This window comes from Phoca vitulina, unplaced genomic scaffold, assembly GCF_004348235.1.
Source record: "Phoca vitulina isolate PV1807 unplaced genomic scaffold, GSC_HSeal_1.0 scaffold2, whole genome shotgun sequence".
NCBI lineage: Eukaryota > Metazoa > Chordata > Mammalia > Carnivora > Phocidae > Phoca > Phoca vitulina.
The window spans coordinates 76368647-76500382 of record NW_022589705.1 but is presented as its reverse complement, the minus strand read 5'-3'; the positions used below and the strand labels follow the sequence as shown (position 1 = coordinate 76500382).

The 131736-nt window shown below is 49.4% G+C and overlaps 4 protein-coding genes, 2 non-coding genes and 1 pseudogene across 13 annotated transcripts; 3 read left to right on the top strand and 4 right to left on the bottom strand.

Moving 5' to 3' along the window:
* Positions 1-12361: 12361 nt before the first annotated feature.
* HPCA (hippocalcin) lies at positions 12362-21075 on the top strand. 2 transcript variants are annotated; one of them, XM_032388594.1, is made up of 4 exons: positions 12362-12598; positions 15339-15737; positions 19975-20080; positions 20194-20481. In XM_032388594.1, the coding sequence occupies exons 2-4, from the start codon at positions 15360-15362 to the stop codon at positions 20289-20291; spliced, it is 582 nt and encodes a 193-aa protein (XP_032244485.1). In that variant the 5' UTR covers positions 12362-12598; positions 15339-15359; the 3' UTR covers positions 20292-20481. The 2 variants fall into 2 exon arrangements, with proteins under 2 accessions (XP_032244485.1, XP_032244474.1); XM_032388583.1 differs by lacking the exon at positions 12362-12598 and adding an exon at positions 12953-13032 and having other exon boundaries at positions 20194-21075.
* A 43-nt stretch (positions 21076-21118) lies between these two features.
* TMEM54 (transmembrane protein 54) lies at positions 21119-27398 on the bottom strand. Of its 2 annotated transcripts, XM_032417599.1 has the most exons (6): positions 27290-27398; positions 24708-24901; positions 22441-22500; positions 22119-22307; positions 21848-21982; positions 21119-21447 (listed from the first exon to the last, which is right to left on the bottom strand). In XM_032417599.1, exons 1-6 carry the CDS (start codon positions 27303-27305, stop codon positions 21373-21375), a joined length of 669 nt encoding a protein of 222 aa, XP_032273490.1. In that variant the 5' UTR covers positions 27306-27398; the 3' UTR covers positions 21119-21372. The 2 variants fall into 2 exon arrangements, with proteins under 2 accessions (XP_032273490.1, XP_032273499.1); XM_032417608.1 differs by lacking the exon at positions 22119-22307.
* A 7403-nt stretch (positions 27399-34801) lies between these two features.
* LOC116627186 lies at positions 34802-34961 on the top strand. Its single transcript, XR_004298446.1, has one exon. It is a non-coding gene; the product is annotated as a U1 spliceosomal RNA (small nuclear RNA).
* Positions 34962-46234: 11273 nt separating this feature from the next.
* On the bottom strand, positions 46235-69236 carry RNF19B (ring finger protein 19B). Of its 4 annotated transcripts, XM_032388548.1 has the most exons (10): positions 68461-69236; positions 59637-59842; positions 58314-58458; positions 56738-56900; positions 56178-56292; positions 54989-55129; positions 53818-54025; positions 50997-51128; positions 49700-50201; positions 46235-48408 (listed from the first exon to the last, which is right to left on the bottom strand). In XM_032388548.1, the coding sequence occupies exons 1-9, from the start codon at positions 69090-69092 to the stop codon at positions 49739-49741; spliced, it is 2205 nt and encodes a 734-aa protein (XP_032244439.1). In that variant the 5' UTR covers positions 69093-69236; the 3' UTR covers positions 46235-48408; positions 49700-49738. The 4 variants fall into 4 exon arrangements, with proteins under 4 accessions (XP_032244439.1, XP_032244429.1, XP_032244450.1 ...); XM_032388538.1 differs by lacking the exon at positions 46235-48408 and having other exon boundaries at positions 49382-50201; XM_032388559.1 differs by lacking the exon at positions 46235-48408 and having other exon boundaries at positions 49382-50201; positions 58314-58455; positions 68461-69235.
* Positions 69237-73312: 4076 nt separating this feature from the next.
* LOC116626813 lies at positions 73313-73415 on the bottom strand. Its single transcript, XR_004298342.1, has one exon. It is a non-coding gene; the product is annotated as a U6 spliceosomal RNA (small nuclear RNA).
* A 4619-nt stretch (positions 73416-78034) lies between these two features.
* LOC116638788 lies at positions 78035-79103 on the top strand (annotated as a pseudogene).
* Positions 79104-106529: 27426 nt separating this feature from the next.
* On the bottom strand, positions 106530-126755 carry AK2 (adenylate kinase 2). 3 transcript variants are annotated; one of them, XM_032388517.1, is made up of 7 exons: positions 126585-126755; positions 118239-118364; positions 115804-115914; positions 115580-115674; positions 110729-110801; positions 109381-109576; positions 106530-107430 (listed from the first exon to the last, which is right to left on the bottom strand). In XM_032388517.1, exons 1-7 carry the CDS (start codon positions 126681-126683, stop codon positions 107426-107428), a joined length of 705 nt encoding a protein of 234 aa, XP_032244408.1. In that variant the 5' UTR covers positions 126684-126755; the 3' UTR covers positions 106530-107425. The 3 variants fall into 3 exon arrangements, with proteins under 3 accessions (XP_032244408.1, XP_032244399.1, XP_032244417.1); XM_032388508.1 differs by lacking the exon at positions 106530-107430 and having other exon boundaries at positions 109247-109576; XM_032388526.1 differs by lacking the exons at positions 106530-107430; positions 109381-109576; positions 115580-115674 and having other exon boundaries at positions 110730-110801.
* Positions 126756-131736: the final 4981 nt, after the last annotated feature.

The window sequence follows — 131736 nt, the reverse complement described above, 5'->3', positions numbered from 1 at the left end:
GCCGGGGCGCCCACGGCTCGCCCGCGAGCCGGCCCTGTCCCCCCGCACCCGGCCCCGCGCCGGCCCCAGCCCTGCCCTTCCCCCAGGGAGAGGGCGGACGCGCGCCCCAGACACTTATCGGTGTCCCCCGGCCCCCACCACCCTCCCTCGGCCTGGGGGTCCTCACCTCCTACCCCACCCCACACCTGAGGCCTTGCCGGGGCCGGGACAGACGTGAGCAGAGGGGAGTGTCACAGCGTGTGGCGGGGGGGGGGGGGGGGGGAATAGACTAGAGAGCCGAGTAAGTGCTGGGGTGTATACAGTAGGTGCTCAGTGTTTACCGCGCCCGGGAAGAGGGTGCTCAGACTCACTGGAGACCTAGCTCTGTGAGCCCGGCCAGTCCTTCCCCTTCTTCGGGCCTCCATTTTTGGCTCCATGAGAATAACAACCCGCACCTACTGGGTGCCAGACCCCGTGCCAAGAGCTTGACTTGCATCGTGCCCCTTCTCACTGAACCCCTTAAGGGGCGCTCTGCGGCCCCCGTTTTGCACAGGAGACTGCAGCTCGGAGAGGTCACCTGCCTTGCCCGAGGACCCACAGCAGAGCCAGATTTGCACACAGGCTGATCTGACTCCCACGCGTGTGCTTGACTCGACTGTCTCCCCAGCCAGAGTGAACTCACGCACCCTACCATCCCTGAGATCCTAGAATTTGCCTGTACCAGATGCTCCCCAGCCAGAGAACAATCTGGAACAATCTCTTCCCAAGAGCGGGTGAGGGAAGAGTGGCTCCAGCCCCCTCCCCCACCATTCTGGCCCCGCTGAGTGCTGTGAGCAGGGAATGAGCTAATGACTCTAAAGTGCAGGGGGCTGTGGAGACTTGGCAAGTAACCCCAGTTAATAAAGGGCGCGGATGGCTCCTTCCTCACCACCTTGGGGACACCCCTATGCCTACTGCTGTCCCTGCCTCGGTCTCACACACTCTTCTGCCCAATCCACCCCCTGTCTGTTCTTGAAGAGGCAGAGAGCGGCCCTGCACTTACCACCCTCTCCCGAACGGGGGACCTCCACCAAGAGCCCGCTGCGAGGGAAGGCCCCCACTTTGTGGCACTCTCCACCCTGAGTCCCAGTCAGAGAAACAAGGTTGAGAAGGGAGGCATGGACCAGGGCCCCAGGGCCCTCAACACGGAGAGACCCCCACATCTCCAGATGAGCCCCTCCCATCTGAAATTCCACCGTTAAGGGGCATTCCTTTGGGTCTTCCCCCCCACCCTAAAGATTTTATTTATTTATTTGACAGAGAGAGAGAGACAGCAAGAGAGGGAGCACAAGCAGGGGGGGGTGGGAGAGGGAGAAGCAGGCTTCCCGCCCACCCCCAGCAGGAAGCCGGATGCGGGGCTGGATCCCAGGAGCCCGGGACCCTGACCTGAGCCGAAGGCAGATGCTTCACGACTGAGCCACCCAGGCGCCCCTCCTTTGGGTCTGAAAGGCCTTTTGGTCTTCCAGAGGCTCCAGGAAGGGCTAATCCTTTTTGAAAAGGGACACTTTGCAAAGTTATCCCATAGAATGTCTTCAAAATCTCCCTCGCCCACCATTTTAGATTGAGAAACTGAGGTCCAGAGATGGAAATAGCTCCCCGAAATTCACAGTGGGTCAGGAGCAGCAGTGGGGCTCTTCTCTCCCAATGCCCGCCCTAGGACTTCTTGCACTGACCCCCAAGTTTCTATGGGTCACCTTGGAAAGGGTAGGATGCGAGGGGGCTCGAGGGTTCTTACTGAGGGCGGACCCCAACCGGCCAGCCCCTCGGTACTGCCAGGACTGCTCTGCTTGGCAGGCTGAAGCCCCCAGCCCCATCGGCTTCCCCAGCCACATACCTTGTGCTGGGGTGAGGCTCATTTGGGACCTCCACCTGTTTGGGGCAGGAGCCAAGGAACCAAAGCACCTCTCTCTCCTCTTCTCTCTCTCTCTTCACTCGGCAGCTGCCTTCCGCCCCACCCCGCCCGGCCCCGCCCCACCAGCTGCAGCTTGGCCCTTAGGGACCCCCCAACCCCAGCAGGCAGGATAAGACAACCGGGGGCCTGCAAGAGCAGCTGGAGTCTCCTTAGGCCTCATCGCAGGAGCCAGCAGGAAGGAGAGGGGTCAGTTAGAGGTCACAGAGTCCACTCCTGTCCCCGCTAGGGAGAAAAAGAGAGAAGGGAGAGGGTCCTGGTGGGGTCTGGAGTCCTGCCTAGCGCGGGGGAAGGGGGAGCCCGGGCGCCACCTGCTGGCCTCTCCAGGTATAACCCCGGGTAGATGTAGGGCACTGGGAGGGGGGTGATGGCAGTGTCTAAGACTTTGAGAGGGAGGGGGAAAGTGGTTGGAGGAGGACGTGAAAGACAGGGAGGATTCGGAGAGTCGTGCCTGTGGGGGTGTAGCCTTCCCCGGCCCCATGATGCATGGGGTGCTTGGGCATGACCACAATTCCGGGAAAAGCCTTCTTGCCTGGAGTCTGGCAATCAGTGGAAGCTAGGTAGGAGGTGGGAAGAATTGCGAGGATTTAGAGCCCCTGGGGATCTTGGGAGTGGGCTTCAGGACCAGTCGCTGTGTGGGCACCATATGTACACCAGTTCTTAACACAGGGCTACAAGCAGTAGGCACTCAATAAATGTGTGTTGAATTTATGGAATAAATTGGCTCTTCCAACATGTATCTACTGAGCACCTATTATGTACCAGGCTCGGTGCAACATTCTGGAAATATGGCAGTGGAAGAATGAATGAATGAATGAGTGAGGATCTAGGTGGGGATGGAACGGTGGGCCTCTGCCCTCTCAGGCTGCATTGGTTTCCATTTGGGTGACTCCACAGACATCTCCAAGGGGGCTGGCTAGTCATGAGCGCTTGGATCCTCCGGAGTGCCCAGAGCTGCCCCCAGTCCTAGTACCTCACTCAGGCTGCAGGTGCCCAGGCCAGACCCCAGGTAACCATTTAGAATGGGAAGCCTCCCCTGCACAGCCTAGAATGGTCATGGTCATGTCTAGGGAGTTCCTTAGATATACACACCCCAAATCACAGGAAGAATCAGGAGAAGGGCAGGAGATTGCTTTGGGTATATAAATAATCAAGCACCTACCAAGAACTTGACTTTTTGTCCCTGTTATTCTGGGTCTTAGGGGGTCACGTGTTGTTGGCTCCCGTTCCAGATCAGGAAGCTGAGGCTCAGAGAGGTGTGAGAACCTGCCCTGGATCACACAGCCAGTGAATTATGGAGTTTGATCCAGGCTGCCTACCCCCTCCCCTCACCTCTGAGGGATCCTTAGGGCAGGGATCCTGGCCCAGGGTTCACTAAAGGACGTACAAGCAGGGGCTTGCGGCTTACAGAGGCAGTTGCTAAGCCCGGGCCCAAGACCACACCAGGGAAGAGACCTACCGCTCGCCAAATACTTTCCATGTGCTAGCACATTACACACATGAGAGATGCTTCTTTTGAATCCTCACAACGCTGAGGAGTCAAGATTGTTATACCCATTTTATAGATGAGGAAACTGAGGCTCCAAGTGAGGAAGTGGCTTGCCACGGGAGACCCTGGTCTGGCCTGCCCAATCCCCAAAGTCCCCATCACAGCAGTGATGACACCAGCCCAGTTCAATGTCTCCTGAGTGCGTGGGCCAGGCCAGCCTGGGCCTGGGTGCTGAAGACAAAGTGATGAACCAGATCGGTCCTAGGCCCTGAAGAGCTCCCATGGTAGAGGAGAGAGATGTTTAAAATAGAGAGGACACGACCCTCTGGACCATGAGGCACCAAGGATCTAAAGAGGTCAGAAGGGAGCATTAATTTAAAAGGAAAGCAGGGAGGCCTTTTTGGAGGAGGTGATGCCTGAGCTTAACTAGTACTGAGAGTCAGGTGGGAATTAGTCATATGAGGGAAAAAGGAATCTTTGTGGGGGGAAGCAGGGAAGACAGAGGAGGATGGCAGGGAGGGGTGAGAGGGGTTGCTACAAGCTCATGGGCTGTGATGATGGGAGCAGGAAAAACAGCCCGGATTTGGAAGGCTGTTCCAAGCTGCAAGAGAAGTTGGGCTAGGGAGGGCTTTATTCATGCAAGAAGTATGTATGAACACCTACAAGTACCAGGTCCTCAGCGAGGTCCTGGGGGCACAGCCGTGACCAAGCTGATAAGATTCCCGTCCTCATGGATCTCACATTCCAGTGGGAGAGGTAAAACAGTGAGCTAATGACTAAGTGATAGCCCTTTGGAGACTCTTAGGGGCTATGAAAAAGATGGAGTGGTGGGGTACAGAATGGCTGGGCGGGGTGATGTTAGCTGGTGTGCTGTAAGGGGCGAGTCGAGGCTTTCTGATTGGGCAAAAGAGACTTCCTCAAATCTCTTCAGTTCTTCAGCATCTACAGAGGAACCAACTTCCATCTGACAGCACCCAGAGAGGTTAAGAATCTTGCCCAACCTCACACAGCCAGTCAAGGGCAGCTCCATGCCTCAAATTGCCTCAAACCCGGGGGCCCATTTTACCCTTGGAGACAGATTCTCAGCTACAAACTATGGTTCCCCAAGATCCCTGAGGAGCAGTGGGGCCAGAGGCCCTGTTTTAGGGGCCCAGATGTGGAGGGGGCTGCAGTAGGAAGTGAAGGCTCCTGGAGTAAAACCTCTTTCCTACCAGGGAGGGGCGGAAGGACAAGAGCCTGGGAATCAGATGGCCCTTAGACTCCGACCTCAGCTCAACCTTGACCGGCTGGGTGACCTCAGGTACCACCATCTGAAGTGAGGGTGCCAGGCTGGAGGGCCTGCCCACCTCTCTCATCCCAGGTACTAGCGGGCCTTCCTTGGCCTAAAGGAACATGGTCCTGCAGAGCCAGGAATGGCCAGCAGAGGACGCCTCGTTGGCCATAGTGAAGCCAATGTTGCCCAGAGTAGGAAAGGCTCCAGGAACCCGGAGCCCTGACTGGGGGAGGCCAGCTGCCAGGTGGGCAGACCAGAGACTCAGCAGCCAGGCAGAACGTAGGTCTTGCTGTGCCTGCACCGTGCACGAGTCACTGACCTTTCAGAACCTCGGTTTCCTCATCTGTAAATGGGCCTAACAATAGTGCCTGTCTCTCAGGTCTCTGTGAGGAGACAGTGAAGAGCAACCACATAAGGGCTGGATATATAGGGGCTGCTATTTTTATTAGCAGTAGCAGTAGTCATATCTTCAAGTGTCTGACGCAAAGGGTACCCAATCAGGGGTGGCTATGACAAAGACAATGATGATGACAATGATGTAAGACTCAGTCACTGTTTATTTTGAGTTTCCTAAGCAGGGAGCACCAGCACCTACTGATCTGGGATCCTGCAGTGACAGGGAGCTCACGATCTCCTTAGCAGCCCATTTGCACTGTCAGAACATTCTCTTGCTGAAAGCTCCCTCCTGGACGATGCCCCCCAAGCCCAACGCCTTGCTCAGGTTGACCTGGCTGGTCAGGCCTCTGACCTCAAGCTCCCACACTTCCAAGGGGTCTGCCTGAGAGGCCCATGAGGTCGGGGAGCCAGGACATCGGCTGCTGGATCCCTGCCTTTGCTGGAAGGGCGGGGAGCTCACAAGTGAACCCAGGGAGCTTCACCAGCAAAAGATTCCTGGTGGGTCTTGTTGCTGTTCAGAGTTCCTTGTCTGCTGACTGGGAGATGTACAGGGAAGGGAAGTCCCTGCTGTCCCTTGGACCTCTCTTCACTCCCCAGTTTCCAAAATGACTGGGGCTGGAGAAGGAATCTGATGACCCAGAGCTATAAGTCCAGGGACCCTGGCATTCTAGTTGGGAGGCCTCAGGTCCTGTCCCACCTATTGCCAGGCCTCCTCATCTGTGTTTGTGGGTCCCAGGCAAGGGCTCATAGGTCAGGCACCAACAGGTCTCGGGGGGCGGGTAGGAGCCAGACAATCCTGGACTCAAACCTTGGCTTGGCCCACACCTGCTGTGGCAAATCCCCCCACCTCTCTGAGCCTGTTTCCTCACTGGGCGCCTGTCTCAGAGTGGCATTGTGGGGGGTGCAGGGGTTATACGTGAAAAGGAAAATGCAGCACTGGGCACACAGTAAGTATCTATAAAGGTAGCAGTGAGTATTATAAAGTAGAAGTCCCTCATTCCCTAGCCCCTCCTTGTGTCTGAGGGGGCCAGGGTGGCTCTGGGAGTGGGTGATGTCCGGATCCGTTTCTGTTATCGGGCACCTTGCGCGTGTGTGCTCACAAGGGGGCGCGGGTGTGCACACATGTGCATTGGGCGTGTGTGCACGTGCAAGCGTGTGTGTGAGTATGCGTGCATCTGTGTGCTTGTAGCTAAGGCCGTCCGTCCCAGTGATTCCCAGGGCGCGTGCATACTTGCAGGTCCCTGCGCAGCATCCCTGCACTGATTCGGGAGACCCCTCTGGTCACTGTTACTATGGAAACCAAGAGGAAATCCCCAGCTCCAGGGAGAGCCCAAGGTGCCAGAAAGGAGAGCTGACCCAGTCTTCCCAGCAAGGGAGACAGATCGGGAGCACGAGGCTCCTGGGATATGGCAACCTCAGCCCCTGGGGGTTAGGTTGTGGGACTCTGGGTCCCTTGGAACCCTCTGGGAAGCCCACACTTCTCCAAGGCATCCTGGCCCACTGGAAAGAGCTCCAGAAACAGAGCTGGGTCCCATGCACAGTCTCAAGCAGGGAACTCCATCTCTTTGTGCCTCCGCTTCTTCGTCTATAAGATGGGGACAAGAGCGGTGCCTCCAGGCTGCATGTGTGTGCCCCTGAGCCGCGCAGTGTCACAGGGCAGCTTCTTTCACGTGCACCACCCTCTGGTGTCTTGTGGGCTCCTCACAGCAGCTCTAGGAAGGAGGAAGTTCCCAGCAGAACGGAAGCTCCAGGAGAACACAGCTGGCCACGCTGGAATCAGATCTGCTGCCCCCACTGCTGGGGGCCCAGCCCTGCAGCATGTGTGCAGTCCCTGAGGCCATGGAGCCACGCTGCAGAGGTGACTGGGGAGTCCATCACTCTTCTGGGTTGGGAGGGGCAGGGGGAGAGTCCTCATGAGGCCATGAGCCCTGGGCAACCTCCCAGGGTAGAGCTGGGCTGCTACAAGGCTTCTGGGAGACAGATCCCAGTTTAGGAAGGACTTTTAAAAAATGTTTTTGGGGACTCCTGGCTGGCTGAGTCAGAAGAGCTTGCGACTCTTGATCTTGGGGTCATGAGTTCGAGCCCCACATTGGGCGTAGAGATGACTTAAATAAAAAAACCTAAAAAAAATGTTTGACTCTTTACATTTTGACTCAAGCCTCAAATGAGGTTGAGTGCATGCACACAGGTTGTAGACATGCACACAGAATTGTGTATACAGTTACAAGTGGACACTCAGCCTCCTGCCCTTTATCCCACTTCCAAGAGTGACCGTTCCCTTTGCGGTGACCCCAGGAACTATTTTCAAATAGTCAGAGATACACCAGAAGGAGCTGCAGGAGCAAATAGAATGTGTAATGCAATGAAAATGTGTAAGAAAGATCCAAATGCTTATTTGCCAGAAAAGGTGTCACAGAAGGGGTCACTTCTGATTTGAGGAGACGGCAAAAGGATGGGCCTGGATGGGGGAACTAAGGCAAGCCATCGAGCCTGAGGCCCTTCCAGCTAAGAGTTGCTTTCACCAGCAGAGGGAAGAGGGAATATTGTGCAGACAAGGGGTGGCTGGGATGTGACCCCAGCTGCCTGCATCACTTCACCCCACCCCCACCTAGGTTAAAACCCACATGCAGGGATCTGGGGGTCAGCCAAGTCTCCCCCAGCCTTGGCTCCAGATCCCTTCTTCAGCGTAGGGCAGATCCTGGCCATCTGTAGAGGAGGTGCTGGACCTCAGGGGGGTTATCAGAGGAAGGTGGAGAGTAGGAGCTGAAGTGGGAGGCAAGGGTTGAGCATGTCATGGAGAGTCTCCAATGCCCACTTACTCTGGTAGGCAGTGGGGAGCCATGGAAGGTTATTAAGCAGGGAGGAAGGGGATTAGATGTGGAGAAACCAAAAGCTGGGGAGCTGTAAGAGGACCAGGTGACAATACAGGGCCACCAGAGGAGGGAGTGGGACAGGATGGTTTGTGGGGAGAGGACAGGGTAGGCCTGAGAGGCATCCTTTGGTTGAACTCTCACTTGGGAAGGAAGGAGGGGTGGGATGGAGAGGAGGGAGGGGTTCCTGGAGGGGACCCAGGCACAGGGCAGGCTGGGTGGAGGGCCATGAGTTGGATGCTGGTTGGCTTGAGTCTAAGGTGCCTCTGGGCTTCTGACAGCAAGTCCGGGAAGTGGCTGGAAAGAAGTCAGAGTGAGTGGGGTTGTTTTTGTCAACTTTCCCAAAGCTGGGAAGGAGCCAGGTCAAGATCTGAACCCAGGTCTGTTTCCCTCTGATGTCTGTAGGTTCACAGTGAGGGACCAGCAAAGGGGTACCTTTGGGTCCTGGATTCTGAGCTTGGCAGAGAGATGAGCTGCTCTTACCCAGGAGGGAGCTGGTGCTTTTCTTGGGGGCACTACAGCCATCCTGCTGCCACAGAGCCCGGGAACCTCAGGGGCTCTGCAGGCAGGATCTTCAAGCCCAAACTTCTGCTCTGCCGTAGGGCCATTTCTTTCTTTCTTTTTTTTTTTTTTTTTAAGATTTTATTTATTTATTTGACAGAGAGAGAGACAGTGAGAGAGGGAACACAAGCAGGGGGAGTGGGAGAGGGAGAAGCAGGCTTCCCGCTGAGCAGGGACCCCGATGCGGGGCTCGATCCCAGGACCCTGGGATCATGACCTGAGCTGAAGGCAGATGTTTAACGACTGAGCCACCCAGGTGCCTGAGGGGCCATTTCTAACCAGCCCCCGCCTTCCTGATCGCCCAGCACCAGTTCGCCACCTGGAGCTGACATTAGCTGTGTGCGGCCCAGTGTCCCAGACAGTACAGGCTTCCTCTCATTAATCCTCACAAAGCCCCTCCAGGGAGACGTTAATATTATCATTTCCATTGTATAGATGAAGGAACGAACTGAACCTTCCAGAGGTGAAGGTCTTTGCCCCCCTCCACTGTGGGGGTGGGGGGTGGGTCAGGTTGGCCCAGCAGCTCTCTGAAGGGACCCCACCCCACCCTGATTTCAAGTCTGCAGTCCCAGCTCCCAGGACTTTCCCAATACCCCCACCACCCCCATTCTGTTCTTCATGGCCCAGCTCCCTTGGGAACAGCCAGACCCGCCCCCTCCCCCTCCCGGGCTGTGCTCTTGGCAGCTCTGCCGCCCTGGGCTCTGGTCCGGGGGTGGTCCCCGGCGGTGAGAGGGGCGGGTGGGCAGAAGCTGGGATCAGTTGGGCTGAGACTGGGGCATGTGGAAACTCCCAGGCCCCCACCTCTGGGTCCACGGTGCTCCAGGCTGGGGTGGGCAGGGCCCTTTGGAAAGGGGTGGCTTGAGGTTTAATCACTTTATCAATGTTTGTTTGTGTAATTCAGCCCTGAGATGCTTTTCCTTCCATCTGTCCCCACCATCTGCTCCCATCAGGATTTTCCAAACCATTTGGGACCTAAGAGGGGAGGGTGGGGGCTGTGCCTCTGAGGGGGCTGGGGAGGGGCTGTCTCCACCTACCTCTCTGAGAGTTTCCAGAGGAGAGCCTGGGCTCCTGAGTCACATGGAACTGGGTTCAAATTCTGACATTGTTACTTTCTTGTTGTATTACCTCCAGCAGGTGACCTGACGTCTCTGAGCCTCAGTCTCCACATCTGTGAACCAGCAGTAACATTATTGACTCCTCAGGATTAGTTCAAATCAAAGGAGGTGATATATGCAAAGTACTCTGCATACAGTAGGTGCTCAAGAGATAGGCAGTCCCGGGACCCCTGGGTGGCTCTGTTGGTTAAGCGTCTGCCTTCAGCTCAGGTCATGATCCCAGGGTCCTGGGATCAGCCCCGGTGATCAGCAGGGAGCCTGCTTCTCCCTCTGCCTGCCGCTCCCCCTGCTTGTGCTCTCTCTCTGTCTCTCTGACAAATAAATAAAATCTTAAAAAAAAAAGAGAGAGAGACAGGCAGTCCCCTCTCCATTCATCCCCCACTTGCTTCTCTCTCTGGCATCCCTCTCTAGTGCTAGAGGAGGGTAGCCATCTCTGGTTTCTATACCCCAGCCCCAGTCCTCAGATCCTGGGGACACCCCTCCCCTGGGACTTGCACTTTCTTCCAACCCCCCTGGGTCCTGCCCATTGCTCAGTTCTCTCAATGACCCCACTCAACATCTATCCTAAGCTGTGTCTCTCCCTCCCTCCTAGATGCCTCAGTTTGGGGTGGGAGGGAGTGAGCATCATTGGCAAGGACACCCCCCCACCTTTACCCCCATAACAGGCCTTCATAGAGCCTTTCAAATCTACAGGGTTCCAGAGCCACTGGGGCCTCATCTCTACTCTGCTCATGCCCAGAATTTCAGGCCTGTGAGGGGTCTGTGAGGCAGTAAATGAGGCCCGTCTTGTCAGTACTCTGGTCAGGGGTTTCGACTGGGGATATCAAGGCACCCAGATCACTTGTCTAACCTCCCTGCTCCAAAAGGGGAAGAGACTTGCTCCAGGTCACCCAGAAGTGAGGGACCCAGGCAGGCCTCCTGACAGCTGCCCCTCTGGCCCCCTTTCCTGGGCTATATCTCAGGGCACTAGGTCTTGGGCCAAGGACCTTTGGTGTGCAGTGTGGGAGAGTCCTAAGCCCTCCGCTTTGGCTCAGGGGGGTCTCTCAGTGCTTCCTAGGCCCTGATGGGAAGTAGTGCAGAACCTACCCGAGTCCAAACTCTGCCCCCAGATCTACCCTACTCATTCCAGGTGCAGGGAAAGTCCAAGGGAGGTGAGGCCTCCAGGGAGAGAAGACATGGTCCTGCCTTCAGAAGGCCCACCTCCTGGGGAGACAGGATTCAGACTGGAGGTCCTGAGGGCAGGGCAACAGAGTTACCCTCACAGGGAAGAAAAACAGTGGGGATGGAAGGCTCCTGAGGGGCTAAGCCAAGAAGTCAGCCTGGAAGAGGTGAAGCTGGGGTGGGGAAGTGGGAGAAAGCAGAGATAGTGGCTGAGCAGCACCCTGTGAGGGTAAACTGAGACCTCCCGAGGATGGAGAGGAGGATCCAGACCAGGCTGGGAAGATTCTCTGGCTTCAGGCCGAGAGAGAGGAAGGAGGGAGAGTGGGAGGGGAAGCCCCGGCAGTGAATGCATCCAGCCCCAAACAGGGAAGGCTCTCCAGGCCTAGTGGGGAGGATGGAGGGAGCTTATCACTGCAAGGGCCTGGGGTGGGGGCTGAGTGGCAAGTCTCTCCCTGCCCCCCAGGTCCTCCCACCGGAGGCAGCTGGGAATCACCCACGCATGTCTGGCGTCTCTCACGCCTCCACTGGGGGTCCCAACACCAGAGCCAAGGCACACAGAGGAACTGATGTTCTAGAGGGCCCAACTGCCCCCCCACCCCTCCGCCTGGCTCCCCAGCTCCTCCAGCTGAGACCTCCCCCGTCCTCAAGCAGGAAGGACTAAAGCTAGACTTTGATCACCTAAACTGCTCGGTCTGGGACCCGGAGAGCCAGGGGCCTCCCAGCAGATGCCACCGAGCTGGGAGGAGCTGTCCAGTCAGAAGGCAAATGCTGTGCGCTCACCTTCAAAGTAACCAGACCCATCTCTCTCTCCCTGAAGCAGCCCCCTGCTTCTACCCTGGCCCCCACTCTTCAAAGTCTGTTCTTTACAAAATGCCTGAGTAGGCTTGACCTGAAAGGCAGACCCTCACTCTGCTCAAAGCCCCATCTCACCTGGAATAAAATCTAAAGTCCTTGGAAAGGTCCTAAGCACAGCCACCATCCCAACCTCTGAACACCTGTCTCAACTTTTCCCCAAACACTTATCTAATATATCATAGGATTGACTGGTATATTTTGTCCATTGTTTACTGTCCACTTCTGTAACCCCACTGCCTAGAACAATGCTGGGCACAGAAATAGTGCTTGATGAATATTTGTGCAATGAATGGATGAGGACATATGGATTCAAGTCCAAGCCTTCCACTCGCCAGCTGTGAGACGCGGGAAAAATCATTTAACCCCTCTGAACCTCAGGTTGCTCATTTATGAAGAGGAGATAGTAAGAACCACCTCCTAAAGACAAAGGACAAAATTCAAGCTCAGGATGTGGGGGTTGTTGCAGAAGCTGGGGGAAGGAGGATGCAGCCCCCATCCTGGCAGGAGGAGCTGCGACGGGGGTCAGTGACTCCGGAGAAGGGCTGTCTTGTCTGTGGGTGAGGTGCCTACGCACTTCAGAACTCCCCCCAGGATGGAGATGCTTGCTCCCCAGTCTTCACATATGACCAGAGGCGGAGGATGGAGGGGGGTATGAGAGGAGCAATTTAGATCAATGTTGGGAGGTGGGATTCATTCTAAGAGGAGTCCTGGGATGAGATCCGGGGCGGTGGGCAGGAGATGGGGGCGGGGCTCTCTAAGGCCGAGGTGGGGTAGGGGGCGTGTCTGGCCCCCAGAAGATCTCCCGGACTGGAAGAGTGGGCGCTGCCCCCTCGCGGAAGAGCCCCCAGCTCAGTCAGTTCGCGAGTTGAGGCGCGGGGGTAGGGAGGGTGCCTATCGAACCGCCCAGGCTCCGGATTCCGCCTGCGGAGGGACGTGCAGCTCCGCGCCCAGGTAGGAACGGGGGAGGAAGGCGGGCGGCGCGGCCAGGGTTGTCCCCGGTTCGGAAAGAGGTCTCTGGGCACTGACCCCCCCGACCCCACTTGGGCTACCTGAGTCGAGATGCTGAGGAGATGGAGACCTCTGTCCTCCTCCCCCGGCGGGCGCTCCCTCGTGAGGGGGCCAGGGAAGTGAGGGCGTCCCCTTCCCTCTAGCGGGTAGGGGCGGGGGCGGAGTCAAGCGCACCGCTCCCCCCGCCCCCCTCCCGGGGGCTGGAGGGAAAGGGGAGGAACGGGGACCCCTCAGGGGAGGGGCTCCGGGCGAACGCCGCGGGGCGTCTCCCTGGCAGTCCCTCCCCCCGCCCCCCGCCCGCCCCTCCGGCCGCCTCTGCCGCCGCGCGCCGCAGCAGCGCCGCCTTCCCTGCGCAGTCGGTGTCTCCGCGTCGCTGGGTGAGTGGGGGCCGCTCCGGCCGGGGCTGGGGGATGCGGGGAGGGGACAGCCCGGAGGGAGGGGGCCCCGTCGAGCCTCTCCAACCCCGCCGCTCCCGCGCCTCCCGGGAAGCCTGCTTCCGAGGGCGCAGGGGAGAAGGGGGCTCCCCGCAGGGGGAAGAGCGCGGCGCTCTCCAGGGTCCTGACCGCCGAGTGGGCCGGCCGGGGGGAGTCGCGTTCCGGCCGCCTCGGAGCGCCCCCTCCAGGAGGGGCCCCGCACCCGGCGCTCTGAAGCGTGGGCTCAGGGCGAGAGCTGGGGAGAGGTTTGGAGAGGGTCCCCGGGGTGAGTTGCTCAGGTCGAGCTGTGGGTCCTTCCCATTTGGGGGACGAGGGGTCTTTGCGGAGACAACAGAATCTCCTACCACCCTCGTTTCCAAGTCTCCCGATTGGGAGGGGCCGCTCTGAGGGTGGCAGGGAGGAGGGGGCACTGGAAGATCTCTCCTGCTCAGTGCATCTCTCTGCCCCCGCCCCGATGACCCAGTTCCTTGGACCTTGAGGAGGGGACTAAGGGACACACTCCTCCGCCTCAGCCCCACGCATTTCCTCAGTCCCCTCCCACACACTTGTTCATTGGGTCCTCAGTCTGGGGCAGAAGAGGCTGCTTTAGAAAGGAGGGTCACCAACTTACAAAAACATGTATGTGACACACTGCTGAGGACACACACAAGCCCCCCAAATGGCCACGCAGGCACATCCCCCTCATACTGTGATGGGTGCATACCTAGTCACATGCACACATATAGACTGAAACACACGGGAGTCAAAGGCAATGCAGAAACCAGGGGCATACGTGCATACATGAGCACAAGCACTCGCACACATGCTCATCCACATGTGCTCAGAGCTTCGTGCAGATGCACACACGAGGAACCCCCTCACCCTGTCTCACTCCCAGCACCAAGATGGGGGGAGGGATTCACCTGAATGCACCCCTCCATCCCTGCCTGGAACTGCCTGGCTGTCTCCTCTCCATTGCCTTCTCCTCAGCCCTCCACACCCTAACCTCCTACATGAAAAGGTAAGTATTGGGGGAGGGTTGGCTGGCCAGGGCTCTCTCTGGAAGAGAGACCCCTAGTAGGTCTGAGAAGGGCTGCAGCTCCCTCTCCTGGGACCTGGAAGCACCCCTGGGAAAAGAAAGATGGCAAAGGTGCCTGAGGGTCCCACGTGCAGCTGGCCATGTGAGAGGTGTCGGCATGAGAGTTGGCTTGTGATGGCATGTGTGAGACATGTGGGGTCGTGGGCTGGTGTCTTGATGCACAGGGTATGGGAGCTGTTCGTGAGTGGTGCCTTGTGTCAGAACATGTGAGTTGTGGAGCGGAGGGAATGCTGTCGTGTGTGGAGGCATGGTGACCCATGGGTGGCTGTGGGCTGGTATGTGAGTGACATGGAAGCCAGTGTGTGGATTTGGTGAGCTGTGGAGCATAATACATGTGTGTATTCATTTGTATATTGTCGTGCATGAGTCTTGTGGCATCTGGGTCCATGTAAATCATTTTTATTTAACACTTAAGTGGCACATAGAGGTGCAGGCATCATTCTAAGTGCTTCACATGTATTATCTCATTTAATCCCCACAGTAACGAGGTAGGTACTATTACCCTCACTTTACAGATGGGGCAGAGAGAGTATAAGGAGCTCGTCTAAGGTCACCTGGCTGGTAAGAGGCAGAGCCGAGATTCAAACCCAGGTGGTCTGGCTCTGGTGCCTTGTGCTGGCCTTTGTCAGGCACACGTGTGTGGTCAATGTCTGGGCTGCAGGTGTATTTTGTAGCAAGCAGGCATTTGTGAGGCAATGAAGGAGCAAGAGGGAGGGGGGAGGACCAGAAGGCCTTTTGCACCTCCCTGGGCAACTCTGGGAGTCAGTCCTGTCACTCCATGGCTGCATGACCTGAACCAGGTCACCTCGCTTCCTTGAGCCTACCTTCTCATCTGTAAAGTGGGGCTAATCCCCAGACTTCACTTGGTGAGGGTGAAATGGTATACACCTGTGACGGCCCGGTGTCTGGTGCTGAGCAGGCCGTCAGTAAATGGGAGCCCCATTCCCTTCCTCTGTCTCCTGGTCTGTTCCCTGGGAACGTGTAAGGTCTGGGGAGACGGTGTGGAGCAGGTCACAGAGGCAGGATGCGGACTTTGGGCCAGCTCCTCTCTTTCTCCCAGGGTCAGATGAGAGGCCGGGGTGCTGGGTCTGGGGGCCTTTCTGGAGTGGTGTCAAGGTGCCAAGAGGGCCTGACCATTCCTTTCTACCCTTTGATGCCCTGGGGGACCCAGGTGGGAGTTGGCTTGGCGGCCATGGGCAAGCAGAACAGCAAGCTGCGGCCGGAGATGCTGCAGGACCTGCGGGAGAACACGGAGTTCTCGGAGCTGGAGCTGCAGGAGTGGTACAAGGGCTTCCTCAAGGACTGTCCCACGGGCATCCTCAACGTGGACGAGTTCAAGAAGATCTACGCCAACTTCTTCCCGTATGGCGACGCCTCCAAATTCGCCGAGCACGTCTTCCGCACGTTCGACACCAACAGCGACGGCACCATTGACTTCCGGGAGTTCATCATCGCGCTGAGCGTGACCTCGCGCGGCCGCCTGGAGCAGAAGCTCATGTGGGCCTTCAGCATGTACGACCTGGATGGCAACGGCTACATCAGCCGCGAGGAGATGCTCGAGATCGTGCAGGTGGGCCCCTGGGCCCCTCAGAATGCCAGGCGCAGGGCCTGGCCGCTGGCACCGGCCATCCCTTTTTGTCCTCTCAACTGCCCTTGTGGGTAGGTAGGGGCAGGTGCTACTCTTGTGACCCATTTGAACAACCGTTAGGAAATAATTTCCAGTTTTAAGAAAAGTTCAGAAAACTCCCATATACCCTTTACCCAGATTCACCAATTAACTTTTGCCATATTTGCTTTATCATTGCATGCATGTACTGCTTTGTTGTTCTGAACATGACCCTCTAACCCCGACTACATCAGGATATATTTCCTAAGAACAGGGACATACTCTTACATAACCCATAATATGATTATTAGAGTCAGGACATTTAGTGTAGACACAATGCTATTATCTAACTTACAGACCATATTCCAATTTTGCCAACTGTCTCGAAATGTCCTTTATAGCCCCTTTTACCCAGGTCCAGGATCCCACATTGCATTTCGTTGTCATGTCTCTTTAGCTGCCTTTAATCTGTAACAGCTCCTCAGCCTTTGTCTTTCAAAACTTGACATTTCTTCAGAGTACAGGCCAGTGATGTTTCATTGATCCTCATTTACTCAGGAGAAAACGGATGGTCAGAGAGGTAAAGACATTCGCCCAAGGCCACAGAGCCCATGAGTGGACCACCTGGCTCCACCGTCCACTTTCCATCGGGACACCCAGCCACCTTTCAACTGACTGAGGGCCCATTAAGAGCCTAGCACTAACTGACATGTTTATAACCACAAGCCAGTGCATCCTTACCATAACTCCATGAGGCTCAGAGAGGTGAAGTAACTTGCTCAAGGTCACAGAGCATGTAAGTGGAGTTAAGTTCAAGCTGGCCCCTACTCAGAGCTGCCCCTAGAAAGGGGTCTGGCTTCCAGTTCTGGAGTTGGCTTCAACTCTTAGATTTCTCATTTGTAAAATGGGGATGATACTGACCTCACAGGGAGATTTAAGGATCTGATGTGAATGCCCTTTCTTAGTACAAGTTTAAGTGTAACACAGGTTAGCTCTACCTCAGAAATCTTCCAGAGTGCCCATCTCTTCAGCCTGTCGTTGAAGTCCATCAGGGCTCTGGTTCTATTTTACCTATCCAGTTCCTAGTTCACATTTTGCCTGAGCCTGTGTTTCTTCACCCAGATAGTGGGGGTGTTAGCCCCCCACTTCACCAGGCTATTGTAGGTATAGAGTGGGATGGGGGCTCCAGCAGACGGTCTAGCATATAATTGTTACTTGGTAAATGTTAGAAGTTGTCAGTTACTGTTGTCTTCTCTGCACATTCTCTACTCTAGCCAGAATGGCCTTTTCAACATCCTTGGGATATGCCCCGAGTAATCCCACCACACAGCTTTGCACAAGCTTTCTCCCTTTCCTTTTGCCTCTCTGAATCCTGTCCCTCTGGTCCCTCAGCTCGGCTGCTTCCCCTTCCATCTCATCCAGTCCCTCCTGGATTCTTGCTTTGGCTTCTCTCTTGCTAAGCATCGGGGTCCGCTCTCTTGAGCTGGAGTAGGATGTGGTGCCCTCCCTGTTCCTATTGTTAGGGGTAAAGTCTTAATGTCTGTCTGTGACTCCCATGGGCCAGGCATTAACTCTCTAGCTGATGGCTAGTGGGAAGTTCTGGGGGTCCTGGTGGAAGGGTTGGGGCAGGTGGGGTGATGGAAGATCACTCAGGGATTGGGCAGCAGCTGGATACCAACCAATATCAGGGATGTTGACGCTTTACCACTTAGTGTGGTTGCACTGGGATATACTGGTAAATCTCGGCCCTGTTGGAGGCACTGGGATATACTGGTAAATCTCGGCCCTATTGGAGGCACCAAGCCCAAGACGTCAGTCAAGCCAGCCTCATTGGTTGGGCATCCTCAGGACCCCTTCCTGCCCGGCCTCTGCTACCTAGGCCCCGATTCCCTTTATGGCAGCTGCGGGCCCCGAGATGGCCAGCGCAGTCAGAGCTCTGCCAACACCAGTGACTGATTAGTTACACGCCGGCTCCAGTGAAAAATTGAGTGCACAGCAATTCCAGACAATTAATAAGGAGGCCCAGGAGCGGGCTGTCATGAGCGGAGCGGTGACTCTCTAAGTCACTTGCCCATCCTTCTCAGGACCCAACCCCGTGGTCCGGTGGTGGGCACATTGCAAGGGAAAACACTGCATCTCGGCCTCTTGGGGCTCCCACTCTGGTGGGAGAGAACAAGTGTGCAGCCCACACTTGTTGGCATCTGGGAGTCTAGGGGACTGAAAGGCAGGGAAGACCTGAGGATGTGGTGGATGAGTAATGACCATAATATAAGCTGCTATTTCCTGACCACCTACTCTAGCCAGCCACTATTCCAACTGTACACACTGTCTCATTCAATCCTCTAGGCAGGCCCCATGAGGGAGACGTGAGTAAACCGAGGCTCACAGAGGTTAAGGACTTGTCCGATAAAGTGATTAGTGGAACCAGGATGCCACTCCAGGTACATCTTCCTTCAAAGTCCCTGCTGGTCATTAGCACCCACGAGCGTCTATCCAGCAGCTACAAAGGAGCGGATTCTAATTCAGTCTCTGGCGTCAACTGCCTTCCCAAGCCTGCATTTCTTACCTGGAAAATGGGGATCTTGATACCTGCTTTTCAGGGCTGTTGTGAGGTTGAGAAATAATGCGTGTCAAGTACCTGGCACGTAGCAGGTGCCTGATAAGTGGTAGCTGCTATTACTGTCCCAGGTGGAAGCTATCCATTCTGGGAAACCTGGAAGGCGTGGAGGTGTTTGGTGATGGCAGGGTCATCTACCAGGGGAGGCCTGATGATGGAGAGGTCAGCAAGGACCGGAGCACCGAGTACCTTGAGTTCCTAGGGCCGAATGGTTTGGACTTGATAGAGCAGTGAGAGGTGCCAAAGGCTTTTAAACGGTGGAGTCCCTGCCAGATGCCAGGCACTGTGCTAAGTTCTGAGGATATGGGCACTAGCTAGATGTTCATGATCTTCATCTGTAGGCTGGGGACTAGAAGCAATCCTACGAGGGCAAAATTACTTCCAGAGAGGTGTCCCCAAAGGAAAAGCCCAGGAGACTTTGGGCCAGATATGGGCCTTGACCCAGCAGGGATCAGAGAAGGCCCCTGGAAGAAAGTGCCATATAAGTTGCGTCCCAAGGAAGAGTGGGAGGCAGCAGAAGGAGCGTGGGGCAGCATCCAGAAGGAGCTGGGTGCACGGTAGGCCTGGAGGGAAGCCTGTGTGTGTGACAGGAACGAGGGGGCGGCCCATTGGGCTGAGGACGTGGCGGTGGAGATGTGTTTGGAAAGCTTTCAGAAGCAGGGTGGGGGACAGACCTGAGGGAAAGAGGCCTGAAGAGACCAGTACGGAGGCTGGAGCCGGATCTAAGGCAAGGGAAATTTTGGGGATGGGAGAAGGGAGGCTTCTTGGCAGAGGTGTCAGTAGCAAAAAGCTGGAAGATTGGGGCGATCGGTCTAGTCCTTGAGTTCTGGGGCGCTGGGACCCAGCCTAGCCCATAGACCAAGCCCTACGTGTTCTGTGTACATTTAGCACAAATACCCTCCTTCGCGTTGCCTCCAGAGATCCTGCACGTGGCAGCTGCAGTTCTGGGCACAACTGAGCGCATGCTGTCCCCGCCCCTGGCAGATGCTCATTTGAGTTTATTTGCATAACGTCTCCGCCCACTCTGGGCCCAGCTGCTCCGGGCCCTCCAGCCCTTAGTGCGGCCCTGCGCCCCCTGCCGGCCACAGAGGCAGCGCAGCCCAATGTCACCTCCTCCGCCCAGCGCCCCCTGCAGGCCCCAGAGCGCGGGCCGCCCAGAGCCCCGAAGTTTCAGAAAAGCAGCGCTAAGCCGGGACTTAGCCTGGAGCCCGCGGCGCCCAGTGTTCTAGCCCCTTCGCTATCTGGGCCCTGATATCCTCCAACATCTCTCCTGGCCCCCTGCACTCAGACACCCCCAAATTCTCGGTGCCCACTCAGAGCTTCCTGCTGCCGGTCCTTTGTACATGCAGATTGTTCTGCCAGCAATACCTTTCCCACCCTGCGCTCCAAGGGAACTTGGTCGGGGCCCGCTCCAATAGCCCCCTCTTTTGGGAAGCCTTCCCAGACCCTCCTTCCTGAATCCCCCCTCCACCTCACCCAGGAGGAGCTGCGATCTTCTGCGTGCCTGGGGGCGGTTTTGGATGATGGGGACGGGGGGCTCGGGCAGGCTCCTCTCACTCCGTGCCTCCCCCTCCCGCCCCTCAGGCCATTTACAAGATGGTTTCGTCCGTGATGAAGATGCCGGAGGACGAGTCGACCCCAGAAAAGAGGACCGAGAAAATCTTCCGCCAAATGGACACAAACAACGACGGTGAGGGGGCAGGGGCGGGGCGGGGCGGGCGCCACTCCCCCTTCCTCTCCCGCTGCTCTGCCTCCCCTCGGGGCGCGGCCGCCTTCTCCATCACTGCTCCCCTCGCCCCGCAGGCAAGCTGTCCCTGGAGGAGTTCATCCGCGGGGCCAAAAGCGACCCGTCCATCGTGCGCCTGCTGCAGTGCGACCCCAGCAGCGCCTCCCAGTTCTGAGCGAGAGGACCCAGGTTCCCCCTCCTCCCTGCCTTCACTGGCCCTCTCCCGGCACTCAGCTTCCTCTCCCTTGTGTCTATCCAGCCTGGGGGTCAGACTGGGCACCTCCCCCCAGGGCCTGCACTCTGGGGTCTATGGAGAAGGCAACCCGCAGTACCCCCGAGGCCCAAGCAAGCAAGCGGTCAGCACCGTCGATCCGAGAGGCGGTATTTCCCTTAGGCAAGGATTGAGACGCAGGCTCTGGCTGGATCTGCCCTCCCTCACCCAGAGGGAACTTTAACCATTCTCCCCCGCCCCCACCCGCCCCCAGACCCACACGCAGCCTCGGGCTCCTCCCCCCAACCACCGGGCAAGCTCCCCAACCCCCACCCCCGCCCTTGTAGCTCTCAGTCAGGGTGGAGGGGGAATCATGCCCAGGTGAGGAGGCTGTCTTCATTTGGAAAGGAGAGAAGGATTCCAGGGGTGTGGGGGTTTGAGGAAAAAGCTTCCTTGAGCCATCCTTTCCTGCAGGAGGGCCTCAACCCTTCCTGTTCCACCGCTCTTGTTGGCCCGGAGGCCAGGATGCAAAAGGAAAAGCTCCGGGTTCCAGCCTCCCAGCTGTGGGTCCCATGAACCTCCCCACCTGCCTTTCAGCACTTGGATGAACACAGACCCACTGATCCCTCTGTGTACTTTTCCTCTCTCAGACACACACACCAGGCCCACGGATGGGCAGACACACCCAGAGCCCCACCCACAGCATCCTGTGTGGGAAAACAGCACAGGACACCCCCTCCCCCCCCCCCCCCCCACCCCCCCCCGCGGCAAAACCCCCCCCCCCCCCCCCCCCCCCCCCCCCCGCCAAGTCCCCTCCCCTGCTGCATGCATCCACGTGGAGCATCTCTGTTCTTTTTAATAACTTCAGAATAAAGTCTCATTTCAGTGCAGTGGGCTGGGTAGCTGAGGGAGGGGGTGGAAAGCCCTACTGGGGTCCCCAAGTGACCAGTGAGCTGGGGTCTGCTCCAGGAACGCTGGCCTGGTCACAGTGCAGACTGCGTTGTGGGGCCCTAGTGGTCATGGGGCCTGGATGGGGCATCAGCTCTCAGAGGGTCAGCGGCTCAGAGCTGGTGCAGCTCAGCAGGTCATGGTCCTCCACAGGCTCTGGGCTCTCCTGCATCTGCGGAGACACGAGAGGGTGCCAGGGTCTGGGTCTGCTCCTCCAGGACATCTAGGGGCTGGGAGGATGTCAGGAGCAAAGGGGCATCACTACTCCCTCCCATACAAGAGCCAGGTCATACCCTTGGAGTGCCCCCAGTTTGAGCCCAGATTACCCCCCCCCCACAAGACTCATCCTGGCCCTTGGGGGAGCCAGGTTTCAGCTGTGTGTCTTAGCTGGGAGATCTGACCTCTCTAAGCCTCCAAGCTGCTCCCTTTTGTCCTGGGGAAAAAACTTTTGTCCCATTTCTCAAGGCAAGGGCCCCATACAGAGGGGTGGGGGCAGACCAGCCTGGGCTCCCCAGCCAGGGCTCCCGGAAATATGGGGAGTCAGGACTGATGGAGGGGGTGGCAGGCCTTACCACGTGGTGGCTGCTTTTCCCCCACCAGGGCCTCAGTTCCAGCAGCTGGTGGGTGAGCTGGGCGCAGCGCACAGCAAACACACTCTCGGTCACACAGAACACTAGCGAGATGCCCCAGAGGCACAGGCTGGAGCTCTGTAGGGGCACAAGGGGCAGGATGGACAGGAGGGGGTCTCCAAGAACCCCTCCCACCTCTGATGAGCACCTGGGTGTCACCCCCCAACCCTTCCCCCTGCCCCACACCTCTGCCATCCCGGGCCTAAGCACTCACGTAAATGCGTGTGGGGTCGAAGGGACAGTCGGGCACCAGTACCAGCACTTCGGGGCTTCCAAAAGTGCAGGCGGCCAGCAGTGCCCGGCCCTGGGTGGCAAAGGTCACGGCGATCGAGGCCAAGAGGCCCAGAGCACAGGTCAGAGACAGAAGGGCACAGGCCATGCTCGAGCTAAACACTGTCCAGCGCTGGATGGGGGAGGCCACTGGTCAATGGATGTCAGGCTTGGCCCCCATGGGGTCAGCCTTGCTCCCTCCAGGCAGGCCAGGCCCTTGGGGGTGGCCGCTGCCCCTACAGCCCCTCCCAGGAGGAGCCACATACCAAGGGGACACTGGGCAGGTAGCGGGACAGCACGATGGCTGCAATGCCTGAGATGATGACCTGCGGGGAAGGAGAGTAGGCAGGGGGTCAGGGCCACTCTCGGACAGAGTCCACTGGCGCCAACTCCGGCCCTCCCAGCCCCCAGCCCCTCACCCCGGCTCTGCTTTGGCCTCACCACCTCCATCTGCACAGAGGCACTGCCTCCTCACGGTCCAGCCCTGAAGAGACGTTTCTAGTACCCGGTAACTCCCTGCCTACAACCTTCCGTGCCTCCCCACTGCCTCTAGTTGTGTATCTCAAACAGGCACGCGTGTAGCCCAGGGCTGCAGGGGCATGTCACAGGATATATATGACACGTCTCCCTGGAGTGGACAAGATTTTGGAAGACACTAAGTAACTCAACTGGCAAGGAACTAAAAACAAAATTGTTATTTTAAAAAGTCAGAAAACTTTGTGGAGTAGGGGCGCCTGGGTGGCTCAGTCGGTTAAGCATCCGACTCTTGGTCTCAGCTCAGGTCTTGATCTCAAGGTCCTGAGTTCAAGCCCCGAGTTGGGCTCCATGTCAGGCGTGGAGCCTACTTAAAGAAGAAAAAAAGAGAGAGAGAGAGAGAGAGAGAGAGAGAAAACGTTATGGGGTAGAATTCTATGCGCTGGGCCTGTGGGAGGCAGGCTGTCTGATGGGACGGCAATGTCTTTAATTCACCAAGCGGACACAAGTAAGTGCCTTAACCTGTTGGGGCCAAGCCCCATGCGGCAGGATGAGCTCACAGAAAGGACACGAGCTTTGGCGTCAGACACAAATAGTTCCAAATCCAGCTGGGTTTCTTTGTATCAGCAGGGCAGCGGTGAATCCTCAGTGTGGGCTCCCCATCTGGAAAGTGGGGATAGTCGTGGCCCCGTGTTGCCAGAAGCAGGGAGGATTAGCTGAGGGAATGAGGGCAAAGCTGAAGGGGTGTGGCCCGCGGCCCATCCCTGGTGATCTCCTAACCCCGAGCTCACGAGCTCAGCTGAGCTCACCTCTCTGCTTTCCCTGACTTCCTGACAAGGCTGGTGAGAGGGACGAACCACAGTAACAACAACGCTAGGGGACGCCACACACATCTCTGCGGCCCAGCCCCGTCCCATTGACTGAGGCTCTCCTGCTTGCTGGGGCCCCGCGATCTTCACTCGCCCAAGCCTTGGGGCCAGCAGGCTGTTCGAGCTTCCCTTTGTAGAGACAGAAACAAGTCCCTCAGCCAGGAGGTGGCAGAGATGGAACTCCAGACTTTGATGCACGGATGTTGCCCCAAGGCTGCCGCCAACACCGCTAACAGGTGGGAAAGACCTTTCTGACCTTGAGAATACCAGGCCCCTTCATTCCTGCATTCCTCAGACAGGTGCTGGCATCCAGGCCGAACCATGGCCGCCATTAATTGAGCACCTACCATAGACCAGGCCTAATGCTGAGTTCCTGCCAAGTTGGTTTTTTCAGTGTCTCCAGAATAGATCTTAACCATTCCCACCTCCACACCTTTGCCTCTGCCATTCTCTGTATTTGGAATGTCATCCCAGCTTCCTCTCCTACTTGCCGGCTCCAGCATGCCTCCTATCTGGGTTATGGTAATTACAGCCTATCTTTGAACTCCTACTCAGCCATCAATACCCAGCTCAGGGGCCTCCACCTCTGTGAACCCTCCTGGACCCTCCCCACCTGAGCTGATGCTCCTTCCTTCTGTCCAGCACTGCCTTGACTAGTTCCCTCTTGTCATCATAATCCGAGCTCGCAGGAGTGAGCACTGCCCAGGCATCAGATACTGGGACAAGCACTTTATGGGGATGATCTTTTTTTTTTTTTTCAAAGATTTTATTTATTTATTTGACAGAGAGAGACACAGAGAGAGAGGGAACAGAAGCAGGGGGAGTGGGAGAGGGAGAAGCAGGCTTCCCGCCAAGCAGGGAGCCTGATGTGGGGCTCGATCCCAGGACCCTGGGATCACGACCTGAGCCGAAGGCAGACGCTTAACGACTGAGCCACCCAGATGCCCCTATGGGGATGATCTTAATACTCACGGGGACCCACTGAGGTGGACACTGTTACCTTCCCCATGTTATAGACAAGGCAGCTGAGGCACAGAGAGAGGCTGAGAGCCTTGTCCAGTGGGTAAGGGGCAGAGCAGAGGGCGTGAGGGGCTCTCCTTGCCCACCCCAGGCTCGGGGCGGGGACTCATCAAAGGCCTTTCAAGCCCCCGCCACTCCCCTCACCGGTCCCCCTCCCGGCCTGGCCATACCACAATGGCAGACGTGACAGACAGGATGTTGACCACGCAGTACTGCAGGGCCACAGCGTCGTGCGGGCCAGCCACATAGCGCAGCACGGTGCCATGGAGGAGAGCGGCTGCGATGAAGCTCACGTGGCCCAGCACCACCAGCACCAGCCCTGTCTTCATCAGCACCCTCCGGAAGTCCTCCACACTCAGGCCACCTGTGGACCACATGGGACAGCCATGTCAGGGCCACGGGGGCGGGGGGGGGGGGGCGGCGCAGCCTCTGGCAGAGGAGAAGACTGAGGCCCCAGCAGGAGTAATGGACACTAGGCTCTAAGTCTGTTTCTGGATGACTCGGGGTTGGTAGCTTGTCTTGAGCCCCAGTTTCCTCATTTGGAAAAGGGGTTCACAATGGCTTCATGAGAGTCTCTGGAACTCTAAGGCTAGAAAAGCACACGGGTGGTACTTAATGAAGGGTCACAGTCCACGTGAGTGCTCAAGGCCCCAAGGGGCAGGGCCACAACTTGAACACGGGTCTCTAGCTCCGGATCCATGGTCTTTCCGCTAAGCTCCCCATTCACTGATTTATTCATTCAGGAGTTCGTTACACAGATGTTCCCCGAGTACCTGCTCTGTGCCAGGCCCTAAAGCACCACGGTGAGTTGGACAGTCACTGTCCAGGCCCGAAGGAGCCCCTAGTTCATGGACCAGGGACCAGGTCCTGCTCAGGATTCACTTTGGGGTATAGAGCCAGGCACACAGTAGATAATCAACTCACAATTGCTGAACTGACTTGGGGCAAGAAACTCAAGCCTCTGAGTATCCATTTCCTCATCTTTAAAATGGGAAGAATAACCCCTGCCTCCCAGTGGAGAAGGAGGGTCCCGTGAGGAGATAGTGGGAGAAGGAGGGAAGGTGGGAAGGAAGTGGGGGAAGGAGGGAAGGTGGGTGGGGCATACCGTGCAGGTGCTGGGAAAAGCAAGCTCTAGGTGCAGGGGCACTGGACAGGGACAGGCCAAGTGGGGGAGGCTGGGGTCAAAAGAATACCAGAGACACATATGCAAATTCCTTCTGAGTGGCCAAGTGGCTACCCAGTCCCTACGTGCGCACCCCAGGAATAGGGAACCCTCTTCCTTGAGCAGCTCAGGCTGTTCCATATCTGCCCTCTGGAATGTCCCCTATGGGTTCTGGCTCTGCCCCCGAGGACATACACCATGCTAGCCCCCTGGCCCTGTCAGCTTCCTTATTCCAGCCAGCTCTGGGAGACTGGGAGACTGGCAACCCCTGAATTAAGCAACCCCTCTTCTTTGTTTAGCTCTTCCCCATGGGACCTGTGAGTCCCTTCTCAGACCTCAGTCTCCCCATCTGTGTCAAAGAGGGTTGGGTCATATTTCATATTATGGGAGCCCTGTAGCTAAAAGAGATGGAAAAAAAAAAAAAAAGAGAGAGAGAGAAAGGAAGGAAAGAAGGAAGGAAGGAAGGGGGGAAGAAGGGATCATAACTTGGGGGCCCTGTGCCAAGAGGCAGTCCCTAGGGAGCAGGGAGGATAGGGCTATGGTCACAGCCCTCCTGTGTGACCTTGCCATATGTAAAACGGGGATGGCCTGGTCTAGCTGTCTGAGACCCCTGGAGCCTGCAGGGCCCTCTGGAGCTAGACCAGGTCTAGGAGCAGAGGGCACTGTGGGACTGGAATGACATTGTGAAGATTAACTGCCAGCCAAACAGGAAGCTTCGTCCCAGGGACCTGACCCACCTCACACCATCCACCCACCTACCCGGCAGCCCAGACACCACCTGGCTCAGGGTTGGGCTCATGAACAACAACATCCTAGGACCAAGACTCGGTCAAACCGGAGATCCCGTGCCAGTGTGGGGCTGTGCCCGGAGCCCCGGACTGAGTCTCAGGGCAGTCCTGGCATCTCTAAGTGACCATTCTTAGAGCACTTAGCAATGTGGTTGGCACAGTGGTAAGCACTTCACTCTTAGGAGCTCACTTCTTTCTCACAGTAGTCCTAGGAGGTGGTGCTACCATCCCCATTTTACAGATGAGAAAACTGAGGTTCGTCAGGTCTCTTGGCTAGAGAGTGGGGAGTCCCCAGGTCCGTCTGCTGCCCAAGAGCAGTATCACTGTGCCCAGGGAGTCAGGGGAGAGGACACATCGGTCCCACTCTGTCTGGATCCTGTTTGCTAAAGGCCCTTCCATCCCCTCCTGGTGGGAGGAGCGGAGGGTTGGAAGTGGGAGCCTTTGGCAAGGCTGAGGAGGTGAAAGAGCAGGGAGCCTCAGAACTCTCTGGGCCCCGGATCTCTCTCCCTGTGCTCTCCCTTGCTGCTCTCTCCAGCAGCTCTCCTCCTCCCTCCTGGGGGTCCTTCCTCCGCAAGAAAGGAAAGTGGGGGCGAGGGGCGGAGGCGCTACCCCACCTCGAGAAGATACTAGCAGCCCTCCTCCCTCCACCTCCCTGCTGGGAAAACTGAGGCCGAGAGCGGCAAGTGACCCGCCGAGAAAGCGGCGCGGACCCCGGGGTTCCGGGCTCCGGCCACAGCGCTCCGCCCCCGCGGGAGGATCTGGGGCGGCGGGGGGCCTCGCGGGCCGTCCCGCCGCGGCTCACCCAGGCGCAGACACATCTCGGCTCCCGCGCGGGCTCTCCGCCGCCGCTTCAGCGGGGCTCCGGGTGCCGCGGCCGGCGGGGTCCCGCTCGCATCCCGGGCCGCAGCCTCCGCGCCGGCCCGCCGCCCGCGCCTGCCCGCGCTGCCCGCGCCACGCCTCCGACCAGCCCCGAGCCGCGGGCTCGCCGGCGCCCGGCCCGGCCTCCCTTCCCGTCACCCCCCGGGCGGCCCAGCCCCGGGAGGGCCCTGGCGGCTCGTTTGCATCCCGGGCCGGTCGGACCGGCTGGGCAGCCCTTCTGGCCCGCCCGGCTGAGTCACGGCGCTGGCCCCACCCGCCGGGCCGCCTGCCTCGGCGTCTCCCCCCGCCCTCCTAGCCCACCCCTCTGCGGGGGTCCGTTGCACAGATGAACACTGAGGCTCCGAGGAGCCACCGTCCTCCGGATGGGGGCCGTGTGCGCGTGGGCTGTGGCTACCGTGACCCGGGGGGCGCCTGCACCGGGCAGCCCCCAGGGTGAAGGTTGATAATCTACTGCTTTCTAGAAGATGGGGAGGGGCAGCCGTGGTGGTACAAGAGCACTGCTTGGGGAACCAGAGTCTGTCCCTGACTTACTGTGTGACCTCAGGCAAATCACTTTCCCTCTCTGGACCTTAGTTTTACCTGTCCTGGGAGACTTCGGTCTGCCACGCTGAGCAAGGCGCTTTATTTCTCTGTCTTGGGGGCGGGGGGGGGGGGGGTCGAGGGGGGGTCTCTGTTCTTTCATTGAAAAATCAGGGATAACAATTGCTGTCCTTTAAGGCCGCGGTGAGAGACAAAAGGAGATAGAAAAAATGAGATAGGAAAACACTTGGGAAGTTCTCTACCTTCAAAGACCAAGTGTAAACCTCGCAGGAACCCATACTGGGAGCTTTACTTATCCTGGCTACTGGTTACTGAGCCGCTTTAATGTGTCAGGATGAACCCCTGCCCTCCCGTTTCCTCCTCAGCATCTAGAAGGGGACTCACCCAAGAGCACCCAGCCGGAAATGCTGGAGTAAGGGGGCACCCAGATTCCCATTCAGGTCTCGGCGCCCGTCTTCCCCAGTGTGGCCGTGCTGTGGCTGCCTCCCTGGGCTTTCTTGGCCCCCGGAGGAGGACTCTGGGAGGCACTTCCGTGGTATCTGGGTAGCATGAGTTCATGGTCTGCACCCCCAGCCCACTGGGCAGTGGTCTTAAGGGCAGGGGGGGCTTGCTGCATGGAGCACCGATGTCCACTGAATGTGCCCTTCCTGCACACCCGTACTGGTGCCAACCATATACCCTGTGTGTCAGACGTCCCGGTCAGCACACAGAGCCAAAGGAGGGAGCGGAGCCATCTGACACTGGGGCTGGGGAGCCCCCTGGGGTGTTGGCAGATGGCCAGAGGCCGGCAGGCTGGTCTGCCAACCCCTCCGCAGACATGCTTCACCGTTATCTGCTGTCCGAGGGGGGACCGTGCCCAGCAGGGGCAGAGTGGGGAGTAAGACTCTCAGGGTGGAAGGCAAGATGCGGGCAGGTCAGGAAGCCCTTGGGCTGATCCCCTCCCAGGCTGGCATTTGAATTTTTATGTCCTTAGAGACAACCTTTCAGCAGGGCAGTTGGGCAGTACTTACCCGCATTGTAGTGGTCAAACACTTGTATTTGTGACCCAGCAGTTCAATTTCTAGGTCTTTATCAGACACACCAAAAAGTGCAAAAATGGGTATGCATTTAATGATGGTTATGGACGAGCTGTTCCGAATAGCAAGCAATAAACCAAAGTGACAGCTGAGAGAGGCGTGGCCCCAAGGAGAGGGAGGGAAGGATTTTGCTTTTTGTTTTACATGGGGCTATATTGTAGGAGTCATACAATGCACATTGATTCATATCTTGCTTTTGTTACAAAGAGAGAAAGAAAAGGCCCCCTCACCACTACCACCCTGCCCTGCTCCACTAAAAACTTTCTGCTGACACAGGCCACCTCCCACGGGCTGCCCTGGAGAGCCCATGTGGTCCCTGCAAAGCTGATGCCAAATCTCCCGTGTGTGAGCGCGTGTGGCCTGTCCACTGTGTCAGGCAGTTCCCTCGACACTGAGTCCATCTGGGCCTTCTGGGAATTAGGCTGGGGACCCAGACCTCTTATGTGTCTCTACTTTCAGATTCATAGATGAGGGTTCTCTCTCTCCATCCTTGGAACAATACTAAGTTCAAGATTATTACCCTGTTTTAAAGATGAGAAAATTGAGGCCCTGACAGGTAAAAGGCTTTTCAAAGATCACACAGCAGGGACACCTGGGTGGCTCAGTCGGTTAAGCGTCTGCCTTCGGCTCAGGCCAAGATCCCAGGGTCCTGGGATCCAGTGCCCATGTCAGGCTCCTTGCTCAAGGGGAGTCTGCTTTTCCCTCTCTCTCTGCCCCCTCCCCCTGCTTGTGCTCTCTCTCTCTGACAAATAAGTAAATAAAATCTTAAAAAAAAAAAAAAAAAGATCACACAGCATGTATCAGTGGTAGGGCTGAGCCTTTGTACCTGTGAAGAAAGCTCCTGAGTGGGGGAAGGGACCGTGGGAGTGGGGCAGTGGGGAGGGGAACCCCAGCCTCCAGGGATGGGCCTGCTCTCACCTCTGAGGAGGTGAATTGCCCATCTGTTTCTCCCCAGTTTCCCAGCCATGGCCCAGCCTTAGCTGCCTGAAGTTATTGCCATTTTTCTTCCTTATTGCCAAGTGGCCAAAGTCCAAGCCACCCAATGTTCCTTGCCTCTACCCCGCCCTTCTGCGCACCGGCCTGGGCTTCTGAAAAGAGACCTAGGCCAAGCTCCGGTCCCTTGTCCTCTACCAACTCACTGTGATATCCTGGCAGCTCCCTGCCATTCCCTGGGCCTCAGTTTCCCCATCTGTCAAATGGGGATAATGGGTGCCATCCCTGCCTCCCAGACCTCTGAGGTGTAAATGACTTGGGAGACATGAGAATGGGTAGAAACCTAGCCAGAGAAATAAAAGTAGTAATCCCCCTCTTCCTGGAACATTTAACAGCCAGGTGCGGCCCAGCACTGAAGGAGAGGGGGTTCAGGCTCCTCTGTCCCTGTCCCTGTGTGTCCTCCTCACCTTCAAAAAGCTCCTTTCCCCTGATTATTCAAACACTCCCCCCATGGAAAAGAAACAATGAGGCACACACCTACTGTCTTCTGTTCTACGTGTGTATATACATGTACACAAACCTACTATGGGTGTGTGTGTACATATGCGTAAAAAAAAACCTACTGATTGTGCTCGTCTGAGTGGAGGAGGGACTCACAGGGGACTTGGGCATGTTTACGATGGCAGATTCTAGATGCTGTGAACAGGGGCGTTTGTTATTTTTATTTTTTTCCCCTATCTTTTATGTTTCTACAAAAAAAAAATCATTGTAGGAAACTTGGAGGAAATAACAGGAAAGAGTAAAGAAGAAATTGAAACGACCCACCATCCTCCCTGCCCTCACGGACGACCCCCACTCACACTTTGGAGGGTTTTCTCCTGTGCACGTATGTCATTTTCTCCCTCTCTGAGACTCCTGCCTCCTGGCTCTACTCTGCCAGCCCTTCTCATCGCGCTGACCTAGTGCCCTCCCGGTCACCCCCCTCCACCCAGCAAGGACTTGGGTTTCAGAATTTCTGTCAGGTGATCTGTCCTAATGTCCTGCTCATCCATGCAAATGACACCCTTCCTCGACCTCCTCAGTGACCTTCATCGGGACCCCATTGTGCTGTCCGGGGCCACGGCTTGAATGGGCCCCTCTGGAACCCCGGCCTCAAGGGTCCCACCAGGGCCCCTCCTACAGCATGCCTGTCTTCTGCCTCCCAGTGCCTCATCCCCTGACTTCACAGAGGCTCCTGGCTCATTCTCTTTCCTTCAGTTCAGTTCCCGCTTGTCCAGTGAGCCTGCACCACAAGGCTGAGCATCTGAAGGCCGGTGCCATGGTCTGGGTGAGGAATGCGAAGCCGGGACTTGGACTCGGGGAGGAGAGGGGAGATTTGAGGTGTGTGATGGGTGCACCCATTCATATTTAAAAAGCACTATTCCAAACCCACTCACCTGCTTTCTCCTCCTCCCAGGCTCGCCCCCAGCTCCTCATGGACCCCACTGCCTCCCTCATCCTCCCCCTTTCGGCTAGTGCTCCCCACCAGCCCGTAAACACACCCAAGTCTCTTCTATCCTAAGACCACACCCCCTCCCCTCCACTCCCTTTCTAGTCACTTCTTTTTTGTTTCCTTTCCGTTCCCCTCCAAACTTCTGGAATGAATTATCCTTCTGTGCCGCCTCCATCTTCTCAGCTACCGCCTCGTCCTCCTCCACAGCAACATGGCTCAGCCCCCTGCTGGAAGATCCCTGTGTTGCCCACCCGCGCCTTTTAACTCGGTGAATCCAACGGAAGCGGTTCAGCGTGTGGCTGCTTGTTATTAGCCGCTGCCCCGGCACTCAGCACACTGGTTCTTCCTGCTTGTTCCTTCTCAGTCTCCTTTGGGCACTTTTTTTTTTTTTTTTAACTTTAATTCCAGTATAGTTAACATACAGTGTTCTATTAGTTTCAGATCTACAATATAGTGATTCACCAATTCTATACGTTATTCAAGGCTTCCATCCCCTACTTCCCCTATGCCCCACCCCACCTCCCCTCTGGCAACCACTAGTTTGTTCCCTGCAGTTAAGAGTCTGTGGTTTGGGGACGTCTGGGTGGCTCAGTCTGTTAAGAGTCTCCCTTGGGCTCAGGTCATGATTCCAAGGGCTCCTTGCTCAGCGGGGAGCCTGCTTCTCCCTCTGCCTGCCACTCCCCCTGCTTGTTTTCTCTCTCTCTCCCTCCGACAAATAAATAAATAAATAAATAAATAAATAAAATCTTTAAAAAAAGAAAAAAAGAGTCTATGTTTTGGTTTGTCTTTTTTTTTTTTCCTTTGCTCTTTGTTTTGTTTCTTAAATTCCACATATGAATGAAATCACACAGTATTTGTCTTTCTCTGACTGGCTTATTTAGCTTAGCATTATACTCTTTAGATCCATCCATGTTGTTGCAAATGGTCCTTTGTGGACTATTTGTGATCTGCTCTACATTTATTTATTTATTTATTTATTTATTTATTTATTTATTATTTTTTTAAAAGATTTTATTTATTATTTGAGAGAGAGCAAGAATGAGAGAGCACAAGCAGGGGGAGCAGCAGAGGGAGGGGCAGAGGGAGAGGGAGAAGCAGGCTTCCCGCTGAGCAGGGAGCCCAATGCGGGGCTCGATCCCAGGACCCTGGGACCATGACCTGAGCTGAAGGCAGACGCTTAACGACTGAGCCACCCAGGCACACCGCCTGGGAGTCATTCTTTACACTTTCCTCTTTCTACACAATCATCGAGTCCTGCTGAGTTACATCATAAATGATTCTGTAACAAGGGCTTTCCTCTTTGTCCCTGCTACTATTACCCTTGCTCATGCAGCATCTCTTAGCCCCCATTTGTTTTTCCACACACTACTGAGTAATCTTCCTAAAGTATAAATCAGATTATGTCACTCTTCTGCTTAAAATCAGTAACATAAAGAAAATTTAAAAGATATAAATAAATGGAAAGCCATCCTGATTTCATGGATTATAAGACTTAATATTGTTAGGATAGCATTTCTTCCCAGCCGATCTAAGATTCATTGCAATCCCTATCACAATCCAAGCTTTCTCTGCCCTTGTTTTGCAGAAATTGACAAGAGGATCCTAAAATTCATATGGAAATGCAAAAGATCCAAAATAGCCAAAACAATCTTGAAAAAAAATAAGTTGGAAGATTCATACTTTCCAATTTCAAAATATACTACAAAACTACAGTAATCAAGACAACATGAGACTGGGCATAAAGATAGACATATAGGTCAATGGGACAGATGTGAGAGTAAAAACATATAAAGAAACCAGAAATAAACCAGAAATAAAAATCTGTGCATGGTCAATTGGTTTTTGACAAGGGTACCAAGGTGATTTAAAGAAAGAGTGGGGCACTTGGGTGGCTTGGTTGGTTAAGCACCTGACTCTTGATCTCAGCTCAGGTCTTGATCTCAGGGTCTTGATCTCAGGGTCGTGAATTCAAGCCCCGCATTGGGCTCCATGCTGGGTATGGAGCCTAATTAAAAAAAAAAAAAAAAAAAAAATCAGTGCTTCTCAAAGTGTGGTCTATAAACCCCTGAGCATCCCCAAGAGCTTTTCAGAGGCTCTGTGAAGTCAAAACTATTTTCATAATACTACTAAGATGTTATTTTGCCTTTTTTGGTGGTGGGAAAGCGATGGCGGGTAGAGCAGCTGGCCCCTTAGGGTAAAGTGAGGCCCAGCTCCAGTTACGCTTGTGTCAGTGTATCCCTCCCTGCCCTGTCCACACGGCAAAGGAAATAAATAAAGCAGTTTTGCTTAAGAATGACTTGATAAGGGGCGCCTGGGTGGCTCAGTCAGTTAAGCGTCTGCCTTTGGCACAAGTCATGATCCCGGGGTCCTGGGATGGAGCCCCCCCTCCAAGGGCTCCCTGCTCAGTGGGGAGCCTGCTTCTCCCTCTCCCTCTGCCCCTGCTTGTGCTCACTCTCTCTCAAATAAATAAATAAAATCATAAAAAGAGAATGACTTGATAAAACAGTAAAAACTATTAACTGTATTAAATCTCTACCCTTGAGTATACTTCTTTTAAATATTTTGACAGAGTGGGAAGAATTCTGCTAGATGCCTAAGTAACCATGGTTGTCTCAGGAAAAGCACTTGTATTGTTTGAGTTGCAAGCTGAACTAGCTGCTAGTTGCAAGTTCAATACCATTTCTACTCGAAAGAAGGATCAAAAGACACACCATGATTATGCAAATATATATATATATATATATATTTTGCAGACATTTTCTCTAAAAGAAGTGAGCTGATGGGGCGCCTGGGTGGCTCAGTCGTTAAGCGTCAGCCTTCCGCTAGGGTCATGATCCCAGGGTCCTGGGATCGAGCCCCATATCGGGCTCCCTGCTCTGCGGGAAGCCTGCTTCTCCCTCTCCCACCTCTCTCTCGCTGTCTCTCTGTCAAATAAATAAAAATTAAATCTTAAAAAATAAAAAATAAAAAAATAAAAGAAGTGAGCTGATCATTTCAAGGGGAAAATGGACAATATTTGCTGCTAATAATAAGATTTCAGTTTTTGAGTGAAAATTAGCCTTTGGGAATATTTGTATCCACCCCTGTAAGCCTAGTAGCTTCCCAACACTTAAAGACTTTCTGATAAGATCAATGGTGACATTAACGAGTATGATTTTTTTATATTGTAAAATAACATGTCGACATTTGGAAGATCTGTATAGTATAACTCACTAAACGCTATGTTCCAAGTGTTACAAAATCATTCATGGATAAAAGATGCATTCAAAGTGCAAGATAGACCAATGTATTTTAGTTTAATGAAAAATTGACTGGTTTCAGATTCCACACTGAAACTAAATTTTACACAACTATCATTTGTTAAGTTTTGGTATAATATCAAAGAGAAATATCCAGACTTACCCGGCAGGGGAAAACCATGATCATGAAGGTGATTTTCCAGGGTGAGACCCATCCATTGCACTCTGGGTATGCTGACATTTTTGATTTCCCCAAATGTGGGAGACTTGGTTGCATAATTTATGGTAGTGGGGGACTGTGTGCACTTTCTTCCCTTAAAAAAAGAAAGAGGAATATCCACAGTTATCTGAAAAGGCTTTTAAAAATAATCCTCCTTTTTCCATTTTTATATCTGTATGAGGCTGAATTTTGTTCATATACTTCAACTAAAACAACATATCTCAACAGATTGAATAAAGAAGCAGATATGGGAGGGGCGCCTGGGTGGCTCAGTTGGTTAAGCGACTGCTTTCGGCTCAGGTCATGATCCTGGAGTCCCTGGATCGAGTCCCGCATCAGGCTCCCTGCTCAGCAGAGAGTCTGCTTCTCCCTCTTACCCTCCCCCCTCTCATGTGCTTTCTCTCTCTCTCAAATAAATAAATAAAATCTTAAAAAAAAAAAAAAAAGAAGCAGATATGGGAATCTAGCTGCCTTTTGTGAAGCCAGACATTTAAAGAGATTTGCAAAATTGTCAGACAATGTCGTTCTTTCCACTAATTTTTTTGATTTGGAAAATGTAGTTATTTTTCACTGAAAAGGGTATTGTTTATGTTAACACTAGTGGGTTTATTATTTTTATTTTTAAATAAATAAATGTATTTTTAAAACTCTTTATTTTTTATTTTTATGGGTTTTTTAAAAAGATTTTATTTATTTATTTGTCAGAGAGAGAGGGAGAGCACAAGCAGGGGGAGTGGCAGGCAGAGGGCGAAGCAGGCTCCCCGCGGAGTAAGAAGCCGGATGTGGGGCTCGATCCCAGGATCCTGGGATCATTACCCGAGCCGAAGGCAGACACTTAACCGACTGAGCCACCCAGGTGTCCCTAAAACTCTTAATTTTAATTGGAATATGGCCAATATCAGTAATGTAACACATATAAACAAAAGAATTTTCAGGTCTTCAATTTTTCAGAGTGTAAAGGAATCTTGAGACCAAAAAGTTTGGGAAACACTACTATACGTAAACAATAACGTGAATCAGCTGCATACGTAATACCTTGGTGCACTGGTGGAGGAACACAAGGTAATTCTAAATAAACACCCTTTTTTTGGAAAAGGAGAGGAGACAAAACAGCACCCAATGGTCGGTGGTGTGTGTTGCATCTTGGAGGGGGAGAACAGCAAAGATTCCCTGACTTGGTAGAATGAAGCCAGTCTGTCTGCTCTGCCATGTAGGGGGTGGTCTCCCCTATTCGTTGTAACTTTGTGGCCACATCTTAGAAGGACTTTGAAGATGTCCTGTTAGTATTGTTGGGAACCAAGACATTGCTTGCCCTGGGGGTGGATCACTGCAGGCTTCCTTGGGCCAGGATTTGGGTTTCTCTGGCAAAACCACTCCCTTAGAAGATGCGGGAGGTTTCTGACTATTCATATTTGGATAACTCTACGAGTTAAAAACCAAGTCAGAAGAACTGTGAACTATGGTTTCTGAATCTAGACCGGGGGAGTCTGTCAGCAACGGGACCTCCCAGTCCTCAGCCCAGGGCCTCCCTCTTCACCTCTGCCTTGGAGCAACTCTGACCCCGAGGCTGCATCCCAGTGGAAGGCTCTTTACATCGGGTAACTGTCCTGTTAGTGGGGACAGGCAGGAAGGGCTTGGGTGTGGCTGTGTTTCCTGCCTTCCTGCCTTTGTTCCCACTCACTTTAGCTTTGACATGAAGAGATAGGCTTTTTCAATCCTGCAAAGCACGTGACCATCAGACGGTGTTGGCTGCAGGCAGTCTGTCTTGGCAAAGTTGTAGGCACGCAAGATCAGGGGCCAGGCTGCCTGGATTCAAGTGGTAGCTCTCGCCTGTCTAGCTTCGTGACCTTGGGCAAATGGTTCTGTGCCTCAGTTCCTCAAATGTAAAATGGGGGAATAACAGTGATATCTACTTCTCTGTACTACTGTGAAGATTCGGTGAATTCCTACGTGTAAAGCTCTTAGAGCCTGGCAAGGATGGGTGCCTCAGAAATATTAGCTTTTATTATTCATTATTCAGTCTGCAAAATTTGTATCTTTGACTACAAACTAAAGGTTTGGGAAAACAGCCGACACGTACAACCTCCTGACAGATTTCTACCAAGTCCCTGAGCTCCCACCTGTGTTAGGTACGTGGTCTGAGCTTCTGGAGCAGCTACATTGCAGGGCATGCTGACCTCCCGGCCTGGGGTGAGGAAAACCTCACTGTCCGGACCCCACCTCAACCCTGCCACTTCCGTGGGTCAAGGATCATCACCAGCAACACCCTACTTCCTTCAGTTCCAGGTGACAGACACCTAACAGAAATGGGCTTCAGATAGGGGGAAAGAATTTGTCGCATCAGGGTACGGGAAAGTACAGGGGCTTCAGGCATGGTTTGATCCTGGCCCTAAAACGATGTCATTCGGTGTTTATTCACATGGTGTCCCTGTCTCTTGCCTTCCGTTCCTCAGCTCTGCCTTCCTCTGTGTGGTTTCAGTTGTCTGGAAGTCTGTCCCCATGGGGGAAGATCCACACTCTCTTACGTCTTCCCGGCTTAGGAGCCTTGGGAGAAAGCAGCCTCTACTCCTCTGAAATTCCAGAAAAGTCTGGGATTGCCTTGAATTTCTCCAGCTCTGGCTGAGTTCTTTAGCCTTGTAACAGCCCCGAGTGACGTCCCGTGTGGCTTCAGAGGACTGGAGCTGCGCAGCAAAGGAGGGCAGGAAGGACTGGTATTTCTTTATCAGCCACCTGTTCTGTTGGAGGCACCGTATATCTTCTCAGAGGGAAGATTAGCCCCTTCAGGAAGGACACTCAATCTCATGGTCGTCTTCATGTCCCTCCAAGCTGAGGGGGGAGGTGCCCCTTCTGTGTCCACAGCCAACCCCTCTGCCTGCGCCTGATTTTTGTCCCTCTGGCTTCTAGAGGCAGAGCGCCATGAAATCGCTTCCTCTCTCTCCCTATTTTCTCCTGAGCCTCCAAACATGCATGAGTCTCTCCTACTAAAAAAATCTCCCCTTCTTAGGAGAGAATTGTCTACCAGCTCTCCCTCCTCCCTGGCCACTCACACACACCTCAACTAAATGAAATCCGTTCTCTACCGCTGCTGTCTTCCGAAATGGCTCTCTCTGAAGTTAGCAATTACTTCCCATGTGACAAACCCAGGTCCCGGCCAGCTAGACCGGCCCCACGTGTCAGCTCACCATGCTTGCCTTCCTGGACTTCTCCCCCCACTTGGCTTCCCGTGTTTTGTTCCCTCCTGGCTCCCCTTCCCCTTTCTCTGGTTGCTCCTTTCGCTGCTCTCATCAGTGAAAAGTTTCTGGGAAGAGAAAGCCAGTCCTCCTCTCATTCACATCTATGGTTTCCGGTGCCATTTTTTCCTTGGTGATTTCCCATCCCCGTGGCCTGGGTCTGTCTCTGGGTGTCAGTTTCTATGTCCAAGCACCAAGTCTGAGCAGAGGCCCTGTCCACGTAGAGTGAGCAACGAATGGACTTCCTCAAAGGCAGGGGCCTCAGGAATGGCCAAGCGGTACGTGCATCTAGAACTCTATCCCAAGCCACTCACAAAGGCAGACCCACCGAAGAAAAGTGAAGCAGCATCTCCAGTGCAGGCTAAGACGAGGGGCTGTAATCCTGCTCTTGCTGGATCCCTCTGATGACAACTTGGGCCTCAGAATTCAACCCCACAGAGCCAGCAGCCTCCTCTAGTCTCCCCGCACTCAGGACGCCCCCCGCTCTCATGCTGCACAGTCTTGTCCAAGTGGAAAGAGCATAAGGTCTGGAATTTCAGATCTGCATTTGTGGCCTGCTTTTTCTTTTTTTTTTTTTTTTTAACATTTTATTTATTTATTTGACAGACAGAGACACAGCAAGAGAGGGAACACAAGCAGGGGGAGTGGGAGAGGGAGAAGCAGGCTCTCCGCTGAGCAGGGAGCCCAATGCGGGGCTCGATCCCAGGATCCTGGGATCATGACCTGAGCCAAAGGCAGATGCTTAACAACTGAGCCACCCAGGTGCCCCTTTTTTAAAAATCTAGCTGTGATCCCCAGAAAACCAGTGGCCATGTTTGTGTATATCCATGAGCTTCTTCAGGTGGGCAAGGAAGAGCCAAGCTCCGCTGACTTTCAGTAATGGGGGCTAGGGAAAGGACAGGGAAGAAGCCATGTCAGCAGCCCACTAGGTCCCTGGAGAACAGGAACGATTACGTTGTGATGTGCTCTGGGTGTCCTTTAGCCCTTATGTCTCCCATACCGGGCAGTCTCACACAGGCGGTTGGCTTCTGTCACATCTAGGTTGTTCATGGCAGCATTTGGCTTGGACACAAATCCTGTGTCCAATCAGCTGCAGGAAGGTTGGCAGGGCTGGCCTCATTGGATTTACGTGACCTAGATCACAGATTCCGGGAAGCAAGATCAGCTCAGGTCCACCAGCCTTGGGAGAAGGCTATGGGAACTGTGGGCACTCAGCTTCATGGGTTGTGTGTCTTCCACATTGTGTCTCAATTTGTTTCTCCGTTTGACAAATGAAAGGGTTGGACCAGTTGATCTTCAAAGGTGCTTCCAAATCTGACTTTCCAGGAATTTATTATTATTATAGCATGGTTGCCCATCAGCTCTAGCAAAATGCTATGTCATATCCTTGCTGGAAGGTCTCAAGTTGTGCTATTTATCAGTCAGGGCTCAGTCACAGGAAAGAAAAACTGCTCTAATTATTCCAAGCAGAAAAGGACTTAATGCAGGGAATCCTATGCTCAAAGAAATAGTTGGAAGGGCTGGAGGAGTGGGTTCTGGGATAAACTTCCAGGAATGACTCCTAGAACAAGATCCCGGAGTAGCTGCTAACTCTGGCACAAGCATGAAGGTGATGAGTCAGGAGGCCACTACTAGAATTCTTGCACTGAAGAACATACCAAGTGAAAAGACAACCCACAGAATGGAAGAAAGATTTTGTGAATCGCATGTCGGTTAAGGGAATTTTAACTAGAATATATAAAAAGGTCTTCTGACTCAACGATACCAAATGACCCAATTTAAAAATAAGCAAAGGATCTGAATAGGTATTTCTTCAAATAAGACATACAAATAGCCAAGGAGTGAGTGAAAAGATGCTCAACATCATTAGTCATTAGAGAAACGCAAATCGTAACCACATACCACTTCATGCCCACTAAGATGGCTACAAGGAAAAAGACCGTATCAAGGATTGGCAGCGATGTGGAAAAATTGGAACCCTTGTGTATTGCTCGTGGGTAAAATGGTATAGCCCCTGTGGAAACAGGATGGTGGTTCCTCAAAAAATTAAACATAGAATTTCCATATGATCCAGCAATTCCATGTCTGGGTGTAGACCCAAAAGAGTTGAAAGCAGGGACTTGAACAGATTTTCGTACACCAATATTCATAACGGCATTGGTCACATTAGCCAAAAAGTAGGAAGAACTTACATGTCCATCAGCTGATGAATGGGTGAACAAGATGTGCCATATCTGTACAACATGCAATGGAATATTATTGAGCCGTATAAAGGAACGAAGTTCAGATACATGCTACAACACGGATGGACCTTGAAAACCTGTGTCAAGGGAAAGAAGCCAGACACAAAAGGTTACCTATTGTATGATTCCATTTATACAGAATGTCCAGAGCAGGCAAGGTCATAGAGACAGAAAGTAGGGATTAGTGGTTGCCAGGGCTGGGGGGACGAGGGAATTGGGACTGACCACTAACAGGTTTCTTTGAGGGTGATGGAAATGTTTTGGAATTAGATAGTGGTGATAGTTGCACAACTTTATGAATATATTTAAAAACTACTGAGTTGGACAGTTTATTTTTTGCTGAATTGTACAGTTTAAGATGGTGAAAGGATGATTAAACACACACACACACACACACACCCTTGTGGCTGCAGTCTCAGGCTCAGAAGGCCACCCCCCACCCCCACTGTTGCCACTGCTGCTTTCAACCTCATGAAGCTAGTGATTAGACCCTGGAATGCTGCTGAACAGTAACCCAAGGTTGCCAGGAACACAAAGCAATAACCATACAGCTGGGAGGTGACCTTGGCCTTACTTTCTCCTCCCAACTCTTATATAAATGGATGCAATTTATAGACCCTAATTTGCGTGTAGAATGTCGACCACAAGGGATTCTGGGAAATACAGTGTTTAACTTTTCAGACTTGGCAGTATGAGGAAGAGATTGGAACAGATCCTGATGGCCAATTCGCCATATCTACGCTAGTTTACCCTTTGATCCTTTAGGGATCTAAACATGCTCCCTAAAAGGAGATATCCAAAGTCCCATTAATCGTGTATCCACCTCTGGGTGATGTTCATCCTAGTTCAGTCGGAATTCTACCTCAACAACCTAAGGATTACATGATCAAGTTAGCAACAATAACACACCTTATAATACTAGGGAAAATGTGGGAGGTAAGGAAGAAATGGGTTGATACTTATAAATGTATACACAATAGAGCAAGGAAAACATATGAAATGCCAACATAGCCCTCATTTCTCAACTTTTCATGAATTAGTTATTTATATTCATACATTTAAAAAATTTTTTTAAAGATTGATTTATTTGAGAGAGAGATCGAGCATGAGCGGGAGAGGGGGGCAGAGGGAAAGGCAGAGGGAGAGGGAGAAGCAGGCTCCCAGCTGAGCAGGGAGCCTGATGCGGGGCTCCATCCCAGGACCCTGGGATCATGACCTGAGCCGAAATCAAGAGTCAGACACTTAACCAACTGTGCCACTCAGGTGCCCTCGTACATTTCTTTTAGAACTTTGAGTCCTGAATATGGAAGGACTGGAAGTAGCCCTAGAGGGTCCTTTAGGTTCCAGACATACCCCTTCTTGCTCCCACTGAGCAACAGCAGACCTATCTCCCTCAGTAATCAAGTTCAATCTACCTAACATGATGGCCCCCTTTTGGCTATTGGTTCAGGGGATGAGGAGCCCAAATTGGTCAGAAAGCTTTTGGTCCAATGGACTCATTGTTGTGTGCTCTGGTGGAAGTATTTCTCCTCTGGGTATTGAGGCTTTTGTTTGTTTGAGAGAGAGAGAGAGAGAGAGAAAACGAGCAGGGGAGGGGCAGAGGGAGAGAGAGAGAATCTTAAGCAGGCTCCACGCCCAGTGTGGGGCCCAACTCAGGGTGCTCATTCCCACGACCCTGAGATTGATCATGATGTGAGCTGAAATCAAGAGTCAGACGCTCAAACAACTGAGCCACCCAGGCGCCCCTGGGTATTGAGACTTCTAAACTAACAAAGACCAAATTCACGGGGACAAGCAGCAGAAGATATATTGGTCGCTGTTTCAGAACATGTACCTCATCCTGTGGGACAGAACTTCAACCTCACAAGATGTTGTTTTCCAGTAGTCTTCAGTAAGCCATTTGTTCTCTGGGGCCACAGGTCTTAGCCCCATTGGCCCTAGCTTACTTAGCTCACCTAGGTGGGCAATGTGTGGAATACTACACGATGAATATGGTTCAGTAAGTTCATGGATGATGATAAATGAAAATGATATTAGCTAATACATGTAGTACTAACTACAGGCTAGGCTCTGTTATATGTATTCACTTAATTCTTACAGTCCCAAATGATGAAAATGAGATAGAGAGGTTAAATAATTTGCCCAAGGTCATAAGCTACTTAAATGGTGGAGTTAGAAATTCCTATCCAGGCATTCTGGCTCTGGAGTCTATCATCTTAACCACTGTGCTTCTCAAAGTGAACGTACTATCAAATTTACAATCAAATTTAGAATAATGAGAAGGGGGGGAAATGTCTTTAGTTTCATAATAATTGAAATTTTATTTAACGTTTCTTTGTGAATATTTTAGGTTTGATATTCATGGAAACAATCCATATCTTGAATGTGTGTCTATTCCAGAGAGGAAAGTCCCTGTGTTCTCGGTGATGGAAGGGACCTGATCTGCTAGTAAGTGTGTAGTTAGTCCCCCCAGAGCATGGAGCAGGGCTCAGTAGTAAGCCAACATCAGCTTCTCAAAAGAATAGGCATTGCCAAAATTAGCACGACTTGACTCCAAAATCTTAAGGCCCGGTGCTGTGGTTCTTTTATAGAAGTTTGCTGGTGTGTACGTACACAGTATCCTCATTTGCCGAGGGACTTTGAACACCACTGGATCTGCTGGGTCATAAAATCCAAACCGGTTACATTGCAGCCTATTCCAACTGGTGACCATTCTCTTTTCCTTGGCCCATCAAAGTCAGTAGCCGTATGAGTTACTTGGTAAGCAGGTCAGCACAGCATAACCAAATGTGGTAGGTTACCTCCAATATCAAAAAAGATTAAATTCTCAGGATTTTTCTCAGTGGTGGCAGGTGTACAGTGCAATAGTTTATCTTTCACTGTAGATAACCCACCATGCTCCAGGCTACTGCTCTGGATTCCTAAAAACCTCCTGGAGGTGGCAGGCTCATAATCTGCACAGGGATTATCTCCTAGCCTCTAGAACACATGTGTTTTACCAAGACATTTAGACACCTGCTACTTCCGATTAGGTCCAAAAACATGATGTTATCACATGTAGAGTGGTGTGCTGGGAAATGAGATGATTTAAGTGCCTACCAATGGGATTTCAACAGAGCTGGAGAGGTGATATAACCCAGATGTAGGACAGTCAGATGGACTGTTGACCTTGGCAGGTGAAAGTCATCTGCTTGTGATGTTTTCTGCTCATAGGGCTTCCAGGTCACTGCCCCAGGTGCTGGGGCGGGTGCTGACCTGCTTCATGAAGAGATTATATCTGAAATAACAGCTGCGAGTCAAGTCCTGTACAGGGCAAAGCTGTACTTTAAAATGTGGATAAGATAGAGGTCACCACTCCTGACCTTCTCAGTCTTGGAGGGCTGCAGTGATATGCAGCATGCCCTCAGGGATGCACTTCCTGCTTTTGAATTATGATTCTGCTGGGGAAGGACAGTTCCAAGGGCTTTCTTTTGCTCTTCTTACCACAATAGCTTTAACTCTAGAGGTCAATGTGAAGATTCTGCCAGTTGCCAAGTATGTTTGTTACAACTGTGCCTACCGGAACTGAGAAATAACCACAGGATGAATATGTGAGATAGATCTGGGCCAAAATTCCTTTTAAACTATTTGATCCCCATGTATTAGTCTGCAAGATATGCTACTACAAGTACCACAGACTGGGTGGCTTAAACGCCACAAACTGATTGGGCTAGAAATCTGAGATCAAGGTGTTGGCAGGTTTGGTTCCTTCTGAGGGGCTGGGAGGGAGACTCTGTTCTAGGCTTCTCCCTCTTCTGGTGGTTTGCTGGCAATCTTTGTAATTCCTTTGCTTCTGCTGCATCATCCGGATCTCTGGCTTCATCTTCACATGGCGTTCTCCGTTTTTGTGTCTCCGTGTTAAAATTTTTCCTTTTACATATGACACCAATCATATTGGAGTAGGGGCCTACCCTACTCCTATATGACCTATTTTAATGCAATTACCTCTGCAACGGCCTTATTTCCAAATAAGGTCACATTCTGAGGTATTAGGGGTTAGGACTCCAACACATACATTTTTTGGAGGACATGATTCAACCCATAACACCCCATAAACCTCTATTCTAACTAGTGGACCACAAAGACCTTTTAGATCCCTTAGGATTACTGCTAGCATAGCCCTAGTTTCTAAGTATTCCCGAAAGGCCTGGGTATTTCCATTTCCCTAACCACAGGAACATAGAGAAATGGCTTAAAGTTCCTTTGGGGAAGACTAAAAGATTTTCAATTACAGTTATGGTGATATTGTTGGGTGCTCCCTCCAGGGCACTAAGCACCCCTTTATTCAAGGGCCTTGGGTCTGAGAATTCAGTGAGAGTTTGTAACTCCATTTTGGTGACTCAAAATAGGCCTCTTTTTGCCAGATCTGGAGTCTTGCTTTGGGTTATACAAACCAAATAGGACTATCAACCCCGGCTCTGTTGCCTTTGTACTGCCCCTTGGCCCCTGCCACTCCAGGATCCCATCATCCTCACTGATATCAGGGATTCCATTTCAACAGCAGCATCTCTGAGCTTCAATCCCAGCCTATGGAGGATATAAACTATAGCATTTTTCCAGATAAGGTGTTCCCCTTATCTGTGTACTTTCCAATTCTTTGGTGAAAGGAATATCCTCTGAGCAATTCTGGAGGGCAAATAGATGAATAAGTCACACATATGATAAATCTGCATCAACATTTCTATCTTCGTGTTTTTGGATTCATCTTTTAATGCTATACTAAGGAATGTTTGGCATTTCAATTTGAGTGTAGACCACTGTTCAGTCCAGGCTTCATCTAACCAACCAGCTAAGAAGGACTCTTAGCTGCTCAAGTCAATATATTGAATCCAGTATCTCTAGAATTTTCATATTAATAAATTCAACCCAAATGAAAATAATGTTCTTTTCTTCCTGGTCTAAACTTTTAAAATCCAGGCTTCTGCTGATTCAAATTAACAAAATCTTACAATTCTGTAAGACTTCCCTTAGATCACACTTTGTGTTTGCTTCCAAAAGCATACTGAGATGGGACTCTAGTTACAGATCTGGTGGCAATACGGGGTAGTGGGTGGGACATAAGTATTGGCATTCCCTTTCAAGGCAAGTACCTGAGGGTCTCCAACTAAGACAGGACCAGCCATATCAGTGAGGGGAAGAAAGGCTGTTTCTGCTGGTAAGAGAAGGTAAGTGGACTCTGGATTCAGAACACTGGAGTTTATCCAAATCCACTCAAATGTCCCCAATTTCTCATTTCAGGGTCCCACTCTCTCCCAAACAATGCTATAACTTTCACATAAGAGACATGATAAGGGGGTGGCTCAGTCATTAAGCATCTGCCTTTGGCTCAGGTCTTGATCCCAGGGTCCTGGGATGGAGCCCCGCATCAGGCTCCGTGCTCAGTCAGGAGTCTGCTTCTCCCTCTCCCACTGCCCCCTGCTTGTGTTCCCTCTCCATCTCTCTGTCAAATAAATAAAAAATCTTAAAAAAAAAAAAAAAGACACATGGTAAAGCTATGAATTCAACTTATGTTGTAATTCTATAACCCAGAATCTCCTTCTGATTTTCATGTATATCAGCCTTGCAGTTGCAAGAGATGAAATTCTTCTGGGGCTCTCCTATACATGCCTTGATCTGAAAACATAAAGTTCTTGAGCCTTTGGTTTTATTTCCTTTACTTCTTTTTTAAAAAAATTTATTTATTTATTTATTTATTTGAGAGAAAGGGCGCACGTGCACAAGTGCACCCGTGTGTGGGGGGGAGGGGATGAGGGGCAGAGGGAGAGGGAGAGAGAATCCCGAGCAGACTCTGCAGCTGAGCATGGAGCCCAATGTGGGGCTCAATCCCAAGATCCTGAGATCATGGCCCCAGCTGAAACCAAGAGTCAGATGCTTAAGCGACTGAGCCATCCAGGCACCCCTCTTTTCTTTACTTCTTTAGCATAGCCACCACCATCTAGGCCCTCATTTCTTACACGATGGTCTGTAGTGGCAGCCATTTGATCTGCCGAAGTCCTCCAAAAGACATTTCAAGTGACCACAAATATAATCTTTGTCTACTGCTTTCCAATGGCAATTTTATCCTCATTTCCTTCAAGTCCAACAGAGTCACAACTAATCTAAGAGTCCCATGTTTGAGGGCCTATTGCCTATAACCATTTTTGGAACCAAATACCATTACCAGCAATTAGTAGTTGTAAGAAAAAAAACCCTTCTACCTATTTTAAGTAGAAAAGGATTCAATACAAATAAATTAGGTGCTTGCCAGAATTGGAAAGCCTGAGCAAGTGGGCTCTAGGCTGGACCTCCAGGAAAAACTGACTGGTCTACCCTGGTAGACCTCTGTGACCATCAAGATGAGGCATCAGGAGGCCACCACAGGCTGACTCTAAGAACACATATCACTGTTATTTATGGATCAGGAAGCCCTTCACTCACAAAACTATGGACGGATATTGGAATACTGTTGAAGAGAAACCCAAAGTCTCTATATCCTTGCAGTAGCAACTAGTCAAAATAGCTGAAGATTACCCCTCAGTCACTTCTTCCTTCCACATCTTGTTTGCACATTTAATTGGCAAAACTTAAATTATATTCAGAACCTTGGTTTAAGGAAGTTTAAGACATGTAGTTTTTAGCTTTCCAGGCTCTGGAGTACAAGAAAGTGTATTAGAAAGGGTCAGAATGAATAAGTACCATATCCATGAGTTTCTTCACATTAGCCCATCCAAGTCAGACTGGTGACCAGACACACCCTCTCCCAGGTTTAGCCCCTTTGGAAGTTGACCGCAAGCATCCCATCTGTCTGGTTTGAAGATTACCTCTCTTCCTGGCCTCAGAGAAACTTAAAATGTCCTTGTCTTCAGAGCTGTTTTGCTAATCTACACACTCTCATCCCCAGCCATATAGGTCTCTAAGCTGTGTGTGCGTGCATGTGTTTTAATCAGACTAAGGATGTTCCACCAAAGAGTCTTTGTACTCTATTCCTAATGCCTGGTATGTTCTTCCTCTAGATATTCACTTGGTTCTTCCTCACTCCCCTTAGGACTCTGATAAAATTACTTTTATCAAAGAGGCCTATACTACCATCTGAAGTAACACCATCTGCCATTCTCTCTTCCCTCTCCCTGCTTTGTTTTCTTCAGTGCACTAATCCTCATCCAGATTACAGACCTGATGGTCTTTCCCCACTAGAGTGTAAGTTCCACGGGGACAATAATTTTGTGTTTTCTTCATTGCTGTATTCTACACTTGAAATGTGGTAGGCATTTCAAAATGAATGAATGCTGTACAAAGAGGAAGTTACTTTCCCCATTTTCTAAAGGGAGAACTTTTCCAATGCATTACTCATGTTCTCCTCCAGGCGGAGCTGAAGGGCCTTTTCATCAACTAATGTCTAGGATCTACAACAGGAGTGTTGCAAAGGATTAGAATAAGTTTAGTTTTTCATAGCTTCTGGTCTAGAGTTCTGGGCTTTTCTTAGATGGCACCCATAATCTCCCTTAACTTATTTCTTCTTATTCCTGCAGGAGGAAAAAAACACGGGTCTTCACCAAAAGCATTTCAGTACACCATCTCACTTAATCTTTACGACCCCATAGTTAAGGACTGTTTTCCCCGTGTTGGCTAAGTGAAAACAGACTCAGAGGCCACTGCCCAAGTCTCACAGGGGAAGAAGCGGAGCCTAGATAACAACACAGGTTTGGCTGCCAACTCTTGTCCCTCCAAAAGACTTCTTTGATTTTATCCAAGTTAACGGCTGTCCTGGTGAGGCTTCAAGAGAATTGCAATCTTGAGTTGATTATTTGCATTTCAGAGATTTCCAGACTGTCTGCCCCTTTTTCCAACAAGTCCCCTTTTCACACAAGAACACTAGGGCACTGTCTTCCAGAGACCCGAAGCCCTCTAAGAGCACTTCCTGTCCTAGGTGCAGGGAAATGTGCTCAGTCTAGCTGCAGTGCCCAAGAGATAAGGATCTTCCAAGTTGTCGTCCAGATTCATCCTCCTCATTGTGGTAAAGCACAGGCCAGGAAGACAAGGAGCAGGTGCATCTGTGAAAGGAAACAGAAAGCCATCTGGTCCTCAGGGAAAGGATGTTTTCAACTCTTCCTCTGGGCCCAGGGCTAAGGGGCTAGAGAAGCTTGGCACTGGAAGCTCCTTAAATATTGTTTAAGAGTTGGGGAAATTAGGGGCATGAGAGAGAAACTGATTCACAGTCACAAAGTTACTGCCAGATTTAGAATCTTACATCAGGTTTCATGAATCTTTTAGGTTTTCTGCTACACTATGTATGAGCTTTCTTGCTAAGGTCATTATTCTAGACAGAGCCAAAACCCTGAGTAATACCAACTTAGCGCAATTCTGATGACTTTATAAGAGCAGATAAAATTAAATGTTGAGATTCTGATGGCATGTCTCCTCTCTCCTTTCATTACGAATTTTAGTCAGATTCCTTAGGCCCTCTTACTTAAACTACATTGGCAAAACAGAGAAAGCTTTTTGGAACAGGGAGTGCATACCAGAGAATGTAACAAACACCTGGGTTACTGCTTGGTGATTAGGCAAAATCAGTACCTTTCCTTCTCCAGTAAGAATACTTTGTCCCCAAGTTTTAACCCTGCACCATTCACTGGGCTCTCTCTGAACAGCCACTGGAACAGCCACCGCCCCTTCCCTCCTCTGAAGTACATTTCTACTAGGGACTACAACGCGAAGTAAAGCTTTCACAGCAAAACTGCACAGCTGCCTCTAGAGGGCAAACAAGGTTCATTTTAACCTACAGCTTCTCCACAGGGCTGACTCAGCTAAGTCTTCAGTCTGACTACGCAGTCCAAAGCAAGCTACCTTTGCTTCCTGTCAGGCTAGGAGTCGTTGGTTTATAGAGGACTCCAGTGCAGTCTAATTAGAATACAATCCTTTCCTGGGATTGGGAAAACTCCGATCTAGAGACTGTTAAAGACATGAGTGGTCTATTCAAACACTTGGCTCTGCAGAACTATCCAAGCCAAGGAAAATGAGATTGAGTTGAATTACGACAGAAATCTTTATTAAAATGTGTCCTTCAGTAATATGTTAGCATACATACAATATACACACATACATCTGTACACTCTTTGACACACCTCACGGATTGCCACCATCAGTTTAACCAATAAATTAAAACTAAAAAAAGGAGGGAGGGGGTGGGGGTAGGACTAAGGGCAAAAATCTCCATGTTTTTTCTGGTAAGAAACTGCAAATTTCTCAGAATTTCCCTGGGGAAAACCTGTGACCAGAGAATCTTTGAAATAAAATACATAAATCCCTGCCTCCCCAAAAAAAGATTCCAAAAGATGCAGTTACAACAAGTGTGCTTCTCAGAACAGGAGCATTCATTCCACTTCATACTCTGGCTTCTGCACCTTCTGGCTTCAAGACAGTCTTCCCCTCGGCTGGGGCAGAGAGGTTCGTATGGGCACTTGGGCTCGGTGCACCTTGGGCTCTGGGAGTCGAGGGGCAGGCTGCCGTATGGGAGCGAGGGGAGCCACACTCATCTGAGGTGATGTCTGGCACATCGTCTGACTGCGTATCAGAGCTCTCCAGGTCACTTCGGATGCTCTCGGGCTGGGCCAGGCTGATGTCCCAAGCTTTGCTGGCCAAACAGTCTTTCTGTTCACAGCTTTGGTGTTTGCAGGAGGGATCCTCTTCATTGCTGCCACTGCCGCCACGACCACTACCTTCTTCTTCATTCTCTGCCATCTGAGCATGAACATGGAGCGAGTCCTCTGTGCTGCTTCCACTCACCAGCTGATAGTGGCTTGGTTTGGCTTCAATGTCCACTTGGATTTCCATATTGTTGCATTCTCTGTGGAGACAAAATCCACTTTGCTGAGTCATGTATGGGTCATGCTATACCTGTTGGTACAAGCAGTTTGTGGATTCAGGATTAGGAAGTCCAAAACATAGGTAAACTGTAGACTAAAGCTCACTTTTAGCAAAAATAAAAATTTAACCTAACTCTCAAATAAGATGAAAAAGAACTAGATCCCTTTTGATGATTAAGAACACACACACACCTCTGCCAATTTCTTTACACAACTAAAAAAGAGCTTTCAAAATTCAACTAAGGGTCAACCCTCACACTATCCTACTCAAAATACGAAAGTGAAAGAAGATTTGTAGTTTTACTACCGTGTCACAATTAGAAGAAACCAGAACCTCTCCAGTAGGGAGTGCTGCAATCACACCGTATCAGTTATACTAGCTTCTCAAAAATAAAGAGAACTAGGTGACAGGAGTCACATCAGGCAAAGGGTGACATGAGAGCAAAAGCCACAGACCCACAGACATCAGTGAACAGCAATCTAGCTCCTTAAGTTTCATGAGAATAATTATACAATAGCCAAAAAAGACCCAAAAAAATGGGGGAAGGAAAGAAAAGGAAGAAAGAAACCCCTAAAAATCAAATGCTAAGAAGAAGAATCAATCAAGAGATCCCAAACACTCTTATAACAAGAACCTACCCAGTGCACTCAGGGCACACACTCTATATCCCATCTGATGGTACTCACAGCCCTAACATGAAGCATTGATCTTCTGAAGGCCTAGGACCCGACCACAAACTGTAACCTCTCCTGGGCATCTCTGACTGTTCACATACCTGTCCTGTGGGTTGTAGGAACTGATTATGGAACCGGCCATAGCACGAGTACTTGCGTTGTCACTAATTGCACCAAGACTGGCTGTGTCTTTGGGGAAAATTTCCTTTTGGACATCGGCTTGGACTTCTAACCTGTGTAAAGAGGGGACGATCAAGTTAATATGAGACCTGGGTATTCCGAGACAGTCTGCTTCCTGGCACACATCTCTATTATTCTCTTGCTAATTGAGTTGATCTGATCTTCTCCAATTGTCAAATAGCTCAAATAGATGCTCACACAGTTTCTCTCTCGAATATCTACTGAAATCGTCCCCTCCTTTCTATCCCCATTGCTACTACTTAACTTTAGGCGTTGAACATCTCCTGCCTGGAAAATTGCAATTGGGTTCTCTCTCCAGCAGCCCTAAGTTCAAGTCCAACACCTTCCAGATCAGTGCCAATGTGGACAAAGTCCTGATCACTCTAACAGTCCTCTCTTGGCTCTCTACTGCCAACAGTCCTCTCCTGGTTTTCTGATCTGCCTCCAAGCTCTCTCTCCAGTTCCATCTCTCACCATAGGTTCCAAATCATAATCACTCTGAATTCTTTCTTTCCTTACACACCTATATATGTTGTTTACCTCCATGACTTTGCACATGCTATTCCCTCTCTCTGGAAGTTTCCTTTCTCTATGTGACAAACTCATATTCAGTCCTTAACAACAGAGGAAGTATCATCCCCCTCACTCTCCCAGCAAACCAGTCATTCCCTGTTAAATGCTCCCACAGCATCTACCTATTTATTAAATTAATTTATGCATCTCTCCCTCACTCATCTGTGAGTTCCAAAAAAAGGAGAGACCACATCTCATTCACACTTTACCCTCTGTGTCTTGCACATAGGAACTCAAAACACTTAGCAATCAAATTACCCCCAGGCTATAAGATTAAAGGACATCGAGGATCTGACCTCCCACAGGAGCAGCAAACTTTCCCGATGGTGTCTCAAAGCTGAGAACCCAGAACTATTTCCCTCCTTGGCTCTAACACCGGTTTGCTGCACACCTAAGTATTTCCTCTTAATAGGTTTCACAGTCAAACCCATCTGACTCATCCACTTCCTATAAAAGGCTTTCACAGAACTGGAACAGCTGGACTGGCTAAGCTGCAATTTCAGCAAGTCAGTCTCCAATTATGTCTGTCTGCTTATTTACAAGGGTGATGGTTTTAAGAAAGCCCAGCAGTGAGTTCTCTGGCATGTGGGGGCGGGATCCCCTAACAAGAGACAACCAGAGTCATGAGGCACAGACAGGTCAGCAGCAGCCTTCAGCTGCACATTCGAGCAACCCCCATCCTACTGCCCACACCTTCACTCTGCAGCTCCAGCCTCAGATACCCTTCAAGAATGTGCCATGGCCCAGGAAAATGAGGCAGTGCAATGGAAAGTGTGTCGAATCAGAGACCTGCATTCTAGTTTCAGCTCTTCCATAGAATCTCAGAATTGGAAGAGGCCTTTCACAAATGTCATCACTTAGGTGCTTCCCAGATGCTAGCTTGTGCAATCACCTGGGGAACCTTTTCAAAACACAGATCCCTAGGTCCTACTCCAGGAGATTGAATTTATTAATTTTGGGATAAGGCCCTGAAATCTATTTTTAAGAGGCTCCCAGGTGACTGACAGGCACTCAGGTGTGGGATCCAGTCCATCTGTCATCTGTTGCTTGACTCCTTCTAATAGCCAAATGGCCATCTGGTCTTACTTTAAACACTTCCAGGGATAGGCAGCTCAGTAGCTTCTAAAGTAATCCAATCCTTCTTTGAACTTTTTATATAGATTTTCCCAATATTCTCTATAATGAAACAAAATTAAGTTTCCTTCTAGCTTTCGCCAAGTTGTCTTAATCTACCTCTTGGCATGAGTCAGAATCCTTTCTTCCTGTTCAAAGTCCTTCAGATATCTGAAGGCAACCACTTCTCCTACTTGCCTACCTTGTTTTGCCCCATCTGCAGGTCTTTCTTCTCCAGTGCATTCAACTAACTGCTTCTCATATAATACCTGCTATGCTCCTCTGAATATGTTCTGGTTTATCTATCTAACTAAACGACTAAGCAAGTCATAACATTTTTAGTCATAAAGCTTTACAGCTTCTCAACACAAATTCATAGAATTGATTTTCCTTATCTATCAAATGAGAATAAGAATAAGAAGGTAATAAGGATCACAGCACCAGTAAGCCAACAAGACACAGTATAAATGCTATTCAATTGAAAGTCAATGACAAGCCTAATGGGGAGCACAGCCTTGGGAATTCTACAAAAATGCATGCTTTCCCTTCTAGAAGCAGGCAGCCTAATGTTTTAGAGGGAAAATCTGAAGTCAGGATTGCTCTTGATATGGAGCCACTATGGTGCAGTGGAAAGAACACTGAACTTTCTGTTAAGTCATTTAACGTTTCAGAGCCTGTTTTCTCATTATAAAATTAAAAAAAAAAAAAAAAGACAACAAAAAACCCCACAAACCACTGATGATTACATCAAAATGAGATGATATATGGGATGTGCCTAGCACAGAGACATGGCTCAATACAGGTATGTTACTGATCATTCCAACTGGTTCTGTCAGAAATTATCCATTTGCGGGGCGACTGGGTGGCTCAGATGGTTAAGTGTCTGCCTTCAGCTCAGGTCATGATCCCAGGGTCCTGGGATCAAGCCCCGCATCGGGCTCTCTGTTCCTTGAGAGCCTGCTTCTCCCTCTGCCTCTCTCCCTCTCTCTGTCTCTCATGAATAAATAAATAAAATCTTTAAAAAAAAAAAAAAAAAGAAATTATCCATTTGCTTACCTGCTGTATTTTCCCTTGCCACTGGAAAGAATGCCACCACTCAGAGTGCCCCCTGAGAGAGCTGCAAAGCTGGCTGTCTCACTGTACGGACCCTGCATAACACTGAGTCCATCTGTAGGGCTTCCGCTGGTACTCAATACGCTAGTCAGACCTTCAATGCTGCTTTCCCCAATGCTGGGATTCTTGAGGGCTCGCCAGGCATCAGCCACTGGGGATGGAACCAAACATTTCAATTCAAGATAACAAAGCATCAAAATAGAGTCTGTTATTTTCCTGTAATGATTCTTCAGAGTGGAGAATATTCATGTAGAAAAATCCTCATTTACTCACTTAATGAACAGCTACTATATGCAGCCACCACACATCAGGTGTTTTAACATACTGTTAATATTTAATCTTCCCAATAACTACGCAATAACAGACTGAATTTTAGAGGAGAAAACGAAAGTCTAGAACTAAATGACATGTCCAAGTCACGGCTGGTCACACAAAACTACACTTCTGATTCCAAGTCCACTATTCCGTCCATTATACCATAGATGCCATCTAATCAAACATGAAGATTTCAAAACATGTTTAGGTCATGTTAGGTGTTGATTCTAGTTGAAGCTTCAAAAATTGTGGGACTCTCTGTGCCCTAGATTAGTTAATATGGTAAAGTGAAAATATCAAAGTAGAAGTCAGGGGAACAAAAAAAGAAGCTAGAAGACTTGCTCTAGTCCTAGCTCTGCAGAAGCTCTTAAACCCATTTAACAGATGTTGAGACAAAAGCTTAAAGCAGTTCCCATTAAATGGGGATAATAATAGCCCCTGCCCTCTCTATTCAGAAAGCTATTGTAAAAACCAGGTGAGATAATAACTGTGTAAAGTCCTCTGAAAATTATAAAGTACTGTGCAGATATAAGACTTTATTATAATCACTACTATTACCAGCATACTTGGAGTTACTTGGAATCCTACTAGTTTGTACCTGCCACATAGAGCCAAGTACCAGAGGAATTAACCTAATAATTCTGGAACAAAGAAATGAAAAGCTAAAAATACCTTACCCCCTACAAAGCTCATTATCCAAAGTAATCCAATGACAATCTCTCCGTAAAATGTGCTGAATTCTACTGATTTTTATGTTCTGCACCATAAATTCAAAGGGAAATTAAAATCCTCCCTTTACCTGTGATTGGACCATCATCTTCATCAAACTCAATTTTCACCCCCTTTCCATTTGCCGTGCTAACTCCACAGCCACCTCCACGACAGAGAGAAATGGGCACAACCCCATAGACATAAGCCAGCATAATGGGGACGCCAATACCTGGGGGAGGAGAAGGAAACAAGTCAGCAGGCCATCAGGTTGCAACTGCCCTAAATTTCTCCTTCCCAGCCTGAGCACAGACAAACCACTTTATAAAGGGCCAAAGAAAGACAGAAGATGGCTATCCTAAAGAGGTAGCTGGGTCTAACAGAATGATGACTGGACTTGGGAATTAGAAAGGCCTGGATTAGAATCCTGGCTCCAATTTACTAGCTGTATAATCTCACATATCTTCCCAGGGTTGTCAACGATCAAAAGAGAAGGTATGTACAGTGCCCAGCACAGTAAGTGTATGTTGATTTCATTTTCCCTCTTCTACTCACTGCTGACATGCTAATCCAAGAACCAATCAATACTCAAACATTAAATAAGTGACTCCTGGGGCTTAGGATCACCCCAGGATGTTAATTCCAAAATCTTACTGCTGTGAAGGCAGAATGTGCTTAGCTGTTAAGAGCACAGGCTCTGAAGTCAGATTGCCTTGATCCATGTTCCAGCTAAGTGACCTTGGGCAAATTACAGCACCTTACTATTACGACTGTACTGCTGTGAGGATTAAATGAATTAATACATGCAAAACCCTCAGAACTGCTCCTGGTACATGGAGAGCCTTAATAAATGTTAGTTATAATATTCTTATTCTAAAACAAACCCTCATGCCTCCCAAAATACTGTGAGGCATTAAGCAAATCAAAATAAAAGTAATTTTATTTTGTGGGTTCCCTAGCAAGTGGAGAAGGAAGATAAAAGGTGAAAAACTAGGCCTTAAAGTAATATTCTTTAATTTAACCTTTTCTCTGAGCCAGACAGAGTTCTAAGCACTAATTTAGGAATGAAAGATCCCAAACTCTGACAACTTAGTGTGGCTGATAATCATAATAACAGTGCCTAATAGAGTTAACTCCCAAGGTGGGTTCAGCATAAAATGCAGGAGCCTCCAAGGTGAAACATCTGGCTAAACTGCTATTGTCAGAAAGCTGGGTAGGGGGGTGTGGTGGAAGAAAAGAGAGGGAAGGAAGGAGAAGAGTCGCGGCCTGGGCTAGCTTACCCACACTAACTGCAGCGATAACTGGGGATGCAATGACTGACAAAGTCACTCCTCCTGTGATAGCCAAATTCCTCTTATGTTTGGAGGTTTTCCTTCCCTCATACCTGCTGTGAATCTAAGAATAAGAAAGAAAATCCAGGTCAGTAGGGTAGGATATCAATCTTTTTGCTGGGGTGGAAAAAGACAAGTGAATATTCCATCTATATTAAAATATATCCCATACCAACCAAGAGGCCATCTTTCTCAAATTTTAACCTAACTCAGACCAGGGTGACATACACTAATACAGAAAAAGTTAATCCAAGAAGAGACAAAATAACTCAGGGTTGTGAGGAAAGTATTTCACCTTTAAGTCACTGAGACAAACCAGGCCCAGGATGCTAATAAGAACTTTCAGATCTCTTGGGGTTTATGAAAAGCCATTTAAGAAATTAAGGTTATTTTTATCTAAGAACCAGCTGGTTTTCAGGAAGCTCTGAAATATAAGCTCCTCCCTATTTCCTTCAAAACTTTACCAACAAACCTGGGGATAGAACACACACAGAACTCGCATGTCTTACCTTCCTGCCAACATAAACAGGAATGCCAATGACCATGGCAGGAATGGCAATGCCAGCAATGAGGGAAATCCCCACTGGCGCACCAATCAGTGTTCCCAGCTGCCAAAGAATTTTCTTCTTACGGCTCCACGGCTTCTTGCCCCAGAATGTGCAGCCAGAGGGGCTGCAGAGGAAACATGCTAAAGTTAATATCAATATTACAAATGCAGCTGTTGTCAACAGAGGGCTTGATAAGAGCAAGAGCCTTCTTTTTCAATAAGATGATTAACAGTTACGAGAGGTTTTAGGAAATGAATATATTACATGAGGAGGAGCAAAAGACAAGGTCACATTAGAGCTCTAGGCCCTTTACGTTTGTTTGTAAAGACAGGCTTCCAGATTTGAAACCTCTTTTCCTTTCTTTGCTACTGAACTCTGTCCTCCCTAACCCAACACTAATCCAGCTTCCTTGATTGATATACTACTTGGGATCCTGCACAACCTACACACTTGACATCTCGTTCAAAAGCGCTGTGCCCTGCAGCTAATGAACATTGACTTGAATAGTTTTCTTGGCATGTGTCCTACCCATATCCCAATAGATAGTGTAAACTATGTTTCTGGGGAGGGATATAAAAAGACTTTGTCACACCCTTTACGTAAGTTTCATACTCTTGAGTTTGGCTACTTTTATACTCAGTCCTTCTGTGTTCAACCATTTTTGCTCACTCCCTTTGTCTTGTCTTCTCTTACTAGACAGGATAAGCAATTTTGAAAGTAGGGATCATGTCTTACACACCTGTTTTCCCGATAATCAGTACAGTGTAAATAACTCAAAGTTTGCTATATTGGAAATGTAATGTTTCATCCACACAATGAATGTTAAGTTTGTAAATATTAACTCCTTCAGGACAATATTTTAATATTCACTCTGAATTCTTTGTAAAGTCATTACATGCAAGGAACTGTAAAAAGATAACTCTGGCCTTAATAAATGTATGCAGTTTAGCAAAATTAGATATGTATATGAAGTAAAAGTAGTGATGTTTATAATGAAACATTTAAGGAATGCCAATACAGAAGAATGAGGCAGAAAAAGCTGGGGAAGGCATCATAGATGAAATGGCATTTAAGTGGACCCTGAAGGGGAAATAAGAACTGAACAGGTTGAGAGAAGAGGGAGTTGCTGGGAGGGTGACGTGATCAGAAAGTATTCTGGGCAAAGGGAAGAACATGAACAATTATGAAAGAATATGAACAAGAAAGGTAGCCAGAGGAGACACAGGGAATAGCAAGCCCAGGTTATCGGAATATAGCATGTATAAAAACGACATGGAAAAAGCTTGAAAAGGAGATTAGGGCCAGACTGTGGCAAAGCCATGCTAGGGAAGTTGAACTCTCTCTGGAGGTAATGAAAATAGTCCCTGGAACTTGCTGAACTGAAGAAAAACATGGTCACAGGAGTGTTTGAGAAGAACTTTTTATAGCTTCCTTATACTGCAATGAGAGGACAGACAACCGTGTCTCTTTGACATCCTTTTCCCTAAATCAGTAAAAGAACAAGACTATAAAGCAATGAACACATTTCCCATCTCACCTGAGGTAATGCAAATCTGAGATCTCTTTCATACAAAGCCAACAGAATTCACAGCCGCACACTGCACAGGTCATATGATTACAGCTTCCATCATTCATCTTGATAATGTAAGCACTGCATCGTGGGCATGGCTTGATGTCATCTGCTAAGGGGGGGAAGGAAGATTGGGCAGAAAAATACCCCCAGTTAAACCTAATTTGATTTATTATTCCTAGGAATATATATAAAAAGTGAGGAGGCAGTCAACTCTTGGCTGAGAATTCTAAATTGTGCAACCCACTTCACTGGAAGGCTGGCTATGTCTAGACCTCAGGAATTTTCATAAAATGGATCCTGTCTCATACTGAGCTGCCTATCCCCAAAACTGGCATCTTACATAGCACTTAAGCCACACTCTGAACAAGAAGACTTCCCTAGAGACAAAGATGGTTCCAAGAAAAATGGAATTTCACCAGCCAATAGGCTGGCAGAATTCAAAGCAGAGTTCTGCAGGAATAATAGTCTGCAGCTTGGAATTGGCTTTAAGTTTTGAAAAACTTTAACTCAGGAAATTCATTTCTCAGGCTCAGCAAGTATCATTGTGATGTGCTGTTAACACAACCCACAGACCCCTCCCATGATACTTTCAAATTCAAAACCTAAAAATAATTGGGTATGCTATGTAGCACACACCTAGTAATTTTCACAGCAAGCTAGGAACTATCCTATTAAAATGACAATTTAGGAGTTTATGCTGTGCCAGGAAAAAGTGAATGGTAAAATCTTTCCTACCAGCCTCTCCCAAATGACATCAGTGAAATAAAATACATTTATAAAAGGCAATAAACCCACTGACATTTTTAAATAGGTTTACTTTGACTTGCCAAGGTTCCTCCTTTTAAGGTTAATCATTAATCCATACTAATATTATTTCCTTTCTTTCACTCTGTACCCTACTTCCAAAAGCGGTGATGCACTTAAAGCTAGTAGGAAGACAGTAGAGGTTTAATACTAATTATCTTTCTGCTCACAATTAAAGTTTTGAAAAAGTCCCTCGCAAAAGGACCTATATACTCACCAGTATAAGACATATTATTAAAAAGGTAGAAACTAAACGATTCAATTTTGTTGCATTCCAATTTTACCAATTTATAGGTTGGAAAACCTACAGTTGTCAGAGAGAGAAACTACATATCAAATATAATATTGAAAGTATTACCAAGTATTTTCTGCTCTCTGATCCCAGGAAATACTTGGCTATACAGCAAAATAATCTCTCCCAGCTCTAGGCTCACATTATGAAATATCAAATAAAGAGAAAAATGAGACAATGCCAACTTATACCTGGTCCAGATTCTTGCCCATAACTGAGACCTGAAGTGTGCTTGGTCCGTACTCGCAAAGTCTGTGCCCTCTGCTGACGGGCCATGTCGCATGTCTGATTTGGATGCCATATTTGCTTGCAGTGGTAGCAGAACTCCGTTTGGCAGCCTTCCCTCTCACAGGTCAGCTTTGGGCAGCTGGCACAGCCATAGGCAATAACTGCATAACTGGGTAAGGAAAAGGAAGAGATATCAGTAAGGTAAGAACGATCAGAAAAAGACAGACATTATTCACCAGTTTCAGTGGGGTAACACTGACACTCGTTACCACTACATGATATAAAGAAAAGAGTATACATGTAACTCATAACATACACACACACAAGCATGCCTAACAAACTGTGAAACATATTCTATGTGAGAAAGTAAATTTCTTCTTGAGATTCTAAAAACACAAATCATTTACCTTCTGAAGAAATAGGGGAAAATACAATATTTAGCCTGGATTCTAGCATGCATTCAGTCACAGTTTAAGCTACTTTAAGAGCAGTTTACCACAGCAAGTTTCACAAATAACAGGGTACAAAACTATATCGTTTTGATGGTTTGCTATATTTAGAGAGATTAGAATTTGTTTACATTAAAGGACAGAATGTTTGTAAAATGAAAGTACAGTGAAACTAAAGTATACTTTTTCATTTTTAAGTTCCACAGTGAAGCTGGTCTGAGCACACACAGCCTGAGACAATAGCCACAGATGGATTCATGATCAACTTCTCCTAATGAAAGCTCATTTTATCTTTCAATTTTTTTTTTTTTTAGCTCACATCTATACCTTGAAATATCTACTTCCTTGACAGGCTCCAGAATCCAAGAATACCAGTCATCTACCTTACTAATTAATACATAATAAGGCTATTATCTCCCTCCCCTTCCTTCTCTCTTCTGACACATATTCTTAGTAAAGATGCACAACTCAGAATCCATCTGCACCAACATCAACTGTTTCTTATAATTCACACTTATTTTCCAAGAATTACTCTCTCACAAACAATCCAATATATTTACAACCATTAGCCCTTCTGACTAGTTCAAAATATGTCAACCAAATGTTCAGATTACCCTAACAAGTGAAGACTTAAGATAAAAAAATTTAAAAAGTAATTTAAAGAAACAAGGGAAAATAGCAGTTGTGAAAGTTCAAACAATTTTTAAACAGGTCTCAGTAAGTGCAGGCTTAGGTGTTGCCATTGGGCTTTGTTGTCCCCTATTCCACTTTCTCCTCCAATAGCCAAAGACCTCAAGTAACTTATAAAAAAGGCTAATAACTTTTTCTTGGATTTATTCTACTGTCTGTTTTTTTGAATGTACATTAGACGTTCATAACAGCAACTCAAGTTCTCAGGTTTATTATAGATTCTGCAAGTTGATTTGAGAATGACACTGAAAATATCAATGACATATCATTTGTGTTATATAATAGTCTGTACTAAAACTCTTCTCAGAAAGAGCAAAGGGAGAATAGGTCAATGTGTGAATGCAAATGATTCATATCCTGTAGGAGTTCTGAGCAAATTTACCCAACCTAGCTGCAAAATAGCTACTACAGATAAACAATGTTTCTCCTAAAGAAAGTGACCTGCTTGCTATTTTGTGTTAAATGGGAAAGGTACTGGATGACCTCAGTACCTTAAATCAACTTCTGATGATACAAATTACATAGACAGTCAAGAAGCCTTGATCATTTCCTGATCTATTCCTACCTCACCTGGTGGAAATAAATATTAACAGATTTTTTTTTAAGATGAACACTTGACAAGATTGATAATGTCACTTTTGGGTGTAGAATTTGGTTCCAAGGAAGTAAAGTAATCCCAAATACTCATGAGCCCACAACGATCTATTACCATGACACAGAATTAGTCAGGGCACGAGACTTGGCATTCCTGTTTTTGGGCGCCTGGTCTGGGCTCCTTGTCCCTGACTCATACTGCATGACACTGAGCTAATTTAAATCTCCAAGCCTTAACCTCTATCCCAGAAATGGAGATATAGGTGCTTGCCACCTTCAAGTGTAACCAAACATATTCTAGACTGCATTTGAGATCTTGCCCTGAAAGGTATGGAATAAAAATATAGCACATTTTATCCTACTTCCTGGCCTTTGCATAATCTACTCCTTCTGCCTAGAATGTTCTTTCCTTTCTTCTTGCCCTGGCAAATACTTATCCACTTAAGAACCAGCTCAAATGTCATCTTCCCTATAAAATCTACTTAATACTTAACCTCTCCAGGCGGCTGGCTGCCTACTTTATGCCTATGTACAATTACTTTATACTACTTATCACATTAATTGTCTGTTTATATGTGTGCTTCCCCAACCAGACTAGACTCAAGGAAAAGTATCATCCATGTTTTAATCTTCAGGGTCTAGCATACTGGTTCATGCTCAAAATACTTGTGTTGAACGAATGTTTGAGACCCTTTCCTGTTTAGTTTTTTACTTTCCCCAGGCCATTCTAACTCTTCTCCTGGGCTATTACTTTACCCTAAAGCAATCTTTAAACCTTATCCATGTATCTATTGGTTTACTATATGCCAGGTACTAGAACTTAGACCTAAAATTTTGTCTAAGCCCATTTTAGGAGCAAACTCCTAAATTCTGAATAGGGTAATCTTCCCCAGGTAGTTGAAAAAAACCTTCATCCTTGAGACCAAAGCCGCCTTGACAATCTTGTTCCTTCTCTTCCATGTCCTACCCTGGAGCCTATCTCCTACCCTGCTCTTGGCTTAACCAAGCATTCAGGTTTGCTAATTAGAAGCTAAATAAGAGGGGAGAAAGAAGAAGCTAAATAGAGGGTGACAGAAATTACATGCTGCTAAGAAAACAGATGTACCCTTCCCCCTCCCCTTATGTTTATATAAATTTACTGATTTCGTAAGTCTTCAGAAATATCATAATATGTGACAGTCTACACCACAGCACTACCTAACTTCGGCCCTGGAGAAAAAATCCCATTATTATGAATTTGATTATGCTCTAACAGACCCTAGTAGTTAAAGAAATGTGTTCCTATATTATGTTTGAACTTTCTAGCTCCAGGCCACACAACTTCATTTACAAATGGACCCTGAGCATGTGTAAGGGTAGTAGAAATGCGCCAAGTTGTCATGAGTTGTACTCTTACTCTCTTCCTCTTTTTTTTTTTTTTTTTTTTTTTGCCCTAGTTTAAATTTATGTCACCTCTTGGCCAGACAACTGCAAGAGACTAATATCTGGTCTCCTTATTCCCCACTCCAATCCAAGTTCCAATTCCAGAAGGTTATCTATCATTATGTAACTCTTTTACTTAAAGTCCTTCAACAAAAAAGAAAAAAAAAGTCCTTCAAACCTAAACTTCTTTGCATGGCTTAGATAAGTCTATCAACTGGAGTCCAGTCTACCTTTTCAGATTGATCTCTAGTTACTTTCCAGATCATGCTCTCTATATTGTGCATCCAGAGGCTGACCAAACTAGATTCCAGACTTACTACTGTATTTTTATACCTCTATGCACTTCACTTGCTCAAAACACTGGTTTAAGATGCTTTTTTCTCTACTCGCATCATTGTTTGCCTGGTATGAATTCCTACTTACATTCTTCAAGGCCCAGATCAAATATTACCTCCTCTGTGAAGTCTTTCTTGACACCATCATGCAAAATCTTTCATCTACCCTCTAAGAGCATTTGTGCTTTCTTTAGTATGTATTACACTGAATTTATAATCTGTTATCTATATCTATCTATCTAATCTCTTCTAACAGGCCAAACTCCCTGTCAAGAGGACAACGTCTAAGTCCCTTTTGTAATACCCAATATTCTCCTAAGGAAAGTTCAACACTACATAATTCTCAAAAGTGTCTACTGAATGATCATCTGTCTGTCCTCTTCTTGCCCTCCACCCCCATTATCTGTGTCTCTTTCAAAAACTGGGCTGTTCATTTTCTTTATCTACCTCATCAAAATTCAACTATCCCATTCTTCTGGGATCTAATGAAAAATTTTGTTCATAGAGTTGTAGAAAAAGTTGGAATATGGATAACCTAGGCTAGAGGAACTCTCAATCTATTCAGAGCACAAGATTCATTGTTAAATAAGGACACTAACAGAAGACAGAATAACTGTACAGAGTAACTGTTAAAGGAGTTTAGAAAACTGCAAATAATCAGGGAAAATGTCAGTTTAAGATGCCATAGAAAAAACAAAAACATGTTTCCTGTTGATTTAAGTTTGGGAAAATTACACCAGATTGAAGATTTACACTGTATATTAGCATTAGCAAAATTTATAGTGTATATTAGCATGTTTAAAGGGTACAAAAAACTCAGAAATAAATTTTGTTCAATCCAATACTCCCCAAGCTTATTTGGTCACAAAATGTTTACCTTTCCAGCAATACCAAAATATACATTGGAAAATATTGATGTAAGTGAAAAATAGAAAACAAGATGAAAAGATGGTAGTAGACTGTAAAGGGGCTTAAATTATAAGGGTAGATCATATAAATAATCAGTTCTTAAAGACATAAGAAGTCATTTTATAGGTCAAGTATGAACAGTTTGAAGCAGGGGAGTGATATAAAATGTTCCACTTTAGAATGATACACTGGCAAATATGGGAAAGATGTATGGAGCTGGATGTAGATGGGCAGGTGAGGGGTCGGGGATAGAGTGAAGAGTTGTGAAAATAGAAGGTACAGAGCTAAATTAAGAGAAGACGTCCAGATCAGCTATATCTCAATTTTTAAAATGTCATACCAGAGAGAAAGAGAGAGAGCCATAAAAGATGTAGGAAGGCTTCAGAGAGGAAAAAAAAAATCCCTTTCCACTGACTGAGAAATTTGTCTTGCTCAAGGAGTTTGTTCTTCCTTCATAAATATGCTAGAGATGAACAGAAGCTTCCTATTTATGGGATGGTCTAGTCCAGTTGCCCAGGAAGGCCAACAGCTGATACTACCTGTTAGGGTCAGGTAGGAGGGGGTACTCTGCAGGAGAGAGAGCCAGCAATGAGAGGCTGGAGTCGTGGACCTGCACAAAGAATTTAGGTCAAGACAGCCTTATCTCCTATTCATCTGTACAGAAGATCTGCCCCTACATACCAGGAAATTTTCTGTTGCCTCCTTTGCTCATCCCTCAGTCTTCTAGAGATTCTGAAAGGGTTTAAAGATTGGTAACAGGGTACTTGAGAGGAAAACATTATATATTTACATGATGTGGGGGTTTCTGAGAAGACTCATGCTTAAGCAGAGACTCTAAGGGGTATCAACTGCACCATTTATTAGCTGTGAGACATTGAAGCCCACACTTAAACTTCTCTGAACTGGTTTCTCCTTTATAAAATAAGTTTACCATCACCATCCACCTGTATGAAACTAAAATTATTCCTGAATGAGCTTATAATCTGAAGATTATAAAGAACTATACAAATGTCAGTTATTTGTATTTTGAGTTAATTTTATCTCATTTGAAAGTATGTTTTAAATATACTTGGTAATATTGTACTTAATAATATTAAACAATAATGTGAATGTTGCCCCACTGAAATTGGTTCTCTTATTTATGAATAAGATCATATTCAAGTATGGGAAAAGAAAAATTCAAGACTCTGCTCTAAAATTATTTTGTAAACAAAAAATCTTTTAATATCTAGTGTTCTCATTATCATAATCACAGTGAAACTAATGACCAGAACTCTGTAAGACCACTTACATGCCCCCTTCACCCTGCCAAATATAATTTTTTTTTTTTAAGATTTTATTTATTTGAGAGAGAGAAAAAGAGGGAGAGGGAGCATGAGCATGGGGAGGGGCAGAGGGAGAAGCAGACTCCCCACTGAGCAGGGAGCCCTACTCTATTAAATACATACACATACACACACAGAGCGTAGGGAGGACTTGATAAATTTGGCTGCAAGAACTTGATCTGTGAGTAAAGTAAAGATGGTGAGGTACAAGAAGAAGAGAACTAGGGATTACACTTACTGCTCATCCATGATTTTTACCAGACAGAGAAGAATAGAACAGTTTGAAACGAAACAAAACAAAACAAAACAAAACAAGCTGTTTTTCTCCTGGCATTCAAGAGAGGTGGCAAAACCATTGGCCACATCCCCAGGGAACTCAGATACCTGTTTGGGAAATGACAGAATTTTAAAGTTACTCCTTGTTTATCTAACACCTCCAAGTGCAGACCTCAAAACACTTTGCAAACATTAATTAAGCTTCTCAAGTCAGGAAAGGATTAGGCCTATTTCAGATAAGAAAAATAAAGTAGATAAGAGGCTGTTCACAAAAAGAATCAGAAAAGAAACTAGATTTCAGATCCATGGCTCTCTCAAAGTTGTCCTTAGGCCACATTTGATAAAATGATACAAACAGTAGCATCCCCAATAATGCCAACAAGTGCATGCTTTTTAAAAAGAAAAGGTTGAGAGGAAAGAATATTGGCTTTGGTTGGAGTTAAGACCAGTGTTTCAAGCCTGGTTCCACCACCCACCAGCTACATGACCCTGAACAGTCACTCAATTTATTTAAATTTCAGTTTTCTCATCTGTAAAACTAAATCAAATCTATCTTACAATGTTGTAAGGATCAAATTAAATTATGTACGCCTGGCACCTGGGATACTTGGATGCCAGCTTTCTTTCTTTCTGCAGACTTCACCTTCTTTAAACCCACAGATAACACATTAAAAAAATATATAAAATTATTATAATGCTTTTAACTAATAAAAAAAACCCCTCTAGATGATACTAAACCAATACTTGGCTAAAATAAGAAATGGCCTTAATTCTTTATTAACTTTTAGTAATGGTTTACAGTTGTCACCATAAAGATTATAAATTAATTCCTGTCCATTTTTAATGTTGTGAGCAAAGAGAGTCATTGACTTTAGAGAAATAAAAACAAAAAGGGAGCTTTCCAGAAAGATAATCAGCAACGCCACATTTCTCAGTTAAAATTCAAGGAAACACATCTCAAAAAGGAGTTAATATACTATGTCAAAATTAACCATGCAGTGTTCTCTTAAGTAAATATTCCTTTGGTTCGGAAAATAGATCAATAGTATTTATAAAACCTATCATATACATTAGCCTCCTAAGGCCAGTGAGATCACCAGGCCACCAGACACAAGAGCCTACAAGGTTGTTTCCAACACTTAGTAATTCAAAGTGAAAGTGATCTACCATAGACAAACACCATACCTTTGACCACAACACTTCAAAGTAATTTAGAAACCCCATCTCAGTGAGGTTAAATAACACACCCATCTCTAAACAAGTCTGGCAGAATAGAAAGACAGAAGTTAACTCTTCTTACTGTCCTAGACACTCTTAAGACAGCTTCTTTTCAAGGGGACAAATAGTAGCATCATAGAAATCTTTTTTTTTTTTTTTTTTTTTAAGATTTTATTTATTTATTTGACAGAGAGATAGAGAGCACAAGTAGGCAGAGTGGCAGGCAGAGGGAGAGGGAGAAGCAGGCTCTCCGCTAAGCAGGGAGCCCGACGCGGGGCTTGATCCCAGGACCCTGGGATCATGACCTGAGCCGAAGGCAGCTGCTTAACCGACTGAGCCACCCAGGGTGCCCCAGCATCATAGAAATCTTAAAACAGCCTTGGTATACAGGCTACAATTAAAAGCCCTTCTTAACTCCTTTGAAGCAAAGGCCCATGCAGCTTTTTTACTACCATTCACACACTGCAAGGAGTCCCTAGCATCTTTTTGTCCCCAAAACATAACACACAAGAATAAAATGATCTGCCCAAGGTCACAGAACTGGTAAATGGCACAGTCTGACTCCCAATCACTTAGATAAGCTCTTCTTTGCTGCATGCAACTATTCATGGGATGTACTGACAGTAACAGATTTTTTTTTTAAGTGGTGGGAGTGTGGTCTCCACTGAATACTTTAGATAGTAAAATCTGGTGGTATTCTGTCTCCGCACATATTGCATATTTTCTCACTGACCTTAAAAATTCAGGCTACATGGTGCCTTAAAAAGACTGTCGTCAAGAACTCAAGATCAGAGGGGCTGGGTAACACATTTTCTCCTACCATGTCAGCCTCTGGGCATCCTTCTTCTCAGTGCCCCGTTGCTTCTCTGGACAAAGAAAAGGTCCGTCCACTCCTCACCCTGCCCAAGGCAGCAGTGTAAGAACCACAGGGGGCCTCCCAACAGCTTGGCACAGAAGGCACACAATGCCCAGAGAGCCCCAGAGCTGCCAGCGAGCTGTCCTTTCTCCCTAGTGCCATTTCCATCACCTCCATCCCAACTTTAGCAGCTGTGAGAACACACCTTCTCCCGTAATGCTGCGAAGTCTGCCCCTGGCCAAAGGGACACACCCCTCCGAATGCTGTGAGGCCCTCAGAATATTCTCATCCCTTCCTTTGCCCGTTATCCCCTCCCCGCCGTCATTAAGACATGGCCCCTACCTCTGGACAGAGGGGCGTGCACCCCACCTAAAAGCCTCTCCCTGCCTCCTGACTTGATGGACAGCTCCCCTCCCCTCCCCGACTGCTCAGCCCCCACCTCAAGCCCTCGGGCAGGGCGGGTGGCGGGTGCCTTCCCCCGCTCGTCTGGGCTTGCGGACAGTGACCGGTTACCAACCCGCCGCAGTTGCCGCCTTTTCCTCCCTCCCGCTGCTCAGCCCTCACCTCTCCCTCGGTGCTGGGACACACACACGCACACGCCGCACCGAGGACCGCCTCTCCGGGCCGGCCACACGCGGGGTGGGGGTCCAGTCCCCCGACCCGGGTCCCCTCCGCCGCAGCCCCTGCCCCGGCGGCCACGCCCCCGCGCTCACCCGCAGTCCGGGGCCGGGCACCAGCGGCAGTCGGGGTCCGAGGCCAGGTAGCGGCGCAGCATGAACTCCTCGTACTTGTGCATGAGCGGCGGGTCGGCGAGCAGAAGGCGGATGTCGTGCGGGTTGAGTCGCTCGCTGCACTCGGGGCAGCTGATGGGCACCCGACTCTCGCTGATCTCCAGGCGCAGGTAGTGGCGGAGGCAGTCCCGGCACGAGCGGTGCGGACAGCTGAGGAGGCGCGGGGCCCGCTCGGGCGGCAGCCGAACCAGGCACAGCGGGCACTCCACCTCCTCCGGGCCGGGGCCGCCGCCCTCCGCCGCCTCCTCATCGTCGAACCCGGGCCCGGCCGCCGCCGCGGCCTCCGCCTCCGCCTCGGCGGCCGGCTCGGTGGGCAGCGCCTCGGGCGGCGGGGCCTGGGCCGCGGCCGGGACCGGGGCGGGCGGCGGCGGCGCGGCCGGGGGCGGTGGCTCGGCCTGTGGCTTGGCCCGGGCGCGGCGACCGCGGGCCGAGGCGGAGAAGACTCCGTGGAAGGTGAGGCGCCGGCGCCGGCCGCCGCTGCGGCACTTGGGGTCGGGCGCGGCCGCGTGTAGAGATGTAGAGCGCGGCGACTCGGAGTCCTTCTCAGAGCCCATGGCCCCCAGAGGCCGAGGAGCGAGGGGCGCCCAGCGCCGCCACAGCTCCCGCCTCAGCGCCCCCTCAACCGGCGCGGCGAGCGCCGCCGCCTCAGCCGCCCTCCCCGAGCTAGAAGCCGAGCGAGCGCGTCGAAGTGGTTATAAAGCCTCCGCCCCGCGCGCCGCTGCCCACTGCGCAGGCGCTTCGCTGAGACACCTCACAACCCGCACCGCCCCCCCCGCGCGGAGGGGGGGGGTGCTGGGCGGGGCCGAGCGGGGTGGGGCCGGGCGTGCTGGGGCGGAGCTCCGCCTCCTCCCGGTCATGGGGTTCCAGGGCAGCCATCTTGTGGAGGCGCTAACCCAACTGCTCTTCTTGGCCCCCTTCCCCCAATTCCGTCACCCCGACCGCCTTCATCCCCAAGGTGGAGTTTTCGGTTTGCCTTTGCTCACGGATAGGATGATTGCCCCTTACAGCAAATGATACTGAGGTTACTTCATCTGTAAAACATGGGCAAGGATAGATCCCATGGTGATTCCCAACTGGTCCACCTTCCGACACTTCTTTTGTTAACAGCATTAATTAATAAAGAATATAGTCATTCGTTAAGCATCTACAAAGTGGAGGCATTACTAGATAAGACAGACAGGGTCCCCTATCTGCAAGGGATTTACAGAATAAAGCCCGAATTCCTTAATCTAGCATTCAGTGCTCTCTGTGAGCTAATAAACTGTATTGCTAGGCGCACCTCCCACTCTATCCTCCGGGTAGCTTGGTTATTTACAGTTTGTGGAAGGAGGCCTAGCACCTTTTTTTCCCCTGTAAGTGTCTCTCTTGTGCTCTCGGCAGCCTTCCTGATGGGAGGAAACACGCAACTACGACAGCAACAGAAATGGTCCGTTAGGGTTAGGTTCAGTTGCACACAACCAAAGAAAAAAAAATAACTTACAATAGAAATTTATTTATTTATTTTAAAAGATTTTATTTATTTGACAGAGAGAGAGAGAGGAGAGCACAAGCAGAGGAAGCGGTTGCAGGGCTCGATCCCAGGACCCTGGGATCATGACCCTGGCTGAAGGCAGACGCTTAACCGACTGAGCCACCCAGGCACCCGGTGATTTATTTCTCTCTTCAAAAAAAGAAGTCCAGGGGTAGGCAGTCCAGGGCTGCTCTGCTACACTCAGCACTGGCTTTTCAATCTTAAGTTCACCTCATTATGTTCCACCTTTGGAAGTAGAGAGGAGAAAGGGGGAAAAGTGCACCCTTTCTTTTTAAGATGCTGCATTGGAAGTCCCACACATTTTTGCTTACATCTCATTGGCCAAAACTAGTCCCATGGCTATATTGAGAAATGTAGTCTTTTAACTGGACACAACGTGCCCCGCTAAAAATAGGGGCTCTGTGATTAATAGAGAGGGGTAGAGTGAATAATGGAAGGTACCAGGTGTCTTTCTCATGGGTGGCATGTAAAACCATGAGAAAGGTCCCCAGGAATAAGCCCTGAGAAACTTCAAACTTTTGAGGTAAAACAGTGGAAGAGGAGCCAGCAAAGGAAGCTAAGAAACAGGGGCTGTCAGAGGAGAAAAACCAGGCAGGTGTGATGTCACAGAAGCCATGGTAAAATGTTTCCAGCGGGGAGTGGTCAGTTGTGACAAATGCTGCTGAGAAATCAGGAAAGAATAGAGAAGCGACCACTGGATTTGGCAAAAACCATAAGGAGGGGGAAGGTTCTCTTCAAATAAGGAGGTTTGATACTGGATGACTAAAACAATTTCTATATATTGGTCAGAATAGGCTAGGCTTTGCTACGGTAACAAACAACCCAAAAGCTCAATGGCTTAACCTAACAATGGTCTATTTTTTCTCACTCAAGCAATGCCTGATATGGGTCAAGGCACTTTCCGAGATACATATCCTCTACTCCATTGGATAACTCAGAGATCCAGGCTTTTCCATCCTCGCCTCCACAACCTGCACACAAGGCTTTCAGGATTGCCTCAATGAGGGAAAGATTGCTGGAGGGTTGTGCACTGGCAGTTAAATACTCCAGCCTGGAAATGGAACTTGTCACACGAGCCGAATCTAAGTGCAAGGGAGGCTGGGAATTGTAGGGGGGAGCCATGGACTAGTAAGTACGCAGTATGATCAAAGCCACGGTTCCCTGTAGTTATTTTTTATTCTGTCCTTAGTGCCAAATGTCCTGATCAGCTGCAGGGCCCCCTTCGAGGAGGTGTGTGCCTGTGGTGGGGAGACAAAGGGTGGGGGAGAGGGCTGCCTTGTTCCTTGGGTCAGATTGTGTTGAAGGAGATGGGGATCCCCTGATTCCCGGCAGACCCAGATGGCTTTTAGGTGCTTCTCCCGGGGCAGCTGTCAGGATCCAAGCTTGCTGCAAAGCTCAGCACACTGAATGTTCGCTTGTCTTGGCATTGGCACCCAAACTGCCTCAGCTCAAAGCTGCCACCATCAGTGACTTTGGCAGAAAGCTGACCTCTCATAAATGCCATTGAACTTTGCAATGGCCCCATTTCTACTGGGTTTTCTTCCCTTCTGGATCCATTCACCCTTGAATTGAGGGACTAAAGTAATTCCTCCCACGTTTTGTTTTGTTTTTTTTCTATGTCCCCACTTGGTAGAAACCGAGTAGTGACTCAGGGAGATGGAATGAGAGAAAGAAGGATTCTTACTCATCTATTCACCCGTTCAGTAAACATTTAGGATACTTTGTGCTAGGCTGTTTGTCAGGCGCGAGGGTCATGGAGATGAACAACGTAGCCTGATGAGGGTTACAGACAAGAAAGCAGGTCACTGGGATACTAGGTGACAAAGACATGTACAAAAAGGAAGGCATATATAGAGGAAGGCATGGTAAGCCTTGTGGTCAGGAATGGCTTTTTCCGAGGAAGAGCCCTTTGAGCTGGGTCTCCAAGGATGAGTAGGAGTTGACACTCGAAAGTAGGGGAAAGGGCAGAGGGAGCCTGGAGGAGAGGCACAGGATTGGTCTGAGGAAATGTGGGCAGTAGGGTGTGACAGGAGTAGAGAATGTCTGAAAGGATGTGAGAGAGAAGAGAGAATGGAAAGTTTCTGTGTTAGGACTCCATCAGATGCAAGGAAAAGAAGCCCAACGTGAACTAACCTATGCCAAAAGAGTACGTTTCTTGGCTCATGCAACTCTTTGAGACAAGTACTACAGCAACTGGGCCCAAGGACCAACCACACCCGGGAGCTACCTGCCCTCCTCCAGCTTTCAACTTTGCTTGTCTGCCGGCAACTCTTCCTCCACCTTCTCCTCCTCCCTCTTCTTTGAATTGTGGTAAAGTGTACATTACATGAAATACCACTGTAACCAATTTTAAGTGTAGGATTCAGTGACATTAATTATATTCACATTGTTTGTGCAACTTTGACCACCATCCATCTCCAGAACTTTTTTTTTTTTTTAAAGATTTTATTTATTTATTTGAGAGAGAGAGAATGAGAGACAGAGAGCATGAGAGGGAGGAGGGTCAGAGGGAGAAGCAGACTCCCTGCTGAGCAGGGAGCCCGATGCGGGACTCGATCCAGAGACTCCAGGATCATGACCTGAGCCGAAGGCAGTCGCTTAACCAACTGAGCCACCCAGGCGCCCTCTCCAGAACTTTTTTATCTCTCAGATTGAAACCCTGTACCTATGAAACAATCTTCTCCCTACTTTGATGTTTTCAGACCACTTGCCTCTCCAGGCTGGAACTGTGCCCAACAGCAATCCCCAGCTCACGCCTCCTAGCTTCCTCATCAGAGAGATGAGACAGTCTCTGGGTCAAGAGTGGTGAATGCCACAAATCCAACCTGGGTCACCTCCTGTCTCCAGGTTTCTTGGCCCTCCCTTCTCCCCACCTGCTTCAGTGAATGACCTCCCCATTCACCTGGAAGTTCTCCTGCCCCGACCTGTCCTCCAACCCCCACATCCAAGTCCAGTTTACTTCTAAAGTGCTTAGAGAACCTTACCTGGCTACAGGCCTCATTATTTCTCTTGCCTGGACTTTGGCCCCAATTCCTCCATTGGTCTCTTTTGTGAAGCCACCAGCTCATGTCAATCCCTTCTACAGTTCCCATTGCCAGTCCCATCTCCTTCCATGCCTCTTAGAATAGACCCATTTGGCCTTTTTTTTTTTAAGTTATCTCTACACCCAACGTGGGGCTCGAATTCATGACCCCGAGATCAAAAGTCACATGCTCTACCAACTGAGCCAGCCAGGTGCCCCTTAAAAATATGGGACACTTCACAGGTTTACATGTCATCTTTGCATAGGGGGCATGCTAATCTTCTCTGTATCGTTCCATTTTTATTTTTTCATTTTTTTAAGATTTTATTTATTTATTTATTTGATAGAGAGAGAGATCACAAATAGGCAGGCAGAGGGAGAAGCAGGCTCCCCGCTGAGCAGGGAGCCCGACGCGGGACTCGATCCCAGGGTCCCGGGATCATGACCCGAGCCGAAGGCAGATGCTCAACAAACTGAGCCGCCCAGGTGCCCCTGTATCATTCTATTTTTAGTGTATGTGCTGCCAAAGAGAGCGCCATTGGGCCTTCTTGATGTTATCTAAACATGCCCCAAATTACCAAGTTTTGTTTCCTTTGCAAATGCTGGTCCCTCTGCCTGTCATGCCTTTCCTATTTCTCTTCATTTGGTGTAATCACATGCATACTTCCAGACTCATTTCCATGGTCACAGCATCTCTTCCTCCAGTCAGCCCCGCCACCCTCCCACCTTTGTGTCTCCAGGGCACAGTGGAGATAACTCTAGTGTCACACTTATTGCTAGGATGACCACATAATTTATGGTGCAAACCCAGGACCCTTCTGAGAATGAAAGGGAATGCTGTGATTAATTGCCCTGGTTCAGCGGGTGTCAGCCGGTCTCTTCCAGGCTAAGGAGGAGGCATGGTCAGCCACCTACACCCCGCATTGTTGTAAAACCTGGCACTTAGGGCGCCTGGGTGGCTCAGTCGTTAAGCGTCTGCCTTCGGCTCAGGTCATGATCCTGGAGTCCCGGGATCGAGTCCCACATCGGGCTCCCTGCTTGGCGGGGAGTCTGCTTCGCCCTCTGACCCTCCCCCCTCTCATGCTCTCTCTATCTCATTCTCTCTCTGAAATAAATAAATAAAATCTTTTAAAAAAAAACAAAAACCTGGCACTTAGTGTTTCCATTTACCTTGTTCGTATCTCTCAGCCCTTTTAGACAGTACTGTTATTTCCCATTTTTTAAGATGAAAGGATGGAGCTTCAGAGAGAGAAGAGACTTGTGGTCACACAGCCAGAAGTAGGCAAAGCTGGCCTGGGAAGCCAGATCATTAGATTCTAAGCCCTGGACTCTTCTGACTCTAGAGGTCATTATATACCACTACACCTGACCCTTCCAACGCCAGAGTCTTATTGTCTTATTGTCATGTGTGGTCCCTCCAGATGAAGGAGGAAGGGAGAGAAGGTGTCTTGTTCATCTTGTGCACCGGTCCTGCTGAGGGGCTAGCCTAGAAGGCCTCGGTGCATGTTTGTTACATAGATGACTTCATGAGGATAGAACTGTGTGTCTCATCTTAAAATCTGTGTCCACCTCCACACCTAGTACCTAGCACAGGACTAGCCATGCATCTATTCATTTAATAAAATTGTATCAAACACCTACTGTGTGCTGGTACTGTGTTGGTGATACAATGATGAGCAAGAAGACAAGGTCCTTGTTCTCATGGAGCTTACTGTACAAAAAAGATCACAGATAAACATACAGGTACAAATTGGGGTAAATGCTAAGGGAAAATACTGGATATTGAGGTTTAAGAACTATTTTGGAGGTGAATTTGATAGGTTTCGGTCATAGATTTGATGGGGGACACCAACGTGGACATGGCTATCAGGTTTTTGCTTAAAACAGAGATGGGGACACAAAGAAGAAACAGTTTGGGGAGAAACTGTGGTTGGTTTGGATGTGTGGTGCTTGAGGTGTCTGTGAGATATCTATTTGAATCTTCCCCACCTCCAGGCAGGTTAACTGATTTGCCCAAAGCTACAAGATCTTGGCGAGTAACAGAAACCTGCTTCAGCCAGTCCTAACAAAGCTGGCCTTCAGGTAGCACAGTAGGAAGAGGGACAGATGGGAGAAGGCAGAAGAGAAGCAGAGAAGGGATGTGTTCACGGAGACAATAATCAGACCTCCCAAGCTGCAGTGAGGATCGCGGCGCGAAGCCAGGGACCTGGCAGCGTTTAACAGGGCAGGGAGAGTGCGGCCCCCGCCCTACCCTGTTCTGCGCTGGGCCAGAGCATCCCCTGCAAGCGGGAACGCGGGAGGGGCTGCTGCCTGCCTGGAAACCCGAGCAGCCGGGCAGGATCGGCTGCGGGACCGCCAATCCGGCTGCGCCTGGTGGCGGCGCCACGTGACCGGCCTCCTTCCCCGCCCCCCCACCTCCTTCCCCGCCCCCTTCTCCGGCCTTCCAGGGAAGACGGGCATCCCCGCCACCCTGCCGCCCCCGCCCCTCGCGTACCGCAGCGGCGCGGGAGGGCGCAGAGGCGAGGCGCCGGGATTCCGCCGCAGTCTGCTGCGGCGCGGGGGTGCGGAAAGGGGGGAGGCGAGCGCTTTGCCGCCGCAGCGCCCGCAGTGTCTTCCGTCAAGGTCAAGCGTATCCATTCCTGGGCAACCCAGTCTCTGGACTCCCTCCCTTGCCATCCTCCGAGCCGTTCCCACCGCCGCTGCCACGAGCCTGGCCGCAGCATCCCTGGCCCTCCTGGACCACTGCCTCAGCTTCTCGCTGGGCTTGCTGCGGGGATAGCGGGGCGGGGGGGGGGGGGGATGGGGGATGGGAGGGTTTCAATCCATCCTGCCCACGAGCTTCCCAGCTTCTTTTGTCATACGCACACCTCCTGCTGTGGCCCTGCTTTCAACCCCGCACTGGCTCCCAGTGTCCTGTAAGAGAGCGTTAAGGCCGTTCAGAACCAAGCCCCAGGTTAACCCTTTCCAGCCCCACCGCCGCCTCGCACCAGAGACCCAGTCCCTCCGGACCCTTTGCCCTTCCAGGAACAGTCACCGCTCGCGTGCTTAAGTGACCACTTTGCTGTATCTTCTGCCTACGGTGCCCTTTGCGAACCCAGCAAATTCATGGACCCAATCTGATTGCAATAATACAGTGGAGGGCGGAAACCGGTCCCGAAATGCCCTTTAGCAAAGGTCACAAAGAAAGCCTACAGGGATCAAGCAGGAGAAATAAGGCCAGTGGGTGAGAGCATAAGAGAAACCTGTCTAAAGGGTAGGGACCCTGCTCTCCATTCAGGCCAACATGCTCCTTGAGGGGAAATGTGAGTCCTAGGATGCCAGATATTATGAGTTTACAAGAAAAGGCACAAATCCAGATTTTCATGTGTAATCTCTCAATTTTTAAATGTTCATTTGATTTTTTAAAAAAAATCCCTGTGGACCAGATACGGCTTGTAGATCCTCAGCGCGTGACTTCCTGTCCTAGGGAAGAGAATGGCTTTCGTTGGAAAAATACTTTGAAAAACTGTTGAAAGTGAAGGTTTGCTCTTGAAGCTCTGAGAGGCAGCTGCTGTGGAGGCAACAAGGAAGTGGACTAGGATTTGAATTTGTTCCTAAAACGACACGGGATGTTTTAAGCTACCGAGCGCCCAAGAGAATCTACCGGAAACTGGAGGACTGGGTTTGGGAAATGGGCAGGAACCAAGGGTGGGGAGTATGGGAGAGCCCTGTGGCAGCCAGCAGCCAGGCAGGGTCCCCCACCCACCAGCATCAACTACCGTGAATGATAGCAAACATTTCTTCCCATCCTTGTGGGGACTTCCTGAAGGCCTGAGAAGCACTCTGCAGAGTTTTACTTGTGGGGGTGGGGTGGGTGGGTGAGGGGGAGATAGGAGGAGAAGCACACCACCACCACCCCGCCCCCCACCCCCAACCTCTAAGGCTTCACACAGTGGGGTAATGCCTGGAATGGAAATTGGAGAGCTCCTTAGGAAGAGAGAATTGGAAACAATAGCCAAACTATGGCAACTGTCCCAAGGCTGAGGGTCTGAGGACAATGGGGAGGGAAGCAGAAGAGCGGGCTGAGGCCATCTTGGGAACCAGGTTACTCTTAGTTCACCATGAGGGTTTTTTTGTAGCTATGATGTGATCCCCTTCTCTGTCTCCCATACCTGGAAACCTTAAAAAAAAAAAGTCTCCAATACTCACTGAGGCTGCCTTGACTGGGGTGTTTGTGGAACTAGTAGAAGGGGCCAAGTTTTACATCTATTTTGGTATAGTGTTGACCAAAGAGAGTATAGGCTGAAGCCAGAGCTAGATCGGGAGAAATCAAATCGCCCGGGAATTTGCAATAATCTTGGAGAGGGCTTTGTAGTGGTTACTTGAGCTCATCCTGTGAAGATATCAAGGGGTCAGGAGGCCCCTGGCTGACATCTAGGTGACAATGAAGAACCAGCTACAATTTACTGAGTGCTTGCTTGTGCCAGCCACTATGCTACGTAAATACATTGTCTCTGTTTTCCCCGCAGTGATTGCGTGAGAGGGTCATACTCTCTCCTACGAGACTATCATCATAGTGCCCATTTTACAGATGAAGAAATTAAGGCCCAGAGAAGTGAAGGGACTTGCCCAAAGTCACAGAGATAGAAAAAGTGGACTGGACCTGCTCTCCAGCCGATCGCTCCCCGCAAAAGAAATTGTCATCGTGTCGGCACTTAACCATGCACACGGTGGCTGCTGAGTACATGTTAAATCAATTCATCTAAGGAAGGCCAAAAGCAGTGCCCTCAAGTCTCAGATCTCTGTGCCCTCGGGCAAGTCATACACCCTCTCTAGGCCTCGGTTCCATCTGTGGAATGGGAATTATAATACAGACCTCAGGACTATTGTGGGATTTACATGAGACCAAGTCATAGAATTTCTGTAACTTGCCATACAACCAGCAGCTGTTGTTGCTGCTAAAGATGATGATGGTGGTGGGGACAGAGGAAGGAGCAGGGAAGGAAACCAGGATCTGGAAGTACCAGCCCTGTATCAACTCAGACGCGAAATTCTCAGGAGGCCCTGCCAGTTGCTAAGACGACTGTGTCTTCATTCGTTCGTCATTGCTGGAACACCTACTATGTGCCAATGCTTGATCTCATTTCATTAAAAACCCTGTCTCAGTGTGCTCCCAGCTCGGGTGGCCGTGCTGAGGACAAGGCCATCCTCACCCGCAGACACGGGCCGTGTGTGAGTCCCGGGAACCACTTCTGGTGTGGTTCCGGCACTGGCAGTGGATGGCACTGAGCACGTCTCCTGGCCTGGCCGCAGGGTGTGCCCAATCGGGGCTCCCAGGGGCCCCGAGCTGAGTCTTCCGTGCAGCAGATGTCCCAACCCTCCCTCACCATCTGTGACGGCACCAAGCCTGCAGCACGTACCGCACCATCTACAGGACTGCCTACTGCCGCAGCCCTGGGCCGGCCTCCACCGGGCTTTGCTCCGCCTGCTGCCCTGGCTGGAAGAGGACCAGCAGGCTCCCCAGGGCCTGTGGAGCAACAATATGTCAGCCACCATGCCAGAATGGACAGAGCGATGTACAGCCAGGCCGCTGTCACCACCCTGCAGGATGGCAGGGCGACACCTGCCAGACAAACGTGGACAAATGCAGTGCTGGAGGGGGCACCTGTCCCCCGCACTGTGTCAACACCCCGGGTAGGTACTGGTGCCAGTGTCGGGAAGGGCACAGCCCATCTGCGGATGGTGTGCTCTGCCTGCCCAAGTGAAGGCCTCCCATGGTAGCCCCGGACCCCACGACAGGGATGGAGAGTGCGGAGGCTTCAGTCAAGACTGGATGTGCTGGAGCAGAAGCTGCAGCTGGTGCTGGCCCCACTGCACAGCCGGGCCTCGAGGGCCCTGGAGTACAGGCTGCCTGACCCCGACAGCCTCCTGGCTCACTCCTTCCAGCAGCTGGAGAGCATCGACTCCCTGAGTGAGTAGATGTCCTTCCCAGAGGAGCAGCTGGGGTTCTGTTCCTGCAAGAAGGAGCTGTGACAGGCCTGGCCCAGGTCCCTGGCTCTGGCTACTGAGAGCCCGTGCCCACTGGGCTGCCTAGCACCCCTGCACCCCTGCCAGTGGGCCCATGGCTGAGGGAAGGTACGAGGGTCCTGCTCGCTGCGCAGCATGTTGGGGGGGCACCTCTGATCTGTGTCAGAATAAAATGAGGGTTCAAGGCAGGGAAAAAGCTCAGTTTCATTATGAACAGATACTCAATTAATTTCATTTTACAAGTGAGAAAATGAGGTTAGAGAGATGATGTGACTTCCCCAAAGAGAACACAGCTGGAAAGTGGCAGAGGCAGGATTTGAACTTGGACCTGGGTGGCTCCCAAACCTTGTTCTTTCTGCTTTCTAGTCAGTCTTTCCTCCATTCACCAGAACATTTATCAAGCATCAACCAAGTGCTAGGCCTTCTGCAGGGGCAGGGGATACAAGACCCAGACAGTCTGAAAGAAGTTTCCAGGTCAAGTTGGGGAGGTAGACAACTCAGTGGACACTCACAGTTCAGCATGACAAGCTCTCTGCCAGGGGGAGAGAAGAGGGGCTGTTGCCTTAGATTTGCCTTTCTCTTTGGCCCATGGACCCCTGAGGCACATCTCAAACTTGCCAAGCTGTCTCCAAGCCCCCTGCTCTAAAGTGAGGAGGAGACACACCTTCATCCCTCCTCTCTGGGTGAAGGGGATTGTTGCAGTAGGAACAAACAATAATCAACAATCCTCTCCAAAAGAAATCCCTCCCAAGCAGCCTCTCCTCTGTCTCTGTGTCTCTGTCTGTGTCTGCCTAACACACACACACTCCGTGATGACAAGAGGTGGGTGATGGGTTCATGCGGGTAGAACCAGTTTCTCCAGCCTTAGGCATGCCCTGCCTGGGTGGTCCTCGGTGTTTGTTGCCTCTACTCTAAAGGCAAAGTGACAGGACACTTGCATTTAACACCCTGGGACACATGCATTAAAAAGAAATCAGGAAGGGACACCTAGGTGGCTCTGTCCGTTGAGCATCCAACTCTTGATTTCAGCTCAGGTCTTGATCTCAGGGTCGTGAGTTCAAGCCTCACGCTGGGCTCCATGCTGGGGAGCCTACTCAAAAAAAAAAATCAGGAAGGAAAGTCACCCAACCATCAATAGTGATTATCTCTGGGGTAAAGTTACATGTAATCTCTATTTTCTTCTTTTTACTTATTTTATTTATTTTATTATTTGTTTGTTTGTTTACAGGGCACCTGGGTGGCTCAGTTGGTTGAGTGTCCCACTCTTGATTTCAGCTCAGGTCATGATCTCAGGGTCCTGCTCAGCCCAGTCTGCTTGTCCCTCTCACTCTGCTCCTCCCCCAGCTAGCACTCTCTCTAATAAATAAATAAATAAATAAATAAATAAATAAATAAAATCTTAAAAAATTTTTTTTTACCATGGACTTACTATTTTTGTAATCAGTAAAAATATAAATGAAACTATCCTCTATTTTAACAATTATGTGTGGCCTCACAGGTGTGGGAGGGGGTCTATTAGAAGCAATCTCACAAGGGGCTTTGCCCTGAGCACAGCTGGGACTGGACAGGACATCACCGAAGGGAGAGGGGAGGAAGTGAGAGGTCATCGAGGATTAAAAACAAGAGCCACTGTTCCTGAGCCTAGCTTCTTCACAGCCCTTGATGTGCATATCTAATTTAACCCTCAAAGCCAGATTAGGAGATAAGCTAATATTTCACAGCTGAGGAAACCAAGGATCCATTTTATAGAACCCTCCCAGTGGCACAGAGCTTTTGTATTCCCAGCTCTTCACACACACACACACACACACACATCCACACTAGTACTGTGCAGAGAAGCAGGTGAGGTGAAATCATTGCCCCGTTTTCCATGTGAGAAAATCAAGGCCAGAGAGGAGACTTGTTCAGTGTAGTCCCCTGAGAAGTGGGGGCACTCCTAGAATCCAGGTCTCCTTTCCCTTTTCTGGCAGTCCTCCTTCTTCTGCTACCTTCTGCCAATTGCGGAGGCTTCCTTCTGGAAACAAATGACTCAAGGTAAATTGCTGACTGGACTTCCCCTTTCAGAAAACACAGGAAATCTGTGTTGTTTGTAATTGTGGGAGAACAATTTCAGGTCTGTTACTAAGTGGGTGGGGCCACATAGAGGATCGGGTCCTGAAGGGGCGGGGCTCCCTGCTGCCTGGGCTGGCAAGAGATGCCCCCATTTTTCCTGAGGGTCATGTGAGTGTGTCTGCCAGAGTCCGCCCGAAGTCCCATCCCAAAAAGCTGACTTAACTATTATGGAATTTAGAAAAATGAGCCCAGGATGGGGGGAGGCTCAACAACAACAACAACAACAACAATAATAATAATGGTGATGATGATGATAGCTCACATTTATGGCACATTAACCTTTGTACCAGGCACTCTGCTAAGTGGCTGATACACGCAAATTCATTTGAGCCTCATAACAGCCCTAGAAAGAAGATTCTATAGCTTTGGAGCCAAAAAAATTGTATTCAAATCACAACCATGCTGCTGCCCAGCCGTGTGACCTTGGGGAAGTTATTTATATTCATTCAACAAATATTTTTGAGCACCTACACTCACCACACACTATGTGCCACACACCGTTCTATGAAGAGAACAAGGATCCCTGCTCTCCTAGTGCTGAGATTCTACAAGGGGAAGCAGACGAACTGAAAACACAGTAGGTTTTGTGAGAAGGTATAAAGGCTAAGCAGGGTCAGGATAAGGAGTGCTGAGGTGTGGAGAGGGGGTCCAAGGTTAAACAGTGGTGGCAGGGAAAGCCTCACCGAGAAGGCGATATTTATGTAAAGCCTTAAGGAGTTGAGGGAGTTAGCCACGTGGATAACTGGGGGAAGTCTTTTCCAAGAAGGAACAACAGCCAGGGCAAAAGCTCTCAGTGTGCCTGGTGGGTTCAGAGAGCAGCACGAAGGCCAGTATGGCTGGAACAGAAGGAGCCCGGGAGAGAGTCCTCATAACCCCAACAACGCTCCAGTCGTTCTTTCTCATACCACGCTTTGTGCGTCCTTCCCCTCTCTTCTCATATTTGTGATTGTTTGATTTATTTGGGTGTTTGCCTATTTCTCGTTTGTTTCCTCACAGCATTAGGCTCCTCATAAGCAGAGGTCATGTTAGTCTTGTTCAGTGCTCATCACGGAGAACCTAGGAAGCGCTTAATACTAGTTGAATTAATGAATTAAATCCATTCCTCCATCCATCTAGTCGTATTTATGATGGAAGCTCCCCATCACGTATAACACTATTCCTCAGGGCACCTCATTCGGAGTTCTAGTTCACAATATTAGGAACAGAGGTAGTAGTTAAGAACGTAGGCTCTGGGGCCAGACTGCATGGCCGGTCCAGGTTTCACTACTTACTAGCTGTGTGATCTCAGGTAAGTTAGGAAAAAGAACCTCTCTGTGCCTCAGTTTCCAAACCTGGAAACTGGCATCATAATAGTATCTCTCTCCAAGACTTGTAAGCATTTGAAGTCATGCCAGGTGGATAGTGCTTTTACATGTGTTGGCTGCTGGTGTTTTCCCCTATGCGGGCCAGCCCTGGGAGCCAGGCCTATAACCCCTTTCCTCCCGTGCCAGATTCCCAAAGGAACGAACCCGCGAAAGGCAAGGGGTGCCTGCAGAGCATCCGGGCTGCCTGTGTGCTAGCAGCTGGGGGGGTTCTAGCATCTCTATGGAGTAGCATTCTGGGGAGATGTTTCCTTGCTGTACAGCCTCCCAGACTGATTCTCTGGCCCTTTCCTGCTAGACACTCTAGAGCGGACTCTTGTTTACAGTTGAGCACGTTAACTGGTAAAGACATCAATACTGAGTACCTACATCTATGCCCGGTACTTTACGTTTATTATTTCATTCACTCCTTATACAGACCTGAGAGGTAGTTATTAATAATCCTCTTTTGCAGATGAGAGAACCAACTCAGAGAGGTGAAGTGACTTGACTAAGGACGCACAGCCAATGAGTGGCAGAGCCAGGGTTTGAGCTCTCGCGCAGCTCCCCATTGCTCTCTCTCCGCATTGCTCTGGCAGGATTTTCTCCTCCAGCACTTGCGGCTGTCTGGGAAGACAGCCCACAGCTCAGCTCTGCCTAGAAGGAAGAAATCATGGGAGTGTGTCCCTCAGCCAGAAAGATAGACAGGCCCAGGCTGCCTGGGAGGAGCTCCGGCACCGGGAGGGGACCTGACTGCTCCTTGCCTGGCTCAGTACTTCAACGCGAGAAGCCCTCCTCCCCATTGCCCTGTAAGCCAGAGACATTTTCGCTCTGAAGTCTGAGCCCAACTGTCACCGGGTGGCCTGATTCCTGTGGAAATGTGGAGATGGGAAACATCTGGGGCTCCTGCAGTTGCCAAGCAACACCCAGCTCCTCACTCACTAGAAAGAGTCAAGGAGGCTGCCGATGCTGTCAGAGATTGGAACTGATGCCCGGAGGCCTTGATTCTGGTTCTGACTACAATGTGATCTTGGGCAAGTCCCTGCCCCTTTCTGGGACTCAGTCCTACCCCCCCCCCCCTTGTTTAAAGAGCGGTCGGACCGTGTAAGCAACAAGATGAGTAGACACTAGATAGTTGGAATCAGAGTGATGGTAGGGCAGGGCCAGAGCCTCAGGGGCCGGTCATGGGTGAGAGCAGACTCGGTTCTCCTTCTGTCTGTCCTGCGCTAGCCTGCCCTGGCCCTGGTTACCAGCTGAGGGTAAGGGACATTGCCTTTCTCACCCCAAGCTAATTCAGTCCACCCAGGCTCCAACCCAGGCCCACTTTGGCAGCTCAGTCTGGGAACCATCTTTGGACCCACAAGTTCGGCAGACTTAGTGCAGCTACCTCCTACCTGGCATGGGGGGCTTTCCTGAGTTCCCGCCAAAAGGAAGCTACCCAGCCCTGGGTGTTTCCCTGAACACCCATCAGAGGCCCTTCTGACGCTGTTTGCAGAGACCTCACTGATGGTAAACCCTGAGGGTGGTGTGTTGTGCAGCCGTCAGCCGAGTTAACACGTTCCATTTCACAGCCACTACAAAAAATGACAGGGGTTGCCATTTGCTGGGCTCAGCCCTGCGACACGTGCTTTGTGTCCGTGATCTCCTTTAATCCTCATACAATCCAGAGGGATGGGAACGCAGGCCCGTGTTTTACAGATGAGGAAATGGAGCTTCAGAGAGGTGAAATGACTTGCCCAAGGTCCCAGTAAATGATGGAGTCAGGACTCACACTCAAAGCTGATGCCATGGTGTGCTGTGGTCTGGGGGTTCAAACCATGATAGGGCGCTATTCCTCCACAGTCCCAGAGGGACTGTGTCAGAGCTGGAAGGGCTCAACCTGCCCCCAGTCCCCACTTTACAGATGGACAAATCAAGACCCGGAGAGAAGTGCCTGGCCCAAGATCATCATAGCAAGCCAGCCTCAGAGCCGATTCTAGGACCACTGCCCCCAAAGCCTCACCACACCGGTCCAGAAAACGGAGAGGGCCCCAGGCATAAACAAGAAATCCTGTCTTAAGAAATCTCCAGCATTTCCTAGGAAGTGGAACAGTGCCTAGGGTTCGCAGACGACGACATCCTAGTGGTCTCAGAGTTAGGGCTGGGGTCCTAACCCTCCTCTAGGCAGCAAGGGGGCTGCGGCTGTTACCCTCTGGGGCCTACAGGGGAGGCGTCATCTCTAACCATTTGCTGACGTGGTTTGTGTGCCCAGAATATTCTCCTTCTCAGCTGCTTTAGCTGGTTAATGCCCACCTGTCCTTCAGGTGTCAGTTCAATGTAACTTCCTCTGGGAAGGCCTCTGCGAGCCCCCACGGTCCCCCAACCATAGAGTCTCATGAGTCCATCTCTTTTCCATAATAGCCCTGACCACAGCGTGCCCTGTGGACTCACAGCAGAGGCACATGTAATGAACACCAACTTCAGAACTCACCTTCCAACCATGACCTGCAGCTGCACCCCTGGAATTTGGTATCATCCTTACAAAAGCAAGCTAATCTTTTAATACTCACTAAGATGATGATTGCTTAATATAAAAACAGATCGGAATCACCCCTGCAGCGGGCAGGAGCACCCCTGAATGCTCTGCTCGATGTCAATTCATCCCTAAAGATGGGGTCTATTTCATAAGGTCAGAGCAGGGTTAATGTCCCAGTATCTCAAGACAGCTTTTCCTTTGGGGCGCCTGGGTGGCTCAGTTGGTTAAGCGACTGCCTTCGGCTCAGGTCATGATCCTGGAGTCCCGGGATCGAGTCCCGCATCGGGCTCCCTGCTCGGCAGGGAGTCTGCTTCTCCCTCTGACCCTCCTCCCTCTCATGCTCTCTGTCTCTCATTCTCTCTCTCTCAAATAAATAAATAAAATCTTTAAAAAAAAAGACAGCTTTTCCTTTGGTTACCTCCTTCAGCCCAGGTCTCAGACTCAAGCATGTTCACAGATTTATTGTGCATTACAGGTAATTTAAGGGCTTTTGAGTGTAATTTTGAATGATATGCCCTTTCCACCTGAGGGCTGACTTTAGAGGTGAACCTCCTCCAGAGACAATCCTCACCATGTGAGAGAGTATTGAATTTCTATCCCCCCTCCCACCGCTAGACCAGAAGCCCCATGAGGATCTGTATGGCTCATCTCTCTGTACGCATATCCAGCACCATGCTGGGCACAGAGCACGCACCTAGTAAGTGTTTATGGAGGGAATGAATCACGTTTGTTTACTTGTGGAAATAAGACCAGCGTGATCTGTGTGGGTCTAGGTGGCTATAGGTGCTCTCACTCCTCAAGGCTGGAAGCCACTTAAACATCTATTTGCACTTGCTCTCATGCATACACAAGGCCAGAAGCAGTGTGAGTGTGAATGTGTGTATATTTATTTGCTCACACAGATATGTGAAAACCAGACACGGTTTTCTATTTGGGGCAGTTACATTTGTATCAATTTCATATTGCTTCTGTACCAAATTGCCATAAATCTAGTGGCTTAAAACAATGACAATTTTATGGTCTCACAGTTGGAGGTCAGAAGTCCAAAATGGGTGTTACAGGGGTGAAAATCAAGGTGTTGGCAGGGCTTGCATTTCTTCTGGAGACTCTAGGGAAGAATCTGTTTCCTTGCCTTTTTAACTTCTAGAGCTGCATTCCTTGGCTTGCGGCCCTTCCTCCATTGGCAAAGCCAGAAGCACAGCATCTTGAGATCTCTCTCTGTGTTTCCGCCTTCGCACATTGCCTCCTCTCTTATAAGCACCCTGTGATTACCTCGGCCCCACCCTGATAATCCAGGATGGTCTTCCCCCTTTTTAAGTTTCTTAATTTAATCACATCTGCAAAATCACTTTGCTGTATAAGGTTATGTTCACAGGTTCTGGGGATTAGGACCTGATACCTTTGGGTGGCCATTATTCAGCCTACCTTGCTCCATTGAGCAAGACACTCAATTCGTGTTTGGTGAATTGCATCATAAGAAAGGGAAGAACTACTGTCCCAGCAGAGAGCCCACAGCATGAGAACCTGGGGCTGGAAGAACTGAGAAATTCTGGGCATGGTATAACCCAAAGCCCCTCCAACGTGGCATCATCCCCACCTCCCCCCAGGTATTCCCGTTGCTCTGCCCCTGGCATTCTGGTGACTCTTGCCCCAGCCTCTTCCGGGCATCAAACTTTTTGTTCTTATTTTAGATTTTGAAGAAACAATTTACAAGTTTGTTACCAAACAAGAGAATCTTGATTTCTGTTTATCAATTAATCGAACAGAAGAACTGATTGTTTTGATTGAGCATGAACTTTGGAGTCTAGAAGACCTGGATTCAAACCCGGGTTCTGCCACTTACTAGCCGTAAACAATAATTTTACCTCTGGGAGGGGCCTCAGATGATATGTATTGTTTCGATCGGTAAAATGGGGATAATAACAGAACCTCCATTGTAAGGTAGTTGTGACAAATAAATAAGATAATGTAGATTGTGGTTTTCAAAGTGTGGTTCCCAGACCAGCTCCATTAATATCACCTGTCAGTTAGACCCATCCCTGATATATTGAATCAGAGACTCTTAGGATGGGGCCCAGCAATCAATGTGGCAACAATCCTTCCAGAAGATTCTAGCGTAGCTCAAGCTTGAAAGGTGTATATATATATATATATATATATATGCCTTACTTCTATATATGCCTATATATAATTATATTATATATTGTATAACATACCATATGTTACCTATACACTTAACATAATTAATATAATACATATACTTAATATATATTATATAATATATAATTAATATAATATATATTATACTATATATAATGTGCTAGGCATAAGGAGCCTGGCACACAATAAGCACTCAACAAATGGTTCTCATTATTCTTATCACCAGTGTCTCCTATTGATAGTTCTAGCACATTCTCTGAGATGTTGAATTGGGTATGTATCTCTCCCCCTTCATATCCTACCAACACTGTACATGTTAGGGAGGTCTCCTACTGCAACCTATCACCCATACAGCTGCCCTTTAATGAAGTGGTCTTCCTGCTTCTCCTTGCTCACTGTTTCTCTTCTTATGCCCCCTGGCCAAGCCCTGCCCATACCTGCATGCCAACTTCCCATGCATTGTAAAGACCTCCCCTACGTTTCTCTTCTCCAAGGCACCTCAGCTGTGCTTAGGGCTCTCCAGCCCGTCTGAGCCTCAGATGAGGGCTGACCAGCCCTGAGGCGCAGGGAAGTTTCCTTCACTAATCTGGGACCTATGTTTCTCCCTGTCTGGTTGGCTTTGGCAGCTACTTCTGCTGCTGACTCACTCTGCTCGGAGTTTGACCAAAACCCCCAGGCCTTTTTCTCAGGAACTGCCTGAGCTCTGGTGGCTTGGGTCACCCCAGTCATTGACATGTGCAATTCATTTCTTAAAAATAACATTTGTTTTCGAATTACAAGAGTAATACATCCTTGGTGCCGTCATTTAGGAAACAGAAAGGGGAAAAAAAATCACTGATAATAGTCACTTTTAAATGGACTGATTTGCAAAAGTGATCCTATATTTTTGTAATCAAGAAAAAACCCCCCACACTTAAGCAACTTTCATTTCTGGGGGAAGAAAGGGAATTGGAGAAAACAAAACTAATGTACATGGGGTGGGTGGCCCCTGGGTGGCTCAGACAGTCAAGGGTCCAACTCTTGATTTCTGCTGGGTTGGTGATCAGGATGGTGAGATTGAGCCCTGCACGGGGCTCCTCGCTCAGTGGAGTCTCCTGGAAATTCTCTCTCTCTCTCCCTCTGCTCCGCCCCCGACTCGCACATGCACCCTCTCTAAAATAAATAAATAAATAAATAAATAAATAAATAATAAAATCTTTCAAAAACTAATGTACATGGGGATAATTGTGAATTCTAGCATATATAGATATCTCTGGTCTCATATACAATTCAAACATATGTCAGTGTATAACACTGTAAACTCATCTCCCAGAGACTACCATTGCTAATATTTGGGGTATAGCCTCCAGGACTTTACAGCTAACATCTTGTATGTTTAAACTTAAATTTAGGTCTAGGGGATGCAAACTGGTGCAGCCACTCTGGAAAACAGTATGGAGGTTCCTCAAAAAGTTGAAAATAGAGCTACCATACGACCCAGCAATTGCACTACTATGTATTTATCCAAAGGATACAAACATAGTGATTCCAAGGGGCACATGCACCCCAATGTTTATAGCAGCAATGTCCACAATAGCCAAACTATGGAAAGAGCCCAGATGTCCATTGACAGATGAATGGATAAAGAAGATGTGGTATATATACACAATGGAATATTACTCAGCCATCAAAAAGAACGAAATCTTGTCATTTGCAAGCACATGGACAGAACTAGAGGGTATTATGCTAAGTGAAATGTGTCAGTCAGAAAAAGACTAATACCATATCATTTCACTCATATGTGGAGTTTCTAAGAAACAAAACAGATGAATATAGGGAAAGGGAAAGAAAAATAAAATAAGATGAAAACAGAGAGGGAGGCAAACCATAAGAGAATCTTAATCATAGGAAACAAACTGAGGGTTGCTGAAGGGGAGGTCGGTGGGGTCTGGGGTAACTGGGTGATGGGCATTAAGGAGGGCACTTGATGGAATGAGCACTGGGTGTTATATGCAACTGATGAATCACTAAATTCTACCCCTGAAACTAATAATAGAGTATATGTTAACTAAATTGAATTTAAATAAAAAATTAAAAAAAAGAAAAAAAAAATTAAATTCAGGTCTAAACTTAGCCCTGGATTTGGAGGTAGACCTGGTTCAAATTCTGGCTCTCATATTTATTGGTTGTATTACTTTGGACAATTTATTAAATCTCTTGGAGGCTCAGTTTCCTCATCTATAAAATGGAGGTGATAATATCTATTCCCCAGGATTGCAGCCAACATGAAAATAATGGAAATAAAACACACAGTAAGAGTCTGCAAAGAGCTTATATTGGGGTTGTTACTATTATTAACCGTTCACCTGGCCACCTGCTGTTCCCATCCAGATCCAGGTCAGATGCCGCTCTTCTTTCTAGTCGTCCCTGGCGGCTCCCACACCTCCCGCTCCCTTTATGTTGCTGCTGTCCCGTGTCCATCTTTCTGTTATAGCATCAGACACACACTGCTGTGCCCCCTTACAATCTGAAGCTCCTCGGGGGGAGAGACTATGTCTTCCTTGTTCATTTCTGTGTCCCCGGGGCAGGGTCCTGCAGAAGGCGTGACCCAGAGTGGCTGTCAGAATGCATCAAATGAGAGAATTAGAAGAGGCTGGATAAGAATTTGTTAGGGAATGGATGAATAAACATCGGGAAGACTGAATGCGTGAATGGAGGAATGTATGAATGAGTCGGGAGCGGCAGGCGTCACCCCCCAGCCTAACCCTCTTTTCTCGGGATGGGGGGTGGAGCGAACCCTCTTCTCCCAGGTAAGTCTCTTCAGGTGGGGGGCAGGGCTCCTGCCCGGCCCAAGCCGGGGCGGAAGCCCCTCCCCTCATAGCTGGAGTGTTGCTGGGGGCGGGGCCTCTCGAGGTCGGGGGCGGGGATGGGTGTCAGAGGCGGGTCCGGGGCGGGTCCGGGGCGGGTCCGGGCGGGTCCGGGCGGGGCTGGAAGGGTCAGGGAGGCCAGCCGGGGCTGGGGGAGGCGGGGCCGGAATCTGTGCACCCACACAGCCAACCCCCCCCAGTCTGCGGCCCCACCGGGGGCTTGCTCTCTGGAGGGGCCCCTGCCTAGATGGCCGAGAAACTGCGACCTCAGGGGTGGGAGGCTGCAGCCGGGCTAAGTCCGACCCCAGCCAGCTAGTTCACTTGCTGTGTGACCTTCGTTGACAAGGGTCTCCGTCCCCGCTCCAATTTCCCCCATCCCGGAGAACACTTCCCGCTTTGGCATGATAAACTCAACTCTTTCCCAGGCAACCTCCAAAAAAAAAACCCCGAAAGCAAAAGCAAAAGCAAAACCTGATACCTGACACCACTGAATAGACCTTTAGGAGGAGCAGAGAGCTGAGTCAGAAGGAAAAGTCGCCTCACCCAGCTCCTTCCCAGCCTTCGGTTTCCTTATCTATACAACGGCGGGTCGACAGTAACTGCTCCCACGCCCACAGGAGGGCCGCGAGCCTCGAGGGGGCTGTGGTACGTAAACTGCTTTGCAAGCGTTGGGAGCGAGTTACTCTCACTCTCAGAGGCCCGGCCCTTCCTGAGGCCAGCCCCGCACACCGCTGCTCAGCGAGTGGCAGGGGCAGGGGCAGAGGGCCGCCGCCTGGCACTTTCCTGAGCCCGTTCTACTGCAGCTCGAGAAGCTAGGCTGGGTCCTCTGTGTTGAGGGCCTCCTGGCCTCAGGCTTGCGGGGAAGGGAGTTTTTCGAGAAGGAAATGGTTGTGGTAAGACAGAACGATGGAGCAACTTCGCGGGGATGCGGGTGAAAAGCTCCCTTGCTCCGGGCGTGTTCCAGTCGTGAACGTGGGGCAGCCACCGCGGTCAGAAAGTACCTGGTGTTCACCCAGCACTTCATAGGGCAGCAGCAAGCCTTAGCTTGAGGGGCCTCAGGCCAGCCACTTGGGCCTCAGAACCTTCCTCTGCTCAGAGCAGTTTCCCAGGGTTACCCAGAGACTAGTCCACCACCCAAGCCTCTCTTCTGCTCCTCCAAAGGAGGGCCCTGGGAAATAGCCTTGGGAGTTAGCTCCCGACTTGCCGGGTAACGTGGGAAGTCTTTCCCCTCTCTGGGTCCAGTACTCGGTGAGAGTGAGTTGTATCTGGCTCCAGTGGCATGATCTTCAACCCAAGATCCGGTGGCCAAGACAAGTAATTTTGTGAACTCTGGGGTTGGGGACAGTAGAAAGGCCCAGTCCCGTCGACAGATGAAAGGACACCCAGGATAGTTGGAGGGCTTGATCACTATTCACTGAACAGCTTGGAGAAGACCCAACCTTCCTGTGTTTCCCCTTCCTCATTGGCAAAATGGGGACATTCCCTTTCAGGCCTCTCGTTCCTTTTTTGTAAAACAGGAGGGGGATGGGCTCCAAGGGTCTTGGGTCCTGTGATTCTGCTTCCTAGCTGTGACCCTGGGCAAGCCACTTCACCCCTCCATCTTAGAAACGTTTTAGTCTCTCCATCTGCCCAATGGGCATTTTACCCCTCCCCACTTCTCAGGGTTACTGAGTTCACATGGGGTGAACAGGAAGAAAGTGGACACTGATGTAGGCACAGCCCAGCTTCATCTCCCCCCACTTCCTGAGGAATCTCGGTGTGCTGTTCCCATGGTGCTGGCTGGAAGTGACGTTTGGAATCCATCCCCCTGAAGTTCTTCTGAAAGAGCTTCGGTGGCTCTCTATTGCCCAAACGGGATCAAGGACCAACCTCAGCATCCATTCAAAACCCTCTCCCACTCATACCGGATTCTCCTCACCCTCCAGGATACACCAATAACATCCTCAAACAAACCTTCTTTCCCCAGCCCTTAATTCGTGATTTCAGGGTCCCAGCTGTACTTGTCATCAAGATCTGCTCTTCCTCCAACTGTTCTCGAAATTAGAGAAGGCTATCCTCACATACCCAGGAGCTGAAGCCTGGAACCTGGGGGGGTGTTATCCTCAACTCCTTTTCCTCACCACCCACATTTATCCTAGCCGACATCATGAAGATTCTGTTCTCTGGGAGTCCATCCCCTGTGTCTCTCATAGGTACCCCAGGACCTTGTGGGACATGCGGGGACATTACTGAATAGCCACACACTTTCGCTATGCTGGGCCCTGTGCTGACGCTGGGGGCATAGGGGTGGGTCAGTCTTTATCCTTAGGGGCCCCAGGCCAGTGGGGAGAGGGTCATGTAACCACTCTCCTGGACTTGCTTACTCAATTGCTTTACATTTTAAGCCCCTACACAGGAGAACATAGTAAGACCTACAAACATGGGTGGGAGAGAACTGGCCTTCTCCCTCTCTGGGCCTCTGTTTTGCCATCTGCATAATGGTATGGAATGGATTCAAAGAAAGGATGGTGGGGGCTTTTCCAGTCCAACAATCTTGGAAGCAGCGATTCTCCAAGCCAGGGAGCAGGAGGAGGGAGGGAGACGGGAGACCTAGACACAGCTGCTCAGCTGCCCCCTGACTAAGAAGGAGGGGGTCCCACTCCTGCCAGGCAGTTCCTTAGAAGTCCCACCCCCTTGCCCTCACCTCTCCTGCCAAGGCAGTGTAAAGCCTTTGTAAAGCCTTGCCTGAAACAGAGAAGCTGCTGGTTAGCTCCTTCCCAAGCCCTGCTGGTTAGCTCCTTCCCAAGCCCTGCTGGGCTCTCTGACTGGCCCACTGCCTAACCTAGCTGGTGACTGGCTGCTCTCTCCAGCCGGCATGGGGCTGGAGTCCAGGCTGGGGAAGGAGAGCCCCGGATCTCTGCCCCGGGGCTGCTGCAGTGAAGAGTTTGTGAGTCGGACAGACCTGGGTTCGAACCCAGCCCAGCCACTTTTTAGCTGTGGGGCTGTAACAGTTCATTTTATGTGTCAGCCTGACAGGCTCACAGGGGACTCAGACTTGGACCGGCACTAAGTGAATACAGAGGCTTTGGGCGGTTTGCTGACTCATCTGAGCCTCTATTTTGAAATTTGTAAGAAATGGAAATCATAATTCCTTGCACAAGTACCACTCCCTCCTTTAGAATTCCCATTATTTATGGAAAAGAGCTCCGAGTCTTCTTTGCAAGCATTTCACTGCTCTTCTCCACCCTGCCCCGGGCTGCCTTTCGAAGACTCATTTCCCCATCGCTGACTGGATGCGCTAGCTAGACACCGTTCCCTTTCCAGCCCCTCGGCCTTTGCACCAGCTGTTCCCTTCCCGTGAAATGCATGCCTAGTCTTGCCTTTTGTCTAGCTGGTAAACTCTCACGCACCCCTCAGGGGCCATCTCGGAGACGTCCTCTTAGAGCCTTCCCTGACTCCCTTAGGAGTTGTCTTGCAGTGCCTGGCACAGCCCTTGGCTGTCACATTATTTATGCCATGCTGGGGGTGTGGGGCTGTGTGTCCTCCTCCCCAGACTCTGAGCTCCTCGTCTATGTACACAAGAGGGTGAGGGTTTCCCTTTCTTTGCGTTGCTTCAGTGTTTTTCAGTTTATGAAGTACTTTTTCAGATCCACGATTTCACTTAAAGTCACAGCAACAGGGGGAAGGAGGCAGAGCCAGGATTAAAAGCCCCCAGTTCATCCCCAAACAGGGCTTTTTTAGAAAGGAGAACTTGGGGGGGGGTGGGGCGGGGAGCAGGGTTTGGCTCCTGAGGCCTACAGCTCAGCAGGGGCTGGAAAGGCAAGGCCAGGTTGGGTTGGGAAGGGTGGGCCCCAGGCTAGCAGAGGGTGTGAGGGCAGATGGAGGTCACAGGAGAGGGGCAGGTCTGATTCCAGATGTGTCCCTCTCTGTGGGGTCCTGGGCAGCTCTCCTCTTTTCTCCATCTTTAATCTTTAGCTCCATAAAATGTTGCTTGGAAGGCCAATGTGGAGGGCACAAGATAATCATGGGGTGAGGGCCCTGGGAATGAAAGGCCCTGAGGAACTTCACAGACGCAGCAAACACGTGCACCCAGATGGACTCAGACACTCTAGCTGTTGCTGTCTTTCTCACGACTCATCTGTTATTGTGAGAACCCCCATCCCCAGGGCCAGAGTATCCAAAGACCCTTCATCAGAACTCGAAAATCCTCTCCTGGAGGGCCCAGAGACCCTCCCAGTGGGCCTAAAGAGACCCATCCCAGTTCAGGGCTTGAGGGCCCAGTGCTAAAAGGCTTAGAGCTTCTTACAGTAGATAGGTCTTTCTGATGGTGGTGCCCACATCCCCTGGGGAGGACTATGTGAACTTTGTGTGGTGTTCATGACTCTATTTCATTCAAAAGCAGTGCCATTTGCACGCTCAAGGGCAGAAAGAACCACAGTCAGGTGTCTGCTCTGAGCTCTGGGCTGCCAGCAAGGCTGGGGAATCTGCTTGGGGTTGCTAGACTCCCTCAGGCTTAGCACGGGGCTGTCCCCAAGTCAAAAATATCTCTTGGGTCGTTCTCACGTCCCTCCAAGAAGTTCTTTTCCAGGAAAGTCCCTTGGGTGTCTGTCATCCCAGGGATGGCCTGACCCAAGGCAAAGCCGGGAAAGACAGCGGTGATTTTCCTCCACGATTTTACTGCGTAGCTCAGAGCCCAGAGATGTGGGTTCTTGTCCCAGTTCTGACTTGCTGTGTGGACGGAGGTGAGTCATTTGGACTTCCTAGGTTTCAGTTTGCCTCTGAGTGGGGATTGCGGGCCCCACCCCACAGAGGATCCAGTAAGATCAAAGATATGGACATTCTTTGCTGTTGACATTTGAATGATGGGGGAAGATTATTGATGGGAGGTGGTGGGCTGGGAGTCAGATCCCCCTTCTGGCCAGATGACTGTGGACATGCTTCACCCGCACTGCTTCATAGAGGAAGCCGGCTGCTCCGCATCTCAGGTTAGAAGAGCAACATCACTTGCTTAGGAATAATGCCTTTCTTGTCTGCCCAGAGAGGCCGGCTTCCTGTTATAAAGCTCTCCAGCTACCTATATTTTTCTAAACAACCCAATTAATCGTAAATAATTCATCATTGGCATCCCGACATGTTTAGCGCCTGTCTTCTCAGCCAGACTGTGGGCTCCAGGCAGGAACCCTGTCTGACCTGTCTGACCTGTCCTCCAGAGGTCAATATGGGGTCTGACCCATAGGTGCTCAGGAACCGTTTCTGCAGGATCTTGGAGTTCAGCTGCTCACTGGGCTGTGGGAGGAGCCCAGAAGATAGAGGATGAGGCCCACAAGCCTGAGGCGTCTGGGTGAATGGGCTGCTCTAGGAAGGTCTTTCTCTGAGACCAGAGGGGAGGGAGCGGCCCAGGAGGCAGGATGGCTTTGGCATCAGGGGAAGGGAGGAGGTGGTGAGGGCAAGCTGAGATTCCAGAGGCTTTACCTACCCCTCCACCTTACCGCCCCCCCACCCCCGCCCACCCCACTCCGGATGCCTGTGAGGCCTGTGCGTGGGCCCTGCTCTTTCTAGCCTGGGGTAGCCTGGGAACCTTCGGATGTGGCTCGGCAACTGGTGCTCACTTCAGCCCCCTGCTGCCTCTGGCCTGCCCCTTCATGTCATCTCCTCGTACTGACACCCGCTCCCCTCCCTGCATCTGCCACGCGGAGCATGCTTCTTCCTCCACAGACCTGGTCCTTTTTCCCATGAGACCTTTGTACACACTGTCCCCTCAACAGCAGTGCACACCTCTTCTCTGCCTGGAAGGTGCAAGACACACTCAGCTCCATGGTCTGCTGTTGGGAAGCCTTGCAGGCCACCGCAGGGAGATTGAGTGGCTCCAGCCTTGGGGCCCCGTAGCCTCTTGGGTCTCCTTCTCTCTACGCAGTTCAGGACCTACCACACGGGGCTGTGATTGGTTTCCTATCTGTCCCCAACCCCACAACCGCCTGGGAACCACTTGAAGGCAGGGATCAGCTCAGCTCCCCACGGCGGCCCCGCGCACACAGCACGGGTTCTGGCACCGAGGAGAGATCCTAAGTCACCGAGGGCCTGGGTTTCTTGGCAGGAGAGACTACTTTGCAGTAGCCACAGTATCTGAGGCAGTATGTGGCCAGAAGATCAAGGACAAGGGCAAGCTTATTTATTCACCGTCTAGGAAATGGAGGCTCATAAAGGGGTAGGTATTTGCCCAACATCCCATAGCACATCGACAACCAAGTGAGGCCCCAAGCCCAGGGGTCCTGATGCTTGGTCCCCAGCTCTGCACTGTAGCAGCCGTGCACAATGTCCCTGCAGCAAGCCAGGGCGCCTGGAAGCCCCAGGGGCCCCGGCCCGGCAGCTGCTCATTCCACACTGGCTCAGCCCTTCTGGCCGGGCTCTCAGCCAACTGCAGCACGAGGCCCTGTCTGGCTGCCCCGGCCAAAGGTCGCTGTCAGCAGTTTGGGGAGGTGACCAGGCCACTTCCCTCTGGGTGGCTCAGACATGCACAGCGAGGCCTGGAACAATGTCTCCACTGGGCTATGGGCTCTTCCAGGAGGACAGTGTCCTCCTTGCCAACCTGATTAAAACTGAGCTAACAGTCTGAAGAGCACACAGCGGAGTCGTGTAATATGCACTCAACAAACATTCACTAGCACAGCATCATTATCACTACTGTGATAACGAGGAGCACCCACGTGGCCCTGCAGGGTGTGCATCCAGGCTCCCCCGCCTACAGAGTTAAGCAAGGTACTTAGCTTCGTTGTGCCTCATTGTTTTAATCTTTAACATAGGACTGTGGGAGAATTAAATCAGTTACTGTGTAAAAGGTAATTAGAGCAGGGCCTGTAAGGAGTGATCACTGGAAAAGTGTTACCTGTTGTTATTAAGTGGCTCAAATCCCTGGACTAATAGAGCAGCTTCCTCCCTGGCCTCTCTATCCCCTCTCTCCTCAGCATTAAAACACAGACTGACCACGTCAGCCCTTCTCTGTTTGCGAAGCTCCAATAACGGGCTCAAAGACCTGTGTCCAAACTCCTCCGCATGAGGGTCGAGTCTGCTCCTCCTTTGCCCCCGACTGCTTCCCTGGTCTTATCTCCCAGCCCCCTCCCATGCCTCCCAGGCTCCAGTCATAACAGACCCTTGCTGTCTCCGGAGCATGCTGCGCTTTTTCACGCCTCGGTGCCTTGTACAAGCTAGAGTCTTTCCTTCTTCTGCCCCCCAGGAAGTCCCTGCTTGACTCTCAAGGCCCAGTTGGATTGGTGACTCTGCAGGCCTTCCCCACGGCGCCCAGGTGAAGTCGTCGCTCTGTCCTGTGTTCCCACCATATCGCTCGACACTGCAATTACCTGCTAGCATGTGAGTTTCTCCCTGGACTGCCCTGTGCTTCTTGTATTCTTTTTGTCTGGCTCAGCACCAGCAGGCTGGAGCGGAAGTGGACGACTTCCAAAGCACCCATCCAGATGCAGCTCTGGGTCAGTTCCTGGGCTGGGCACTAGGGGAGCAGAGGCTGAGGCTTGCTCTTTGTCCCTGAAGGAGCCCCAGTCATTTGGGGAGGTAGGCCAGGAGATGAACTGGAGGTTGCCAGGTGGGTGTGGAGAGGCAGGAGACCCAGGGAGGAGACGTGGTGGAGTTGATTTCGGGCACCTCTTAGTGGTTCTGTTTTGCTGGAGCATAAAATAGAAAGGGGAGATGGAGCTCGACAGGCCTCTGTGTGGTCAGCTACTGAGTTTAGACTTTGCTCTGCTGGTGACATCCCTCCCCTGCCCCCTATTCTAGGAACTCTTGGCCTGGGGAGGGATTTCTAGGGCATTTCTTTGTTTTCCACAGGAGCCTTGAATGCTCAGGTAGGAGCCTAGAAGGGATAAGGCAGCCCAGTTTGTAAAACATGTTTATCTGACACAAACACTTTCTCCCCAGTGACTGCCTGGCAAACTCGCACTCATCCTTCACGCTGTGGCTCAGAGGTCCCCTTCTTGGAGGCCTTCCCCAACCCCCCCTGGGCTAGGTTCCTCATTCCCTTCTTACTACTTTTTTCTTTGTCTCTGATTTTAGACCTGTCTCCCCTGTTAGATTGGGAGGTCCCTGAGGGCAGGCACTGTCTCGTTCATTTTTGTTTCTGGGTCCAAAGGGCTCAGCACAAACAAGAGTCAACTCTTTAGTAAGTTTAAGGTGCACAGCAAGATGGCTTGATTCAATTCATTTTTTGAATCGATAAATGTGGTAGGTATTGCTGTGTCTACTTTCCAGATGAGAAAACTGAGGCTCATCACGGGAGTGACACATAGAAGTCTGCATAGTAAGGGGCAGAAGCAGGACTGAGCCAGGTTTTGGGAGTCCAACCGGTGGGGAAAGAAGGCATGGCTTCGGATGGCTAAGGCTGGAGCTCGGCACACTTTCAAAGGAATCATTCCTCGGTTCTGATCCCTGTTGCCCTGCCAATGGCAGGGCTGAGAGAGCAGGGGACAGACATACATTGGGCACATACTGCATGAAGACCTAGCTTGGGACACTTTCACATATAGAATTCTATTTTATTCTGATAAAGGCATCACCACCTCAATGTACAAGAGTGGAAGCTCAAGGGCACAGGAGGGAAGTGGTTTGTCCACCGTCTCCCAGTGAGGGAGAAGCAGAGCCGCGATCTGAATTCCAGGCTCAGTGTCTCCGCACCTGGGGGTCAGGGGCTCATATGAACAGGAGCCCAAGTGAGGACTCTGGAAAGGGGAAGACCGTGTAGTTTTGGGTGGGACTGGGGGCCCACTCCTAGGCTTGTGCCCTCTGGCTCTGGAGGCACGTCCACCTTGCAGTCTGGGCCTCCGCCCAGGGCTGTCACTCCCGCTGCTCTCCTGGTCTCCCCGGAGCCTGTGAGGGACTGCGTTGTTGCCACTGCGGCCTGCGGCTCTGGCCCAGCTCCAGCCTGCAGCTTCCCCACACCTGAGCCAGCCTGAGGCAGAAGCAGGTGGCCCGGGACCAGAGGAGCGGGGGGTGGGGTGGGGGTGAGATGGGGTGCGGGGAGTCTGACCTACAAGGGAGTCTTAGCAGCCCTAGCCAGCACCCCGAGGGGTGGGGACTCTGGCCCACTCCCATCACAAGGTCACAGTGACTTCCTTTTTGTCTCTCAGCTGCTCTGAAGAGAAGGTGTGTGGACTGGGGTGTAGAAGAGGATAGGACCCCAAAGGCCCCGCTGGGTGGGGCTGGCATTTCCATGTCTCACAGGCTACAACTCTGATAACAAAACCCCTCAATTCCTGCAGGGCCAGCAAGTGCCAGGTTCTGTGCGGAGAGCTCTATCGGGACTCATTTATTTCCCACAACAGCCCTGGGAGGTGGGCACACTACAACCCCACCACACAGACGAGGGAAATGAAGCTCCGAGAGGTTGAGGGACTTGCCCAGGGCACACAGCTAGGGCGCAGAGAGGCTGGGATTGGAGCTCAATCTGGCTCCAGAGCGAATAATGTACTTTTTTTTTTTTTTTAAAGATTTTATTCATTTATTTGAAAGAGAGATAGCGAGAGAGAGCACAAGCGGGGAGAAGAAGGAGAAGCGACTCCCTGCTGAGCAGGAAGCCTCATGTGGGGCTCAATCCCAGGACCCTGAGATCCTGACTGGAGCCGAAGGCAGCTGCTTAACCGACTGAGCCACCCAGGTGCCCCGCGAATAATGTTCTAGCCATGTCATTTTTGCAGTCCAGACTCCGGGGTTCTAGGCTCAATTGCATTCTTGGGCAAGTCTCAACTTCTCTGGGCCTCAGTTTCTCCTCTTATGAAGTGAGAGGATTGGGGCGCCTGGGTCTCATCTCAGTAAGGAGTCACTGAAATGATGCATACAGAGGGTTTAGTGTGACGTGTGACACATGGGAAATGCTCAACACATCACCTTGGGATGCCCTTCCCTCCTCCCGCCCACCCCCTACTCCCCACCCCCTCCACGAAGCTGCCCTGCTGACTGCTGCAAGCCCTCACTTGCTGCCTCCTCCTCCGAACTCCTGCGACTCTTGTCTGTGCTGCACAAATCGGCATAGTCAGTTGAGTTGGATTCCTGTTGCTCACCCCCCCGGGATCTAAACTGCTCTCACTTCTCTAGAGTCTCAATTCCCATTGGGAATTTAGGGAAGCTGATTCTATTCCCTCCTACCTGCACCCCCCAACATTCTAAGGGTGAGGCACGTGCTCTGAGCTAAGCCACTGAACAACCTCTGCCCCTAAGGGTTAATCCCCAGGTGGGCAGGTGACCTTACTCAGTCCACGGTGAATCTCAGGACGTGCTGGGAATTCTGGGACACAGATTCTATTTTCTCTGTGGCTCCAGATGGTGTGGGGTACAAATGTGAGGTATCGAACTGCTGCAGCCATTTTGCTATCATAGGAGAAACCAACCCGAGGATGACGCTGAGGGTGCAGAGCTAGGAGACTAGCAGAGAAATGGAGTTCTGATCAAACCATGCCTGACTGCTGGGCTCCGATAGACTTTTCAGTTTCATGAGCCAACAAATTTCCTTTATTGTTAAGTCAATTTTCTATTATTTGCAACTAAAATCAACCTGATTCAAACACCATCTAGTCAAACAATGTTGTTTACCAAGAGATATATTTATTCACTTATATATTGATTAGGCCCCTGCTCTACACCAAGCACTATGCTAGGTGAGCAGTACTGATGTGGTCCCATCCTCCTCAAAGGCTTACAGTCTGATGGAAAGAACCAGGGATTAAAATGCCTGCCTAGGGTGCTCTGATGTATGTAACCTGCTCAGCATCCATCGCCCCTCCTTTAAATAGCAGAATCCTGACTTTTCTTTGGATACCATCTAAAGACCTGGTCAACTGACCACAGTGACTCATTCAGTGATGGGCATGAGAGTCAGCCCTGAGACTGTAAGCTTTGAAACACAGGTCCTGCACTTCTGGGGCTTACTAAACTGGGGAAACATAAGGCTGGGGTTTCCTCGAGCTGAAAGAGTGCTAGGACTAGTTAATCTCTGAGCGTTGGTAGCAATTAACTTCTCTGACTTCACTCCTTCATTCAACCAGATGTCAGTGCAGTGCCTCCTCCCATGCCTGAGCCTGTGCTGTAAGATGGGGAAGGAGGGATGAAGAGGATGTGGCCGCTCCTTTTGAGCTCGGTCTAAAGAGAAGGACAAATGAATAGGTAATGCCCAACACAGCATAGCTATACTAGGACTAATCAGCTTAGCTTGAAGGCATTCATTGTTATTGTTAATTCTGTGACATGTTACACATAGGAAAAATTAGAAGACTCAAGAAAGGTTTAAAAATAAAAATCTCCTGGGGCACCTGGCTGGCTCTGTCAGTGGAGCATGCGCAGTTCTTGATCTCGGGGTCGTGAGTTCAAGCCCCACATTGGGCATAAGAGACGACTTAAATAAACAAATTAAAAAAAAAAAAAAGAAAGAAAGAAAAAGAAAAATCTCCCTTAGTTTCACCACTCAGCTATGATCATGGTTAATATTTTTGTCTACAATCTTCCAGATGCTTTTCTATGTACATGCACTTAAAAAAAAAACCCAAACTGAATGCAATGTGGCACATTGAGTTAGATCCTGGAACAGAAGAAAGGGCACTACTGGAAGAACTGGTAAAAACCAAATAAAGTCAGAGTCTAGTAATGTCCCAATGCTCATCTCAGTTTTGGTAAATACCATGATTATGTTAACAGCAGGGGAAGCTGGGTGACGTGTATGCAGAAATCTCTGTGTGCTATCTTTGGAACTTTCCTGTAAACTTAAAATTATTCCAAAATAAAAAGTTTACTTAAAAAAAAATGAACTCATTCTCTATTGTTTTGTAATCTATGTTTATTCACTCAATAGTTTATCTTGAAATTCTTGTCTTAAAGTGATTTATTTCATGATCGCATACTATTCCATGAATGAATCATCATAGCCTATCTCCCCTTTGTTGGAAATTTAGGTTGTTTCCAATTCTTACTGTTATAAAAAATGCTGCATATACTTATACTTAGTCATTTCCTTAGGATATACTAACAAAGTGGAATCGCTGAGCCAAAGCCGGCAGCTAGGAAACACACACTGAGCACCCGGACCATCAGTGTTCTCAGGCCCCCGATACACATGAACTTGAGGCCTGGCAGGCACACCGACAGAGAGGCACTGCTCTCATTCCTTTATTCTAGGGCAATTTCCAGAGGTTTTCAAGGGATGAGCCAACAAATTCTCAGCAGAGACTCTCTCAGCCCACTGTAGCCCCTTCCTGGTGTCACGTCCAACTCAAGGGCGCATGGATCTAGCCTATCCCATGGTGCTCCTCGCGGCTCCCTCCCGTTCTGGCCTCCAGGAGGGCCGTTCCTGCAGGCAGCCACTGGAGTGGGCTGTGGAGTAAGAGCAGGTAGCCCAGCCCCATGTGTGATTTCAACCACAGCCCTTGTTTCCGTCTTCAATGACAGAATGTCCTCCTCTCCATGACCTTTGGGCATTGTGGGGCCATGTCCATCCTGACCTGGTAGGCTGCCACACCAGCAACCCTGAGGAGACTCGGATTCCCACCCCCACCCAGGGGCACATCTGGCCACTCAGGAAACACCCCAGTGAAGAGCAACCTGTTCTGGTTTGGTGCAGTACTCCAAGGGGGATGGAGGCCACTGGCACTGGGGAACAGGGATAAAGATACATGGTCTGAAACACCTGGTAGCCACGACAGGGTCCTTTCTTCCTTGGCAAAGAGCCATAGGAAAAAAGGTAAGTAGGATCATTTATTGGGCTATTTTTCCATTTTATGGACTGTGCCTCCCATAGATGGGTGCTATGATCCTCCTTTTACAGATGAGTTCATTGAGGCTTGGAGGTTAGGCAGCTCCCAAGGCACGTGGCAAGCCACGTCAGTGCCTAGATCTAACCACAGGTCATCTCTGTCACCGCAGAACCCATGCCCACATCACTAGGCACGTGACGGAACACAGAGCTGACAATAAAACTGAGAGACTCCCTTCTTTTCGGTCCCACCACAGCAAGGGGTCACCCAACTCACGGTCAAAGCACTGATGCCGTGTGTTTGGGAGAGGTGGCAAATAAGGCGTGAGGGCCAAGCTTAGAGCGGCCATCAACTCTGTGTACGTATCCTTGTCTCTGGCTCTTCCAGGTTCTTGAGCGGAAAAACTTCCCTTCTGTTGTCCCTGTGCTTCATTTGAAAAACACGGTTTCCAAGCACCCTAGGGGTTCACTAGGTAAAAGCAGCCCTTAGTACTGGTGGCCTCCGCCTGGAATGCCCTGCCCTCTGCGTGGAGCCACCCCAGTCCCACCTCCTCCGCCTCGAAGCTACCAGATCCTCTCTGCAGTCTCACCTCCCGTACCACATAAGTAGCCCTTTCTTTACTCCCCACTTCTTTCCTGGAATAGACTCAAGGCAGTTGGAAAGACTCAAGACATGTCCAAACACATTAACACTAAACAAAATGACTGAGGTTGGGTGAGGTGGGTGAGAATTTTATTAAGAAAGCCTGACAGAAGAAAGCATAGCATCGAACACAAGGGGTCTCTTCACAGCCAGGGCAAAAAGCAAAAGTAGAAAATGAAGCATTTCTTGCCTAGTAGAAGAATGCAGACCAACTAAACAGGAAGCAAAATGATCTCCTAGCTCTAAGCTCGGAGAAATTTGTCCCCAGAGTCTTTATCTGAGGGACCCCCTACAACGTAATGATTTGCCCCATGGCCATTTTACCCGCAAAGCGCAGAGCCGTTCAGTCTGAGGGTTACTGCACAGGACCTGGTCCTGCCCCTGCCGTCTGCCACCTTGTCTTCCCACTCACGCCTGCTCTCTGCTGGGGGCTCCTCCTCTCGCCTGGGCGCCCCGAAGGGGTCTTCTGTGAGAGAAGCTCATCATCACACTGCCCTGCAGGACTCTAACACAGAGCTGCCATGTCCCCGAGATGTCGGCAGGACAGCGGTCCCTCGGGATCACGAATCCCTCAATGCCATTAGCTGTGCGGGGCTGTGGTCCAAAAGGAATGGCCGTGACGTGGAGCCAGTGTAGACACCCTCCTGCTGCCGCCCTTTCCAGAACGTACTGGCGGGGAAAACGGACTCCTCTCTCCCCCCGTAACTTGCTCCCCTGGCCTCCTGGAACAGGACTGGTTCCTGGAGTTCTGTGAATCGGGTACATTGGAGCTGTGGCTCCCACAGCAGGGAAACAAAGTTAGGATGAAATAGAAAACGGTCTTACCTGAGGCAGCGCTCCCCACTTGGGTCCGTCACCGTGCCAGGCAGGCCTCCTCGAGTTTCTTCTCCTTTCATCGCGATCCGTGGCTCGTCGACGCGGCTGTATCACGAGTGCCTTCAGAGGGCTTCCCCGCTCCCAGCCAAGCGTCAAGGCCCCGGAGCAGCAGTGGAAGGCCGGGCTGCGGAGCCCCGGCCGGGCACGTTCCTGGCTCCTGCCGCTCCCGGGTGCACCTGCGGCCCGCGGAAATAAGGGCAGCGCTCACTCCCCCAGGCTTCCGAGAAGTGAGAGCGTGGACGCAGGGCCTATCATCCAGGAAGCGTAAGGTCATACGAAACGATCAGTAATTAGGAAAATACAAAAATACGGAATCCTGCATACAACTTTAGAGGGCTGTCGCCAAGGCTTGCATTTTCTCTCTGCACGCCATCAGCAATGTCCCGGGCGTCTGCGATGTGCCCGGAATCCGCTCACCCGGGTTGTCAGCACACCCGAGGGGCAAGCGGCCATTTCTGTTCTACTGACGGGGAGGTACCTCGCCTGGGGTCTCACGGCGGAGGAGGTGCGGCAGCAGTCTGTCTTCTGACTCACTGAGCGGTCTTCCCAAGAAACACTGCTGAGGCTAACTGCTGAGGCCTCCTGAGGGCCAACGTTGCCCTTCGTTCTGTCTGTCTGCAATGCTCTGTGCCCACAAGACAGCCTGGGACGCTTTCCCTGGGTCCTCAGACCGGCAGTGAGCGGCCACGAACAGGAAGGCACCCGGAGGGGCCCGTCTTACTGGAGAGCTGCCCAAGTCGCTGAATCACTTCAGCGACAAGGTCAATGGGACAGGCTCAGGTGCAGAGGCTGCTTTCGGCACGCCGACTTGGCCTCCTCTCTGTGACCTCGCCGCTCCAGGCCTTGATCGCCTCACCTGTAAGACAGGAGGACAGCTCCGACCGCCCGGATGCCCCAGGAGAGCCGGGGAAGGTCTTGGCTACGAGGTCCGTGCGCAGTACCTGGCCTGGTGTCAGTGCTGCCGGCCCGGGAGCGGTTCCAGTCAGCTTCCGGATGGGGACACCAAGGCGAAAGACGCGAACGAGAGGTCTCCCGGTCTTTTCTCAGGCCATTCTTCTCAACCACACCACGCTGCGGCCTCCTGGGCTGGGTCCACGAATGTCTCCCCCAGTTTGTTGCATGATGACCAAGGAAGGGAAGAATGCTTTCATGGGGCATTTAAACAGCTCAGGGAACAGAAAGATCAGAGCCAGTCAGTCGTGTTGGCACCTGAATGACTGTAGAGGTGGGGAGGTGGGGAAGCAGAGGGAGGCGCTGGCTCAAGATGCAGCATTTAACATGCCCGTGACCACCCTGGATCACTCCAGAACAAGAAAGCCTGAAGGACGGCAGTGCTCCCAGCCCGGCTTCCTCTGGTTTCGGGAATAGCAGTCATTTCGCAGAAACCAACCCGCAGAGGCAGCCCTTCCAAAGAGCCTGAGAGCTTCAGCTTGGCTCTTCTGCTGAGCAAAAAATGGATTTATAAAGAAGCAACCAGGAGTGTTAAAGAGACAGCTGAAGAGGGCGCCTGGGTGGCTCAGTTGGTTAAGCGACTGCCTTCGGCTCAGGTCATGATCCTGGAGTCCCGCATTGGGCTCCCTGCTCGGCAGGGAGTCTGCTTCTCCCTCTGACCCTCCTCCCTCTCATGCTCTCTGTCTCTCATTCTCTCTCAAATAAATAAAATCTTAAAAAAAAAAAAAAAAAAAAAAGAGACAGCTGAAGAGACAGCCAAAAATCTGGCTAGGGAGGAGAAGCACCGGCTTTCTAGGCTGTGGACAGCTGTCCACTCAACAATTCCCCAGCCCGGCACGAAGCAGATATATTTGTATATATTCGGATCCAACTAACATTTATCAAGTGTCCGTTGTGTGCCAGGTGCCAAGCACAAAGCTGCTTTTTATAAACTTCATTTAATGCCAACAAGTCTGTGAAGGTGGGATCACACCCCTCTTTTTTCAGACAAGGAAACAGGAGCAGAGTCAATGATTGGCTGGGATTCCTCACACCTCCTCTGAGCTCCAAGCACGGCGGGGTCTCCACGAAGCCGAGCTGCCTTGTCCTGCCTGCATCTGAGCTGAGGCTCAAGAGGGTGTGGCTCATCTTATGAGCACACACTTGGACCTCCCTGCCTTGTGACTTCTAGTGACAAGAAGGGGCTTCCAAGCCAGATTCAGAATTCAATGCCTTTTTTTTCCTAGCCCAGATCCCAAAAAAATTCATCAAAAAAATGCCACAACAGGGGATACAAATTTTTAACATACTTTATTGATTTAGGGGCCAAACAAGGCAGCATATGGTCAGTTAAGAAAGGCACCTCATTGAAAATAATACATCACAGTGCTGACGAGTGATCCCAGCCACAGGATTTGAGGATGGAAAGGACAATCTTTGGATTATGTTGCTTAGGACACTTGCTCCTTTATTAACAAGTGTCCCTTCCCACATCGTGGATGCAAGATGGTAAGAGTGCAGGGCTGCTGGGTGGCTGCTGGGAGCTGACCCATGAAAATGGGTGGACTGGCACACAGCAGTGTGTCGTTAGGAGGGAGACCAGCCCCGCCTTCCCCACAACTCCAGTAAACGTGATTGGCTGAGCCACCGCCCCCATGAACACGCCCCCCCCCCCATCTCTTTCCAACGTGGAGATGATCTTTTGATCTCATGGTGCGGAGAACCAGGGCTAGGAGTCAAAGCCTCCGCTGTTCCAAGCTTTCAGAAAGACAGAACAATAGTTTGACTTCCTGCATTCTTAGGCTGGCAACCCATGAGGCTCTGAGATAAAAACTGAGGTCTTAGGGCACTTGGCTTTAAAATATATTGTCACCAATCCACAGTAAATGAAACCTGGGTTCCTCAGAAACAATACTGTACCTCCCTATTTCTATTTACAGCCTCTAATCAGTTTTTTTTTTTTTTAAATTAATTTCACCCTTCCTCTGTACTTTTTCAGACTCCTCTAGGACATGTGAAGACGGCCTCACTACCACATTGCTGCTCTTCGTTACTCCTTTTGGGCCCTCATCACTCCTCCCTCTCCATCCTCACCCTGACCACCCCTCCCCTCTGCCCAGCACCTAAAGAGCAGGGATCACGCCGCAGGGTGATGAAGAGTGGTGCAGTCTCGCCTGGCCTTCTGTTACTAGGCTGAAATAGAGAGGAAACAAGAGAGAGAACAAAACGGGTTTTTAAAAACCAAGTAAATAACAGGAGGGCTGGCATGCATGCCCCAGCAACCAAATGCATCAGACACTGGACATTTCTGTCAGGAGAAAGCTCTCAATCCTGCTGAGGTCAAGGCTGTGTAATCAAATGAAGCAAAAATCTAAATCCTGACCACCCTCAAAAGGACATACGCATCCCGCATGTTCTAGGTTCACCAGCAGCCCAAATATGCGCACGTGAATGTAGATGGATGGGCAAAGATCACACACGTTCAATTAGCAAACATTCAAGGTCTGCCACCTCGAGGCCAAGTGCCTGCAACTGTCCCCTGTGAAAGGGTAGTGGACTCCAGGATCTGTGAGGCCTCCCTCCCCCAGAGAAGTGCTCCAGACCCCTGCAGACACGGCTCATAGTTTTGGTTTCAGTCCTCTTCCTTGAAGTCATGTGCTTCCCAGAAATGCCCCACACCAGACTAGGTTTCTGCTCAGAATGGGCGGAGTTAGTTTACAGGCAGGGAAGCAAGGCAGAGCAGAACTAGCAGACGCTCACTTGAACCAGATCAAAGGGAAGCAAGATGGCCACGTACCCATGCCCAGCTTCCAGGCAGACTGGGGATAAGCCCTCTGACCGTTCCACAGACAGCAGCAGGAGACTCAGGTCAGACGGGGACTGGGACTCTAGAGCCCTCTGCACCAAGTCAGCAGATTATGCTAGGGCAGGCGGCATTTATTTACTGGGCCTGCCACTGGTTTTCCAATGTTTTTCCAGAGGCCACCGTTTTGTGGCCTCTCCCAACAGTCTATTAATTCATCTGTTTGCCGCAAGTCAAACGGCACAGCATGGACCTCAGGAAATGCTTAATAGTTGGGGGAGCTAAAGTTAGGAATAAAAGCTGGTTACTGTCATAGGTGATCTTATTTTGGGTGATCTTTTCTTGGGGAGTCTGTGGACAGAGTCTGAGTTTAAAAGAGACACATCTGATTGAGGTTTCATATCCTGGAGAGACCGGGTTTGAGTAAACTCGAATGAAAATGAGGCCAAGAATAGATCACCTCCCAATCACTGTTTTGTTCATACTTGGAAAGGGAGGCAAACATTAAAAATGAAAACAAACCTACCCTGGTCTCTTTGGGAAGTGGACTGGCTGCTCTCAGATGCCCAGCCTGGATGTTCAGAAGATAGTCTGAATTCAAAAGGACCGTCTACTTGGGTTCCATTCTTTGGCAACAATTCAGTTTTTACACACAGGTCCCAAATGATCCCTACTTTATAGCACTGTGATGCAGATCACAGAAATATTCCAACTCAGCCTGGATCTTTCTACGGTGATACCCTCTCCCAGTTATTTCTGAGATCTGTAGCATAAATGCCTTTTCTTTCCATTTAGGGAAAAAATGAACCGACTCATATGGCTTTTCATGGTGGGGTAGAAAACAAGTGGGATTCCCTGCCAACATCTGCCACCGGGAACTTTGGCCCTGCTTGACTTTATGTGATCCCGGACTTCTACTCAGCTGTTGGAGATGGACTAGATACCATGAGGTTCTAGAACTGCGGTGCCCGGCAGATACCTGTTAGGTTATCTTGGTAAAAATAAATAAAAATCAGGAGTATGCCTAAAGAAGTAAACAGCTGGTAAAGCAACCTTGCCTGTACCTTAGAAAGAAGGAAGAGTGTACATGTACTTAAGCCAATGACACACACACACACACACACACACACACACACACACACATGAGATGAGAGTTGCACACACGCTAAAGATACATCAAGCAAGTGCTTTTTTAATTGATACAACAAATGGTATTCTTGCTGGCCTGAGGAAGCTTCCCTCTGCCTGCTCTGCAATTCCCACCCACTCCCTCAACAGGGATAGGTAGAAAGAAATTCCTTTTTGGACCCAACGTTAGATAAACATAACCAAGTCTTTACATGTGGCTTTGGAGAAGGCCGCTAGGATGCTGGCAAACACGACGTCAGGGGTCTGGGTGGCGTCGATGACAGAATGGATCCCTCGTTTCCTGTAGTACTCCACCAGCGGGGTGGTCTTAGTGTGGTAGGCCTCCAGGCGGATTTTCAAGGCCTTCTCATTATCATCTGATCGGTGGACCAAGGGTTCCCCAGTGATCTGAGAACGGGAAGGGGGCAGTGAAAGTCTGGGACTGTTAGCAAGGTTTCCAGATCTGCGATGCTGTCTGCTCCCAAAGGCCATCGGAGGGAAAGACAGACAATCTAGATCCCCTCCACTAAAGGGCTCTAAAGAGCTTTGCTACTCCCGGGAAGTTGGTCCCAGGAGCAGACCAACCCGTCCAGAGGAGCCGGGGAGCCTGAGGCAGCAAAGCATGAGGAAGGGGGTTTGTGGGAGGAAGACGGGCAAGGCCCCTCTCTCACAGCTTCTGCTCAGGTTGCTTGGCTTCCAAGATGAACACTTCTAGGGTCAGAAGCAAGAAAGATAGAGGCCCCCGAGACCAGGAGAATACATCAAAATCAGAGATGCATTCGCCATTGTCACCTTAGTCACCGAAGTCTTTGGTGTTTTCACTAGGGTGTTGGCCTTCAGCGTTCTGAAAGTGGCAAGTGGAGTGAGAAAGAACTCTGAATGGCAGAATTCCCGACCGTGGGAAATGTGACTAAGATGACATGAAGGCTTGGAAACTTGTAGGACCTGACGAACTTGTCTCAAGTGACAAAGGCAAACTCAGGAGATTCTTACTATTGCCTGCATGTTCTAAAACAGACGAAATGGACTAGTTACGGCAAATGTTACAGTGAACATCTATGAGACCCTCCCTGTTACATCTGCAAGACTGTCAAGAGCACTTGGCAATGTTAATCTAGCCCAAATAGTCTGAATCTGTAGGACACAGCAGAGTCACCAGAGAGAGGGGACATTCTTTCGAAGTAGGACCAGTCAACACGTTTCTCTTCAGTCCTGTTCTCCTAGCTTGGCTCTCCTTCTGGGCTTCCAAGAAGCCGCCTCCTGGGATTAGTCAACCATTTGGGTCACCGTGATACCAGAGAGGGGCTGCTCTGGACCAAAGACAGGTATAAACCGGGCACTACGAAGTAGCCGGTGCTGGTAGCGACAGTCAAACAGTAAACCACCGGGGGAGCCGCTGTGTAGACAGAAGAGCCACAGCCCACGTGATTTACTTGGTCGGTGATATTTCTCATGGTTAATAATATTGGTAGGAATAAAGGGAAGATGGAAAGAACAAAGAACAGAAAGGAATAAAGGGGAAGGAAGGAAAAGGCAATTTCCTGTCCTGGGTTTACATACGTCATCTTTCATGGGTTCCTTTGGGGGGTTGAACTCCTCGTGGTAGGAACGGCCACTCAGAGGGTGAATCAGCCTGAAAGACAGCAAACGAACATGAGTCAGGTTGCCTGAAAGTATCCCTGCACCCCAGGGGTTTCCAAGTTGACAAGCAATGACAGAGGAGCTGGACGTGAGGACTTCACCGGGCACAGAACCCAGCTATAGGCGTTTCTTGCTTGGGAAGATAACTGGGCTTCCAGGAGAGCTTATGCCAGACGGAGTATGATTTCTATTTTGCTCCAACGTGATGAGTGTCTGGCTGCCAAGGCTGGCGTAAGTACCTAATTCAGGAACCAGGTGCTGGTCTCACACAGCCATTCAATCTATTCACCCACTCGCCCAATAAACGTTTACTAAGTGCTTAGTCCAATTCAGGCCTTATGCTGAATCCAGGGGCCACACTGCAACGAGTCAAGATCCCTGATCACAAGCAGTGCTTATTCTAGTAGGAGGAACAAATGTGGAAAAAACCTAAAATAACTGTGACCCATCCTTTAATAGAGATTTGTGCAACGTGCTACGGGGGCCAGAGGACAAAGAAGCTAACCCTATTTTCTATCCCAGTTTGGTTACAAAAACCAGAAAGGTGTGATGGAAAAATATGTATTGCAGATGCAAACACCACCAGACAGGGCAGCACCCCTTTGCGATCACGTAGATAAAAGGCGGCCCAAGCATCGGAGGGCCAAGCAATATGAACACTGGCTCCAGGAGAAATGACTTACTCAACAAGTCATAAAGTGCCCAAGAATAAAGCATTTAGCTGGCACTGAAAATGTAGCTGGGCACCCCATCTGTGCTGTGCCCCCTTGGGCTGCAAACCTGAGTTCCTGACTGGGAGTGGCCACACCATGGGAGCCCAGAAACCTAAGAAGGGAAGAAGGCAGGCCAAACCCTGCTAGCAGCCAGGGCCTGTCTAGTTTCCTAAGTTTGTGCCAACCCAGGCTTTCTTACTGAACGGAGGTCTGCTCTCCTCATGAAGGTCTGTTATACCAGAGCTTCCCAACATTTTTCACCTCTTGGCACACGCAGAAATATTCATGCAGTACTTGTGTGCTTCCCCTCCGGAATAACCCAGGCCTACCCAGCTGCTCTGATGGCCGAGGGGATCGCTATCTCAGCACATCAGCTGGGAAAGTCCAGGTCAGACTATCAAAGCCTGGGCAGGGGCACCTGGGTGGCTCAGTCGGTTCAGTGTCCGACTCTTGGTTTCGGCTCAGGTCATGATCTCAGGGTCGTAAGACTGAGCCCCGCATCAGTCTCCACACTCAGTGCAGAGTTTGCTTGAGATTCTCTCTCCCTCTCCCCCTCCCCTGCTCTCTCCTGACAGCACACTTTTGGGGGGCCAAGTGGTTCATTTACAGCATTGGTGGGGGAAAGGTGATGGCTGAGTAAAATAAGCTACACTGAGTGGTCTGACCTGTTAGGTGATAGGAGGTCAGGCCCTCTTTTATTTGAGTCGCTGGCGAGGTTCCTCTGGTGCCTCCACTGGGAGACCCAGGGAGAGGCTGCTGGGCTCAGCTACAGCTTTCCCTCTGCGAAGGGCTGCAAGCATGAGCCCGTGGACCATGATTCTTCACCTTCTGGAGAGCACAAGGCACACAGCAACCACAGCAACCAGGCTGCGGCAGACACGACCCTTTCCTTGCCACATCCCTACATCTCTCGCTTACTCCGATTCCCTCAGCCCTCCAGTTACATACAGCACACTGCTCCTTCCCCACTCAGACTTCATTTAAAGGCTCATTCCCTTGAAGGGAAATGAAAGTAAGTCCAAGATCCAAGTTTTCAAAGTGGGATCGGCCTCAGCACCAACCGCAATAGCTCTAAGAGCCGGACCTAGCGATGGAGGGCGTGATGTGGAGGGATCAAGGCTGGGGTTCTAGAGCCACTGCTGTCTTGAGTATCACACTTCAGATGCCTGTTTTCTCAGCTGCGAAGTGGGGATGACTTGAGACATCAGGACAGCCAACTGGTAGGATAATTAGTAGCCAACAGAGAGCCAACACTGAAAAAGTTAAAACCAACAACCGCCAACCATAGGTATTTAAAACATAAAGTAATGACTCATAATATTGTCAGAAGTGAGGTCAGAGCTAATCAAAGATATTTACAGTGGGGTTTAATCATGTCAGATTTAAATAAGATCCAACTAGTTCCTGCCTCTTTGTCTTCCAACCATCTGTAGTGGACTAGAAGGCAGAAAGTGGGCTTTCAGTGCTAGTTCTTCCACTGACCCATAGAGGGAATTTGAAAACAACTTTACCAGCCTGGCGTGTCCTGTTTCTTCCTCTGTGAGGGAGAGGGTCACACCACACCACTCACTCCCAAACCTAGACCCTGAGTCTTCTTCATCCTCTACAACAATCCTGTAGTTTGCTCTTCAGTATCTCTCTGTTCCCCACCAGCCAACCCCAGTTAAAAGCCTCCACATGGGGATCAGAATCAGCCTCCTAGGTGGGCTCTTGTCCGTTTCTCCTTTCCCCCAGTTTAGCCTGTATGCCAGGGCCAAACTAATGTTCTTAGAATGCTGTTCTTGCCATAACACCTCATGGCTTAAGAACATCCCATGACTGATATGCCTACCCTCTTCACCTTGGCGAATCTTCCCCAGTCAAGCGCCCATCCGACCTCCCAACAGCACTTGTTCTGCCACCCAGCCCTCCAGATCCTGCCTCCAACTGTGGACAGACATTCTGCCACCAGCTCCAGCTAGAGGCCCTCCCCTAACCCATACTCATTCCCGCCTCTACTCTCTTCCCGGAGAGCCTCACCGAAATCCTCTCCATCCAGGAAGGCCATGTTTGACATTGCTCCTCTCCTAGGCAGCCTTCCCTTCCTGTTCCCAGGCTCGCTCCTTAGGACTACCCACTGCGCTAACAAGCCCAGGTTTCTTGTATGGCTTGTAGACTCTCTGAGGTCAGAGATGGGCATATTATTCTTCTCTACCCTCTCCTGGTCCCCTACCCGAGTCTAGTACGGTGCTGCACACAGAATGGGCACTCAGGAACATGGGCCAATCGATGCAAAGGCCCCCAGGGTCAACTAGTACTGCTAACATCTGCTTTGTACATCAGGGACCCCAGCCCTGGTGATGTGCCTCCCTGTCAACCTTACCACTTCTTGGCCTGCCTCCACTTTGTCTGCTCTGCCAGTGGGGACGCAAAAATACAGACGTTCCTGTATTGAAGGTGCCTATGGAATAGCTAGAAACAGGAAACCTGGACATTTGAACAAAAAATTAATATAAGGTGGATTCACTGTATCTAATGTAGCCTCTCAGGAAAACACCTGTAACACTCACCCCGCTGTCTGTTTACATGTCTACCTCCCGCCTTGAAGATACGGACTGCAGGCACATGGAAAAAATGTGCAACCTCATGAGGAAATCAACTTAATAAAATTTACAACAAGGAAACATTTTCCCTCTAATTAAATCCAAAAGTTTACATGTACTATGATGGTCACAGCATCAAATTAACAGCAGACAACCATAAAAAAACACAACTGTACCACAATAAGGGGACAAGTAAGTAAATGATGGCTCGTCTACTGTGAAATACCAAGCAGCAATTAAAAATAATGGCCATGGGTGTCTGGTTCAAGACGGTAGGCTGACCACCTTCCTGAGACTCCATTAAAATGACTAAGGGATATAAAAGCCATAGCCCACAATAAAGATGAGAATGGGAGGAGGGTCTATTAGTGGCCGAGAGCTTCCCACATATTTCTGGAAGGCACAAGGCAGATGGCAGAGCGGACAGTGATACAGCGTAGAGGAAATTATAGCCTAAAACAGTGGACCTTCCAGAGCAAACTTGTTCAGAAACAGAAGCATGTCTGTGTTCAATGGTGACTACTACAGAGAAACAAGTACTTTAAAGATTTTATTTATTTACTGTTTTAAGTAAACTCTACACCACTTAAGGGGCTCCAACCTACAGCCTGAGATTAAGAATTGCATGCTTCACTGAGTCGGGCTGGTGCTCCAAGAAACGAGCACTTTATTTATTTATTTATTTTTAAAGATTTATTTATTTATTTTAGAGCGAGAGCGAGAGAGAGCAAGAGAAAGAAAGAGTGAGGGGGTGGGCAGAGGAAGAGGGAGAGAGAATCCGAAGCAGACTCCATGCTGAGCGCGGAGCCGGATCTCACAACTCTTGAGATCACGACCTGAGCCAAAACCAAGAGACAGACGCTTAATGGACTGAGCCACCCAGGCGCCCCGAAATAAGTATTTGAAAGTGAAACATGCAGCAAAGCAATAGTGGGTTTGGCTGAGGTGGCTGTACCATGAGCAAAATTTTCCTCCATTTTCTAAACTTTGTGTCAGTGGTCATATTATTTTCACACTACAAAACCTACAGCAAGGTATGGCAACTCCCAACCGAAACCAGATTTCAGGGCCCTGGAGATAACCATGTAAGGAATGGAATCTTTCTGAAGCACCTACCGTAAGCAAGGCTCTGAACCATGCACGTCATGGTATCTAAAATGCGCAACGGTTCCTCGAAGCAGGTCTTATTAACCCCACTCTACAGAGGAGGAACCAGCCTTGGAGAGGTTAAGAAACTTGCCTAGGGTCAGGGTTAAAAGGTGACAGGCCTGAGATGCTGTCTGACTTCAAATCCCTTGCTCTTCTTTCCACATATCCCTATCCCAAGTCACCATTTCAATGGATGTCATCAAATAAGACCAACCCATGTTAAAATGGCAGTACGCTGCCTGGCTGGGATTGGGCAAGAGCAGCTCTGCTGGTCTGATAAAGCTCAGAGGAGGCAGGCCCAGGAGAGATCTTCAGAGGACAAATACCTTCCTGTGATTCTTCGGATCAGCAGAGAGTCAGGGATGCTGAATTCAATCACAGAGTCAAGATTCTCTTTCCTCTTCTCCATGAGGTCATCGAGCTGCAAGAGAGTATATGGCCCACCTAAACTACCAGAGCTTGACTGGAGCCATCTCCCTCAAAGTGATTAAGAGATAACAGGTCAAGAGTTCATTTTCATGCATCAGTGACACAAATTCAAGGCACCCACCATTTCTGCCTGCCTCACAGTCCGAGGGAAGCCATCTAGAAGAAAACCATTTTTGCATTGAGGGGTCTCCAAATTCTTCTCAATGAGCTCCACTACCATTTCATCGCTCACCTGGAAGTTAAGAACAAGACAGCCTTGGGCTTAAATCTGTTAATTAGGTGACATGAGCCTAACTCCAGGGCCACAAGTTTGTGTCTGTATAACCTGATTACCAAACAGCATGTTTTCTTGACCCCAAAGAAGCAAAAATTAGAGCAAATGTGGAGTGGCTCCACGTTCCAAAGAAAATTCAGTTTCATGATTTTTGTCGTTGCCACATATGTTCTCTTCACTTGAGATTTTTTTTGTGTCCCAACAATCTGGGTGAGGGAAGAGGATCCCACTGCCTGTCACCTGGACAGGAGGCTTCCGTGTCTTAGGTCCTGAGGCCCTCTCTAGCCATTTGTCAGGATCCTTTCCATCAGATAATAGGTCATCAGCAAGCAGCTGTCTTCAAGGCACAAGAAAGATGAGGGCCTCTGGCTGAGAGATCACTGAGGAGGGCTCCATGGGAGAATGGGGCTCAACCAAAATGCAGAAAGGTACCAACTTTCCCTGTTTCACAATTCTGATTAGGCTAACAGTAAAGTGGTCCAGGCCATCCTGGACATGAAGTAACAGAGAAGGTCACTGAATTGGCAAGACTGGGTCAGAACCAAGGAAGTGAGGCGCTAGGCCAACACACCTCTTGGTCTCTCTAAAAGCCCCAATGAGGACCCTTCTCAGCTTCCGAAAACTGGTTTTCCTCCTGAGCTTTCATAGAAATAGAAGTTCCCTACCAGCATGACAGTGAAGGCTGCTAACGCTCTTATCTCCTGGGACTGCCTGTGAACTTGGGGACAAAGTACAAGCTCTGTGAGGAAGTGAAGGCTGGAGATAAGCAATCTCATGGCCATAAGCCAATTTTTTCTCAGTACAAGATCTTCTCGCAAGACCCAAAGTCCAAAATATCTAGCTTTCTGGCTTAGCTCAAGGTCTCACAAACACGAAGGGAAAGCTAGAGTAAAGGGGCAGGTGGGCGGGAAGGGGTACCCCGGATACAGCTATGCAATCTCAAAGCCTGCCAGGAGGTAATTCAGAGATAAAGGCAAAGCCCAAGGCCTCCCCCAACCAACATTCGAAGATATGAGAAGACCAGAGGGCCAAGCACAAAATGACTTCTGAAGGTGATTCCCAGATAATAAATATACCTTTTTCTCCTCTCATTCCCCCAAAATGGTAAATCTGATCATCTTCATGTATGAACTTAAAAGAGGGAAATGTTGGGTGCCTGGGTGGCTCAGTCAGTTAAGTGTCTGCCTTTGGCTCCAGGTCATGATCCCAGGGTCCTGGGATCAAGTCCCACATCAGGCTCCCTGCCCAGCGGGAAGTCTGTTTCTCCCTCTCTTACTCTCTCTCTCTCTCTGTCAAATAAAAAAATCAAATCTTAAAAGAAACCAGGGAAAATGTTAAGGAAGCAAATGATTTGTAACTTTGTAAGTACTTGTAACACGGTGTATCTTCTTGCTCATGAATATTCTATACTATAACCATTGTTTCTGTAATTTAAATGTTTTCTTGGTGTTCTAGTTTATTAAAATGCCTGAAGGTGACTCCCAGAGGCCAAGTCCCAGAATAACTCAGTTACAACTAAGCTCTGGCACTAATCAAAGAAGATTTAGTAGATAATAGATTATAATAATCAACCCATTGGATCAACTGGACTAAAAACGTAAGAAAATGCTATTATATCCCCCAAATAGGAGGAATTACTTTTGTCAATCGCCAAGCAATCCACTGTTAGAAACACAGAACACAGAACCACAAAAATAGAGTTAAAACACTCTGTGGTTTCCATCCTCTCTCAGATACATCCTTGAGTTCTGGCCTAGGGATGGCAGTTTCATTTTTGACTCTAAAACCAGGGCGTGTTACAAAAGGCATCAGCACAAAGGGACCTCAAGAATACTGTAAACAGGGGCACCTGGCTGGCTTAGTCAGTAGAGCAAGCGACTCTTAATCTCAGGGTTGTGAGTTCAAGCCCCACATTGGGTGTAGAGCCTACTTAAAAATAAAATAAAAAATATACATATAAAAAAAGAATACTGTGAATAAAATAAATGCCACACATTCAGAATGTACCATGTAACCTGCTACTCTAGAAGTTCATGTAGTTTGTGTTTGTTAGAACAGCCCGTAGCATAAGGCTGTCCGACAGAACTTTCTACAATGATGGAAATGTTCTAAATCTGTGCTAACAAACCCTTGAAATGCGGCAAGTGAGACTGAGCAGCTGAATTTTCAATTCAATTAAATCTAAATTAATTTTCATGGTTCCACGTGGCTGGTGGCCACCAAATGAGGCAGCAGAGATGAGACTCAGGAATATCCACATTCACTGGTACCACCAAACCTACCAGTTTCCCGGCATCCATAGTGGCCTTCAGCTTTTTCCCCAGTTCTGAGCCAGACGCCACCATGGCCCTCAGCATGTCCCCAGTAGCCAAATGGCAGACACAGAAGTTTTCGGCCAATTTGGGTGCCTGTGGGGGGGGGGGGGAGATGAAAACCAAGATAGAGTTAACACTGAAGGCCCTGGCATCAGGCTGCCCAGGTGTGAACCTGGCCCTCTCACTCACTGGCTCTGTGAACTTTGGCAAATGCTGATTTCCTTACCTATAATAGAGATTAAGAGTACCTGATGTTACATTCTAACGTAGAACGACTACAGGGTTACAGTAAGATTTCTACGACCTCATACCTGTAAAACACTGAAAACTGTGCCTAGCACACAGGAAGTGGTCATAAATATTAGCTATTCTCACAACTTCCACTAGACACACACGAGTGACACAGAAGCCTCAGTTTATAAATGGGAAGAATCAAAATAGCAGTATCAGTACCTCACAGGGTTGCTGCGAAGTTTGTGGGTTTATTTATTTATTTAAGATTTTTATTTTGAAGTAATCTCTACACCCAATGTAGGGCTCAGACTTCTGACCCCGAGATCAAGAGTCACATGCTGTATTGGCGGAGCCGGCCAGGTGCCCTGGCTGCTGTGAAGCTGAAATGAGTTCACGTATGTAAAGCACTCAGCACAATGCCTGGTATATAATGTGTTAAATGAATACTTCCCAAAGGAATGAATGTGTCACTGTCAAGGACGGTGGCCACGGGCCTGGGAGGCAGCTGGGGCCGCGTGAGGAATGCGGGTTTCCCCCCAGGCACGCCTGGTTCTTCCTCTTTCCTCTCAGAGCCTCAGTTTCCTGGTCCGTTTAAAATGAAGGCAAAAAGGCTCCATCTCAGAGAGTAGCTCTGAGGATCAGATAGGATACATAAAAAGAGCATTTGGCTAACAGTATATACTTACATAGTAGTTTCAGGAGGCAGAATAGCCTTCGGTTAAGAGCATGGGCTTCAGAGTCAAAATTCTTGGGGTTCAGACACCAATCACTAGATAGGTGACTTGAGAAAAATTATATCACCTTACTACCTTTCAAATTTCCTCTAAGTCAAATGGAAACAGTAGCAGGACCTCCATCACTGGGTTGTTGGGATCAAATGGAGTTCGACATATGTACATAGGGACATGTAAATACTCAATGAACATTAGCTGGTACTGTAACCCCTGCCCTAACTCCATGTTCATTCATACAGAAAGAAAACACGGGTGCCTCTTCCAAGAACCCTGCTGGGAGCCAGGAAAACAAAAGACATGGACCCTGGCCTCTACAGGCTCCTAGTTTGGTGGACAACACAGCAGAATAAAGACTAGAACAGGAAGAAACTCTGGATAGTCCAACGGGGATGGCAACCCCACCCCCACCCCGCCCCGCAGAATTCACAAGGAATAGAATCAGTTCAAGAAGCTTAATACTTAGCATTCTGGTTCAATTGTTTTATAAAATAAGTAGGGTTGGATTCTTTTTTTTTTTTAAGATTTTATTTGACACAAAGAGAGAGAGAGCACAAGTAGGCAGAGCAGTAGACAGAGGGAGAGGAGAAGCAGGCTCCCCGCTGAGCAGGGAGCCTGATGCGGGGCTCAATCCCAGGACTCTGGGATCATGACCTGAGCCGAAGGCAGACGCTTAACTGACTGAGCCACCCAGGCGCCCTAGGGTTGGATTCTTATTCAAACCAGTGCACTGGGAGTTTTCTTAGTTGCATACAGAAAAGGGAAATAGATGGGGCTCAGTGCAGCAAATTCTAGTTTGTGATTCATGGACTGGTTCAGTTCAAGCAAAGACATGACTTCATAACAAAATGGAATCCAGATGAAGAAGGTGTTAAAAACTGCACTTTGGAAAACCAATGAAGATCAGGACCCCCTGGCAGTGGTGGTCCTCCAGGCTGGCATGGTGGCCACATACCCAGAGAACTGAGTTCTTCTGCCAATCTTTCTCCTTGGTTGTTGAAGTTAACTTGGGTGAACATTTTGGAGATCAGGCTTGTTCAAGGAGGAAGGCTGACCCGAACACCATAGATGAGCTCTTACCACAGAACCTAACTGTTCTAGTTTCATCACCCCCAAACTGCAGGATTCTTATGTGCTGTTCTGGATGATGGGATTCTACAGCTGTGTGGAAGAACGTTCCACTAGGGGAGACATGGCAAGGCAGAAGAATAATTCCTTCATGCTCCCGGCTGCACGGGAGTCAATGTGGTGACTTTGGAGTCAGATTTACACAGGAATCCTGGCTAAGGCACTCAACAGCTGTGTGACCTTGGGCCAGTTACTTAACGTCTTGGCATCTGTTTCCTCACCAGTCAAATGGGGATGTCTACTTCATTGGGCTGTTGTGAGGATAAAAGGAAGTAAGTACCCAAAACATTAAGACACACAGTAGGCATTTAATAAAAGACCTCCTTCCATGGTCTTTCTTTTTTGCGTTACTCTTTACTTGCAAACTGTAGAAGCAGCCTGACGAAATAACTTTATTATATTCCCCTCACACGTCAAGCTTATGCTTTAGAGCACTGCTTCTACTCCAAATCACCTGGTTCCACAGGGTGGGGCCTGAGCACCTGCGTTTTTAACAAGCTCGCAGGCCTGGCTGTGCTGTTGGCCCCTGGCCCACACTCCTGGCTGCTGAGGCCCTGAGCCACTGTGTCTCACTGACCACGGACCGAGAAATAGGCTCATCACCTCTGTGAGAACCCTGTGGGGGGAGGGGGGGCTTTTGGGGTGCACGGGTAAGAATGGCTAAAACCACCAGAGAGGCAGCATGGAGGGTTTAATGTTCTTGGTCTTCAGTGTATTATCACCATCATTTGGGGCACATGCTAAAAATACAAAACCAGGCCCGCCCTTAAAGTTTATGCCTGAGCGGTTCTCAGGTGGCACCCTGGGGATTCTAATGCACAGTTTGTGAAGCCCTGGGGCAGTGGCACAAGACTGGGTCCTTGGTGGTACAGATCTGGGTTGGAAACTGGGCCCCACAATTTACGCACTGTGCCCCCCTGAACAAGTTATGCAGCCTTCTTAAGGCCTCAGTGTCTTCATCCCTGGAGTAAGATAATGATGTCTACTTTCAGAGCTGTTATGGGGATTTAATAAAATTATGTATGCAAAAGCATTCAGCATAGTGCCTGGCATTTAGGGAAATAAAGGGAAACTATTAGGTGTTGAGGTCTGATTTAATCTCAAACTCATGTATTTTTTCACCTTGAAATTATTTCTCTGCCTCCAGTCTTTCCCACTCCCATGTCCCATGCTCCTGAATAGGTAGCTGGGATCATCTCCTAATACTGTCAGGCGTGGGGGCCCCCCCTGCCTGTCCCCAACACACACACACACACACACACACACACACACACACACACATTCAGAAGCCTTCCACGTCTCCTTAGTGCAATACGGGAGAAGTCCAAATATCTTAGTCTAGCGTTCAGTATCCTCCATAATAACTTCCTACACCTCCAAGCTCTTCAAAATTACCCCCACAGATCCCCCCCATCTATATGCCTTGCACCACTGCAAACAGCAGCTCTATGTATGATTCCCAAATACATAACATAAGTATCTCTGAGGACTTTGGCTTCTCTCCCTTCTACCCTTCCCTGTAGGCAAATTCTGAGCATCTCTCTCCCCAAATACTCCCAACTCCTTCTTCCTTTGATAAGGACTCATCAACATCAGCTAACTTTGAGTGTTTGCAACATGCCAAGCAATTTTCCCATGCACTGTTTTACTGTATTTAGTATGCATGATATACAACAAACCCAAGAGGTAGGAACTATTTTTAATCTGTATTATATAAATGAAATTCAGAGGCTAAATTGCCCAAGATCACATAGCTAGTAACAGCAGAGCTGGCAAGCCCTATCTCTTATCCATATTACAGGGCCTTATTAAAAATACAGTATCGACCACAGAGCCTGAATGGCTGTCCTTGGAGAAAGGGTGTGTGTGTGTGTGTGTGTGTGTGTGTGTGCGCGCGCGCGTGTGTGCACGTGCGTGCGCGCGCATGCACACGTCTGTGCACACATGTGCCTGGAAGGGAGCACAAGGAGAACTTCACCACGCTGGCAACATTCTGTTTCCTGATATGGATGTAAGCTACACAGGTGTAATTGTGAAAACTGACATTGTGAAAATTCATCAAGCTGCTCACTTATGATATTTGTACCTTTCTCCACGTATCTTATACCGCAATAAAAAGCTTTTTAAAAAGCACCGAACCATGAGAGACGATGGACTCTGAAAAACAAACTGAGGGTTCTAGAGGGGAGGGGGGTGGGAGGATGGGTTAGCCTGGTGATGGGTATTAAAGAGGGCACGTTCTGCATGGAGCACTGGGTGTTATGCACAAACAATGAATCATGGAACACTATATCTAAAACTAATGATGTAATGTATGGGGATTAACATAACAATAAAATTTTTTTTAAAAAAAGCACAGAAACCTGTGTTTGAATATCAGCTCTGCCTCTTAACTTACTATGTAACCTTAGGCCAGTGATTCTTTGAGACTATTTTCTCATCTATAAATTGGGGATAATATTACCGACATTCCTGGCTGGGTAGGAGGAAGAGCGGAACACTCTTGACAAATTATAGTTCTTGTTCTAACCCTGAACTACCCTAGCATTTGTCAGAGTCACTCATCTGACACTTTGCACATGGTACTTTGCACTGGTATGCACTGTGTGCATGCATATTCATTTCTGCCTCTACATCCAGACTAATATCAATAGTGTAAGATGGCGACTCTGCTCAGGAATCAGTCATGAGTTCAAATCCGACCTTTGCTACTTCTTTATGTATATCCTGGGGCTAGATCAGCTTTTGGGCCTCAGTTTATCAGTAAAAAAGGCATGGATAACAATAGGACCTACCTTCTAGGGTTGTAGGGTTAAATCAGACGACACATGTGAAATCTTTGACTAGGGGCCTGTCACATAACCGAGCAAAGGGTGACTATTTTGTTCTATTTTGTTGTATTGTATCCTCTTGAGGGCAAGGGCTGCTCTCTGCATCTCTAACACCAAAACTATAGGGTAGGAGAAAAATCTAACCCAGGGTAGGAGATAGCAACAGAAAGAGCAGGGGCTTTGGAGCCATTCAGATGGAGGATCTGCCAATTACTTGCTACGTAAACTAGAGAACAGGCCCTTTGAACTTTAGTTTCTCTAACTGTAAAAAGGGGAATAAGAGTATGGGTCTCACAGAGGTGTATCGCTGCACTGACAGAGCTGATGGAGATGACCTGCAAGATGAAGAACTGGTATAAGCTGGACGCATGGAAAAAACTGTGAACAGGGCTGGCAGAGAAAGCAGGAAATACACCTTGGTCATGCTATCTGGGAGCTGCTTTAAAATAATTTGTGAAGGGAGAGTGGGTGGGGAAGCAGTGGCCACCAGCTGATGGTTGTTGGGGCTGGGTAATGGGTACATGGGGACCAGTCCTCTTTTGTATTCAAACTCGGGGCACCTGGGTGGCTCAGTCAGTTAAGTGTCTGACTCTTGATTTCGGCTCAGGTCATGATCTCAGGGTGGTGAGATCAAGCCTCGTGTTGGGCTCTGCACTGGGCATGGAGCCTACTTAAGATTCTCTCTCTCAGGGTGCCTGGGTGGCTCAGGCATCAAGCGTCTGCCTTTGGCTCAGGTCATGATTCCAGGGTCCTGGGATCAAGCCCCGCATCGGGCTCCCTGCTCAGAGGGAAGCCTACTTCTCCCTCTCCCACTCCCCCTGCTTGTGTTCCCTCTCTCGCTGTGTCTCTCTCTGTCAAATAAATAAATCTTAAAAAAAAAAAACAAAACGATTCTCTCTCTCCCTCTGCCCTACCCCACATGCCCCCCCATCTCTCATGTGCTTGCTCTCTCTCTCTCAAAAAAAAAAAAAATTTAAAAAAATTTAAAAAACCCCACAAATTCTTCATAAAAAAAAAGTTAGGGGGTGCCTGGGTGGCTCAGTCAGTTAAGCATCTGCCTTTGGCTCATCTGCCTTTGGCTCATGATCCCAGGGTCCTGGTATCGAGCCCTGTGTTCTCCCTCTGCCCTTGGCACGCCACCCCCCCATCTTGTACTCTCACTCGCTTCCTCTCTCTCAAAATAAATAAATAAAATCATATATAATATATACATATAAAAAGTTAGGCAGCGGCGCCTGGCTGGCTCAGTTAGCGGAGCAGGAGACTCTAGATCTTGAGGTTGTTGAGTTCAAGCCCCACGTTGGGCGGGGGGAGGGTAGAGCCTACTTAAAGAAAAAATAAATTAAAAAAAAAAAGTTAGGATGTGTCTGTAGACTAAATGCTTCTGGAGGCTGCCACTTTGCAACCTGATTTATGAACACTGCTGTTTTTTTAAAACTCCATAAAACTACAACCATTAATATTCCTATTATCCCACTTATGAAAAGAAAGGTGTATGGAGGTTAAAAGACTTGTTTCCTCAAGTCCCAGTTACATCCCCTCCACTTCCAGAAAGCCTTCTCTGACCAATGCCTGCTGTATGCACACCCTTATAAATCAGCTCATAAGTATAATTTCCTTCAAAACTTCCTGAATACATCACCCTTTACACTGAAATACATCCGAGTTGGGGGGAGAGGAATGTGTAAGATGAGGAAGTCAATAATTATTGAACGCCTATGATGTGCCAGGTTGTCATTTAGGTACCTAGGGGTGCTTTACACATGTATATAACACAATCTTCCAATATCCTTATCAGCTTTTGGTCTACATGAGTAAGGACCTTATCAGTCTTGTTCACTGCTCTAGCTCCAATGTTTGGTACTCATGAAATGTTGAGTAAGTAAGGTAGGTATTATCACTATTTTTCAGGTGAAGACATTTAGGCTTAGAAGTTACAAAGCTTGCTAGACTATAAAACCCTTGTCTCAGCACTGGGATGGGTTGTTCATTATGCAACTAATGAAATTATTAACTTCCGTATGAACTAAGAAAAAATAATTGATGCATTTGAGCTATCCTGTTTATACTCACTCACAGCAAATGTTTGTAGAGTCTGGGATTAAACATTCCTAGGCTGCAGTTTCCCTAATAACGGAGGGTGGTAGCAACGGGAAAAAGACTTCAAAGTTACTGAGGTCAAGGGGATTAGGTAACAGTGAGTTCCGAGGATGAATCAGCTCCAGCTATAGAAAAGGGAAAGTGGTCGTTCTTGACCTAGTGCCCAAAGCCAAAAAGCAACTATCACAGGAATGAGCTGAATCTCCCAGACTTCCCTTGTCATCACCCCCATTAATCTGTGTCCTTCAACTATTTCCAACCCCATCAAGTGCCAAGTGATGTGCTGGGTACCAGAGGGGTCCCAAGAATGAGTAAGACAAGATCTTTTCAAGTGCTAGGAAAAGTGGGCCCACAGCTGTCCTCAGAACACTATTCACTCAGGCACTCAGACTTTCAGGAATTCCCTCTTAAGAACCTAACAACCAAAAAGAACCTGTGGCCTGGGGAGCAATGCCAGACCTTATGCAGGAAGGGGACACTGATAATCCAACCTATGGGCTTCCAAATCTTAAAATGAGATCATAAATTCCAACTCTGATCTATGAGTCCATTACAGCCCAGACACCAAGTGAGGCCCCACAGTCAGCTAAGGTAGAAGGTAACTTTAGACTCCATACTCCTGGAGTCCTATGATTCCTGAGGTTCCAGACTGCATGAAGTCAATTTCGCTATCTTGGGAAAGCAACCTGACCTCTCTGGGCCTGTTTTCTTGTCTGTATATTGAGGTGCCCTCTCCCATTTCACCAACTTAACTGGCTCACGCAGGTCATACCTCATTTCTCTTAGAACTCCTAATCAGCACATACCAGCTGCCCCCCTGCCCCACGTGCCGGAGATGCTCCTCCACGTTCATCATTAATCCTAACAAGCAAGGTCCCCCTACCCCGAATGCCTGGAACATAACCCTGGACAATCCACTCCCATATCGCAGGGAATCTGGGGTCCCTGACTCCACTCAGGCTGTAATCTAGATGCCTCAATCGAAGGCTCACCCTACCACTCAAACCCTCTCTGCTTTTAATCCCTTAAGGGATCCGTCCTTTGATTTTCCCAACATGACACCTCAAGTCTAGATCCCTCCAGTACGCTAATCCTAACTCAGACTTCCCCCGATCTCCAGTTGGACTCTCTCCCAAACGCCTTAGCAGAACCCAGACGCCGGCCAGGAGCCCCCCCACACCCTCCCCAGGCCTAGGCCCACGGTCGCGCTCCAAGGCGATCCGGACCTCCGGCCGTCCTGACCTTGGAGTTCCACAAGCCCCGCCGCCAAGCCCGGCCCTGCAGCTCACCTGGGTACCCTTGCCGGCCCCGGGAGGCCCCAGCAGCACGGCCCGGATGCCTTTAGGACACTCCGGGGCCGCTTCGGTCGCGGGGACGTTGGGAGCCATGGCCGCCAAGCCTCTCTCCGCTCAACCCGCCAGCACACACCTCGCAGGTTCACCGCTTCCAGTCTAGCTCGCCGCGCACGCCACGCACGGCCCGCTCGCCGCTAACACTGGTCCGCCGCCACGTCCGTCAGGTCGCTCCGCCCGCCCCTGAGGGTGACGGACACTTCAACTTACCAACCATGCGGCGATACTGGAGAAGGCTGCTTTTGATTGGACATAATCGGAACGGGAGTAAGGAAGGGGCGGGCCATCATATTCGCCGGGAGGGGGGGTGGGGGGGTTGGGGCTCGCGGCGGGTGTGCGGAGTGGGCGGGAAAAAGTGAAGCAAGACCAAAGGCCCGGCTGGGAGTTCCAGGTTGGCTTTGACAGTTAATGACACTGGCAACTCCCGTGAACTCCTATGAAATTACCTCTGGGAGTGCAAATGGGTGAAATCAGTCTTAGAAGACAAATTGATAATATGTATCCAATATCCTTTGGCCCAACAACTGCACTTCCAGGAATTCAAGATAAAATCAAAGAAAGATATGCGTGAAGATTTGTGTAACAAAGATACTACTTGTAGCACTTAAGTTGGCCAAAAAGCCTCAAATAAGCAAACCAAAGAACAAAACAAAAACAAAGGCAATATCCCAAACGTTCAACAAGAGATTGGTTAAATAGATTGCAACAAATTTGTATACTGAATTCCCCCCATTGTATAAAATATTTAAACACATGGGAAAATGTTCACCAAACAGGATACAAAATTACAATTACAACAAAATCCCACCTTTGAGTTACAAGCGATGATCTCTGTACACTGTGATTATAGGAGCCTCTCCCCTTCTTTGTGCATGTTTATATTTTCGTTCTATAATAAAGTTCCATAATAAACAGATACTACTTTTATAATAAGAAAACAACCTTTTTAAGTCAGGAAAGGGTAGTTTTTCTCAAAAAAGATAAGCTTCTCTTGGATAGGAAAAGCATTTCTACAGCTTTTTGGGTGCGGGAGTTTCATCCACACCCCCTATGAAGCAATCCCTGAGAACCTGGCAAGACCAGCCCCAAGGGCCCCTTTGGACCTGTAGTCAGAGTGTGATTATGAAACAATTATGTTTCCCCACAGGCCCTTAGCAACTCATTTTCTACATCCTGGTGGTGAATTTGCTCTCCCTTCAGTGTGGTCGCTTCTATTTTACCTCACAAAAGAAATGAACATTTATTCCCCCTCTTCACACTGGACTTCTACAAGGTGCCTGACCTTGAAAGAGGCAGAGATTGTTAAACCCATTTTTCAGGGAAATATGCAGTGGTTAGCCCAGAGCCACATAGTGGCAGGGTCACAATTAAGACTGTGGATGATGAGCTGGTGCCCCAGAGAGCACAGGGTTTGTGGGGTGAGGGGGAGGGTAAGGAACAAGCACATTTTTTTCTGGTGGAAGCTCCTATGTAGCCAACATTCACTTCACTCCAAGAAAGCCAGAGTTTATCAAGGTTTGCTGTGCCCAGGGCACCAGGCAAAGGGCATAGGAGCAGTCTTCCCTTTCTACCCCCAATCCCTACAGTGATTTCTACCAGGCACGGATCCCTCAGGAAGGAAAGCAACTGAGACGATACAGAAACAACACAGTGTAAAGTTTACTCATTCGAATTTTAATAATGTCCTAGTCTTTGGGGGCATACTAAAGACCATAAGGGGGATATTGATAGCCCTGGGGAAGGAAGGAGTACTTCATTCATTTATTCACTCAACTTAATTTGTATAATAACTGCTACCATCTACTTATTATTGGGTACTGCATGCCAGCCCTGTGCTGACACTTCACATGTATTACCTCATTTAATTTGCACATAAACTATATATGTAATTACTTTATTTTCTGCATTTGCACATAAACTATATATGTAATTACTTTATTTTCTGCATTTTTTTAATAGAGGAAATTAAGACACAGAGAGGTGAGCCTATGGCTGAGCAGATCTGAGCTCAGGTCTGTCTGACTGGCTGGTGCCCAGCAATGCCAGATAACAAGTCAGACAGTTTCTGCTGATGTGGGACTCACAGTGTAGCTGGGATCCTGGATGTTTCTGTGAAAGAGATGGACCTTGAAAGATACAGAGGATTTGGCTTTGGGGTGGAGGACATTTCAGGCTGAGAGAACATTCAAATCAAACCATCAGAGGTGTGTGTGAGAGAGAGAGAGAGGGAGAGTAGAGTGTGCTGTAGATTTTATCCAGTGCGCTTTGGGGAATTGGAAAGTTTCTTAGGTAGAACCATCATGACCAGATTCACATTTTAAAAGGATCAGTTGCAGGACAGACTGGAGAGGAGAGAAAGAGATGAATGCAAGACAAGCTAAGAAATATTTCTGTTCGTGTTTTGTGGTAGGCAGAACAATCCCCTCTCCACTCCCCCCCAAAGATGTTCACGTCCTAATCCCTGAAACTTGTGACCATGTTGCCTTACATGGCAAAAGGGACTTTGCAGATGTGATTAAGTTAGGGATTTTGAGATGGAGAGGGATTATCCTGGATTATCTGGATGGACCCAATATAATCACAAAGGTCCTCATAAGGATAAGAGGGAGGCAGGAGAGCCAGAGAAGGAGGCGTGATGACACAAGCAGAGGTCAGGGTGGTGTGATTGTTGACTGGGGACCACAAGTCAAGGAATGATGGCAGCCTCTGAAGCTGGAAAGGCAAGGAGATGGACTTTCCCCTAGGGTCTCCAGAGGAAACACACCTCCTGCTGATACCTTCATGTTAGCTCCATAGGACCCATTTTGGATTTCTGACCTCCCGAACTGTAGGATAATAAATTTGTGTTGTTCTAAGCCACCAAATTTATAGTAATTTGTTACAGCAACAATAGGAAACTAATAAATGTTCTTTGGGTACAAGGAACAGAAACAGACTCTGGCTACATCAATCAAGGAAGGAATCCGCTGGGATGATACAGTTGTACAACAGGTGGCCTCTGGAATGATAGGAGCCAGAGCTGCTTTGGGTAATCTAAATATCAGGAATACGTGGACAAGGCGGAGGGGATATTTATTCCCTCCTCTGGCTTTTTCCATGTGGAGGGACCTCTTTTAGAGTAATATTCTTTTTTTTTTTTTTTAAGATTTTATTTATTTATTTGAGAGAGAGAGAACGAGAGAGAGAGAGCACATGAGAGGGGGGAGGGTCAGAGGGAGAAGCAGACTCCCTGCCGAGCAGGGAGCCCGATACAGGACTCGATCCAGGGACTCCAGGATCATGACCTGAGCCGAAGGCAGTTGCTTAACCAACTGAGCCACCCAGGCACCCGTAGAGTAATATTCTTGCTTCTTGCCTCTCCAGAGGAAGAGGAGGAGTGACTTATCTATCTGATTGTTGAGTTTAGGGAGAATAAACAAAGCTCAGTGCAGCTCTCCCCCTCTTTTTCTTTCAGATCTACCTGCCCACAAGAACCATGTTTATTTTTTGTTTTCTTCTTCCATGCTCTAAATTTCCCAGGATCTGACCCTCACAGGGAAGATTATGATTTCCCAGTGCTGCCTGAGACTGGGTGGAAAAGATTGTTTTCTGGGGTTCAGTATTAGTAATCCCACTTGTCTGTCAGACCTAAAGGTGCATCTCCAACAGCTCTGTCAGTAATAAAGGTGATATTTTGATCTCCTTCTGCCCTACTTCTGTAGCTACCTATCATTGGGTTCTAAACTTGGGAGAGGCTACCCTTAAACCCAACAAATGAGTTCTCCTTTTTAAAAAAATTTTTAAAGATTTTATTTATTTATTTGACAGAGAGAGACATAGTGAGAGAAGGAACACAAGCAGGGGGAGTGGGAGAGGGAGAAGCAGGCCTCCCACCGAGCAGGGAGCCTGATGTGGGGCTCGATCCCAGGACCTGGGGATCATGACCTGAGTCGAAGGCAGACGCTCAACCAACTGAGCCACCCAGGTGCCCCAAATGAGTTCTGATGCTGTGACTGGAATGACTCAGCTTGACTGTTCCTGTGTCTGTGTCATTGTACTCAAGATTCAAAGCTCTGGCTTGGCTTGGATCTCATGTTCAGCCCTTGGCAAAGGTGGAGAGTACCTTGATTAATAGTTCCCTCAAGATGGCAGGAGCGGGAGAAGTAGTCCCCAAGCCCATGACGACAGTTTCTGAAATAAGAAGGAAGAGCCATTGGGCATGCAGAAATGACAGATGTCCACAGCAGGGAGTATTGCAAAAGTCCAGGAGAAAGGCGATGAGGGACTGGCCTATGGAGGTAGAATTAATGGGAACTGACCCCAGACCAGATAGGGATAATAATGTCCAAGTCTTGGGGCCAGGTGACTGGGGGGAGGGTGATGTCATTAATATTCATCTCATTCATTCTTTAATTGATTCATTCAACCTATATTTACTGAGCATATATTATGTGCCCAGCATTGTGCTTGGTGCCAGGGATCTGGTGCTGACCAAGGAGGGCAGGGTATCCACTCTCATAGATCTTGCAGTCAAGGGGGGAACAAAACTCAAGTAAGATGGCGATTTCAGTACAGGGATGAGGGCAAGGCTGGGGAAGGTACAGGCTACAGTGGGAAGACAACGGAGGGGCACCAGTCTCAGATTTGAGGCGGAGTGACATCTAAGAGACACGAAACCTCGAGGATGAGGAGGGTTTGCCTGGAGAAGAGGAAGGGGACACAGGGAGCAGCGTGTGCCAAGGTCCAGAGGCAAAGGAGCTGGTTGCAAGTTGAGGAGAACCGTGGTACTCAGCAGAGGAATGCCTCTCCTATGTTGAAATCCTAAACTGTAAAGGGCGTGGGGGGCAGGGGACAGCCACGTCTCCTCGTCTCCTCATCTAGAAGCTGAAAGGGCAGAATCTTGCCTGCCTTTCTGACAACGGAGCAGTGAGCACATGAACCGGCTTGCCCAGTGGGAGGTCTCTCCCCAGGACTTTGACCTTTGAGGGAGAGAGGCAACGTGGCAGGGCTGTTCTTGGAGGGGACCCGGGAGTCTTGCAGCAGTGGGTGGTCAGTGGCTAGTAGTGGCTGTCTCCTGAGCCATGTCTTTGCCTGTGTTCTTAGCCTAAAT

What these genes read in the sequence shown, in the direction of transcription:
- HPCA (XM_032388583.1), top strand. Translation starts at nt 15,360, where the DNA reads ATGGGCAAGCAGAACAGCAAGCTGCGGCCGGAGATGCTGCAGGACCTG. An exon ending in AGATGCTCGAGATCGTGCAG is followed by an intron (nt 15,738 to 19,974) that starts GTGGGCCCCTGG and finishes CCCGCCCCTCAG; the next exon opens with GCCATTTACAAGATGGTTTC. An exon ending in AATGGACACAAACAACGACG is followed by an intron (nt 20,081 to 20,193) that starts GTGAGGGGGCAG and finishes CTCGCCCCGCAG; the next exon opens with GCAAGCTGTCCCTGGAGGAG.
- TMEM54 (XM_032417599.1), bottom strand. An exon ending in CTGTCACGTCTGCCATTGTG is followed by an intron (nt 22,501 to 24,707) that starts GTATGGCCAGGC and finishes CCTTCCCCGCAG; the next exon opens with GTCATCATCTCAGGCATTGC. An exon ending in ACCTGCCCAGTGTCCCCTTG is followed by an intron (nt 22,308 to 22,440) that starts GTATGTGGCTCC and finishes TCCCCCATCCAG; the next exon opens with CGCTGGACAGTGTTTAGCTC.
- RNF19B (XM_032388548.1), bottom strand. Translation starts at nt 69,092, where the DNA reads ATGGGCTCTGAGAAGGACTCCGAGTCGCCGCGCTCTACATCTCTACAC. An exon ending in TGCCCGGCCCCGGACTGCGG is followed by an intron (nt 59,843 to 68,460) that starts GTGAGCGCGGGG and finishes TTCCTTACCCAG; the next exon opens with TTATGCAGTTATTGCCTATG. An exon ending in TGGGCAAGAATCTGGACCAG is followed by an intron (nt 58,459 to 59,636) that starts GTATAAGTTGGC and finishes TCCCCCCCTTAG; the next exon opens with CAGATGACATCAAGCCATGC.
- AK2 (XM_032388508.1), bottom strand. Translation starts at nt 126,683, where the DNA reads ATGGCTCCCAACGTCCCCGCGACCGAAGCGGCCCCGGAGTGTCCTAAA. An exon ending in CTGTGAGGCAGGCAGAAATG is followed by an intron (nt 115,675 to 115,803) that starts GTGGGTGCCTTG and finishes ACTCTCTTGCAG; the next exon opens with CTCGATGACCTCATGGAGAA. An exon ending in ATCCGAAGAATCACAGGAAG is followed by an intron (nt 110,802 to 115,579) that starts GTATTTGTCCTC and finishes GCTGTCTTTCAG; the next exon opens with GCTGATTCACCCTCTGAGTG.